We start from the raw sequence: 144,179 nt of genomic DNA on the forward strand, positions 1-144,179 counted from the left end.
TTTTTCTCAAAGAAGCCACAACACCAGGCCCTTAGGTTGTGGTATAGACCTGGGGTGAAGTTTCCATCCGATTCCAGCTTGAGGAGCTAATGGGGGGAGGAGGGTTTGTTTCTAAAGTTTAATCTACTCATAGAGGCACTGGGGTGGGAAGGAACCTCTAGCAAGCTCTGCATCAGCTATTGCCTGGAAAACAAAAAGTAAACCAAACCAAACAACAAAAACAAACCCAAAAGCAATTGAACAAACTCAAAAAAACTCTTTTTTTGATTTTTCTTTTTAGGTCAGGTTCATTTTGGTGGAGGCGGGGAGGGACCAACACCCAGTTTGCCTGGAAGCCCCAGTAAGGTGTGGAGGTTGCCTCACTCACCGCCCCCACCAGCACCGCTCCCTGCCCACCCCACCCGCCAGACCCAGAACAAGACAGGAGATTTGTGACCGCTGATGTGTGGCCCGTCCCAATGAAGGAGGCTTTTCTTTAACCAAGTAGCGGGCGGTGTCATCTTCCCCTGAGTCGGAATCATTCACTATTAGCACAATGTGTTATTATTGTATTTTTAATTGAAATGTAAATTCTGGGAACTCTCTGACCCAATTTACTCCCAGGGAAAAAAGGGCAAAATTCTCATTTTCAAGGCTCTAGAAATGCAAGTTAGTGTTATTAATGATTAAGCTCTTTTTCTCCTCCACCTCTCCGCCTGCCTGCTGTGGGGTGGAGGCCGGAATGGGGACCTTCTTATCCGGGCACAATGGTAACGTTACCCCGTCCTCCCTTCCTGGGGCATTTGATCTCAAGGTAGATCCTGGGTGGGAAGCTCACATATTTCCCCCCTCGCCGGTCCTGGGTTCACACCTGGACCGGGAAATGGCCCGAGTGCCCAGATGCGGTTTCAGGTTTTAAATGACGACGACGATGATTGATGTGTGATTAAATGATTGATTTGGAGCGATTACTGTCCCGTCTATTTTAAAGAAACTCTCTTTGTCAAAACAGAACCGAGTGGAGACAGGAGGATTCAGGGCTCGATTCAGACTTTGCCCGCAAACATTGTACACTCACACCCCACTGGCTGATAATTCTAGAACTGACGCTAGAATTCAAAGGGCATTGAGGATTTGCAGTGCGGACTCCACAAGCAGAGTCCAGGGGGGGCATTCAGGCTCCCAACAAATATTGACTGAGGACCTGTAAAGTATCAAGCACTAAGCGATGGGTGAAAATGCAAAGAAGAATATGTTTTTAAAGGTTGTACTCCATTTAAGAGTTATTATAAAATATTGGCTATATTCTGTATTGTACAATGTATCCTTGTAGCTCATTTTATATATAATAGTTTGTCCCACCCACTCTCCTAACCGTGATTGCCTCTCCCCACTGGTAACCACTAGTTTGTTCTCTGTATCTGTGAGTCTGTTTCTTTTTTGTTATATTCATTAGTTTGTTGTCTTTTGAATACTTTATATAAGTACCTCTGCTTTCTTCCCTAAGTTAAAGTGATAGCTCAAATGTCACCATCTAAGTAAGAGAGGCATTCCCTATCACCCAGTCTAAAGCATCCCCACTCCCATCACTCTCTCTTGGCCCTTTAAATATTTTCTTCTCAGGGCTAATCATTCCTGGAAATTCTCTCATTCACCTATCCATTTATTTATGGCACATCTCCCCTGAACAGCTTGCTCCCACTAAAATGTAAGTCCCATGAGGTCCTTCCCTTGACTGCCATGTTCTTCAGATTACCCCTAGAACAAGCACCTGACACCTACCAGTGATGAAGGAGTCTTTATTAATCCAAGGATGACTACCATGTAAAAAGCACAAAAAGTCCATCCATCCCAGAAATCCATCCATCCCAGCGTGTCACCTGCCACTGCCATGAATTCCATGTACCTACTATGTGCTTCAGAAATGAACAAACACAGCCTGGGCCCAGAGGGACCTCAGAGTCAGAGCAAAAGACGAGCAATAAATACAGCCCAGTGTGATCGTGTTGTAGACCGTAGTTCTCAACCAGGCTGATTTTACGTCCCTCCCAGGGGATGCCGGGTGCTGTCTGGTGATCTTTGCAGTTGTCATTCTTGGGGGAGATGCTACTGGCCATCTAGTGGGTGGAGGTCAGGGAGACTAAACATCCTGCAAGGGCAAACAATTAAGATGCGGAATGAACAATTTTCTGGTCCAAAATGTCAGGAGTGCCAAGCTTGACAAGCTCTGTTACAAAGAATCACGTGAAAGTGAAAGTCACTCAGCCGTGTCCTACTCTCTGCGACTCCCTGGACTATACAGTCCATGGAATTCTCCAGGCCAGAATGCTGGAGTGGGTAGCCTTTCCCTTCTCCAGGGCATCTTCCCAACCCAGGGATCGAACCCAGGTCTACCACATTGCAGGTGGATTCTTTACCAGCTGAGCCACAAGGGAAGCCCAAGAATACTGGAGTGGGTAACCTATCCCTTCTCCAGGGGAACTTCCTGACCCAAGAATCGAACCGGGGTCTCCTGCCTTGCAGGCAGATTCTTTACCAACTGAGTTACCAGGGAAGCCAAGAATCACATATAGAATTCATTATGGAGGCAAACCTTAGGTGAAGGCAGAATTCCTCGGCTAATGGTCTTGGTGGGTCTTGCAGAAGAGATGGCCAGGGGCATAGCACCATCACACCCGTAACTCTGGGAGTCACCCCTAATTCCAGTCAGAAGAGTGAGGCTCTAGAAATCCACTAACCCTCTCTCACTTGTCAGTTTGGACAAGCAAACTCTCCTGATGCGTGCATGCGTGCTGAGTCTTCTCAGTCATGTCCAACACTACGAGACCCTGTGGACTGTAGCCCACTAGGCTCCTCTGTCCGCGGGATTCTCCAGGTAAGAATACTGGAGTGGGCTGCCATGCCTTCCTGCAGGGGATCTTCCCAACCCAGAGATCGTACCTGAGTCTCCTGTGTCTCCTGCCTTGCAGGTGGTTTCTTTATCGCTGAGCCACTGGGGAAGCCCAACTCTTCTGATAGGAATCCCCTAATTTACTCTATCATCTTATAGAGGGAAAGGTTGAGGCCCTGCTAAGACTATAAGATCACCTAGTAACCCTTTGGTTAAGAAAGGATGTTGAAGTCCCTGGTTAGAAAGGGGAAGATAATCTAGTGTGAGAATCTGGGGCATCTTCTCTTTCATTTTTCCTTGAAGTAGAGGAACAAGGTTGTCCCTTGTGACCTGGATGGCTCACACTCACAAGTCAGCCAGGAACATCTCCAACATCCCTTTTACTCCAGTCCTACCTCTTTGCTGAAGCAAGAATTTGCCGGGGAAGAGATGAGAGCCTTCTAGCTCACGCTTTTCATGTTATACTAAAATAAGCTATTTGTGGCTTCCTAGAAACAAAATAAAAATAAATACAAGATAAGAGGAGAAATGATTGGTGAAACCAAGCAGGAGGCAGGGATCTGAGACGTGAAGACTTCTTCGAGCAGACGGCATGCCTCAGCCCAACACGAGTGAGCTGGGTATTGTCTGTTATTGGACAATCCCCAGGTTGACTCTTCGGGGGTGTGTGGTTTTCTTTTTAAAGAAACTTGGCATTTCATTACATCTACTTTTAGACCATAGATCAAATGCTCAAGGCAGGCTTGTGGCGGGGCGGGAGAGAGTCAAGGATGAGGTAGGGAAAGTCACGCAATGGGTGGCAGGGAATAAAGCCATGAAGAGTCACTTCCTTTGGGGACACCACCTGCTCAGAGCCTGGGACTGTAATGGTGTGGGTTTACAAGGCAGGAGTCGGGACTGAATTGAAAAAGCATCTGCCTCCATGTCTCCCTGTGAGCTCAGAACAGACATCTCAGGGTCCCTACATGGGCTCGCCTCCCTGAGTAGATGTCCCCTGCCATGTGGACTGAGCCAGCTTCCCGTTTTTGTAGACAGAGAAAGCAAAGTGGAGGAACCCCAAGAGCTTCCTCTGGAGGCAGAATCCTTCCATTCATCAGTGAGCTTGCAATAGATCCCAGCTCTATGCCAGGTACAGGGGATGGGCGAGGGGGGCGATAGAAAAGAAATTGTCCCACCACCCACAACTGTGTGTCACCCACGACTGTATACGTATCAATTAAAGAGTAGCAATTGACTCTTCCTTGGACTGCAAGGAGATCAAACCAGTCAGTCCTAAAGGAAATCAACTCTGAATATTCGGATTGGAAGTACTGATGCTAAAGCTCCAATACTTTGGCTACCTGATGCAAAGAGCCAATTCATTGGAAAAGACCCCATTGCTGGGAAAGATTGAGGACAGTAGGAAAAGCAGGCAACAGAGGATGAGATGATTGGATGGCATCATCAACTCCATGAATGTGAGTTGGAACAAACTCCAGGAGATGGTAAAGGACAGGGAAGCCTGGCATGCTGCAGTCCACAGGGTTTCAAAAAGTCGGACATGACTGAACAACAACAATGATTCCTAAGTGACCCCAGAGAAGAAGTCATGTTTTAAGGGAAGAGAGAGAGCTCTGTGTTGGGGAGTGGTCAGAGAGGCTTCTTACAGGTGGTAGTCATCTGTTCTGGGGTCTCTTTGGGAGATAGACAGGATTCTCCAGACCCTGCCCTGAGGGCGGTTCTGTAAGATTCAAATGAAGAACTAACTATGCCCCAGGCTATGAGGAGCTTTCAGAGAAGGAAGTTATCAGGAGTCCATCCCTCTATCCAATGCATTCCAGGCAGCATCACTGATGGACCCAAAAGCACCTCAAATCCAACACCTCCCAGCCTGAGCTCTCATCCCCTCCCAAGCCTCTGGCTTTTCCTGTAATAACTGTCCCATGGAATGATACCCCTGTCCACTCATTCACCAAACCAGAAATCAGGAAGGCATCCTAGGCTCCTCCAGCTCCTTCATCCACTTCTTTTTTTAAACAAAATTAATTCATTGATTTATTTGGCTGTGTCTGCTCTTAGTTGCAGTGTGCGGGGTTTTCATTGCTTTGCATGGGCTCCTCAGTTGTGGCTCAAAGACTTAGTTGCCCGGCAGCATGTGGGATTAGTTCTCCTACCAGGGACTGAACCCTCATCCCATGCAGTGCAACGTGGATTCTCAACCACTGGACCACCAGGGAAGTCCCACCTTCATCCACTTCTAAGAGCCCGCTGCCCATCCCCTTAATATCTCCTCTCTCTGCTGCAGTGATGAATCAGACTTCTGTCACCTCTTTCCCAGTTACCCATCAGTGTCTTAATTTATTTCTGTTCATCCAGCTTGAATTTCTTCACATATATTCCTTCCTGAAGGAGCTTCCTATAGTGTAGATCTGATCATAAAAACAGCTAATGTATAACTAAATAGCAGTTACTAGGTACCCGGCTCAGGCACTAAGCCTTTCATCTCCCCTGTAACCTTAGCAGCTACCCTCTGAGGTGGAAATTACTTGAGAAGGACTTGAAGGCTTAGAAGAAAAAGACACACATAGTTGAGTCTTGAACCATCCCTAATGCCTGAGATCATACTCCCAGCTACCTATGACTGCCATGATGAAAATTCTTCCATGGAGCCTCAGTGCCTTCTGGATGGGAATGGACCTTATCTAATTTTCTAGCATCATTTCCTACCCCTCCATCTTCTGCTCTCCCACCATGTCTCACCACCATGTGCCCACCAGTGTAAGCTACCAGAAGTAACCTGCCATGTTTTTAAAGAAACAGGCCATCCTTGACCACAAGCCCTCCTCCAGCTGGTTATCACCACATGCTCAAGGTTTTCTGCAAACATCACTTCCTCCATGAAGCCTTCCCCACGTGGTCCAGGTGAAGGGTGCTGCCTCTGTGCCCCCAAAGTGCCCCAGGCATCTGTCACAAGACTTCTATTATACTGCAATTATCTCCACATATTTGTAGAAACCAGAGTGTGAATTTCTTGAGAGCAGGAACCATGTCTGTCTTTTCTTTTCCCTAGAAGTGATGGGCATGTGGTAGATACCTAGTAAACAGTTGTCCAGTGACTATATGAAGCGTGTCTTTAAAACAGCAGTCCCCAACATTTTTGGCACCTAGGACTGGTTTCTAGGAAGACAGTTATTCCATGGAGCGGGGGGTGAGGGGGGTGGTTTCAGGACTATTCAAGTGCATTACATAGAATTGATTGTACACTTTATTTCTATCATTATCATATCAGCTTCACTGCAGATCATCAGGTATTAGATCATGGAGGCTAGGGATCTTTATAACATAGACAGTTAGAGTATGTGTTCATTTGAAATTTGCAAACTTTCAGCTGTGGAGAGAGAGACAGAGACAGAGAAAAGACAGAGGCCATGAAAGAGACTCAGACAGAGAGTCAGACAGAGAGAGACAAGGGAAATATGCATGGTGGAAGAGGTGTTCCTACAACGTTGCTAGCTGAGATATCCAGGCCATCTTGGAGATTCTACAGTCTCAAGGCTGCAAAAAGACAGTGAAGATTTAGGGATAAAGGAGACCATAACTGCTGTATTTTTAAGCCTGGTATCTTAACCAAATATTATCACAGGGCACGAAATCATCACAGACAGGACTCATCAGGACGCATGAGCTTTATTACCATCATGTAGGGAAGTCTGACCTACATGTAGGGAAGTCTGAAGTCTGCATGCTGGGCATCCTACCTCTGCCATGGGCTTGCTGGGTGACCTCAGACAAGTTCCCAAACCTCTCTCTACCTCTGTGTCCTCATCACAAAATAGAGAAATAAAAATATCAACCTCTGGGGATTTCTGTGGCTAGAAAATCAAATACGTAAAGCAAAGTCTCTGAAATTGGAGGCTAATATCATCATCGCATGCCTAATATCACTGCAAATAGTCACACATTTCACTAGAGAAATTTGTCTAAGAAATTCATGGCACCCCTTTCTGATTAACAGAGATCTCCCTAGAAAATTACAGTGGTAGGGAGGGAAGGCACGGAATCATTTGTGCAGGAAGCTACATCTGCTGAAAAATCCATAAACTAGGAGTTAAACCTAATCATCTGCTAGTGAAGAAGAACTATTTGATATTGTCTCACTGTGTGAGCTGAAAAATCCTGCCATCTTGGGGAGCAAGAAAGCCCCACATTCGGTACCTCGGGATTAAAAGACTATCAATAGCTTGTGACAGGCGCTTCCTGAGAAATGCATCCTGGTCAAATAGCAGCAATCATTAAATATATGAGGATCAGTCAATTTAATCTGTTCTTTTCATATGGATCGATCAGGTTAGCCAAGTAACAGAGCTAGGAGACAATTGACATTTCTGCATCCTTTTCAGACAGATGGGGAGGCGCGCAGGTGGGATGACTTGCAGAAGTCCATCCCTCCCCACTCCTCCCTAGGGGCCACCCCCCAAATTTCCACCTGGGCCTTGATTCAAGCAGGATAAGGTGTTCACCGGGTCTGGGGGATGGTCAAAGGCACAGACATCTAGGGTGATGTCCAGCGATTCCCAGTAATGGTCCTTCCTCCCAGAAATTCCTCCTCCTCCCTTCTTCCTTCCAACTTGCTCCAATCACAAGACACACCTGTGAAGGGGCCACTGAGCCCTGCAAGCCCAAGTGGCCCTGAAAAGACTCCTCCAGCCAGTTCCACAGCAAAGGAAACAAGCAGTCAGTGGAGCTCAAGGAAGCCAAAGCTGGGTTCTACTCTTGGAACATTTCCCAGAAGGAAATCACAAGAGTGATGCTGCTGCGTTGAGAAGGTTTGGTGGGTGGGTGGAGAGACGAGAGAGAGAGACTCAAGGCCTATCCGTCGCCACCTTCCATCACCACTACCTGGGGGAAGGTACAGACTCTCCTTCCTTGGGGTCCAACCCACTTTTGGCTTCTATGCCACCCCTGTTTCTCAGAGCTGGAGAGGATCTACTGAGACCTTGGCTTTCTGTGGCTTGAGTCACATTCCTGAGGTCCCACAGATTTCAGCACAGAATGGTAGAAGGTTCTACACCCAGTACCTGCATGCCTGGCCTCTGTGTGTGTGTGTGTGTGTGTGTGTGTGTGTGTGTGTGTGTGTATGTGTGTGTGCGCGCGCTAAGTTGCTTCAGGTGCCAGGGCTCTCTGTTCATGAGATTTTCCAGGCAAGAATACTGGAGTGGGTTGCCATGCCCTTCTCCCTTCTCCAGCGAATCTTCCTGACCCAGGGATTGAACCTGCATTTCTTATGTCTCCTGCATTAGCAGGTGAACTCTTTACCACTAGTCTCCCTTGGGAATTCTCTCCACTTTTCTTTTTTCTTCATTTCAAGGAATGTTACTATTTAATCTAAGTAGTTGAATTTATGAGTGTAGAGTTGTTAGCAGTATTTTTTAGTAACCTGTTATGATATTGTCTTTTTGTGTGTGTGATGAGCTATGTATACCAGCTTGTTTTACTTTTTAATTTTTTCAATTGGTGAAAAATGGCTTTACAATTTTGTGTTGGTTTCTGCCTTACAACAATGTGAATCAGTCATAATTGTTGATACATATACATATCCCTCCCCTCCATCCCCTCCCCTCATCCCACCCATCTAGGTCAGCAGAGAGTGCCAGGCTGGGCTCCCTGTGTTATTTAGCAACGTCCCAATAACTATGCATTTTACACATGCCAGCGCATATATGTTAATGCTACTTTCTCAGGTCTCTCCACCTTTCTGTCTTGGTGTTCCAGAAACTGAGTCAGCCCTGGTGCAGGTACAGCCCTGGGCTGCAGTCAGTTGTCCTCACACCCCCAGGGGCTACCCTCCACCAGTGGAAGTGGGAGACAGTAGATGATCCAGGCTCATTCCCTGGGAAGCCAACACTGAGCTGAGTCCTGTGTGGTCCCCAGACAGTCCCCACGGCAATGGGGCCTCTCTGCCCTTGGCAGCAATCAGCTCAACAACTTTATTTGGTTTTCCTCTCCTTCTTTTCCCACTCTGCCCTATCCTTCAACTTGTCCCCTGGGACCATATCTCCAGTTACCCTCACCCAAGTCCTATCCTTAGGCTCTGCTTTGGGGGGAATCCTAAATTAAGACACAAAGGAAATGAAAGATCAGGAGCCCTTCCAGAGAAGTATCTTTGAGAACCCATAGATGGGTTCGGGCTTCCCCGGTGGCTCAGTGATAAAGAATCTGCCTGCAATGCAAGAGACACTGCTTTGATTCCTGGGTCGGGAAGATCCCCTGGAGAAGGAAATGGCAACCTACTGCATCCAGTATTCCTGCCTGGGAAATCCCACGGACAGAGGAGCCTGGCGGGCTGCAGTCCATGGGGTTGCCAAAGAGTCAGACCCGACTGAGGTGACAAAGCACAGATAGAAGAGCTCAGACCAAGGAGGCCGTGTGCTGTGCCTTGGCGATGCCCAACACAGCAGGAACAGACTTAACTGCCCAGAAGGCATCATCCTGAGGCCGTGCCTGCCTCCTCCCTGTGGTGGGGGTGGCCTGGAGGAAGGATCAGGACACCTCTAGGGACAGCTCATCAGCATATGCACAGCTCCTGGATGTGTGACGTTTTCACCGGCGCCTAGGACGATCCCAGGAGGCAGGACAAGACAGGGACTCATCCTCATTGGACCAAATGGCAAACCAACAGCATTCTCACAAAGAGCCCTTTGAAATAGGCTTGATGACATCTTTAATAAAATCATTAAACAAAGGCATGCCAAACTGACACTTCCTCCTTTACTTTGATTATCAGTAAAACAATGTGTCTTGGGGGCATATGGAAGTGATACATTTTATTTCATCTTGTTCTAGCTCAGGATTTCCCAAAGTGTGGTATGCTGTAGGAGGTCAGAGCCATATTACTTAACCTGAATCATGTAGTAAGATAAAATTTCCCTTTTAATTCACTTTCCATTCTATAAGGACAAACAGAAAAGCTTGACTTGGTGCTAATAGGTCTTTAACACTTCTCCAAACTTCGACTGGCCCTCTACTTAAGGAGGGCAGGCAACAGTATCTGGCTAGAACTGTTTGATTGCTTTATTTTTACAGAGTTAATTTTCAGATTTGTTTCTTTTAATAGGAAAAGAAAGGTTAACTTCCATATATGTAAATGATACAAACTTTCTCTTTTAAATAAATTCATTTAAGCAAAAAATGGAGTTAATTAAAATAGTAACCAATTGTGGTGAAATTGATGGGAATGACTAAAGTTGAGAAACATCATTTAAATCATTACTCCACTTAATGATATCTCTTTCCTGTTTTCAGAGTCAGGTCTCTTATTGGTAAGTGAAATGAAAATGTTTCCATTGAAAGGGAATAATCAATCTGGGAAAGGATTCCAGAGAGCTTTGTGGTCTTGACAAGGTCCTTCCCCTTTCCCCATCTTTAAAATGATAGTAGGATGAGTAAGGTGATTTCCAATAACCCATCAGCTCTGATGTTTTAGGTTTACAAATGTGGATGAGCCCTAAGTCCCGACCTTCATCCTAGACTCCTCTCCCAAAAAGCTCAAGGTCTCAAACACATCATATGCCAAACTAAACCCATCTTCATCCCTGTAGCCTCTAGACATTTCCTGGTCTGCCTCCCAGCTGCCTGATCTCCACTGTGACTCCCTCGGCTCTGGTCCTAGGCTTCCTTCCCACTCATGGACTAAAATGACAGCTACCTGGTCTCCCTGCTTCCCGACTTCTCTGCTCAGAAGCAGACCTCACAGGTTTCTCTGATGGATGGATTTCAAAGAAAAACCCAGGCATGTGAGGACAACATACAAGCCCCTTACTATGGTTTTCCAGATCTTCCAATTTCTGGCTTCTGTTTGCAACTCCCCTGTTTAAATCTATTGCCGTCTCCTTTATGTTCACTCTTTCCCCTCACCCCCAATATTTTAACTGGCTAATTCTTCCATCTTTTAAGATTCATCTCAGGTGTCACCTCTTCTGAGAAGCTTTCCTTAATCAGCTTACCACTGCCGGTCTGAGATAGGCATGGCTTTCTTCCAAGCCCCAGTGTTACCTTGGTTTTGACTTTTGCCATGTGGCATCATGACTATCTATCTATATACGTGCCATTTCCCTCACCAGACTGATAGCTTCTTTGTATACTCAGTGTCCCTCCCAGGGGCTGGCATAGAATAAGGTGCTCACTAAATAAATGATTACCTGAATGATTTGTTGATGATTTATCTCATAATCCTGTGAGTCTACCACTTTGCCTACAGAACCTGTGGTCTTCCTCTTCATACTTGGCTTTTTTTTTTTTTTTTAGGTATAACCTCATGAGGACAAGCTGAATTTATCCCCTACATCAATACTGTCCCTTTCCAGAGACTCTAAGCTTCTGGAGGACAGGGATTACTTCCTGCTTCACTCCCTTTCTAAGAAAACAGGCATTTGAAACTATAATTGTCCGGAGAGACACAAACTCTGCATAAACATAAATAAAATGTCCTCCAAGCCCCCTTATGCCCCCTGTTTTTCTTCTGCACCCCTCTCAGGCAGGCCATTCCGCCCCTTCTAAATCATCATCTGTAAAAGCTATGCCCTGCCATGGCACCAGATACAATTATATATGCAGGGAAGAAATTTCTATTTTGGTCTCAAGAAAATTATGTGATTTTGCTTAAGTTGAATTTTAAAACATGGAATATGACTGAACTTAATGTTAGTACTTAAGAAAAATGTTCACAGTAATTACAGATGAGGATACCTATATGCAATTTATTTCAAATTTAGTAATACAAAAAAATTCTGGAGCCTAACATCACTATTTATAACTTGGCCAGGAGAACTCTGAGAATCCCAGTTATTTCACCAGAATAGGTTATTCTTCATGTATCTTATTTAAGCAATAATGTATGACAGAGTGTGAATTATGGCATATTAATTCTCACCTAGTGTGCTATTAGGCTAGCGTTGATGGCCGAGAGCTGTCAGTGCAACTAGGCATGAATTAATATCTAATAATTCCCCTGCTGAAATGTCTTATTGAGATTATAGCATTTTATTAGCAAAGGTTATTCCTTTAAAAATGTTTTTGTATGCTAATTGGCAGATGGGGGCTCAGCATGGAAAAGCCAGCCCTGCTTTTTCCAGCAGCCCTTTCTAAAACTTCTCTTTGATGTCCCCAGCATCTCATCCTTGTTGATACATTATCATCTTTTGGAAGTTTTCTCAGAAGCATGACACAGAGGAACTTCCTGGCAGGTGGAATATGAACATAAGCACATGCATTGCCCAGATGCTGCATCCAGTAAAATGTAAGTGAGTCTTGAAACCACGAGCATTGCCCAGCAGCTACTGAGGGAGGATGCAAGATGTGGAAGACCTCCATGGGCAGAGGGGCCAGACACTGTCTGAGTCTAAAGAAGAGGATTTGAATCCTGGCTCTAAAGACACTTACCAGCTGCAACACTCTGGCCAAGCACTCATCTCTCTGGCCCACTGTTTGCTTCCAGTACCATGGGCATTCTGCCCACCTGGCAGGTATGCTGTGATGCACAGAACCTACTTCTTGAAGCTCCTCTCTGCACCCACTTGTCCCTAATACTGAAGCCAAAATGAACCCTGTGTGACCACTCTTCTCCCCTGGGGCATGACTACCAGCCTTCCACTGGCATCTAATGCCCCATGGATCCTGTTGGCATGGAAGCCACTTTCCCCTTGCTCACTGGGTGTTTCCACATACTCCGGCCTTCCTTCTGCTACTCAGCCAGGCTGTGGTGCCTCCTGCCTCAGGGCCTGCACACATACTGCGGCCACTTCCCAGCCGCTGCCCCCCCACCATGATGTTACCCTTTCCCTGGTCAATACTTATGCACATTTCAGATCCCTGCTAAAACTAGAGAAGCTGTCTATACCCTCCCTGGTAGGCATCCTAGAGTATGGAGAATGCCCCTCTCCGGCCCTCCTTTAAGTTAGGTGTGGCCATGTGACTTGAATTGGTGGATGGAAGGTGAGCAGAAGTGACCTGTATTGCCTCCAAGAAGAGACACTGAGTGAAATGCATTTCTTTCTCCTGTGATTATGGAAGCTGGATTGAAACAGAGACTCTCAGATGGTTCCTGCAAAGAGCAGACTTGCATAAGGAAAAAAACAAATATGTCCTGCTAAACTTGGAGGCTTGGGGGCTACTTGTTACACAACAAAACCTAACCTAACCTAGCTAATAACACCCAGTCTCACTCCCACACTTGCTCAGATCCCTATAAAACACTTGAACTCTCTGTTCAGATCATTTATCTTGCCTGCAATTACTTAGTTAAGTGTAATTATTGTTTAATGTCTGTTTTCTTCATGAGACCAAAAGTTCCACAAGGACACGAACCACATCGGTTTAACCAGCTACTGTATCTCCAGTTCCTATGTGCCTGGCTCATGCTAGATGTTCGACAATATTTGTTGAATGATTGAATAAAAAGAATGAATGATTCAAACGAATGAATGGTGACATAAATATATTAGACCAAAAAAAAAAAGTATGATCATCCCCCTAATAAGAGTTTCTTAGTTCAACAAATTAAAATCTCTGAATGGCAGGTCAAAAATGGTTCCCACCCTCTGAGTAATATGCCCTTGAACTGTGTGACCTTGAGCAAGAATCTTCCCCTCTCTGGGCCTTGGCTTCCTCATCTGTCCAATGAAGTTAATCTTTTCTGAGACCTTCCATATATGGAGCTGGGATACAATACAATACGCATTTATGTATTTATATAAAAATAGAAATAAACCACATTGAGAATGCAGTTAGAGTATAATATCATCCCCAGTTATACTTCTCCAAGCTGACAGCAGCCAGCCTCTCCAGGTCTGTCAGCCACCAAACCCTGCAAGATGTCTCATCTACCTGGCAGTTCTCACTCAGAAACTTATTTGGGTGCCCTTTAGCAGTGTCCATCATAAAAATGTCCCCACAGAGGCTCAGGATAAAAAGCACATTTTCTTAGAGAGGCTGACAAACATCTTCTTTCACTTGAAATATATGGAGGTTGTTTTGTCCAATCCAGAAATGAAGTTGCAAATATGATTTTTCATCTGTAGGCTATTGGTACGAGCAGGGGTCCTGTAGTGTTTGGGGCTCAAGAAACCTTTCCATTCTCCTCACAAAAGGAAAGAGGCGCAGGAGAGCAGAACAAACGAAATCGCTCATGTATTACAAAATCAATGCCCATCAGTACTCAGAGTGGCTACGCTGCTCCACGTGTGGACAAATGTAGCAGAGAAGATACTGGGCAACATACACATCAACATGGCTTTGCTCCCTGCACAGAATTTACAACTGTAATTAAGTTCTGAACGGATCTGGGGGGACCCTCACAAGGAAACAACCAAGCTAAAAGGCTAAGGACTGATTGTCTCCTGAATGGTGGTTCAAAAACACATCCTGCCTCCCAAACAGCCATTATTCCATGGAGGGTTGACTGCAGGGGAATGGCCAACAGCACAATGAGATCTCCGATAAATCCTTGCTATTCTAGTGGTTTGAGACTCTCCATCTTCGCTTTGAACTCTCATGAGACAGCCAGTTTGACTTTCAGAAGCTGCCTGGGTCAGGGTCTCTTCCTCTCAGCAGGTATCAAAGGAATACACATTTTCCTTCTATGAGTCTTGGGGCAGACAAGAAATTTAGCACCACCCTCTCTCCTTTCTGACCACTTGCAGAAAGCTGACTTATAGGCTCTGACAAGTCAGAGGGCTGCAAATGACACTTATGAATGTTCTCCTAACCCTCGGGGGGCCACTGTCCCCTTCCTGTTAGGGAGCCTCTGCTTTTAGTTCCAGCCTTTGTGCAAAGCACCCAGCTCTGCCTTGGCCATGTCTCTCAGATATCAGTCCAGAGATAATCAACAAACTGTCGTCATCATTTGTAAAACAAAACAAAACAAAACCCAGGAGACTGAGATTTACAGCCTGGCAAAGATGGTTACTTTTTCATGGTCTTGTCTACACTCTACCTTATAGATGCCATCTCCTTGGGAACAGTGTTCCCCTCACCTGGAACAGCGCTCTACCTCCCAAGTGTATCTGCTCAGAGGCCCTCACTGCATTTTATGGGGAAAACCACGTGATTGAGGAACTGCAGAGGGGAGCCCACTGTAGATCTAGGATTACGGAGGCAAGTGGAACAACTAGCTGTGATGAATGTGATGCAAGGCCTCTAAGCATCAGAACCTTGTCATCCTTGTTAAAATGCACATCTTCAGGCCCCAAGCCAACCCAGAATATAAGAGCCTCTGGGGCCGGAATTCAGGCACCTACAGTTCTAGTAATCTGCAATCACCAATCTGTTCTCTTGCTTCCTTATACACTCTTACCCAGCTCGAGTCTGATGAACTGTGAAGTCCAAGAATCTCTGCAGTAAAACCTAATTCCACTCATCTTGCTCTAGAGTTACCTTAAAAGGAGGCAGATTTGAAAGTTGACAAAGACAGCCCATTAGCAGGGGCTAGTTAAACTGGCCTCATGGAAAACATACAAATTTTTAAAATCCTTTCCTTCTGCCTGGTATTTTTCTAGTGGTGCTTGTTTGCTGTCGTTAAAATCCCTTCTCACTCACTCGTGCAAAACCCAGGAATTTTCTGAAGGGATCTGATATGGCCAATCCCACATTAGCAAATTTAGGCCAGCCTCAGATGAAGGTAGCCAGCTTCCCAGGTGGCTCAGTGATATAGAATCCATCTGCCAATACAGGGGATGAGAGTTCAATCCCTGGTTCGGGAAGATCCCCTGGAGAAGGAAAAAGCAACGCACACCAGTATTCTTGCATGTCCCATGGACAGGGGGGCCTGGCGGGCTGCAGTCTATGGGGTCACAGAAGAGTCAGACATGACCTAGAGACTAAACAACAACAACAATTTCTGAGACAACAGGGCTGGTCCCCTGGGCTCTACCCTCTCTCTAGGCTGTGAGTTTCCATTTCTTCCTCCTGGCTGTCCAGAGGTATCCTCCGGCTCTCAGCTCCTCGGAAGTCCATTTCCCCTTCTTGGTAAGCAGCTGTGTCCTTCTTGGCAGCTGCCACAGATTAGTAAATTACAAGTTCAAGATTAAAAAAAAGAAATGACTAAAGAATAAAACCTGAGTCTGGCAATTTGAAGTCAGACTACCACAATGAACACCTGTTGAGAAAGACCATTACTAGAAGCTGGAGGTTCTGGGTGAAAAGATCACTATGAATTAATTTTGATTGCCTCACAAAACTCTGCATAACAAGCAATCTCCGATGGGGGTGTCAAGGGACTTGCATTTGAAGAGGGGGGAAGATTTTGTTTCCAGCAAGGTAATACAAGCTCTGCCACGATATTACAATTCACCATTGGCTCTGCTTGTCTGTATGCCTCTGTGGAAACAGATTGTGTGTGCTAAGGTTACCATGTATTATGCTTCTGGGGAAAAAAGAGAAACAATTGATATCAAAATCTTTTCAAAAGGTTAGTTGAGAAAGCATGAGGTCAGAGACTCATGACTCCCAAATTGTTCAATCATTTATTTACGTCTTGTCTATGTAAATGGAGATTCGGGTGTGTTCTCGGGATTTAAGGAAACTTGACTTTTTTAACCCTATATATGTACACCCACACCCACGTCCATAATTTTTTTTTTTTTGGCAAAGAAAGAACAGAGTAAAAGATGTGCTTAGACATAGATTCGCTTGCAGTTAGATGACCTATGTACTTGGTAATGTTATCAGAAAAGAGAAAAAATTAGGCAGCTCCAGGTCATGAGGCACGGTGGGTGGAAGAGTTGGGCAGGGCTGGAGGAGAGGGACTGGTATACTGAATATTAAGTGGTTTCATTCTTTTCTGAAAAGAAAAGAGACTCCAACTCAAATACGCCTGCATCCTACCTGTCTGTCAACCCCTGATTAAATCGAAAAGCAGGCATTCCATCTGTTTGCCCCAGTGGAAAGTGGAATATTTACTAACTACTTTCTATTATGGCTCGTCTTAAGAGTTTCCTGCAAAATGATCCTCACTTCATTTGAAGTCTATTTGGCACACAAAAGGAAGCTCCAGAAAGCTGTATGCTTTTAAGTTAATAAGCAATACACCCTGGTGACTCTGTGGCTGAATCTTCACACTTGGCCATTCATAGAACATGAATTTTCATAGTTGTGGATGTCCATTTGTCATGAGACACAAAAGCCCAAAATATCCCAAGAGCAAGGGACAATTAGGAACATAAACAAAATCATAGTTCTTTGTCCCCGTTTGGGATAATTCTGAGTCTAGAAGTTAAAGAAATCAAATTATGTAACCCTGTTTTCCCCACCAAGCAGATCATTTTATTAAAACCGATTTTTTTTTCTTCTTTCCAATGTATTGGGATGTTGCCTCCCAGATTTGAGCACAGCAAGGCAATGAAGCCCCCACCCCCCACCCCAAAACCTCCAAGGAAAGTCATGTCCACAAAGTTTGAGGACGCTTCCGGTCCTTGCCTTTGTTTCTAGTTTATCCAGAAGATTTGGGAAACCTCGCGGAGAGGGAAGACTCTTTGGGTGGCTGGCAAATGAATTTGCCCAGGAGCAAACGCCTGGTAAAAGAATTCCAATTTCTGCACGATTTGGAAAGTCTTTGGGGGTTCCTCTGAGATATTAGATAATTGAATATAGCTTTCTCCCATTGGAAAAAAAAAAATCGCACCTCCAACGACAGCCCCCAAACTCCCAAGATCCCTGAGCACACTAGTCAATTTTATGACAAAATTAATCTGGAGCGTGACTTACGGAGCCCCAGAGGGAGGTCACTGGGGCCGGTAAATATGTAAACATGGCTTTTTCGGTTTCCGTTTCGAATGAATACAAAATAAACCGCGGCCCTCCGCACGCTGGAAAGTTCTTCCTTAAAGTTAATAAAATCTGTCAACTTCCATAAAGGCTGAGAGGAAGGGGTCCACAGGTGCAGGCGCTCGGGCTCGGTCTCGGGAAGTCGGGGCAGCTAATAAAAAGCCCTGGGCACCGCGCGGCTCCCTCCCCATCAATTCCCATCAAGCGTTATTGGAGTCATCTGCCGCCTCCGAGGTGCGTCCCCCGCGCTCGCCCCGCAGAAGCGACAATGACATTTGGTCGCGCCGCAGGTGCGGCTGTGTGTGGCCGCGCGGCCCGAGTGGGCCGCCTTTGTGGCGCTTGGGTCCTTTGATCTGGGCCACAAAGGGCCGCGGAGCTGCAGCCCCCTGCTTTCTGCCTGGGGCTCCTCCCGGGCCGGGGAGGGGCTGGGGCGGGGGGCGTTGAGGGGGCGGCGAGCAGGGAGATGGGAGCCGGGAGCGCGAGGGAGGGGGCCTCGGGAGGGGGTGATCCATAATATTTATTTCAACAATAGCTTCAAATCTTTTTAAACATCATAAGAACACGGCTCATTAAGCCCACAACAGCCTTGAAATTGTGTTATAAAACCGCAAAACAGAAATCAATACATTTGCTAGAAAGGAGGTAATGAAATATATTGAGTTGCCCGAGAAGTGGTTTGTATGAATCATAATATTATTATGTGCGCATCAATTCCATTTCCAATACTTAAAGTTAACCAGCTAGCGAAGAGCGCTCTGAACCCCTCGTTCAACAAACTCTCCCCGGTTACTCGCCAGGCCGGCGCATCCTATAAATAACCTGGGGAGGGGGGCCAGATCAATGCCGCCCACCCCAGAGCTTCAGCTGCCGAAGCCCTATTGCTTCCCCTGTCGGATCAATACCGGGCGCACAATGGCCCGGAGAGCGCCGGGGGCAGGCGGCAGGCCCACGGCTCCGCTCCGAGCCGAACCTCCCGCCCGGAGCAACGCGGCCGGCTTCTATCAGGCCGGCTTCGGCCAGCTGCTCAGCCCCTCCTGGCCAGAAACTGCGGCTTCCCTCCCCAGCCTTCTGGAGATCACGGCTTCTACAAGTTCCTCTCTGAGGACTCCGGTCTCCGAAACCAGCACCCGCCCAGTGGATGAACTCCAGTTTGTTTTCTCATGACTTTGTGGTTGGAATGGGTGTTGTTTTCCTTCCCCTATGCTGTCAGTGAGTTAAAACCGATACGTTTTTCTTCTCCCTCCTGAAACGTTTTGAAAGAGAATCTGATTCTGTGATGTACAGGCAGTCACAAGTCAGGATAGATCCAGGTTTTGTGGGGCCTGAAGTTTATGCAGTTTGGCGGGGTGGTCGTGAAGAAAATCTATCTTACTCTTGCAAATGTCATAAAAACATGGGACCACATTGCCAAGGCTCCTCCCGGTTTGAGAGCGATGGAGGCGGTGGGGGGCTGAACTGGATCCTCCTAATTTCTGGGAGAGTGTGACCCAGAGAAAGTCCAGGCCCCCTGAAATCATCTGATCCATGCAGTTCCATGCTGCCCCCCTCCTTCTGGAAGGTAAGCCCCCTGAGGGGTCTGGCCCGGGAGCACAGGACCTGTCACCTAGTAGGTGATTGGTGAGTAGGGGGATCTGAGGGTGGGCTGCTCTTTGGGGTCTGCTGAGGAGCCACAGGCTCATGTGACAGCTCCGGAAGTTTCCTGAAGGTCTTGAGTTGGTCAGCCTCTGTGTCTCCCTTCTAACTCAGCTGCACCTGTGGAACTTGCACTCTGCATTTGAAGTGTGGACTGGCCATCAACACAAGAAGAGCTGGGCAGTGCCCAGGGATTGTCAGTAAACACAGGCAGCCGTGTGGGGCTGTGTGTACACACACAGGCAAACCCTCACACCTGAACAGATGCCCACACAAAGCAGACAGGAGTCCCCAGAGAATCTAAATGTGGGGAGGCATCAAACGACTAGTATACAAGGTCCCCAAACAGTGGTTCTCATCCTGGAATGATTTTGCCCCCCAACAGGGGATATTCCACCGTGTCTGGAGACATTTTTGGTTGTCATATAGGGGGAGGGGTTGAGAGGGAGAAGAAGGTACTGGCATTTAGAAGGTAGGTGCCAGGGATGCTGCCAAATCGCCTACAATACACAGGACAGCCCTTGCTGTCCTGAGGACTCTCCAACCCCAGATGATAGTGGTGCCAAGATTGAGAAATCCTGAGCTAACGCTGCACCAAGGGTGTCTTTCTGGCTAGAACTGACAGGGCTGCTGGCCCTGTTTCAACTACAGAGCCTTGGATAGGCTCTGTAGGAGAAAGGGGATGAGCAGTGTGAGGCCCCATGCCCCTGCCTCTCTTGATGTCATGGCTGGGTACCAGGGCTCTCTGACTGATAACCACTGACAACCATTGTCCCTGGTACAGCTCTGGCTCTTTGCTCTGGGGCCTCTTGAGGACAAGCCCTTCTGAATACTTCCAACCTACCAATCAGTCACTTGTTTGCTATGAGTTGTCTACCTGTGCTCCTGCCTGGCCTTTGAGGTTCCTGACTCACAGGAAGGGCTTGAAGAAATAAATCCTCAGTCTTGAAATCAGTGGCATAACCTCTGCTCTCCATAACCCCCCTTCCATGCACACCCTTAGTACCCCTCACCCCTACTGCATATACAAACCTCTCCCTCCATCAGGTACCCCACCACACACTGACCCTCTGAAGCTACTGGGTAACGCCCCAGACTCTACAGTATAAGTACAGAATTAGACACTGAATGTGCCTATATTTCAGAATCTAAAAGCTGAGTGACAGTAAATTTTCCAGCACTAGAGGTTTCCCCCCGATTCCTTTGTCTCTTTCTCCTTTTTCCCCTCCCCGACTGCCTATTGTCTCATGCTTATCCCAGAATTGATCCCTCCTACCATCTTGGCCATTCTCAGACACAGACTTTATGACGACCGAAGTTTCTGCTTTTGTTGGCCAGGAAAGATCAGCGGTCACATGAAACAGCACAAATGTGATTTTCTTTGTTTGAAGAGGGGAGTGTCATCTCTGCTACATAATCCCAATTACGCACAATTAGCTGACTCAGGCCAGCGCTGGCCACTCATTGACCAGGCAGATGGTCACCCGGGCTATGATTTTGTCATTGCAGAACCTGGAAACCAGTTTAATTTGCGCACAGAAAACTAAGAAACCGTCTCCTATTTCCATTTGGCTTAATACCTACAGATAACCCTCTGATCATTTTAAGAATCAAATCTGTTGGGTGCTTTTTAGATTTAAAAAAAAAATGTGTGTTTTTTTAATTAAATTGTTTTCACTTTCAATTTGTACCTGAGGAATAAGACCAAAAGAAAACTGCCGCAGAACAAAATTTTCCACATTGGAGAGCTCAGAGATGCCTAACAAAAATTAGTCCTAATGATTAAGTTTTAAAACTTCAGAGGATAAAATTTAGGGAAAACAAAAAACCTTGCCCAGTTCTGAACATATTAAACTAACTCAAACAAAATGATTCAGTCATCCTTCGAGTCAGGATTTGCCATAATTTGGTCATGGCTTATGGAACCAATATTGAGAAAGAAGGTCAAAATGATTTCTTTCCCTGTAAATTTTTGGGGTTTTGTTTATAAACACAGAGATTCCATCATAAAATATGTTTTTTTAAAACCAAGTATGCAAAACATTAAGAATTCCTCCAAAATGGCAAGCAATTTATTCTTGTTTATGATGTTTATTATGTTACAGGATGTCCATCTAGTCTGGAAACATAGGCAAATATAAATAATGTGGTCAAGAACATCTTCAGTCTTAAAAACAACTAATAATATATTTCCAGACTTTATGGCCATCTTTTATTATCAATGTCATGTAGACAGTACAAATGAAGATCTAGTTCACATTGCTTATGTGATGTGAATACATACTCGAGAGTTAAATAGATCTTCTTTCACATAATAATATCCATTTGCATAAATTTTTTGGAGGGCAGATCAAACTTTAAATGAATACCATTGAAGATACCCTTGGAAAGTGAAGAATTGTTTTTGAGAAGGGAGTTTTACCAGTTTTTGAAGTAGAGGCTTGCCTAGGTTGAATTTCCTTTAAAAGCAAGACACAATGATGATGGAAACATGAGGATGATGGAGATCAGGATGGGTATTCATGTCCTTTGGACTGTTAGGTAGCAGGCATTTTGCTATACAGGATTTGCATGTTTCATCTCAATGGAATCTTCTTCCATCTCTGCACATATTAGGACACATCTTCGGGTACGTAAGTCTAATGCAGGGAAGATCCTTGTTTTTTTTGGTTCCTAGACATGAATGTAGCATGATGTCTGTGATAGGAAGACATGGAAAATAGAAAAATGTGCAACCCTGGATTTTACTTCCAGTCTTTTCAAATAACGAGCTGTGCATCCTTGGTTGCATCCGATCCTTTGTAGGTCTTAGTTGTCTTTAGTGTCAGGCAATTTTATTCAAGGGCTAAAAATGCTGGAATTGCAGTACTGGCAACCCCACTGATAAAGAAGCTCCCTTTGTCTTCACAAAAAATCCAACTCACAGATTCCACTATCCAAAGGTTAGGAAAAAAGTGTTACCTGCAACCTGGACTGTCCCATCCACTGGGAGGCCCAGCTGCATTGACTGGAGCTACTTGAAAGAAATGTAGGTGTCAATTCCAATACTCTTCTTTGAACCAGGGTGTGATAACTTGGGCTGTACCTAAGTGTAATACCATCTTATGTCCCATTTCTATACTAATTCTTGAGGGCAATGCCGCTATCATATTCAAGGGGCAACACTGTGGTATCTGGCAGGCAGAGAGATGCTGCCTAAGTATCTCTTCAATCAAAGACAAAGGAGATTGAAATAACAAACCAAGAAGCCTCCTGGCTTCTACTTGAGTTGGAGTCACAATGTGGAGGCATTCTGCGGTAGGAAGTATGTTCGTCCATAGTTTGCATTTGATTCCTTTCAACCTGCTTTTCTTAGCACTTGCATCCATTCCTGTCCCAAGGATTTGAATCTTGGATTCAGCTAAAGATGAACAAGTGACATTTGCCACACCGCCTACGTTCATAGCGGTCTCTGGTGTGTACGCCTCTACGTGCGGGTGCTGCTACCCACGTGTTTGGGTGCATTTACGTCTGCAGATGGGCGTCTCTTGCCGATGAGGAGAGGGCCTGCCTTTCTACAGCCCTGCAGTTCTTGAGAGCATCAGCAGCAGCTGAATCAATATTTTAATGGAAAAGTACAAAGAAGATGAGTATTTGGAAACCAAAGGTTGCCGACCAAGAGCAGAAAATAAAAAAGACTGCACATCACCTAGAAGACAGAGACCTACGAATTGACTTCCCATCCATCTCTTTTATTCCTGTACTTATTTTATAGCTGGCATATTCTCTTCCAGTCCCTGATTGCTTATTTTAAATTGTCTTCCAGTTCCCAGCCTCTGTCTTCCTTGTCCTCCTCCTCCCTGCGCGCCCCTTCTCCCGGGCCTCCCAAATGATACAGTCTGTGCCATTAGCGATGTAGCTGATGGAGAGCCCAGAGATGCTTCTTGTCTTCAGCCAACCCCGGGGAGAGCAGATGAGGAGAAGGGGGGTGTCTTCCTCCTGGAAGATGATCTGACAGCAAGCGAAGCCCCCCTGACCCTCTCACTGCAGGTCCGAGGCTCTGCAGAGGAACCACAAAAATACTGCAGAAGGTAAGGCCGCCAACAAGTGCAGTCAGTACACAGAAGGGATCTAGGTCAGAGACAGAGATCCATCTCAAGGCGTGAATCACTGACCTCCGTCCCCGCTCACCCACTCTAAATTCTGAGTCCCTGTTAACTAAAGATCGCATTTCCATTGTTACAGCCCAGAAAGTGATTCCTGGTTTTACGTCTCTTACCCAAACCTATTTGGGAAGCCTTTTCATTCCATCTTTTAAATATCCAAAACACAATTCCAAATATTTCCAAGGTAAACTTCTCTTCCATTCACCGTAAACCCCAGAAAGAATGCAGGTAGAAGAAAAAGGTGCAGTAAACATTCCTTTGTTCTGCACTGAGCTAATGGTCTCTGGATCATTCTGGAAGAGGTATCATAACAAATTGTCTCTCTGACCATTGTTTCTGCAAAGGTCGGGTAAAGTCCCAAAGATCAAGAGCACATTTCTCAACAGGAGGGAAGGGCGGTGGTTTGGGTGACTTTTGCTTACTACACAGGGAACCCCCACCCCCCGCCCCTCCCCAGCCACCCCATGAGTTCAAATATTACAAAAACTCTAAAGGAGGAAAACCTCCCCTCCAGGAGTAGTGCAGAGAAGAAGATTCCAAATATCCAAATTTAACTAACCGCTCATCCAACCCCCCTTGGCAATTTAGAAACTATTTCTCTATCAGCCGGATCACTTCTCTGCCTTAGAAATATACTATTTTCTACGGGAGCCTGACTAGCAACCTGGGGCTGCAAATTCCCCAGCCTTTGTGTCTCCATGAATGTTTGGACCCCAGCGGGGATGAACCCCAGGATCATGAAGTGAATCCTTAGAACTTAATTAAAAAATATACAATCGCTAGTTTCACCTTCTGTAACTGTCATTTACAGTTTTCTAAGAAAATCAAAATTTTGCGGGTACAATATCAGTTATTCCAGATTTTAGTACCTGGAGTTCTAATTACTGTAAAGCAGGATTCCAGGGCAAAGTCCTATAGTTTAATGGCGGAATGCTAATTTGAATTTTAAGTGGCTGTTGAATATTAACCCTGATGCTGTCCTGGCCAGCAATTTCCCAACCTCAGCACTATCGACCTTCTGGCTGGATAATTCTTTGTTCTAGGGGTTGTCCTGCTATAGGATGTTTAGCGGCAACCCTGACTTCAACCTACTAGGTGCCTACAGCAAACTCCCCCGTTGTGACAAAAACTGTCTCCTGGGGCAAAACTTCCACCAGTTGAGAACTGCAGCTACTCTCATCAAGGGGAACGTGCATTTATTAAACATTTCTATTCTACTTCAAAGAGAGCAGAACAAAGTTAGAGTGCTTTTCTGGACAATGGAGGAAAAAACAAAGAAAGAAAGAAAGTAAATGATGTATTTCTATCCATTTAGTGGAATATTAAACAACCATTAAAAACATACTTTAATAGACACTTTGTAGGCAAGAAAATATGCTTATCTTACAATGTGAAACAATAAGAGAGCAGAACATCAGAGTATATTGTCATGTTTATAAGACACACACATTTTTAAATTTTAACTAATTTTTAAGACACATACATTTTTAAATATTGAAAATATTCTAAAGGGGAAACACCTCTAGAAACACCTTAAAATAAAGAAAACTATGCTTATCTATGAGTGGTAGGATAATGTAGTATATTTTTTCTTATTTAAATTTTTCTGTTTTCCCAAATAGTCTACTATGAACATGTATTTTTACAATTTTAAAGCTGACACAAAAAAGGACAAAGAATCTTATATTATACAGCAGGCTCATGGTACATGAACAAAAAGCTGCAAACACACTGCCATCCTCTATTCCTAATTTAATTTTCCTCCACACCCTGAAGGAAGCATAGCAATTCCTTTCCTACTCATCTGATCCTTTTGCTCATTAAACCTTCACATCTGCTTCACTCTGGAGCCTTAAGTTTCTAAGGCCAGAATCCTTAGAACAACACTATTTATTTTGTTTTACACCTTGCTGCTCAACCTGGATATACTCATTCATTTGTTCATTCATTCATTCAGTCCATACCCTGGTACTGTGCTGGGTCATGAGGATTCAGTGGGAACAAGATAGGGAGAGTCCTTCCTTTCATGGAAGAGAGATACTAAATCAATAAACACATACACAAACGAGATAATTCTAGATAGTAATAAGAGTTGTGAAGGTAATAAAATGTGGTGATATGTCAAAGAGAATAAGGAGAAAGCACTATTTTAGACTGGAGGGAAGCAGTGCTCCTGGAAGACTTCTCGGAGGAGGTGACATTAGAGCTGAGAGTTAATGAGAAGTTAATGAGAGTTAATAAGAAGAGATAGTCAGGAAAAATGGGGAAGATCCGGCACGCTTTTTATGTACAAAGATACAGAACAAGCATGGAACATTCAAAGGAGAGAAGAAAGGCCACTGAGGTTGGAGATTTGCAAACAATGAGCTGGGAAGTGAGCAGGCCCCTGATTAGACAGCCTTGGCTCCGCCAGGCTTAGATCTAGGTACACTGGGAGGTAGTAGCTATGAATCAGAATCTTTGGTGTCAGAGCTCTGGAACCTGCAATTTAAAGCAAGCTTCCAAGGTGATGTTGAGGCACTGGAATATTTGAGAACCATCAGTCTAGTGTGTCCATGTGCAGTTGCTCAGTCGTGAGCGACTCTGGGACCACACAGACTGTAGCCCACCAGGCTCCTCTGTCCATGGGATTTTCCCGGCAAGAACACTGCAGTGGGTTGCCATTTCCTCCTCCAGGTGACCTTCCCAGCCCAGGATGGAACCTCCATCTCCTGTGTCTCCTGTATCGGCAGGTGGGATTCTTTACCACTGAGCCACCTGGGAAGCCTTCTAGTGTGTACAGTTTTCTCAGAAAGTGCAGGAACTCTTTGACAGAAGCGTTTAGTCAACTAAATTCAAAGTTTTGCTACTCAGAGGGTGGTCCCTGAATCAGCAGCTCCAGCATTATCTGAGAGCTTATTACTAATGAAGATTCTCAGGTCCTTCCTCCAGATCAGAATTTGCAGTTCAACCACATTCCAAATGATTGACAGGAAGGTTTGAGGAGCACCAACTTAAACCAGTACATTATCTATTATAATAAATCTTCTATTGAGAAAAAAATGGAGACTATGATATTCAGCGAAAGATTATAGAAAACAAAATACCCGATTATACTATCATTTTTCTCTGGTATTAGGGAGTCCCAGAAAAAAAAAAAGAAGCCAAGTAAAAATCTGTCCCCAGCTGTGCCAGCATTAAGCCTCCTAGACTGAACTGTAGCATTGAACTGAAACCTTGAAATCTGAACTTGGGGGCTTTATAAAGGTGCCCTTGGGTGAGTAATAGACACTGAAAATTATGTTACCGTTCAGATTTAAGGGAGGAAAAGTTATTGATTAAAGCAACTAAGTATCAACTTTTATTCTCTTTTACTAGTATTTTATATAATATTTAAAAATACATAAGACTTCCAGAAATACAAACACTATCATATCAGGAAAGACTTCTATCATTAACCCTTAAAAATCATCAGTCTTGCTCACAGTCTCTCTTCCTTTTACCCAGCACGCTTTGTAATTCTTTTCTGACCTCATTGCACTTTGTGTCGGCATCTATATGTTCTCCCCTTACTCTGTAAAATCTCTTTCTTTTCTCATTAGCATGGCATCTTTATTTTATTTTATTTTTTAATGGACCAGTTTAACCTTACAATGGGTCTTGCTGCTTTTTCTTCGGTGGCTGGAAGCCCACATGTTCAGAAGTCCTGTGTTTACCCTGGCTCTCGCTAATCAACGGGTGTTTTTTTCATTCAGCAGACCACGACTCCTAACTTTATCTCTTTGTCCTTTGAAGCCAAAAGCTATTATTTCTAGCAGCCATCACTAATTCAAGAATAAACACTCTGCTTTCTCCCAAAGTGCTACATTCTGTTTCAGGAAGCTAGAATTAGGAAGTCTCAATTTCTATCAGCTCTCTATTTATTTTATGGAAGGATATTGAAGCAGAATGCAACAAGGCTTGAGAACAGAGGCAAAATGTGTCTTCTCCATGTTCACCTGCTAGCCCCCTCCTTCCGTATGATGATGGCCAAGCCCACCCACCCAAGAGTGTTGCACAGATTCACTGCATAGTATAAACAAGGATTCATAGGTAAGGAGAGCTATCTTTTTAAACTTTTTCTTTATTTGGAAGCAGTGGCTGCTGCTGTATTTTTCCTGCCTGCCTCAGTCGGAAAGATATTTCTTCTGGAAAAGATCTGATCTGTGCCCCTAACCTGGTTGAAGGTACTAATTAGGACAGGAAGGAGACCAGGAGACCTCTCCTGGGGACAGCGATGGGGGCTGTTTTACTCAAGGGTCTGAGTGCAGTCTGTGCCTGTCTTGGTTAGACTCTTTGAAGAGGGTTATTCCTGGATCTAGAGCTTCTGTTGCAGGAGGGCTTGTCCATCCTCCAGACTTCAGAAGCAGAAGCTGCCGGAAATGAGGTCACTCTCTTAGTACATGGCCTGTGTGGTTTGGGCTACTTCTCAACTCACTGGCTGTGACATTGCTCTGTTCTCTAATGATGCAGAATGTAAATATCCGACAGCATCAATGTCATTGTCAGTACCATTAATAGAGCTAGTGATACACTGGTTGGGTAGTACAACAGTCGTTAGAAAAGTACAGCCTAAAGCCACATGGGCCATTCGTCCAGCCATTTCACAAGAGGGCAAGCAACCTGAGGGCAGACAGCCATTCTGTGCTGGTCACTGATGTGTCCCAGGACCAAGACTAGTGCCCGGCATGGAGCAGGTGCTGTCTATGAATGGATGAATGAATGAATGAATGAACTACACACAGCAAGCCAGTGCTGTTTCCAGGGTCTCCGGCGACTTCTAGAGCCCCTGTCCCCTTTGGAGCTGTACTCCACCATCCTGTGGACAGATATTTGGCTCACTTTACTGCGCTGCGGCTTCCCTCATTCTGCCAGCGCCAGAGGGCAACCCTGGGACTCCCCAAACTGCCTGGCACTTAAGCGGGTGCTTCATAGTTGAATCCACTTTTAATAACCATTTGGTGAAGGAAGGAAAGAGGTGAGGGCAAAGAGAAGGTGGGAGGGTGGAAAGGAAGGCTCTGGTAGGTGGTTCATCCAAGGCTGCCCTCTCAAGATAATTCCATCTAGATCCGAGGAAGCTAAACTATGTTCGCTTTGCTATGTTGTACATCACATGTATGTTATGCTATGTTATATGTGTTAGTGTGTAAAAAATTTTATTCATTTATTTATATTTGGGGCTGTGTTGGGTCTCCATTGCTGTGTGTGGTTGTGGTGAGTGAGACCTACTCTCTAGTTGGCACATGTGGGTTTCTTATTGCGGTGGCTTCTCTTGTTGCAGAGCACAAGCTATAGGCATGCAGGCTCGGTAGTTATAGCTCCTGAACTCTAGAGCGCAGGCTCCGTAGTGGTGATGCACAGGTTGAGTTGCTTCGCAACCTGTGGGATCTTCCTGGACACCAAGGACTGAATCAGTGTCCCTGGCATTGCAAGGCAGATTCTTAACCACTGGACCGCCAGGGAAGCCCTGTAAGTTAGCTTTGTTAACATTATGTATGTCTTTGTCATGGCTGGGTCTGAACTAAACCTTCCCAACTCAGAACTATGAGAACCTTCTGGCCAGAGGGCAATTACAACTCCTAAACTAGGGAGTGTTTCATTAGAAAGAGCACTGGGCTAGCAGAGGGAAATGCTGGATTTAAATAGTTCTCTGCCCCTGGGAAGATCTCCTTCAATTCTCTGGACCTCGATTTCCTCATCTGTTTAAAGAGACTGTTGTTGCCATCTGCTCTGTCCTGGAGGGTGAAGTGAAATAGTGAATGTGAAAGTGCTTTGTAAGCATAAAGCCTCTAGCATGCGGATGGTCAGGGAAATCTCCTTTCCCCGACTTCATATGTGTGTTTAGGGTGCTTAGTGTTGTTAGTTGCTCAGTTGTGTCCGACTCTTTGCAAGCCCGTGGATTATAGCCTGCCAGGCTCCTCTGTCCATGGGGATTCTCCAGGCAACAATATGGGAGTGGGTTGCCATGCCCTCCTCCAGGGAATCTTCCCAACCCACGGATTGAACCCAGGTCTCCTGTGTTACAGGCAGATCTTTACCATCTGAGCCACCAGGAAAGCCCAGTTTAAGCTGTCCTTTATCTAGCATCTCCAGCAAAGATTTCTGCAGGAAATCCAGGGTCTTGTCTGAACTCAGAGATCTGCTTCCTGGTGGACCCCTTCTCCTCACATGTCCTTGTGCTGTGGATTACCTTCTTCTCTCTGACCTTGACGGTATCTACATGTCTTCCTTCTACCCCAACCTTCCTCTGCTGAATCAACCTGTGGTTGCATCGACCACTTATACACGGTGCTCCTGCCTTGTGGCCTTCCCTTCCTCCCTTGCAAAATGAGCTGATTGGACTTCATTTAGGGAGAAAAATCAAATGCATACAGAGGCCAGCAGGCTGGCAGATGGGTAAGGTGGTCTGTGGTAGGGGGAATGGAAGAAAAGTGGAGAATGGGTATGCTCCCTCTAAAGGGGACAGTGACACCTTAGTGCCAGCCAATTGTTGAAATGTGGGCAAATGGAGCACTACGTCATCTGACACTCAAAAAAAAAAAATCCGGAAATTTGAACTTTTATATGAGGTCTCCTGACTTTTGAATGTTGGCAATGCTTTCAAATTTGTTAAATATGCCTTGGGAGCCAAATAAAACACATATGCAGGCTGAACTCAGCCTCTGAGTCTCCATTTTGTGACCTGAGGTCTCTGAGCATCCTTTAAGCTTTAAGAGCCGTGGCTCTTCTGGGACGTGAAAGTTGCTTAAAAAAAAATACCCCAAGCAAATTCCACCCTTTCCTCTCCTCTCAAGTCCTCTTTGTGCCTCACCTGAGCTACTGTGGGTTTTCCCTGGTGGCTCAGATGGTAAAGAATCTGCCTGCAATGCGGGAGACCTGGGTTCAATCTTTGGATCGAAAAGATCCCCTAGAGAAGGGAATGGCAACCCACTCCAGTATTCTTGCCTGGAGAATTCCATGGATAGAGGAACCTGGCGGGCTACAGCCCATGGGGTTGCAGAGTTGGACACAACTTAGTTACTTTCACTTCACTGAGCTACTGTGACAGCTTCCCTCCAACCCTCCGTATCTACACATGTGACCTTATGTGGAAATAGAGTGTCTGCAAATATAATTGAGTTGAGATGAGGTCATGAGGGTGGACCCCAAATCAATATGATTAGTGTCTTCATAAGGAAAAAAGAAGAGACACAGAGACAGACATGCACAGTGGGAAGATGATATGAAGTCAGACAAGGAAAATGCCATGTGACAATGTAGGCAGACAATGGAGTGATGTGTCTACAAGTCAAGGACTGCTGGCAACATCAGAAACTAAGAAAAAGGCATGGAATAGCTTCTCCCCGAAGGCTGTAGGGTACATGGCTCTGCCAACACCCTGACTTACTTCAAGCCTCCAAAAGTGTGGGAAACTAAGTTTCTGGCATTGTGTTTGTTACAGCAGCCCTAAGAATGAATACACTGGCCAGTTAGAGGGTGGGCACCAGGAAAAGAAGGCAGATCAGCCACCATCATCTTCCCTCCCTCAGAACACATCTAGACCATGAAAATCTGACCCTCCTCTCAGCTTCTTAAATTTCCTAAAAGGTTAACTACTTCCTTAAATGTTCCCTGGATTTTCCAGGAATGTTAAAATCGAGCTTTGTGTGCGAAAGAACATGTGAATCTCATTGATCCTCCTCACAGGGAGACAAAATATACCAGCCGCTCAAGCTACTTCTTCACTGTGATAATTCAGATGAAACATTTCTCTGCTCCGTGAACAACTGTGTGACCTGCTGTCTGTGAAACACACAGGAGAAAAAGAGAACTTGTTTTTCCGTGAGAGATGGGGAGAGTTGGGGAATAAAGCCCCACACACTGCTATGTGGATGCATCGTTTCCTCTATGAAAAAGACATCAAAATAATTTTATCTCTAAATATTAATGTTAACAAGGTCTTCATAGGGTAGGTAATGCTTATCATATCCATAAAGCATTCAGTGCTTGCTGAAGGAAGGGAATGGGGTTAGTGTGTGGACTCACAATCCATGTGCATTCCTGCCAGTTCTGTCAGCGCTGCATGGTGAGCTGGAAGGACCCTGGTCAGGAGAGTTCTCCTGTTAGAGGGAGGTGTTGAGAGAGCAGATCACTTCCTGTGAATCCCAGCTGATTCTACTCCTCTAGAGACCTGTAAGGAGAGTGGGGAAAAGGAGGGTGCAGAGGTTCAATTTACTTATTGCAGAATTCTGGGTCTGGGGTTGTGTTAGAGACAGACTGGCAGGACTCAATCTTCTTGGGAAGATTTCTGACAGGACAAAAGGAGAGGGGAATGGTGAAGAGCTGAACACGCATGCTCTGGAGCTGGGCTGTCTGGGTTTAAATTCTTGCCAGGCATTGGGCCCTTAGACATTTCACGTAACCTCTCTGTACCTTAGTTTCCTTATCCATAAAATGGGTGCAATGATAACACCCACCTCACTTGGTTGTTGCAGGGATTAAGTGAATTAAATCAAGTAAACCCTCTGAAACATCATGTGACACTTTCTAATCACTAATTACAGCTTATTTAAATGTTGCAAAGTAAGGGAGCACTCACAAGTTCAATGGCTCACAAGTTCAATGACTTAAAACAGTGCCCATCTATTCCCCCTAGTTCTGTGGGTTCTGGTCAGTTGGTCTCACTCAGGTGCTGGCTGGGGCTTGGCTGGTCTTGGTTGGGCTTAGCAGAGGATAACTCTGCACCATGTGGCTTTTATTCTTTGGCCAAGACTGGTGAGCACGTTCTTTTCACAGTGATGGAAGAGGCACAGGGTACAAGGAGAAACATACAGGCATCTCGGGGCCCAGTCATGGCACTAGCACACCATTGCATCAAGTCACATGGTCAGACCCAAAGAGACAGGGAAATACACCCTGCCCTGGGGGTCAACAGTGCAAGTCACATGGCAAAGGCTATGGATAAGAGAGGGCTGAAGAACTGTTGCTCAGAATGAGAACTACCATAGTAACTCTTTTTATTATAATTGACATAAGAAATATTAGACTGAGAAACCAGGTCAAGAAAGTATATCCTAATCTTCAACCAACAAGATGACCTTGGGCAATCACTCCTCCCCCCAGAGTAAGAGGGTGTAATTTGTTTATCTAAGTAACTCAGGCTCCAACTCTCACCCTACCTTCTATACAGCCAAAGAAGTTCCTTCCTGGCCACTCCTAGCTCTGAAGATTTAGGTAAGTGTGTGCGCATGTGTGTGCGTGTGTGTGTGTGTGTACACATGTTAGATAGAATCTGATCTTTGTTAACATCTGCAGAAAATCTATTTGAGCAACATTCCTAAAAGAACTCTTCTAGAAATGATTACTCAGGATGACGTACTATTAGGCCATGGTAAGCCCCCTAGTTAGCACAATGATTAAGAATGGCAGGTTTGGGGAGGGATGTTATCTTAGCTACCCCAGAGCTTTGGCCCAGTAACCAGGGCAGGAGGGTTCTTAAAGGCACAGGGCAGCTTGTTGCAGAAATTAAGTCTTCCTACTCTGTTTTTGTTTTCTTCTTTGCACTTATGTGTGTATTTAAGGAGAATCCCCCAACAGCAAAGCAGCCCAGGAGAAGACAGCACAGGTTCTTTGGCACCAGGGGTCCAGCTGCTTAGCTCTCTTTACCTGCAGAGGCAATAGCTAGGAAACAGCACTTAGATGCATGAGTACAAAGACAGGTGGGCAACTGGTCTACCTGTGCCTTCATCAGTACTCTTCCCACTGCTAAATCTGAGCCCCAGACCCCTCTCCAAAGCCCCCAGTTCCACGATTCCTGCTGAGAAAAAGGAGAGATCCAAGCCTTTGTCAGTGGCTTCAGACTTTTTGATGACAACTTGTGCTAAGAAGCACATCGATCATTGTAGCCTGGTGCACACACATATAAGGCTGAAACAGCTTCATAAGTCACTGTGTGTGTGCTCAGTCGCTCAGTTGTGTCTGACTCTTTGCGTCCCCATGTACACAAAGAAGTCCATCAGGCTCCTCTGCCCATGAAATTTTCTAGGCAAGAATACTGGAGTGGGATGCCATTTCCTCCTCCAGGGCATCTTCCTGACCCAGGGATGCAACCCACATCTCTTGCATATCCTGCACTGGTGGGCAGATTCTTTACCACTAGAGCCACCTAGGAAGCCCTCATAAGATACTACACTTAATACAGAGTGTGATCTACACTGCTATTTTTTATTCCATTACCCTTAAAAAATAATGCTCAGGATAACCTGCTAGACTGATTTCATAATACACTAATATTAGGGTCCCAACCCACAGTTTTGAAAAACTCCGGGCCGGTTCCAAGGTGTGTGTCAATAGGTAGATGAGTGGAGAAACAAAACTCTTTTAGAGCCACAGACCTCACAATTGTCTAAAGCAAGAGACGGTTGGTTAGAAAAAACTAAGAAAGGATGCAGCTAATGAAGCAGTGGGATGTGTCTGTGTTGTTTTGATTTGGGCACATCACCAATGGGTGTGAACTGTTAGTATTTTTCCTGCCTGGGACTAGAAAGACTATTGGAGAAAATGGTATCCAGTGTTTTCTATTCCTTCTAAAAGAAATATACTTATGTTTTAAAAAGGGACTAACTTAAGTGAAATGATCAAATAGGTCACAGTATAAGTGACTATGATAATGTGAAATTGTGAACACGGTAAGATGATGGAGGCTGCTGGGAAATTTTGATGGATATTGAACCTTTCAGGGTACACATGTGGAAACCAGTCCATGGAGCAGACAAATTATGATTATGGCCCAGAGCTGGCTATTAAGCAGTCATAGCTCCAGGTATTCTGGGGTCCAGCTGTTCATTCTCTGATCTCTGGGTCTCAGTTTTGTTATAAATGACAGTGGCCCTGTCTGTCTCACTGGACTGGTGTGAGATGAGACAGGTGGAAACACCCCAAATTCTAAACACTAAAGCAAACTCTGCAGGCTGGTTAGTATTCCCTTTCGCATCCTTTCTATCAGGATAAGAGCCTGCCTGCTACGTTTGCATCTGTATCCATGTTTATATCCATGTGACTGTCCGGGCCTCTTATTGAATGTGGTTTTGATTACAACAAGATGATGTAACCCCTGGTGTCTCTGCATCATGTCCACCCAGACTGTGCTGTGTCAGGATTCAGCTGGACTGGGTCCCATCTTGGGTCTAATAAGGAAGGACCAAGGGACGTCCCTAGTGGTCCAGTGGCTAAGACTCTGCACTCCCAATGCAGAGGGCCCAGGTTTGATCCCTGGCAAGGGAACTACATACCACAAGCTGTAACTAAGACCCAGTGCAGCCAAATACATGAGAAATAAATTTAAAAAATAAAAGGGAAGGACAGATTTGTGTAGCCTCCAACACCATGTCACGTGTCTTCAAAGTCCTCCATAGAACACAAGTAAAAAGTTGACCCTAGAACTGCCCTTGCAGAGTTGAGTAGCCACAGTCTGTTCAAGGTGTTTATAAAGGCCCCATCACACTCCCCACCCCAGTCCTCCTGGCTTTAGGGCGGATCAGAGCCAAGCTGACAGGCAGTCTCTGAGTCTTTGTTGAACCTGAGCTCAGATGGATGTAGAAACACAAGAGAAGCCAAATCGTGTGTTTAAACAGTTAAGAGGAAACCAAGCTCAGCAAGGAACTACAATCCTGGATTTAGCCTGGGTGAATTTTCCTTCTCTGGGATTTCCTGTCCCTTTTTTGGGATGTTTCTATCTATCCAAATGTTCAGTGACAACTGGTTTAAGGTCATCAACTGAACGGTGAAAGAAACCCTTACACAGTACTTGGGTTTAGCTGCTAAAATATCTGTGGTTACCCAATCAACCCAAAGGCAGGCTTACAAGACACGTGTTCCCAGCCTCCATCTATCTGTCCTTAGTAGAAAGAGGCCAAACTTGAAGACAGGGCTTAAAGAACCATCCCTAACAATAAAGGCCAGGCCAGCATGGGGCCCCAACTGCCTGGGGGGGCAGGGACAGTGGGGCTGGTGGGGGAGGTCCTTAAGGAATGTAGAGTAAGTGAACCCAAAAGTCTGCCTCCTGCAATGTTCTTAGGCTGCAGTTAAAATTTAACAATTTTTTTTATGTAAATCATCTGGTATGTTCAATTGCATGGGGGGTTGGGGGTGGCAAAGAGGGAACAATGGGTTGGGATTAGATAATTTACTTAGTGCTAAAATTCCAGGAAGTTTGTGTTGATCTGGGCCTGGATCTTGTTACTTTTTAGCTTCAGTCTAAATCTTTATCTTCCTAGTATAGTTGAGAGGACATTTTTTACTTAGCCATTTTTACAGTTGTAATTTTTTCCCCCTTTCATCAAATAGAGCCAGTTAGATTAGCAGCTCTTAGCACGGAGATGAAAATATTGGTAGGGCCCATTGGGCCCTGTTTTGTTTATTCTAACAGAGCAGGCTTTGATCTAAACATATTTCCTGGGGTCTGGACGAGATGACCTAATTCCTGTCTTATCCGTCTCCACTTTCTGTGAATCTCAGATTGCGCTTGACTTCGTGGAGCCCTTTGAAATTCACTTTACATTTTTTCCCACTTTGTTACCCCCTCTGACATTTGTTTCATTTGGGGTAGGGGTGTGTAGCTCCTAGTAAAAGACTCCAATGCTTTATTTTTCTAACAGGACTGCTAAGTTTTAACAGAGTGGGAGCTTTCTTTCTTTTTTTTTTTTTTCTTCTTAAGTTCTCTCCTTCTTGACATTCGCAACACGCCAAAAACAATAAGCAAATAATCTACTGCTAGAAATTTTATGTCAACTGCAAATCAGTCAGGATTTTCTGTATGACACTTTTTTCTAATTTAAAAAACAAAACAACACAAAAAAACTGTCCCCCACCCCCTTACACATCAACTGAATAAACCCGGCCCAGGAGAATTGAGAGGCAAAGACTTAAAGCTCAAAGTTGACTCTTGAGCCAATCGGTTTCCCTAAATGATCTGGAGAAACCTGCCCCCTTCCTTACCCTGTGCACCCCTCCCCCTCCACAGCAACTGGCCTGAGGGGCCTTGGGTAGCTTGGGTCTTGTCACTGGGCTCCCTTTTTCCACCCTAGTGTCCTGTCAATCACCAAACTGCTCTTCCAAGCCTATTTTCCAGAAAGAGGGAAGCCCCTGTGTGTGTACGGGGGGGATGGGGATAGGAGTGGGGCTAGGGGTGGGGAGCAACGCAGATGAAGGGAGAGAAAAAAAAAACACACACACAGGAATACAGGGAAGGAAAGACGGGGGAGATAAGGGACCAGAAGAAGGTGAAAGAATGACAGCGACACCGTCGAGACCCAGAGAAAAAGAAAAAGCATCCTTATTCCGAAAAGTGGGAGAAAATAACCCAAGTTGCTAACGTTTGTAAATTTTGAGTGATGGGTAAAGAAAGTTGGTTATTCGCAGCCCTCCTGTTTTGTTTTCTTTTTCTACAAGTCACGTTTTTTTAAAAAAAAAAAAAAAAAAGGAACTGAGGCAAATGTCACCAAAATGAATATTTTTAGTTCAAAAATGTGAATTTGGCTGTTATCATTCCGGGTAGCAACAAGCCCAGGAAATTCGGTGTCCTGCGATTCCAAAACTACCTCGACGCACCTCCAATTAGAGAAGGGGGGCAAGGGAAGGCGAAAAAGTGAGGCGAGGCTTGGCGGGAGGGGGTGGGGCGGCGCGTTCACTTCGGCCTGAAAATAAACTTTGTAGCTTTATAAATATGAATAAATTTTCTCTTCCGCCGGGCTGAGCCAAAAGGCTGAGTGTATTTCTCACTCCGAGAGGAAGCAGGCTGAGGGCGATTTCTTGTTTTGGAAACAAATGTAAGGGGGAATAGGCAGGTAATGATCAATAGATTAGAGAGAGTCGATCGATGGATGGATAGGCAGGGACCAAAGCGAAGAGGGAAGGGAGGGGACAGAGACACCGACTGAGCCCGCGAGGCTCCGACTTTCTCCTAAGGGCTACGGTCGCCTCGGAAAGTCTGTCCAAACGAAACGCTGCTTCTGCTCCCGTTAACTCATCAGAAAAAGCTAGAAGGGAGGAGGTCGGTGGTGAGAGGGGAAAGAAAAAAAATCGCCCGCTGCCCGCCCCGCCAGCCTGGCGGAAATGGACCCGCAGCTGGGGAGGCGCAGGGCCGTGACCCCCGCGCCTGCCGCGGGTGGGAGCCAGGGGGTGGGGAACGCGCCGCGGCCGCAGGACCGAGGGGGTCGGGGGGAGCGGTCCCGCCACAGAGCTGTGTGTATGCTCGGAAACCCGCGTCGGGGCTCTGCAGATGGGACCCCTTTGGAGAGGTGGGCGTGGGGCTCAAGGGCGCGCGAGGGAGGAGGAGCGCCGAGGGGCGTGTAACGAGCAGGTCCCTCTCGGAGGCCCCCGCAGGTGTCAGGCTCGGTCCCCAGAGAAGCACCTGGATCCAAAGACCACTGAGGCCTGGGCACCCAGTCGCCATCGCGCTCAGCCCTGGGAAGGGGTTGGATGTCTCCCTTCGCAGAGAAAACGTTCCCCTCTGGCCCGCATATGACAAGAGCAGCCAGAATCCCACCTTTTCGCCTGGTCCCCACTTTTGAGCAGAGGGGTCTCTCTGGGGGAGACGTGGCTGGGACCCTAGAGGCGCAATCGCGGATGCTTGCTAGCGCGCTGAAACGTCAGGGTGATTCTCCGCAGTGCTCAGCCCAGAGCCTGCCCTCTCAAAGTTTGGGGGCACCGGTCCCCCATTTGGTCACAGCCTCAGGTCAGCGCCCACCTTTTGGCACGTCCCTCCTGGGCCCCAGACCACTTAGCCTGGGGAAGCTCGCGCCGAGCGGCCATGGAGTGGCCTGCGCCCCAATGGAAACTTCTCCTGGAAGGTGGCCCCGACGCTTCTCCCTTACCTGGGCGCAGGGCCACTGTCTGCCGGCGGTTTACCGCGGCTCTGGAAGAAAAAATTCGCAGACCCCTCTAGACACCAACTTCCACCCAGTCCGTTTGCTGACCCCAAAATAGTGCTCTGGAGGGAAACATGTTCTAGGGGAAACCCTAGAACATAAGGAGAGAGGAGGAAATCAGACTGAATTCTGGTGATGCAATATTCAAGTCGACTCTACATATCCTTTGTCATGGACTTTTTCTTTCAAATATGCGTGTGTATTTAAATGCCTAAAAGACTAATTAAATAAAGACCAAGTTGACCTCGCTGGGTTGAGGCCCAGTTTCAGATTATATAACCTCAGCTGCCCCGGGAATTCTCCAGCAAAGCTGCTCACAGCCGCCTGGAAAATGACTGAATCAAGGGAAGTGAAACCACCGGAACAGGAGAAATAAAGCCAAAGTCTCCAAGGCCACGAATGTCCTGCTTAAGAAAACTTACCTGGCCCGATGGAACCTCCTATACCATTATTTCACACCATTTTTTTCCTTTTTCTTGGGGGCAGAAAGTTTGTAGGAAGAGTAGCCAAACAAGTAATTGATATTGGGAGAATATCTAGATCCTCCAAATTAAAAAAAAATAATAAAGAGAAAAAGAAAACACATGCTCATGCAAACCTGTTTCTGTTATGCCTTTTACAATTCCTTATTTAGAGAGAGAGAGAAATACATACACAATTTACTGGTGCCTGGGGAAATGCTAAAATACATTTTGGGACCTGGCTAAATAGAAATGCACTCTAAAAACACAGACACAGTATATTGTTTTATCTGTTGCAAAAAAAAATGTATTTGATTACTTGAGTAAAATTACAGTATCTCTGTTGTTAGTAAGTATTAAATGTTAAAGAAATTGGACCCCCCCTTCCTTTCAACTTTCCAAGAAAGTGCATGTAACAGTCCATTTTTTTTTTTTTCCTTCCATACCTAATACAAAATAAACAAACACTATACCTGCTCTCTTGATCAAGAAGAAGCATTTGCTCTTGTAAGGAACATATGTACATTTTAATGAAAGTGATATTTCTTTTTATATATACAAGAGCATCTACATTTTCTCCACTGAAGGTTGTTCAAGATGCTATTCTTAGCAGCATTGTGAAATTCCAGCACACATTTTCTATTGTGAATATACCTACAAGGCAAAATGTTACGTCTTAGTTTCAACTACCAAAACAACACTTGTATTTTTCTCTAAAGAATTCTGCGTGCTTATCACTGTACAGAAACTTATTAACATTGAGGACGACTCAAGTAAAAAGCACAATACAAATAGCAGTTCAAAACGGAAAGGGTTAAATCTACAAAAAAAAAAAAAAAAAGCAGGTTGAATTTTAGAATCAAAACAAACCCCCCCCCCAAAAAAAACCCAAACCTTTCAAAGAACCACACAGTTCAGTCTGTACTTTCAGTCCTTTCCTTAAATTTGTTTTGAAAGATTAGACAATGTGTTTGCTGATAAAATTTTCCAGCAGGATCAAAGTATACATTTATATACAGATTTTATTAGAGAGCTAATGCATCACTGAGGCATTGCATCAACACCAGATTCATATTAAACTGGATATAGAAAATAAGTTAATGCCAGATTAAGACCGCCTAGCAGGGCAACTTGCAATTGCCATAAATGTTACAGCAAGTTTACAGGACTCTAGTCAATTAGTATTTAGTCCAAAAATACAGAAGACCAAAGTTAACGCTTGCATTCTGTTTGCAAAGCCAGGTTATATCACTAATAAATAAGCTTTCTTAGAACTCTAGAAGTTGAACAAGGTACAAAAGAATGTCTTCAGAAGGTTGTAGTTCAGAGATCTGGGCGGGGTGGGGGGGGGCGCTGTGGGGGAACCAGAAGGTTTGGGAGGGACAGGGCAAGGAGGAGGAAGCAACCGTGGGTCTCATTCTGAATGGGGGATGCTCCCTCTCCAGCCAAAGGGCCTTTAACTTGTGACGATCTCTTTGCTGTCTTCCACGAAGCGGGTGAAACGGAAGTTGGTTCCGTTCTCACTGCTTGCCATCTTCTCCAGGCCAGCCAGGGGTGCGCTGGGCTCTGAGCTCTGGAGCTTCTCCAGGTTTCCCGTCAGCCCACTAATAGGTGAGCTGCTTCCACTGCCCAGGCTTCCAGGAATTGGAGGGATGCCCCCATTCTGAATGACGGAGATCTCGTTGGCCTTCATCGCCAGCCCGTTGGAAAGCGCGGCTGCGTACTGATTCCAGAAACTGGAAGGATCCCCACTTCCTGACCTGGCCGCCAAATCCTTCTGGAACATTTCTGGGAACTTGACGGGATTGCCTCCTAGAAATGTCATAGGGCCATCCACAGAGAGCCGGCGACCCCGGCGGGCGGGGGTACTATTCCACATGTGAGTGCCCATGTGTACCTGGGATGGGGGGAGGAAGGGATGGAGGGAGAAGAGAAGAAAAAGGGGGGAGAGAGAAGGGAGAAGCTTAATAGTTGAATCTGTCTCAACTCACATCCCAACACTTGACAGGGCCAGTGGCCGCAGTGTCTATTCTTATTACATGCCGGACAGTGGGAAGGGTAACAAGAACTGTCCACTCCAGTCTGCTAGTAATAAGGTGTCCACTCTCTGCAACCCTGGTCCGCCTCTCCTCTGCCTGGGCAAGGATGCCTTACTTACTCCTTTTTTATTACCTGTATTTAGCTTATAATGGCCTTGAGCAAGCCAGTCAGTTGCAGATAGCTCCTTTCAGGGTGAGAATTGTTATGTCCACTCTCATTGCCATGGCAAGTATTGTATCTGACACCCTTTACCCTATAAATGTCCTTTTCAGATGGGAAGAGAGTGCCCCTCACTGATTGCCCAATGGAGGGCCTGTGCGTGGAGCGAAAAAGCCAGAAAGTAATTATTCATCTTGCATTACTGGCAGCAATCTCTAGAGAAATACTCTGTCAACAGAAAAATGTGCACAGTAAGAGCGCTCAACTGTTGCTCTAGAACTTAAGCATATTTGCTTTCTTTCCAACACGTATCAGTAGGAAATGTTGTATGATCAATTATCATAATACCCATTAGCAGAGTGGTGACGTTACTGTTTTTTGAAAGACAAACCACGCTGGACTGCAGAGTTATGAAAAAAATAGATGCCCACGCAGAGGAGAAGTGTAATTATTAAGTGATATGGGCAGCACACAGGCCACATGGAGGTCTTTAATCAATACCCTGTGGCAACGCGGGGCTGTCTGACCTGGTAGGTAGAGCAATTCATTAGGTGCACTTAGCGAGACAACATGGCCAGGCCGCTGCTTCGCTTAGGTACCAAATTATTCAAGGCACTCTGACGTTCAGCAGGCTGCAGCCTGCCCTGGCCCCTGCCATGATCCTGACCTGCACAGACACCCACAATTCTCCAGATAAGCCACGTGGCAGCAGGTTCTCTCGCGAGAACTCGGCCCCTGACTGTCTGGACCAAAGACTCTGGGGGCGTGCCTTACAAACCCTCAATGGCCTCGAAAGAAAGAAGGCTGCTGGGGTGGGTGTGGGTGAGGTGCAGATGGAGTGAAGTACCTTAAGATTGCCTTTTGTTGTGAAAGCTCTTCCACAAATAGTGCAAGCAAAGGGTTTCTCTCCAGTGTGAGTTCTCTCATGAATCTGCAGGGCACTCGACGAGGAGAAGGTCTTACCACACGTGTTGCAGTAGTGCTGTTTGGGGGTTCTCCTGGGCAGAGCTGGAAGCAGAACTGGGGACGTGGCGGAGGATGACAGAGGCCCAGAAGGGACGTGACTGGCGGGGGTGTCCTTACTGTCCTGAGGAGTCACATGCACGAAGCCGTTGACCTCTGTCTTGATGAGAGACGCCAACGAGTTGGCGGGTATCACCGCCGAGTTCTGATTGGGGCCAAGGTTGGAACTGGGCTCAAAGAGCTGTGATGGTAGATCCCGCATCTGATGTGTCAACATGTGTTGCTTCAAATTACCCTTGGTGGAAAAGCCACGATTGCAGACTGTGCAAATAAATGGTCTCTCTTTGGTATGACTTCTGTAGTGAATGTCCAAGGCACTCTGACAAGCAAAGGTTTTGCCACAAATGTCGCAAGCAGTGTTTTTAAATTTACCCCGGTCTCTGAAAGGAAAGAGGATTCCCAAAGAATCTTCTTTGATGATTTTCTCTGTGTGACTAGATGTCAAATCCAGAGCCCCACCATTCACTGGGGCGGGAGACAAACCATTGGCAAACTCACTTGCCCCTGCTCTCTGCGGCTTCTCCTCGGCACTGGGTGACTTGTGGAATTCCTGGGTGCTGTTGGATGGGGACAGAGCCTGCATGGAGGAGGTAGACTCTGAGATAGCCGGGCTGCCTGCACTTTGGCTTTCCATGTCCCCACCCACTGAGGACGAATCGTTGGTCAGGACGTCCCCCTCGACTGACCCGTTCTCCACTGACTTCAGGCTGGCCTGCAGCTGCTCTGCCAGGCCGGCGTTGATCATCTTCATCTGATTTTCCAAAGCGGCAATGCTCGACATCTCTAGAGGCAAAGGCGAGGAAGACAGGCTGTCTTGGGACGCGTCTGCGGACTTGGGCGTGTCCGGGATGCTGCCCTCGGGACAGTCTTCCATGTTTTCATCAGAGAAGGTGTCTAAGTCATCAAAATTTTTCTCATCAAAGGAGCCCGTGTCGGACTCCATGGACTCGGGGTAGCTGTCAGGGACCGGGGTGTTGGGGATCTGGCCCCCCATGTGCATTCGGATGTGCTGCTGTAGGACCACGGCGTTCGTGAACTTCTTCTGGCAGATGGGGCAGGAATGCTGGACTCTGAGCGGGGGCATAGCTCGATGGACGCTATAGTGGGTCTTCAGGTTCCCTTTCGTGGTGAAAGCCCGGCCGCAGATCTTACACTTGAAGGGCCTCTCCCCGGTGTGGGTGCGGTAGTGCATCTTCAAGGCGCTCTGACAACTGAGGACCCGGTGGCAGATGATGCACTCATTGGGGTCAGTGGCCTTCTTGTCAATGTTTTCGACCAGTTGCTGAAGCTTGGATGTCTCTGAGGCCTGGGCTGAGTCCAAGAGGCCCCCAAAAGGAAACTTCGCCTTGAACTGCTCCGACATGAGCGGCAACAGAGGGTTGGTGAAAGTCGAGGCACTGCCCGGACCGCCGTCAGACGCTAGGGAGCTCAGCACGCCGGCGTTCGGGGCTGGGGCCGAGCTGGGGGCCATACCGCTCTCTTCGCTTTTGCCGCGGGAAGGGGGCGCAGTGGGGCCTTCCGCTTCCTCCGGGAGCCCACCTGGGTTTCTCACGGCCGGCTCGGGGGCCCCGGAGTCGCTTGTGACGGAGCCCGGGGGGCTGGCGGCAGAATGGCTGATGGGGATGGGGGCTGGCTCTTCGGTCTTGATGAAGGGGGTGAGGTTCGGGAGGGTGGGGGGCAACGGCAGGCCGACAGAAGTGGTCAGGGTGGGCAGGACGGGTTTGGTGTCTAGCCAGCTGGTGACCGGCTTTTCTGGAGGGATGGACATGCCGTAGGGGATGCCGGTACTGGTGGGTATGTTGTCCAAATGCTCAGGCACGGGGTAGGGGTTCATCTGGATGTGAGGATACTTTTCTTTGTGGCGCTGAAAGTGGACTTTGAGGTTCCCCTTGGTGGAGAACCTGTTCCCGCAGATGTTGCACTTGAATGGCCTCTCTCCGGTGTGGGAGCGAAGGTGGATCTGCAAGGCACTGTCGCTCCCGAAGACCTTAGCACAGAACCTGCACTTGTGTTTGAAGAACGCCTCATCTGAAGCGCTCTTGGCTTCGAAGGCGGTGACATTTGGTGGCTTGCTTTTTCTTTGCTGGGCCAAGGCGGACAAGGGGTTTAAATCCTCTGCTGTCGTTCCAATGTTGGGCAAAGGGCTGGGGAAAACCGAGTTAGCGGGGGCCGGCTGAGGTAGAAGTGGATTAGATGCAGGACTCAACAGACTGCTTATTGCAAAAGCTGGTGAGGATGAGGCAGAGGCCGCGGGGTTGCTGGTGTGGGAGGCGCCCGCGCTCGAAGCCACTTTTTCCGAGGATGGGGTGGGAACTGCCGCCGCCAATATGTGAACGTTGGGGGAAGAGCCGCTGTGTGGGGGGGCAATGGTGTTGCCGGAACTGCTCTGAGGTAGCTGGATGGGGGGGAGCTGTTTCACACCGCTGATGCTGGCAGATTGGCTCGCGAGGCTCTGTGCTAACCCAGCTGCCGCAGCCAGCTGCTGAGATAAATGGGAACTGAGGGTGGACAAGGGGTTGGCAGATGTTCGTAAAGTACCTGGGGAAGGGCTGGAAGAGGTTGGCAGGTCTGCGTTCTGAGAAGCCAGCAGCAATATTTGGTGACGAATCTGTTCGATCAGTTGCAGCTGGTGGATCTGCTGCTGCTGCAGAGCTAAGAGCTGCTCCATCAGGGCCGGGACGGCCAGCTTGCCCCCCGAGGCTCCACTGCACCTCGCTTCCTGGGAGAACTGGGCCACCGCCACCTTGGTGCTCTGGAGGTTCTCGATGATGACGTTGCTGTTGATCACGGAGAAGTTGCCCAGTGTTGTCAGGTCCCCGAGTTGAGGTAGAGAGGTTGTGATCGCTGAGGTACCTGCCCCGGAGCTGCTGCTGCTGCTGCAGCTAGGGGGGACGCTGCCGTCCCCACCGCCGCTCAGGGGCCCACTGGTGCCTTTGGGAGCTGCCGGGGCCTCCACCTCCATGGACTCGTCCCTGGCCGGTGCCTGGGCTTCCGCCAGGTCGCTGCACTCTGCTTGCTCTGTTTTGTTAGACGTGTCATTCATTTGTTCCTGGGGATGATCAGGAGGGGGGCTGGGGCTTGAGAAGGTTTCAGGTGGGGAGGCTGGACTTTCATTTACGATGAGAACTAATTGATTTTTAGTACAGTTCTTCTTGTGGAGCAGAAGATCTGACAATTCGAAGAACTCGGCGCAGCACCGGCCGCAGACGTGGGCATCCTTGCTCTTAGTGGTGCGGTTGGGTTGACCCTTCTCTGTGTCTCCTGCAAACATGAAAAGGAGCAGGGTTAGCAACGAAGTCAGGACACCCAGAGTCATCCAGGACTTCAAAAAAAGAGAGAATGGGGGTGGATCAACTCTTTCCTCCCTGTGAAACTCAGAAAACTGTGGCCCCAGAAAACCAATCAATATTCCTTAAGAACGTTCTTGATTAAATGTTAAGGCTGTTGGAGGACTCCCTATCAATCTGGTATCTCCGAGAGCCGCGGCCTTCAGGTAATCCATCAAAATATAAAATACTATGAACTGCAGACATTGGTGCATAATGAAATTCCATAGCAAAATATTGATTTCCAATATTTTATACACCTTATTGTCTACTCGTCCATCCAGAGAGGGTCCAGCCACCATCCTGAGGACTTATTAGGCTCTTGAGCTTCTGTCAACCTTATTCATTTTCACCTGATTCAAAGATATCTGTGACAGTTTGTTCTGTCACTAAACTAATTTGTAGTCATTCAGGTTCCAATCAGTGGTTGACAAGGGGAAAAAAAAATGGCTATCACCAAGGTGAAGACTGACAACTTGAAAATCACCTCCAGACCCTACCTGGAACCTGAGCTACGTCTGATCCGTGACAAACACACTTTAGCCACATCAGTAACAAATCCTCTGGACACTCAAGACTCAGCTGAATACAAGAGAAAACAATGAGACACAGACACAGACACAGACACAGACACACACACATGAGAAACATAATGATCAAAATCCGTTGCAAGGCCTGCCTGGCACCTATATATCAGGCTGTGGCATGTTTATTTTTAAAATTAAAGAATGCAACTGGCTACCATCCCACTAATCAAGGAATATATGCCACTATGCTCCAAATGGCAACATTATGCCTGTAAATATTTCATCAAAAGTGCTCTTTCTATCTATAAAAACTGGCACAAGATTTACATTTCTGATTAAATATCAACTTAAAGAAAGATGTGCAGTTAAGGGGAAGTGAAGAAATAATTCTTGTTTTCTAGTTTGGAAATGCTTTGCAATTCTCCTTGTCTGAAATGCCTTTAAAAACAGTTTGCTCTTAACTGTTATCAATTGTTTAACAGATTGTCCCGAACCTTTCATTATAAAATCCCTTTATTTCATGTTTGTTTCCACTGGTTGCTCAGATTTCTTCTCACTAAGATCCATTTGTAAATTAAACATAAAAATCTCCAACTCCAAGCTAACATCCTATTCAAAGACAGGATGGCGTCCCATTGTTTGCCCAGCATGGGGAACACCAACTTCTGTTGTACAAATGGTGTGTGGTCATCTCCGTAGGCTGTGAAAAAAAAAAAAAAACTGTTTAATTCAAGGATTACCTCCCTGCATGCTTTTCTGCAGAACTGAATCAGATAATAGTTAGTTTCCATGACTTCCAAATTGAATCTCCCAGAAAACTTGCAGGGGAAAAAAAAAACTAATAGCAAATATGAATAAATGCAAAATCAAAATGCCGCTTTTTTCGGTAAACTTGAGTTGAGTCAAAAGAGTCAGCCATTTGCCTCTTTGCAGTAAACATTAAAAAAAAAAAACACACAAAAAAACAAAAAAGCTTGAGTAGTTTTACATTCCAGAAAATATAATTAATACCCAAATACTAACTTCTGAAAATTCCTTAACTCTGTTTGCCTTGAGTGATGCCGCAGATGATTAGAAGCCCTGGTAAAGTATGCCAAATGTATGCACACTTTATTCATTGGGAGGGTTATTTGAGTAGCTAAGTTATACTTAACAAGCTAGCTTCCCTAATACCCATCTTTTAATCTCCGTAAGGGTATAGTGCAAAATGCATTAACAATACCAAACAAATCTTGGTTGGAGCAGAAAATACCAATAATGATTCAGTTTTAATTTAATGTTTAATCATCCTAATTGGCACAGGATTCCTCTGCACATTCAAGGTGCTGTTTTAAGCTCTGTCTCTCGCTTTACTTAAAAATAATGTAAATAAAATATTAAACGAAATTCGCTAAAGTTATGTTGCTTAACTGGGGACGAAAATAATGTGACAAAAATTCTGTTTAAAGCTTCTTATTTTGACAACCAATTTTAAATGATGCATCCATTTCAGATGCTTATTTTAAACTAGGAAATGCAGTTCCTAATATATTCAACCGAAATGTTATTTCTTTCTCTTTGCACATTTCCATATGTAATGGTTATGTTTCCATCTACTTTTACAGCCAATTATGAAGGAACAAAAGCTATTCTGTTTGTTCACACATTTTCAACAAAATGCATTAAAACTATTATGTCAGCATGTTCTATTAAGCTCTGCATTCAGTGGAAAATACTTTTCAACCAGCTCACATTTATCAAAACATAAAGCCACTTTAAAACACAGTTTTGCTTGGTCAGCTGGGCTTAGACAAATAATGACAGATTCAGAACTAAATAACTAGCAAGGGAAATCAGAAAACTGACTTCATCAATTGTACACATTACAATGTAGTTGCTTCAAATATTTAGCACATCTGTGCTCACGATTAAAGGGCATTTTTAATTCTTTGTAACTTGCAAACATCTGATATTCTCATAATATAGAGAAAATTTTAAAAAGGTTACTTTACAGGATTTAGCTGATTATTACCTTCCTGTGCTCCAATTCTGCATTTGTGCTGCTTCAAGACTCATTTGAGAATTTTCAAGTTTTTCGACCTGAACATTTTTATATTTAGGGTTGTGCTAACTGGAAGGAAAATACAGACACTTAAAAATAAGTGCCTGCTTGCTTCTAAGAAAGAGACTGTGTTAAAAAAGCTGCCCATATTTTAGCTTAGATTTTCACAACATTTTAATAAGCTGACATTTGATCTCACTGTAGAGTCAACTAATTTAATTTCCTGATGTTTATGAACACCAAAAAAAAAAAAATTCTGATACCTATTTTGATTTATTTCAAAAGCAGGTGTCGCTACATTATAATAGTTCTTAACTTTAAATCCATCTGCCTTCTGAACAGAATTCCAATGAAACAGCTTTATATGAAAAGAAAAAAAAAAAAGGATAAAACATCAGGTCTAGTTTGAATCTTTAACTACCAAAAGGAATATTTTAAGTTGTAATAAGATGCACACACACACACTCACATCACAAACTAACATATTCTAATTCGTTTTTTTGACCGTCTGGCTATCTTGTATCTCTCAATAATCTGTTACACAAGATTGCAACTGGTGACCCCATTATAGTAAATACAGTTGCCTTGTTCCATGTACTATAGTAAAAACAATATTCTAGTTCCTCTTCTATGGATTATGCATTCAGATTAATTTTGTCATTGTGGTCATACAGGAAAATTTAAGAAGAGGTGGTTTTCTAAGTATGTACACACCAAAAGATTTTTGGAATGTTCTGGGTTTCTTTTACCCCCTCTGGGCCAGAGGAAGAGGTGATCTTATAGCTTTATCCAATTTATATGAAAATCCCAGATGTTTTAGTTTTCATTGTACTATTTAGGTTCTTGATGCCCAATTCAAATATGTCAGCTTTTCATCATCTGAACTAAACACTGCAGAATGGGAGGCAGAAAATTGAAGTGTTCCAGTATATCTGTCTGCTGAGAAAACAAAAATAAAACTATGCCCCATGCTGAAAGGTTTAGCCAGCCAGGAAAACAAAACAAAACAACAGCCCTACTGTACCACGCTGAGTTTTCTTTTTTTGGAGCTTCTCAGAAAGACCCTTCGCTTGACTTCCCAGTACCTTCAGATCACATTAACGTTTTTAACAAAACCCCACAAGATTATGATCTTGGAGCCTATAGTTTTAACTGGCTGTTCCTTTTGGTAGACCAATTTTGAAAGGCCATCACAAACATTTCTGATTGATTGGTTTTTCTCTCTTTTTTTCTTTTTCTTGTACAGACCTGGGAAAAACCTGCATCTGAATGTTCAGCTTGAGATTCCACAGCAATTTAAACACCGCCACATATGCTCTGCATATTTTCTGTAATGTCTTAAGTTTCTTCTGTGAGATCTGTAGCCAGATGACACATTTTACTGGCTCCCTTCAAGTCCCCTCAGTGTTCTGACTGGGATTAGCGTGTTCTCGAGTGGAAGAATACAAGGGGAAATCTCTGACAAAATAACAACATGGACAAGACAGTCCTTTGAAAATCCTGATACCAGCCCACCTAATGTACACAATAAATGAAAGGGGGAAAATATCTTCCCCTTGGATGAATCAAACTGAACACTAGATGGGGTTCCAGTTGCAAGGGTTTGTTCAAAAACTTCTTTGTGGCTTTCCTCTTCCAGTGACGCGTAAAAGAGACTGCTTAAGGCGAGATCTAAACTTTGACTACATAAACATTGGCAAAGGCACAAGAAACTAGATCCCTGTTGTCTGAGGGTAAAACTGAGCTATGGGAACTACCTGTCAATCTTCCCCTTTGGGGGTCTGGCATCTGAGGGTGACAGGGGAATAAGGTTAGGAAAAGAAGCCAAGCTGATAAGGTGAAACTAAAATAAACTCCGAACTTCCTGCTAAGTGACTAGCAAGACTCAATTTGGGGGTCACTGGGAAGATACTGAAGGACATATTATGATCTGGACCTTGTCACCTCTGCATGGGAGGAGGCTAGCAAAGGTTAAAACAGCTCGACACATCTACGTTTTCCAAAGCCTGGCACAGCGACTTTTTTCTTTTGGAGGGGGAGGGGTGCTTGTTCTTGGGATAATTTACCACCTCCTCCCTTCAAATGCTCCATGACTGCCCTTTTGGTAATCTAAGAATATTTGGGAAGACTGGGTGAGCGGTATCAGAAGGTACCTTAGAAAAACCGAATTAAGTCTGCAGAAGGAATTAGTTCTGGCTACTCCACTGAGTTTGGCTTTTCTCAATTTCAAAAAACTGAACTGCTGGTCTACCTGATTCCCACCCCCTGCTTTTCCATGAGAGCTCTGCCTTGAAAATTCAGATTTTTCCTTTCCAAAGGACTGTAGGTCAAGACAACTTGCTACCTGCCAAAGCAGAAAGAAATGAAATAAAGTCCCCAAAGAATAACCTATAAATTGACACTCGTGCCTATAAACCATAGGTGAACCTGGATGTAAAATAAACCACAAAACCTTCGGTATCACAAATTCACTTTCACGCACGCTCTCTCCTGTCCTTCCACCTTCGCTTGTTTGTGTTTGTTTGGAACATTTTAGGAAGTATGTAAGGCCTCCAGCAAATCCCCCAAAACAGCTTGCATTTTCTCATCCAAAATCTTCCATGATGCCACAAACTTAAAATAGGCCTGATTAAACAGGAGTTTTTTGCAACTGCCTTATCATGCAGGTGTCGGTTTTTCAAAAAAAGCAATTAATTATAGTTCTCTCTAACCTTTTGGGCCCAGAAATCAATGTGTTGCCATTAAGCTGCTCACAATGAGTAAATTACTTTGGTAAATAATAGAATTTCATTATTAATATAAATAAGAGGAATTTTTTAATGATACTTTATATGAGAGGCAGTGTTATATCTGCAGTTCATGATGTTTTTATCTTTCTTCCAATATGATCTTTTCCTTGAAAAAGCTGGGCACAGAAATACTTTCTTAATAAATGAATGGAGTATGAGTGGGCCAAACATGTCATTCCAGGAATCTTAAAAAACACTACCCAAGGAAGAAAAAGCCAACACACCCACATACACACACACCTGAAATCCGAATTGCTAGTAAAGAATCCACATACAAAATCATTACATTCTAATGTTCTCTTTCCTCAAAATTATTTACCTTGCTAAATAATTTTCCCAGTGGCAGTCATCTTTCTACAAGTAATTCGAGACTTGTTGCATATCATTTAAGAGACAAGTAATAAGCGCCATACTGTTGGTTTCATAAGAAACAGTCAAAATCTCCTAGTTTATTTTAGAAGAGTATATAGCAGCACCAAAAATACAATTAAAATATGAACATCGTAAGACTGACCAAATGATCTTGTTTTCTTGAACTTGTTCTGATGAAGTTATCCTGGAGATTGCTGAGGCTAGCTCGGATTTTCTTTGTACGCACGCACACGCTCAAACACACACAGGCGTGACATGCCGCGCAGTAAGCCTGACTGCTCCCAGCCTTGGGAGTCGCTCCTTCAGGGCAACTGTAACGGGGGGCCTACAAACTTTCCTAGGTCTCACTCTGGACCGAAGTCATGAAATCGGAGGTGCCAGCATCTGCTGAGGGCACCACCAGCTAGGTTTAATTTGATAGGCTTAACATTTCCTTTGCCATGTTTTAAGCCCATCTCAAGAAAGAAAAAAAAAAGTAACCACAGTGTTTAAGGAAGGTTAATCTTCTAAAAATTTAACAACTTTCATGTAGATTAAACAAGCAAACAAACCTGCAAACTGAAAAACAGAACTCCAATGACTCCTTAAAGTGTGTGTTCTGTGCGGACAGGAGAATGGGTGGCTGGGTACAGCGCATGAAAGGTGGGGACTTTTTAAAGGTAACTTGGAGACATGATTGCTCAGTTCTCTATCTCACAACTACTCCCAAATAAAAAGAATTGGCGTGTGTAAGGCCCTCCTGTAAAATCAGACATGGAGGAGGATTAGTTGTGTACTAATATTATTACAACATACTAAATCCTGTAACCCTATTACAAAATCTACCCTCTAGGCAGTTTCTCCCAAACTTATTGTTCAACCATGTAAAAACAGTCATAACCTAAAACCATTACAACTGGAGAAATAGAGGGGGGTGGGGAGAGGTGAGAAAGGAGGCCGAGAGGGGAGTGATTCCTACGGTGCCCCTACCAGTTTACTCCTTCTTAGGACAATGAACCAGCTTTTGGGGATAAAAAAGAAAGAAAAAGGAAAGGAAGGAAGGAATAAAGTAAAAGAAAGAGAAAAAAGAAAGAAAGGAAACTTAATGTAACTTAACTAACTTACCTCAAAGCCCAAATAAACCAAAAAAACAGTCCTAATAAATAATAATGGTCAGAGGTAGTGAACTCCTTTTATGCTATCGCTTTATGAGAAGCCTTAACTATTAAAAATTCCGGATTCCAAAGGCGACAGGAAAAAGGTAAAGATCTAGCAAGCATCAATTCTCTGTGAAGCCGAAGTCTTTTTTTTTTTTCTTTTTTGAAAATATGTAAAATCAGTACACATTAATTTAAAAAAAAAGACTTAAAAATAAATCTTTCCTCTCCTCCCTTTAGGTTTGGTCCTTTAAAAACTGTTGACTTGAACAGTATTACAGTGAGGAAGATCTCACCAGAAACTTTAGCAAAGATGGTGTGGGGACGAGATGCAGAAGAAACCAGCTGGGAAAACCCGGAAAAATTCTGTGGCAGCGGCCTTGGATAATTTCACCTCTGTACCTTGAGCACCCAGTCTCGCCTGGGGTGGAAAGCGGGGATCACGGGTTCTCAGGGGACTGAGAAATCAGAGGCTCTGGATAAGGCTTGAAGCTTGAGAAAGTACTGGGGTGGAGGGGGCCAAATATTGTACACAAATATCTTCATCTGTGTCTGTTCTCTCCCCTTTCTTACAGGGATCACCCCCTCCACAGGAGTCCCCTTTCCCGACAGCCGGGGTGAAGTGGGTGGGAGCCCCTCGGCTTCTCCGCCTGGGTTCTGCATGGGTCCCTGCGCCCCAGCTCTGCAGAGAAGCAGGCCTCTAAGGAAGGACCAGAGGACCGTGAGGGCCGGGCGGCCGCAGAGTTTAGAGGACTGAGGTGCCGACCAAAGGGCAGGCTTCCGAGCCCTATCGGGGTCCAGCTCCCTCCTCTATACCCCAAAATGGAGCACCCCGAGAGACATTCGGAGTCGCGGAGACAGCTCCGGGGTTGCCGTTCGAACCTCCGCAGCCGAGAGGCGAGCACTGTGCCGGGGAACCGAGCCCGGGCGCCGCTCCATCGCCTCCGGCCTTGGGCCTGGGAGTTCGGAGGCCCCTAAAGTGTAATATTTTTTAGGGATAAAAAGGGATTCAAGGTGTCTGCCCTCTCTACCCCCAATTCCCCGCCCGGATCTCTGCCACTCTCGGCCTTAGCTCCGTCACACAAACTTTGTTCTGGACTTGTTCACTCCCTTCGGGCCCCGCACTTGTCGCCTCCATCGGAGGAAGCGAGTGCCTCTGATTTAGGGGGACTCCCTCGTAGCTAGATAGCCCACCCCACGTCCAGCTCTGAAGAACGACCCTTACGACTCCTGGAAGTGCGAGGTACCACGATCCTTAGCGGAGGCCGACCGAGTCTAAAGATTTCTTGGGGGCGCCGAGTGTGCATGTGTTGGGAGAAGAGATGCGGGGATCAAGTGGGATGGCCGGACCCCGACACTTTCCCCCGGCCGCCTGCACTCTGTCTGGGGAGCACCCGACAGCAAAGAGCACTCTCCAACACGGCCTCTACCCCAGCGTGTCAGGCACGGTCGCCCCAATACAGGTTCCCATCTTCTTGGAACTCAGAACTCCCACAGGCACCCCATTCCGCGGCGCGGGCCCAGGAGGAGTGGGAGCGCTGGGGAAGGGGGGGAGCGCCGCGCAGGGAGCTCCCCTCCACGTTCCAAGTTCAGCCCGGAGCACAAAGTAAACTTCCTTCCCGCAGGCAGCAGGACCAGGGCGGCGGAGGCCAGGCTGGGCCTCGGGCGCGGGCCGGGGAGCGCGTGGAGCACCGCGCAGGCAGGCGCCGACGGCCTCTGTCCGCACCCGCGCCCCGCCGGGCACCCTTGCCCGGGCCGCAGCTCGGAGGGTCCCGGGATCCGCTCCCGGGGACAGCCGGGACGCAGGAGCAAGGCCGGCGAGCCCTCTCTCCTCCCCGCAGGAGGACCCAACAACTCCGGAAAGATCCTGCCTGGAGAACTGTTTGCTTTCCTCGGGGCAGGGGGGTTGGGGGTGGGGAAGCCCAGCAAAGGCAAATTGAAATTTAAAAAAAAAAAAAAATCGCGGAGTCGAAATGGTGATTCGGGTCGCGGCGGCTGGGCGGTGGGCGCGGGGGCCAGCCGCGTGTGCGTGGGTGCGAGTGTGCGTGAGTGTGAGTGCGAGTACGTGTGTGCGCGTGTGTGTCCGCGGCGCGGGCCGGAGCACTCACCATCTCGCCGGGGGAGCGAGGCCACTTCGGGGTCGGATTGGAAATGTTGAGGCTTCGCTTGCTTCCTCCGCGACATGCTGGCTCAAACATCAGCTGGGGCAGAATAAAAAATTACTAAAAAAAAATCTTCTCAAAATTACGGAAATCGAGCGGCGGCGGCGGCGGCGGCTCCCCCCGCCCGCCGGCCCGCCCGCCCCCTCCCCGGCTCCCCGGCCCCGGGCGCAGCGCGCATGTGTCCTGCTATAATTATGATTATCAATAATGCATTGCGATTAATCATAGAGGGGCTCTTTGAAAGGCGATTGGCACCGGGCCAGCGCTATTCAAACCCGCTCGCCTTAATCAATTAGTTTGTGATTTGCTGCAGACCCCTGTCTCTCCGCGCGCTGGCCCAATAAGCCGGCCGCGGGGCTGGCTCTGCGAGCCGCGCCGCCCGACACTGGGTTAACCCTCTTCGCGACCGCCCGGGACTCCGCGGCCGGGCCGCCGGGGGCCTGCCTTCTCGCCTCTGAGCACCCGGCGCCCCGGCCTGAGCCCCCCTCCCTCCCTCGGCCCCCCCATCCCGGGCTGGGCCGACCCAAATTAGCATGCCCTCCCCGGAATTAAGCCTCCCCGGGTGGGGGGTGGGGCCGGGCGGCGGGGGCTGGGGACCCGGGCTGCGGGCGCGCGGCGAACTTCCCAACTCCGGCGCTAGGAGCGCCGGCCCGCGGGGGGAGGGAGTCCCGTGGCGGGATTTGGGGGGAGGAAGTCCCGTTTCGTGAGTGTTTCTTCGTTTCTTTAAGAGCTACCAGAAAGCAGCCCACCCCCACCCCCATAAAAAAAAAAATAAGCGAGTGGGGAAGAGCCAGCCCCACGCCGGTCCGCCTCCCGCCCGCGGCCCGGCCTCCCTCCCGCTCGCTGCTTGGCTCGGCGCTCCTTCGCCCCGAGTTCTCCATCCCCTGGATCCCGGGCTCGCGGGGGCGCGGAGAAGAGGACCAAGGAAAGGTTTGGGAACGTGATGGGTTTGGGGCTTTGGGGCGGGGGAGGGGCAGCTCTCCCGCCACCCGGTTCCTCCTCAGAGGGCCCCGATCCTCCAGCTTCTCGCTTGCTCCCCCGCTCCCTTTCTCTACCTCGGACATTCCCAGGACAATTAGGGCTGAAGTTTTCGGGAGAAGCGGCCCCGAGCCCGTGGGATAAGGGGGCGGCCCGGCTCCGCCCAGGACCCCTCCCGGACCTCCCCCTCGTCTGCCCCGGTTGGCTGCAGGGCGCGTCACTCCGCGGGGAGGCGGCGGCAGCGGTGGCGCCGCCGAGCCCAGGGCAGGCGGCGAGCGGGGACCGGCTTGGGATCCGAGTTCAGCTCCAGCCGGGGGGAGGGGAGGGGCCGCCGCTTACCCAGCACGCTGCAACCCTCCCCTGGCCTCGCGAGGCGCGGGCCTGCCCCGCTGGGCTCCGGGCACGGCCAGTCCCCGGGACCCCGCGGCTCTTCGTCCTGGGGGAGCGGGCCGTGCCCCAGGCTCTTGGCGAGGAGGTGGCCGCGCTGAGCCTGGAGAGAGGGGAGTCCTTGTCCGCAGCTGTCTGGCCCCGCAGGAGCTCGCCTCCACTTCTCAGGCACTTGCTGAGCGCTGCGCCCAAACTTTTCGCACCAGCTCCATCTCCCCAGGCTGTGAGGCAGCCTTCCCACCCGGGGCCCTGAGCCCGGAGTGGGGATCCCGGGGCCCGCACTCAGTCCGCTGGGCTCGGGCCCCCGCGAACCTGAGGCTCAGTCCTCGGCTCAGCCTAGCTCTTCCCCCTTGTGCCTCAGGGTCTCCTCGCTCCTGGTTCCCGAAGTCCTGCGCCCGAGGGACACTCTAAACTTCGGTTGAGTAATGGGGCCGGGGGGGGGGGGGTGCAGATACACAATCCCTACCCTATCTCGCGATCGGGAAAGGAGAGGGCTCATAAGGACGCCCCAATTCGGGAGCGCCCTGGAGCCTGGAGAGCCATACAGTCAGTTCGCGCGAAGTGGGCACCAGTCTTCCAAGTAGAGTTTCGGGTACTCCGGACCATACTGCGCTCCCGCAAGAGTCTCTCTAGCCACTTTGGTCCTCCCCCGCTGTTTAAAATCTAAATCTTTGGTGTGCGGGTGAATGTTTCTGTTTTCCTCCTGACGACTTTATTTCTCTTGATATAACTTCTCCTTGTTCGCCCTTTCTTCACCTTTTCTCCCGCTTATTTTTCCTCTTTTGTGGCCTCGCTCGATCTCTCTCTCTCTCACACACACACACACACACACGCTGACACCCCCCTGCACCTCGCTCTCTCTTTCTCCCCAGGTCTTGTTGGTTACAGTAGATTTTGATAAAAAGACAAACGAAGCTATCAGTGGGGCTGATGTTGAAGAATGAAGATAATAATGTTTCCATAGGTGGTGCTTCAAATGCCATTATTTCTCACTGAATATTTAAAGAGATCTCTCGGCAAAGATGGATCTGCGTGCTCCTGGGGTGCCAGCCTCTCGCTTCCCCCAGACCCCCAGGAAAGTGTGCGGGAGCACGTGTAAAACCCATCCCCCGCTCCGCAAACTGTGATCCTCGCAGGCATCCCAACCCACACTCTTCCAGGTACACCAACGCCGCCGTATGCAGTTGCACACGCGTTTCTCCGTTTCTGCCCCTGTTTGGATTCGCCCGCATCCGTCTCTAACAATCTTGGCTTCTTGAAAGTCCGGGCCTCTGGGGCACCGCGTGCTGCCAGGAACCGAACGGAGCTAGCGATCCCGCAAATCCTTCTTCCTGGATCGCGCCGTAAGCGCCGCGGCAGGCTCCCGGGATTAGCGTCACACGTGTTCGTTACTTGCTCTATGTGTGATTAAGATTAAGGGGCGGGGGAGCTTTCCCTCCCCCCCCCCCCAACAAAACACCAAAACAAACAACCAAACGAAATGCACACGCAAAGCAGCAGCTTCGCGATGTTTAATTAAAAATGGGCGAGCAGAGACGAATTAATTGGGGGGATCCAAACTTTAATAACTTTTTTCGTTCTTCTGCGTCCTCGAAGACGTAGAGGCAGGCGTCTCGCTCGATGCGCAGCGTCCCCCGCTAATTTCTTGTTTGTTTTCTTTCCCTCCGTGGCCGGGAGAGAGGAGAGGGGAGGTGGAGGAGGGGGGATGGGAAGAGGGGGATGGTCGGAATGGCGGGGAGAGGAGAATTGGTCTTTATTGTTGACGGCAATACATCAATTACGGGCCATTGTCTTGGGCCCAAGTTCCGTGGTTCGCAGACGCGGGCGCAGCGCTGTCAGGGCGCTCGGGTGAGGCTTCGTGTGCCGCGAGGCAGAGAAATAATTAAATTAATAAAAACGGAGACAGAGTGGGGTTAGACAGATGGGGGTTGATTTGTCCTTTTGAGCCGGTCGGAAGAAGGCAGGGACTACAGTGAGGTGCCGCAGTGCAGCCCCTCCCCACGCCCTGCTCACTCGAGAGACCTGCGCGCTCTACTGGGGGTCGCGGGTCCCTGCCTTGGGTGGGGCAGCTGCTGCGGGACTCCAGTTGACGGGGCTGGCACTTAGGCTCCTGGTTTTTAGGGGCTGCTCCATGTTAAAGATTGGAGGTGGCCCGAAGTCTGGCAGCGGCTGCGCCAGGGTCGTGACCTCGTGGGCCGACAGGAACCGCACCCGGGCGAGGCGCTTGGCGAGTTTTTCAAACTCACATTTGGGGGGCTGGATGCCTGTGTTTCTACCAACAAATCCCGCCGCCCCCCCTCCAGTCTTCCCAACACCTACAGAGTCCTTGGTGGGTTTGACGGGGGCCGAAGGGCCCCAAGGCTAGCGGGCCACAGGTGAATTCCCAGCGAAGGGAATTCTCCTTTTCATTCCCTGATCTTGGGAAGGGGAGAGGGTGTTGAGCCTCCTTTCCTCAAGGCCCGATTCTTCCACCAGCAAAACTACCTTATTTCGGCCCGGTCTGACCCCCACTTTCTGATGGAGCCTAGAATGAGGCCTGGCCTGCGCCCAGGACGTTCCTTCTCGCTCCTTCTCCTTCCACCGGTGCGGGTTGGACACTTTACCCTCGAGCTGAAGGTCGCCCCCACTCGCCTTGCCCCAAGCCCCTGCTTCCTCGGTCCCCGGCCTTAGGCCCCGCTGGGCCGCCGGCCGAGGCTAGGGGGGCGGGAGAGGAGGTTTCGTTTTCTCGTGCCAAGCAGAAAGCGGCGAAAAGGCGGCTGCGGCGTCCTGGGGGCGGGGGTGGAGGCACACCCGATGGTATCAACATTATTGATGGGGAAATATTAGGGGCAGGAGCCCGGAGATCAGGTTCCCGGTCCCTCCCCTACCCGGAGGTGGGAGGGACGGACGGAGTGGGTGGTGGCGGCGGTGGTGTTGGGGTGTGCTGGGACGCGGGTAGCTGAATGCACCCGCATTAACCACTCTTGGGATTTATTTATAATTTTCTTGTCTGTAAATTGGGGTGGCGAGGAGAGGAGGAGGAAGGATTGACTTGGCTAGTACCCTAGCCCTTAAGGTCTTTCCCAGGGTTGAGGCCGGAGTGGAGGGGTGGGGGTGGAGGAGGGACAGGAAAAGTGATCAAAAGCGAAGACCAAGTTTGGGAAGCCCACCGTAGGCTCGGTTATTGATCAAACCCCAGTACTTGGCTTCCCCGAGAGTTTCAGAAACTCTTTCCTTAACTGCTGTCGCTCAAATCCTCATCTCTCCTCGGCCGCTGGAGAGGCTTCAGACTCGAGGCCTCGGGGAGCCTGCTCAGGTGGGTACCCCCGGCCCCGGCGGAGTCTGTGCTGTGAGCGCTTTGCGCACTGGCTCCCCGGTAATCAGGTCTCCGCAGCGGCAGCGAAAAGACGCACTTTCTGGGGGAACCCGCAGTCCGCAGCCAAGGGCTATCTGCAACCCTGGCGCCGGGTGCAGCGTGGGGACCAGGCGCCCAGGCGCCGGCTCCGGCGGGAATTTCAGCCGCGGCGAGCGGAAGGCGGGCTTGGTAACTCGTCCGCGCGCATCCCAGCCAAGCATCCCAGCCAAGGGTCCCACACTACCGGCAAACTTCCTCTTTCTTCTCTTGCAGGGCCATCCGCATGCAGGCATTTAGAAACTGACTTATTCGCTGGCGACCGCAAGTGCCTGTGATTTTTACTTTCCGTCTACATTGAACGTCTTGTACTGAAATTCACTGAGCCCTGCATGCCACAGTGCCTCGCTAAGGGGTCTCTGGGTACAAAATGCCTCTCCAAGGAAATGTTTCGAGGTAGAGAAAGTGAGAAAGACTAATCGAATTTATAAAAAGAAAACCTTTGCTTCCTTTTGGTTAAAATCCTTTTGCGGTCTTCTGAGCGTGGAAAAAAAAAAATCACCACCATGCAATAGAGTGTAGCTAATTCCTGGAACCCATTAGGAGGGTGTCCAGAAAGCCCAGCAGGGCTCACAGATTCATTCCCATCTTTGAGCTCAAGAAGTAGGACTTTTGGATCCAGTGACTAGAAATCAGTTCTTATATGTTATCTGTTGGGAATAGGTGTGGGATCTCTGAAGCCCTGGACTCTGTGTGCATGTAGGGGTGTGACTGGGGGTCTGTCAGGAAGCTCATTTTCATTCATAAAAGAGATTCGCTTAAATGACCTCCCTATGGGACACCTCAATGAGCTAATTTGGCAAATCTCTTGCAACAAACTTTATATGTTTTGCCTCTTTCTCCAGCAAAAGGTCCCTTTTCATAGAACAGATCAACAGTTCTCAAAGAGAGGTGCATCTTGGTTTTGTAGAAAGCTGCATACAGTGAGACCTTGATGGGGCAATTGCTTCTTGCTGGTCAGTGTTTGGAGAGGGAAGCACCATTTGGTTTCTGTTTGATCAATCAAATGGCCACATGGAACCATCCCGGGGGCCTGGCCCTTGTCTGCCTGGCAGCCTGTGAGCAAGGCTGGACTGTCACTCACATTATGGGTAATTTACAAATCTCCCACATCTCAGCAAGCTATGACTTTCTTAGGGAATATTTCTCTCTACTGAGAAAGGGCTTTCTCTGAGAGACATATTTCTTTTTGGGGAATGCAGTGAGTCAGAGTTGTCACTGTAAACTTCATCCATCCCTTGCAGTTCAAACCTGCATCCTTTGTAGCTCCATATGTGTGATGAGTCAAAAAAGGGGAAAGGGGATAACCCACTGCTTTCTTCTCCTCCTTTCATCTTTTCCAGCTCAAGGAAGTTTTATAAACTGTTGCACAGATATTTCTTTCTCCTAATGTTCACCCTCATTTCTCCAGCCACAGGTACAATTGTTTCTGTCTTAATACCCAGTTTAACATGGAATTTTACATTTAAGAGACTATAGTTTCCCAGTTCCAAGCCCGTCGCCTTCCTTCCTTGTGCCTTCTCAAAACAGAGACAATTACTTCTTAAGTTATACAGTTGTCAACACCTACACGTTTATGTCAGAAATCAGTTCCACTTTTTTTGTGCCTCTTCCCATTTTTAATGCTCATTGTGTCCCGGACTCTATTCTTTCATCCTGGGTTCCCCTCACCCCCAGACTCTTTGACATAATCCATAGCAAAACCCCATCCCTGGAAGCCTTGCTCAGAATCTCTGTCAGGTTGTAATGCATGTAACTTCCACTTAGCACTTGGCCCAGGACTGGCTGTGGCCTTTTCCCAGGGCCCGAAAAATGGGAAGATGCCAGCAAATCTCTCCTTCTCTAACCCAAACAGAAAGATTTCAGGAGAATTTGGGTTGGAAAGATTTTCCAGGTTTGTTTTTATTTTCTCTTTCCCCCTTTGGGCCCCCTAGTACCTCCAGTTGGGAAGGATAGTGCTAAGAGAACCAGCCTCTTAGCTCAGGTTCCCCCCCCCATCCCCCCTTAATGATCTCGCCTCTTCTGATCTCAGACATTTGCCAGGAACTAGCTTTATGCACATCTTGCTTGGGAGTTGGGGTTTGGACTCTTGGGGCTCCCATCTAGCTCTGTTATTTGACAGTGTCTTGGGAACACCATCGTGGGTATGCACCCATGTGGTAGGTAGCTTTGGTCAAATTAATTTCACTGGCCGCTGTTTCCTGCTCTGTCAAGTGTAGCTAATGGAGAGGAAGCGCAGAGCTTAAGAGCATCCAGCAAGGACTCGGCTTTGCTTCCTCCTCGCAGTGTGACCTCCATATGCCTCCAACAGTTTCTCATCTGTTAAATAGGGATAATAATAGTCCTTATTTCATAGAGCTCTTGAGGGTTAAAAGAGTTAATATGTGTGAAGAGTTTAGAATAGTGGCTGGTATGTAATTAGCACAACATAAGTGTTAACTATTATTGTTATTACCTCACAGGCTTGTTGTGGGAATCAAATGATACAATATGGCTAAAATATCATTCTCTATTCATGCACGTGCATGTGTGTACTCAGTCTCCACCAACTCGTGACCCCCAGACTGTAGCTTGCCAGGCGCCATGGGATTTCCTAGGCAAGAATACTGGAGTGGGTTGCCATATTCTTCTCCAGGGGATGTTCTCAACCTGGGGATTGAACCTGCATCTCTTGCATCTCCTGCATTGCCCGGCGGATTCTTTACCATTAGCACCACTTGGGAAGCCCTATCCATCCACCCATCTATTCATTATTTATTTATTTATTCATTCACACTACATAGTAACACACAAGGCATGGAGAATAACTCTGAAACAAACACTATCAATCCTTTCAATTAATCAAACAATATTTCCTGGGATCCTGTTATCAGAGCATGGTTAAGTGTTGGGCCTGAGGGGAACAGTATAGGAGCAAAAGTAAAAGAGTGTTAATTTTTAAGTTATTCTCACAGAATTTTTAACATTCTAATAGGAAGTCCCAACTCATAAAGAAAATTAAAATCAGAGCAGGCCATGCACGCACCCCGTCCTGTTGTGGTGTATGTAGGTCCTTTGGGCTAGGGACAGATCATCTTCATGCTTCTAGAAGGTTCATAAGCACCAGTGGACATGTAAGTGGCCTGTTACTTATGTTCCAGGCTGTATGCACCTGGTTGTTTTATCTGGCTCACATATTTGTCTTTTTGATGGTATGGACTCCTTTGAGTTGTGCAGAAAACAAAATAATAAAACGGGTGCTGTTTTCATTTGGGCCGCCTTGAAAGGTATAAATCACTTACAGTGTTCACTTAGATCCCTCTTTTCTGGCTTGTTTTGCTTTCCATTTTTGTCTGATTATAAAAATGAACCATGGTCATTATAGTAGCGCATTCTGTAGGCAAATCTAGTGGTTGAGATGGAAAAATCTCCTGTCAGTCCGTCCTGCTCCCCCCAGGTATTGGTCTGTTCTGGATGCAAAACCTCTGGTGGCTGCTGCATGGACCAACTTGGTATTAGAACCATGTTGTGACCAAATGTAATTTAACATTTACTGGTGGAATGCAAAGTGCTCTTGTGAACCCTCTCCCTTCCCCTGTGCTTTGAGATTAAAACACATTTTATGGTTAGAATCTGGAAAAAGAATAAAAGAGCCTGGGCAAAAATACCTGTTAGCCGTGGAGTTGTTGTGTAAAATGGGAGAGACAATAGCAGATGTGCACCGGTCTCGATGTAATAACGGCTTCCTTGGGAAGCATCGGCCAGCAAATGCAGTTTAAGATCATCACAGATGTCAGCGAGCGGAGGCCGAGGTTGCTTTTTGCCCCAGCATTGAGGGAGCAGACTCGATTTAATCTGTCACTTGATGTCCTTCTCCTCAAAAATAGTGCCCGGGGGCTCTCATGGGCTTTATTTAGAGGCTCTTAGGAGCTTGGCAGTATGTAAATTATGCGTGAGTGTCCTTCATAGTTCCCAGTGGTCACCATCAGAGGGATTTAAACATGATTTAGCCTTTCAGATGATTTGTGGGTGTGCTGGAGCCAGCCAGTGCAGTGGTGACAGCCCAGACTGGGTTTCTCACCATTGCATTAAATAGCTTTCCATGTCTTGCTTGGATGCTCTGTCCATTCACCTCCTGGCCTCAGAGTTGGTCTGTGAGTCACCTCCCAGCGTTGGTGGGTGACCTCTCAAATATCCTTACTGTATCAGGGAGTTCTGAGATTTTTCAAAATGGAACTTTTATAACTTAAAAAAAAATACCATTCAATCCGTAGTGACTGCAGAGCTTCCCATTCATTTATTCTATCATTTGTTCAACCCACATTTATTAAGCACCTACTATATGCTCCTTATCGATATTGGGTTGGCCAAAAAGTTCATCCCAGTTTTTCAGTAACAGTGTATAAAAACTCCAATGAATTTTCTGGCCAACTCAGTGTTTTAAGCACTAGGAGGCATCAGGCTTGAGAAAGGTTGCTCCATTTCCTTCATCCCTTTCCTCTTCTCTTTTTTGTTATTATGCTTTTAGGAGGATTAGGGAAATCATTCTTTAAAAAAAAAAAAAATTGACTTTTCCAGTTGAGAGTCTAAAACAAATTGTGGAACATCCATGCAATGAAATATTAGCCACAAAAAAGGAACTACTGAAACTTGCAGTGATGTGGATGAATCTCAAAAGTATTATGCTGCATGAAAAAATCCAGAACCAAAAGAGATCACAAAGTATCACTACTTTTGTATAACATTATAAAAAATGAAGGGCTTCCCAGGTGGTGCTCGTGGCAAAGAACCTACCTGCCAATGCAGGAGCCTAAGAGACACAGGTTCGGTCCCCGGGTCAGGAAGATTCCCTGGAGGAGGAAAGAGTAACCCATTCCAGTATTCTTGCTGGAGAATTCCATGGAGAGAGGAGCTTTGAGGGCTGCAGTCCATGGGGTTGCAAAGAGTCAGACACGACTGAAGTGGCTTAGCACACACATAGACAATGAAAACCAATCTATAGTGACAGAGAGCAAATTAGTAGTTTAACGTTTGCCTGGGTCGGAGGGGGAGGGAAGGAAAGAAGATTATTGAGGGGCACAGGGAAACTTTTGGGGATAATTGAATAGTTTGCTATCTTGATTGAAGGCTTCACAGTTACAGACATATTTCAAAACTGATCAAATTGTATACTTTACATATGGGTGGTTCAGTATACTTAAATCATGGCTCAGTAAAGTTGAAAAATAAGGTTTCTCATTTTCACCAGTATTGGAAGTGGATGCTCGTTAAGGAATTTGAAGAGAAAATGGAAATTGTCGCTGTCATATTTGAACACTTGAGCCCTTAAGAGTTCTTTGGGGCTTGGTCACACTTCATGTGGGTACGGATATTGGCTTGAGTGGGGCTGGCACTGGTATTGGCTCCTGCATTGACCCTGGAAAAAGTGTAAACATCTCCTTGTGGTTTTGAGTACTGGTGACTCTCAAACAAGAATTCCTTTGAATGCCAGATACTAATCCAGTCTGGGAATCCGAGGACCTATGCATTGTGGGCGCTCACAGCCCCCAGTGGCAAGTGCATCAGATGGAGTTCAGGGTCTGAGGCACTAGACTATTCAAACTGACTTATGGATTATTGATTGGATGGTGATTTTGAAATTCCAAAGTCCATAGCTGACCATGAAGGATAATCTTTGTTGATGGCTCAGTTTTTCTTTTTCTCTCTAGGATGTCATGGACCAATACTTTGGTAGAATATAATAAAAATATAGTATTAGAAAAAAAAAAAAGGAAAAGAAAACAGAGTCATACAAGATATAAGCCCCAAACTGTATCACAGGCATACCTCAGAGATAATTGTGGCTCTGAGTCCAGACCATGGCAATAAAACTGCTATCACAATAAAGCAAGTCACACGAATGTTTTGGTTTCCCAGTGCATATAAAAGCTATGTTTACACTATACTGTAGTCATTTAAGTGTGCAATTGCATTATGTCTAAAAAAATGTACATACCTTAATTAAAAATACTTTATTGCCACAATATGTTAACCGTCATCTGAGCCTTTAGCGAGTCATAGTAGTAACATCAAAGATCACTGATCACAGATCATCATAACAAATAGAATGAGGGTGAAAAAGTTTGAAATATTGCAAGAATTACCAACATGTGACACAGAGGCATGAAGTGAGCACACGCTGTTGGGAAAATGGTGCCAATAGACCCGCTCAACACAGAGTTGCCTTGACCTTCAATTTCTAAAACAGTGCAGTATCTAAAGTGCAGTAAAACAAGGTTCACCTGTACAGTCTCAGCAACATCAAATTATTCTGGCAAACTGCCAAAGTAACTTCTAGCTGCTTGCTTTCAGTTTCTCTGGCTAGGGTGTAGTAGATTAACAGCAAACTGGACCAAGCGTGATCCACAGAATCACAGTTTGAAAATCTCTGGAGTAGCTCGGAACCTCTCAGCCAGTGTGGTCATAAGGAGGGTGTGGTATGTCAGTGCTCAAGGAAGCTGGATGGGGGCTGGGCAGCCTCAGCCCCCAAGGGCCAGTTGCCTCTGGTCACAAAGAGCTTCTACTTTTGATCACACTGAGCCACACGGGTGTTCCAGGGGTGCCTGTGGAAAAGGTTAGAAAGCATCCCAGACTGCTGGTTCTCACACTGAGGGAGCAAAACAATTGTGGGTACAATTGTTGCTAAAAGTGCATGTTTCTGAACCACAGCTCCATAGATTCTAATTCAGTATCTGGGGAGTAAGGGCCAGGAATCTGCATTTTTATCAGTACCCTAGTACATGCTAATGAACTCACATGCAGGTGTTCCAGGACCTCATTTGGAGAAGCACTCAGGCAGACATAGGGGAGGCGGGTCAGTGACAGGGTTTTCTCCATCAGTATGTACTTCCTTCTCTCTGCAAGCTATGTTTAAGGTCAGAAATTAAACTGAGAGATGCTTCCATCAGTGTCCTTAGCTTCAGCAAAAGACACTGTTTTATTTCAACAGAGAAAGAACCTCTGAAGGGACTTGGGGGAGGAGCTTACAGATCCTTTAGGAGGGCAAGAGAGTCAGACTCAGGACTATGTTAGATTTGATCTCCAGAAGAGCTCCCAGGAGACATCATTACATAAGTCCCCAATATACAAATGGGTTCTGTTCCAAGAGAGTGTTTCTAAGTTCAATTTGTTTCTAAGTCCAACAAAGTTAACTTAGGTATTCAATTGTTATAGATAATGCCAAGACACGTGAACTAACTTACATGATTGGACATGCGAACATATGTTCGCATCTTTGAAAAGTTTGCAACTTGAAGGTTCAAATGTAGGGGTCTTACTGTAATGCCATGGGAAACAGTCCCACTGCTGAGCCCACAGAAGCTGCCGCCAGCCCCATTCCTGAGACATCCTCAGCCAACTGGATTCTTTATGGGCCCTGGCTGGGGAGTCAGTTTTTAGCTGGGAATTTGGTGATGGCTTCATAGTTGCAAGGGAAGCTGAGGAAATGATCACTGGCATCTTCAGCTTCTGTCCCAGGAGTGAGCGAAAGCTCTAGCAGTGGGGTGTTTCTCTGAGCTGGGTGAACCAGGGTGTCCCTACCAACTCACAGCCTCATTCCCCACCTGAGACCTTCACAGCTGTCTTCTTCTTCTTTTGCGTATCACAAAAGACCCAGAGAATACTGTCAGAGGTAACAGTGAGCTCACCTGCAGGCATGGAGGGCAGCAACAGCCCTTCTGCAGGGTTCCGTCCTCTACATTTGAATGGGGCTCCTTTGTACTCTTTGCCAGAAGTGTTGGAGGATACCTTAGAAGCCTCATTAGGCACCATCAGCCCTCAGCAGCCCCCTGGAATGTTCTCAGGAAAAATGGAGAGAGAAGGTAGTTGCTACTGGTTGTACACAGGCCAGGACTTGGGCTGGGGTGGAGTCAGTGCACACATTAGCCCCGCAAATGCTCCCATTTTACAGATGAGAAAACTGAGACTCTTGAGTAATGTCCTTGGCATCATGGAGCTGCTGGAGGCCTGAGACCAGGTCTCAAGACATCTCTATGAGAAAACAAAACTAAATGGAAATAAATGACAACAAAAAAAGTTTTCAGATTTTAGAAGGCCCAGGTGAGGAAGGGACTTGGAGTGGCATTTTGGTTTTCACACGATGGACATAATCTGAACTTCTTTCTTGATTTCAAAGGATGGGAAGGTGGAGTTTGAGGGCGCAGTTTCATTAAAATCTCAGGAGCTGTGATTGCTTTGTATTTTTCGTAATGGGTGATTTGGAGCTGATGAAACTGAATTGCTTTGAGCAAAGTGAACCCACCTTAGAAAATTAAACCATCTCAGGTTCTAGGTGAGTTCACAACTGAAGCTGGTGGTCAGTCTCAGTGACCTCTCAGCCCCCAATCCTGCCTTCGGTGTGGTCTAGTAGTTAAAACAGGCAGAAACTTCTGTGTCTTCTTTTTACTCCGATGACTGTAGTTGAAACATAGTATAGGTGCGGGAGAAAGAATCAAGATTTGGGAAAAAGATGTGTGAGTAAAAACCCTTGCTCTTGTTATCAGCAGCAGGATTTTCCCCGAGTCTCCTGAGCTGGTAGCGATTCACTCCCTCCTAGGTAACCCGAGGGATTTCATCTGTGCAGTCACTTGTCTGGGGTGGTGGTGGTGAGGGGCCACCAGACTGTCCGCTCCACTAGGGCAGGACACATAGCAGCCATTCAGTATATGTTTGTGGAATGAATGAATCTAGCGAGAGCAAGCTGTGGGTCTGTGCACGCTCTAAAATGCTGCCAGATGCTCGCAGCCGGTACTGTTCAGTTCAGTTGCTCAGTCGTGTCCGACTCTTTGCGACCCCATGGACTGCAGCTCACCAGGCTTCCCTGTCCATCACCAACTCCCGGCGCTTGCTCAAACTCATGTCTCCTACTGTTACGATAAAGCAATGTCTCAGCTCCAGAGCCTTCAGGCCTGACCCGGGCACTGTGTTCGAACGCAGATTCTGAACGGGAAGGTCAGGGCTGGGGTCTGAGATTCTGAATTTCCAACCAGCTCCAGGCGTCAGGGTGTGGAGGCTGCAGGTCACGGACCACTCACAGTGTAGTGGGGGTGGGACCGAGCGGCCAGTAAGTACACAGCGCATGCCGGGTGGGGCTGGGCCGTGTGATGGGTCCCCGAGGCCGGCCATCCTCCAGTAGGCGCATGCTTCAGCTCTCCAGCTCATCCTGGTTCCAGGAGTGTCTCCATTGCGACCCCACGCCCGTGGAGGGACAGAAAGCCCAAGCTCACTCTGGCAGTGAGCACGGCCTGGCTGTGGTGTCCATGTTTGGTGAGAATGACCCCTCTGGCTGCCCATTCCTCTGAGTCACCCACGCATGGCACCAGCATTAATAACCACTCACACTTGTTAGGCGTGCTGGTGTGTGCTGAGCGGTTGGCACAAGCTTGGCACGTGAGAGGCGCTTCAGAAGAGGTTGCTGCTGCCGCCGCCGATGAAGATGGTTTTATGAGATCCTGTCCATCTCTTTTAGTTCTCTTGGCAGCCCGACGGTGTGGGTGTTAATTTTGTGGCTCTGGAACGTCTCTCTCAGGCTTCCCTGGTGGCTCAGATGGTAAAGAATCAGCCTGTAATGCAGGAGACCCGGGTTCGATCCCTGGGTCGGGAAGATTCCCCTGGAGAAGGAAATGGCAACCCACTTGAGTATCCTTGCCTGGAGAATTCCATGGACAGAGGAGCCTGGAGGGCTACAGTCCATGGGATCGCAAAGAGCCGGGCTTGACTGTGAGACTTTCACTTTCTTTCAGTGTCTCTCTCTAGATCCTGGACATACCAGGCTCACCTCTACGCCTTCGCTTGCAGCAGTGGTTCCCCCTGGGGGCAGTTTCCACCCCTGTGGACATTTAGCAGCGTCTGGAGACATTTTTGGTTGTGGGGGACGGGTTTGCTACCTGCCCCTACTGGGTAGAGACCACAGATGCCTCGAAGCATCCTACAGTGCATGGCACAGCCCGCCCATGACTACTAGTTACAGGGAGTAAAATAAATGTCATAGTGCTCAGGCTGAGACTCTGGGTGAGCCAGTCTTTCCTCCAGAGACTACGGTCCCCAGTTCTACCTGTGAATACCCTCTGGGTCTCTAAGCTGACTTTGGAGTAGAATAATCTCCTGAGGCTATTTTCCTAACTTTTAAGACCTCAGAGCATCTTTTTAAAAAATTAATTAATGTATTATTTTTGGCTCGGCTGGGTCTTCACTGCCGTTCAGGCTTTTCTCTAGTTGTGGAGAGCGGGGGCTACTCTTTGTTGAAGTGCATGGGCTTCTTGCGGTGGCTCCTCTTGTTGGAGAGTGTAGGTTCTAGAGTGTGCTGGCTTCAGTCGTGGTGGCTCAAGGGCTCAGGAGTTGGGGTTCCCGGACTCCAGACCACGGGCTCAGTAGTTTCACGGTACGTGGGATCTTCGTAGACCATGGATCGAGCCTGCATCTCCTGTGTTGGCAGGCGGATTCTTTCTCACTGAGCCACGACGGAAGCCCCTCAGACCAATAGCATCTTAATGCTATGGGTTCAAATTGAGGCCAGCGAGAGCTCCCTGCCCTTCCCACCTGCCTTTTACAGTAAGAATGCTGTGAGCGGAGCAACTGTTTTGCCCATTTTAACACGTGTAGGGAGTACGGAAGGAGAGGGCCCCTGTGGGGGTGTGTCTGTGTTGTCTATTTCAGAACGAGGCCTTACAACTCTTGGCTACTTCCCATCCCACTCTGACCAAGCCCAGCCAGGGACGTCTGCTGGGAGTGAGGAGGCAGAACGCCTGGCCCTGCCTTGGCTGCAGCATCCAGACTCTTTTTTTTTTAAGACAGAAGAAGAAGGGGAAAAAGCCTGTTAGGCAACGAGTTTGGCAGCATCATGCCTTTTCCTCTCTGAAAAATGAGGAAGGCCTGTTGAGGTGTGGCCTCCCTGGGGTTATTTAATCTGGAACGCCTCTCCGGAGCACGTGAGTCTCTGCCACACCTCCCAGGGAGCCAGGAGCCACCACCAACCCTCCATCAACATTCCTCGGGAGATCTGCTCTCTCAACATGACCCATGGGAATAAAATAGACGGAGGCGCCCTTGGAGACAGCCTGCTCAGTACCGGCAAGCCAGGGTAAAGCTGTTAAACGAACAAGGAAATGTCCGCTGGGATGTAGGAGGCCAGGTGACAGGCTGGTGGCGCGATGCCCCCTGGAAATGGTTTCTTCGCTGTGAGCTTGTGGGGGGACGTTTATCAGACAGGTCTGCCAGGGGATGAGCCTCCCTCCTGTCTCTGGCAGCCTTTCATTGCTGGTGACGGTGCATCCGCGTCGGGCCTGAGAAATGGCCGTGCTACAGGCACCTCTGTCAACACATCTCATTGATTAGCTCTGCTCCTGCGTCCCTGGATCAAAGGAGAAGGGGTAAAAAGTCGGGAGCTAAAGTAGCCCCAGCAGTGTAGTACTGGGGCCTGCCCGTGTACATGATAGTTCTCAAGACTGCTCCCCTCCAGATCTGCATTCTGTGCACCGCCCCCCCGCCCCCCACGCCCAGGTATGGCCTGAGCCTGCCTGCACAATGGCCTTTCAGAAAGAAGCATGCCTCTTCTGATTTTGTTTTTCCTCTTCGAAGTGGTGTGACTGTGATTCATTTTTCCATCATTGACACATTGGACCTCTATTAAATAGGATTGAAAGTAATTACTCTGGGGTGCAACACCTGAGAATCCCATTCATAAATAATGCTTTCCTTGAGCACTGGTATGCCAGGGGAGATTTTACAAATCCAAAGTCTGAAGCCCAAACTCACAGGAAAGAGTGTGTACCCAACCCTCTACCTTTGCCTGTGACATTCAATGGCCATCATCAGTATATTGTCATCAGTCCTGTGAATGCATAAACAGTCATGTGCAACTCTGCGAGCCCATGGACTGTAGTCCACCAGTCTTCCCTGTCCATGGGATTATCCAGGCATGATTATTGGTCTGGGTTGCAGTTCCTTCTCCAGGGAATCTTCCTGACCCAGGGATCAAATCCACATCTCCTGAGTCTCCTGCATTGGCAGGTGGATTCTTTACCACTGAGCCACCTGGGAAGCCCCTGAAAGGCCTTGTTTATGGCTCGTACGTAAGAGTTTACAATGTGGATCCACCACCAGCCCCAACCAGGGCATAAAACTCATCTTCCAAACAAAAACCACAAAGGTACTTTAGCAAAAGTTCTGTTCTGTGGCTGCTCAGGCTGCCGAGAAAGGTCTGCTGAGAGTAAGGCAGGCTGAAATGAGACTGAGAACACGTGAGTGTGAGGTGTGGAAAGAGAGCATCCTGGAACCATCATTGGCTGGGGCAGAGCTGAGTGCCTAAGGACGTGGCCAATCCTGGCGGTGAATTGTGGCTCCATCACTTGTTAGCTGTGTGACCTTGGACAAGTCACCCAGGTTCTCCAAGCACCAGTTTATTCATGACAGTAACAGTACCTGGCCTCATAAAGCAATTCTAAGCATTAAAGAACTAACGTGCAGAAAATGTGTGACATGCCCCTGGGGTTTAATAGTAGCTTCATAAATGTTAGGAAGAAGAAAAAGATGCTGTTGATGATGATATTGTTGATGGTGATGGTCCCTTGGTGTGTGGAGTGTACTAAGTGACAATGTAAGACCACATGCCTGATTCATACCTGTCAGGTAAAAAGCAGGTTTGACCACTTCAAAGCATGCTTGGTGGTAAAGGGGCCAGGCGGAGCAGTTACAGGACACGTCCCGGGGATAACTGTTTGACCTCCGGAGCTGATCTTGGACCTCTGCCCGTGAGCCCTTCACCTTCATCTGTTTTCCTGCTGGCGCCCATTGTCCATGCATCCCCAGACTGTGAAGTGATTTTCACATTAGAGCTGATGAACCACGGTTAAAAAGGAACATTTGTTGCCCAAATCATCACTCAACACTCTTGTTGGTTTGGTGTGGCTATTGGGCGGGTCTGTGCCTTCCTTCCATTGTGTTCACCCGGTGATGCCAGTTCTCGGTGGAGACGGCAAACATGACATCCCAAGCAGCCAGAACCTGAGTGCGGAGGGCAGAGTGGCCGGTTCAGCAACCAGGATTCTGTGCATCCTTGCTGCTGACTTCAAACCTTGTGTTTAACTCAGCTCATCCCTTCATGGGGCCATCTGGGTCTGTAATCGTCTCGAGAGCTGCCATGTCCTGAGCCAGGCATTCAGTCTTCTACTCTCCAAGTGCAATTGCAGTGAAGCTTCAGCCTGACAAGGAGGCGCTTTTATCTGGCAAGCCTTCTTGGCTGCAAGCAACCCAAGCTGACTCGCTGTTCCAGAAGGAGGGAATTTATTGGAAGGAAACTGGGGGCTACAATGTAAGCGATGACTCTTGCTCTTCAGGAGATTGGCCTTATGTTAATTGTCAGAAGGCTGTAACTCAAGGCTGTGGAAAGGGACAGGGACCCAGTGAGCCCCCGAGAGCCAAGCGGCAGGGGAGAGCAGGTCCTGGTGGCCCCTGTGCTGCTCCAATCACCATGACTTCCAGTCTTCTCCAGGTCCTAGTCCCTCAATCTGGATTTGCTGAGTTTTGCATCTGGAGCTGCCATGTGGCTGGGCCAGGGCAGGGAAAAGAAAAAAGATCTTGTCTGTTAAGCATCAGTAATGCCAGGCAGGATCCATCTTTCACCAACACAATACCCTATTTGGGATCCCCCCAAAGGAGTTGGATGTTTGGGAGGCTGGATTCAAGATAGCCTGCACTGGCAAACCACTCCCACAGTACATTAATGGCCTCACTGTACAGATTAATAAGCTGATGCTCATAAGGGTTGGGTAGATGGCTCACCTTCACACAGACATGAATTGGCAGAGCTGGGATATGCACTCAGCGTCCAGACACTGGCTTCCCTGGTGTCTCATTCAGTAAGGAATATGAATGCAATGCAGGAGACCATCTGTAATGTGGGAGACCCGTGGGTTCGATCTCTGAATCAGGATGATTGCCTGGAGAAGGAAATGGCAAGCCACTCCAGTATTCTTGCCTGGAAAATCCCATGGACAGAGGAGCCTGGTGGGCTACAGTCCATGGATTTGCGAGAGTCAGACATGACTTAGCGGCTAAACCACCACCACCAGACATCAAGCACTTAACCACTAAGTTAGGCTCTTCCTTTCAGTCGGTACTGCATCTGTTAGGATGAGCTCAGCTGACGGTAACATGATACTCTTCTCAGCCTGATCTAACAATAAGATAATTTATTAGCCTCCAGTCCCAGCCTTGCTGAATCCAGGACCTCTGCCATGGCAGTAGGGACCTGTGCCAGCCTCATCGTCTGGCTGCAGGATGGTAATCACCAGCATCTGGACTCCTGGCTTCCTTGTTCATGTCTCAACGGCGAAAGTGGGAGTAGACTTTCCCATTCTCTCTCCTTAAAATGCATGAAAGAACTTCCTTGGAAGCCTCCGGCAAATCTCCCCCTTGGTCTCAGTGACCAGAATTGGGTCATGTGACCATGACAAAAACACAGGCTAGATATGATTAACCTCAAATCTGTCACTAGAGCTGGTGTCAAACCCTCAATTGCATGGCCTTTCCAAGATGACAGAGTGGAGATTCAGACATTGAGGAGTTGACTGTGGTCCACTATGGAAATGATAATATCCATTAAATATCCATAAGTGTGTATAAGTTTAACTCACCTTGTACTTATAACAGGGAACCCAGGCTTGTCAACATATTCACCATGCTGATTGGAATCCTAACTCTATAATTAGAGTCACTAAAATCCCCCTGCAAAGCAGGAGACATGGGTTGATACCTGGTTGGGGAAGATGGACAAGGAAATAGCAGTTTCTTTTCCAGAGAAAGACTGAGGAGTCTTTAATTCAGGAGCTTTCAAACTTTTGTGAACATGATCCACTCTTAAAACATATACCAAAGCTTCCAAGTGACTGACACATGCTAAAGTTTGAGAATAACTGCATAAAAATATTATACTACTCTAACCTGTTTCTTTTTTTTTGAAGTGTTGTTTGTAAGCCACACATTTACAGGTAACTTAAAATTACCTTTAGAAAACCTCTGAGCCCCCTGGGGTTCCATCTACCTTCCCTTTCCAAACTCATCTTTACCATGAGCTCTTCAAAAACTTTGCTCTGGTTTTTGGGATGGTTTTCCTTCAGCCAACCTTCTTCTTTTTAAAAATAATTTTGTTTATTTATTTTTGGCTGTGCTGGGTTTTTCTCTAGTTGTGGCCAGCGGGGTCTACTCTCTAGTTGCTGTTTACGAGCTTCTCATTGTGGTGGCTTCTCTCTGGTAGCTCAGCTGGTAAAGAATCCATCTGGAGTGTAGAGACACTGGTTGGGAAGATCTCCTGGAGAAGGGATAGGTTACCCACTCCAGGATTCTTGGGCTTCCCTGGTGGTTCAGATGGTAAAGAATCTGCCCGCAATGCAGGAGACCTGGGTTCAATCCCTGGGTTGGGAAGATGCTCTGGAGGAGGGCATGGCAACCCACTCCAGTGTTCTTGCCTGGAGAATCCCCACGGACAGAGGAGCCTGGTGGGCTACAGTCCATGGGGTCGCAGAGAGTTGGACACGACTGAGCGACTAAGCCCAGCAGAGCTCTTGTTACAGAGCACAGGCTCTAGGGTGTGCGGTTTCAGTAATCACGGCACAGGGGCTGAGTAGCTGCGGCTCCCAGGCCCTAGGGCACAGGCTCAACAGTAGTGGTGCACAGGCTTAGGTGCTCCATGGCATGGGATCTTCCTGGACCAGGGATCAAACCTGTGTCTCCTGCATTGGCAGGCTGATTCTTTACCAGTGAGCTACCAGGGAAGCTCCCAAGCTTCTTTCTGGTTCTCAAACTCTGGTCCTTCTGCTCCCAAATCTCCCTGTTACACACCCCGCTGGAAGACCCGCCTCTCAACTCCTGCGGGGCTGACTCAAGCTCCCTAAAGGTTCTTGGCTCAGATGCCCTTCCTCAGAAAGACTCTTCTGTCTAAGTGGGCCTCAGCCGGTTTATTTTGTCATTGCCCTTAGCACAGTTGATACTTGTCTGCCCCCAGTTGACAGAAGCTGCAAAGAACAATGCCTGGCATACAGTAGGTCCTCAATAAATATTTGCTGAAGGGAAGAATGAATTAATGAATAACTCTCAGCCAGATGTACCTGGGAACACATCCTAATCACCTGAGAGGTATTTTCAGTCCATCAAGCCCTGTTCCACTCTTCCAACCTGGCCCTTTCTAGTGAGAAACCCTGCCACTGTTTTGGAAAGGAAAGAAAAAAGACTGAGAATCCCCTCTCCTGATTCTCCAGTCCTTGCCTCTCCAGTCCCTTCACCATCTAGGTGTGTAATATTTTAATCACAAAAATATAGAGCGAATAGCATCAGACTCATGTTAGGATCTCCCAGGTGGCTCAGGGGTAAAGAATCTACCTGTCACTGTGGGAGATGTAGGGAGATGCGGGATTGATCCTGGGTGGGGGAAGATCCCCTGGAGGAGGAAATGGCAGACCAATCCAGTATTCTTGCCTGGAAAATCCCATGGACAGAGGAGCCTGTGGGCTGCAGTCCACAGGGTCCCAAATGACTGAGTGACTGAGCGACTGAGCATGCACAAGTTAGGGCCCCTGCTGAGCAAGCGCAAGTTAGGGCCCTTGCATTCAAGGCAGAGTTCACACACAGCCTGGCTGGCTGTTTGACCTCAGGCAAGCCTATTCACGCCTTTAGGCTCAGTACCATGGGGGTGATATTAAGAAAACCCCCTTAAGCTCCTTTATAGAGTTGTCAAGGGTCAACTAAGATAGGACTCATGAACATGTCACCCAAGAGGATTTGCACCCTTAACACCTAAGGTACTGACCCATAAGCCACATTTGTAAGATGAAGCACAGCCCTCCCAAGGAAGCTGCAGGAGTGTGGACTAGAAGTCCGTGGAGGGTGTGAGCAAACAAGAAAATACCTACCTGGCTTCTAAAAGGAATCCTGAGCCCCAGGGGCTAAAGGAGGGCTTTGGTGATTTGCATAATGATTTGCATATCCGTTGCCAGTCATTCCAGGCTGGTGTCTGATCCCTCCTCCAACCATCCTCAGCCTCTACACCTTCAGGCCCCGCCCCCTCCCCTGCGGAGCCCAGCCTGGACCAATGGTGGGTTGGGCTCCCCCTGGGGGGCTGCCCCTGCCTTCCCCACCCCCCAACTCCCAGAAGCCAAGTGGGGATGGGGGCGAAGTGCCACGCTGCCTGATGGATGGCAAGGCCTTAAGCGTGACTGAGCTTCCACAGTTGAAACCATTAAAGGTTATTCTCCTTTTAATTCTTTGTGGTCGTTCTCACTCCTTCCTTAGAGAAACCTCTGATTTTCACTTGCGAGACGCTTGGCTGCGCTTGTCACACCCTAAAAGGTGATTTCAGTCCTCCGATGCCAAAGAACCTTTTCTGCTAATCAAAACACAGCTGCAGAAGCCCGTGTGATCTGCTAATGGGCCCCCCAACTCCAGGGTATGTCTGTCTGTACCTGGGAAAATAGATATAATTAGGATAACAGATATCATATGTATATGCTAGTACAGCAGGTTAAAATGACTAGCGATGAGACAGGGCTGCAGTTTGCCAAGTGCTGTCAGACCAGCTGTGCCCCTCACCCAGAGGCCCAGCCCAGAACCAGCCCTGGCACCCTCTTTCCATCTGCTTGTCCCCCCTCTACTGGACCCTCTCATACAAATTATTATTCTTTTCCATACAAAAATGGATCCCCAAGCTGTTGTTCAGTTATTAAATTGAGTCCCACTCTTTGCGACTCCATGGACTGTAGCATGCCAGGCTTCCCCGTCTTCCACTATCTCCTGGAGTTTGTTCAAATTCATATTCATTGAGTCGGTGATGTTATCTAACCATCTCATCCTCTGCCGCTCCCTTCTCCTTTGGCCTTCAGTCTTTCCCAGCATCAGGATCTTTTTCAATGAGTCATGTCCGACTTTTTGCATCCTCATGGACTGTACCTTGCCAGGCTCCCCTGTCCATGGGGATTCTCCAGGCAAGAATACTAGAGTGGGTTGCCATGCCCTCCAGGGGAGGGGGATATTCCCAACCCAGGTATCGAACCCAGGTCTCCCGCATTGCGGGCAGATTCTTTACCAGCTGAGCTACCAGAGAAGCCCATAGACTCCCCACCCTTTTCTGCAAAGACTCAGTAACCCCAGATCTGATGAGGCTGCAGGAAGCTTAGCATCTGAGAGGCAAGAGGGATGAGAAAAGAGATCCTCTTTACTGTTTGGGCTTTGCTGTGTTCCTAAAGTAGCAGCAACATGACCAGACCTGGCAAATTGTTACTGAGACTAAATTCCCTTTTTCAGAAGGAACCACGTTAGGAAGTTTGGTGTCAGGAGTCAGAAGTCTCAGGTTTGAGTTGTGTGTCTGCTTCTTTCTGGTGGTGTGAGCCTGGGTGAGCGACTTACCTCTCTGTTCCCCAGGTTCCTCCCGTTAAAATGGGCATAATAAGGGTACCAACCTGAAAGGGCCTGGCAGGCTGCAAGCTAGTATCTGATGTTATTCTTTGTAATGGGTTCATAGGAGGGGGAAGAGAGTCAAGGATCAGGCTCAGGTCCTGAGTGCACTATATCCCTCAGTCTCGGAGAAATTACTTCACCTATTTGACCTGTTTTGTCATCTGTAAAATGGGCTATCATTGCCTACTTTTCTGGGCTGTTAGGAGGGTCAAATAGTGGATAAAAGTCATGGTGTATAGGAGTAGAGCACAGAAATTAGTTTATATATGGAATAATGGTATCTGCATCTCTTGAGGACCCCAAGCATGATGTCACGGGTTGAAGATAGATTGAAGAGGACCTTGCTCCCATCCAAACTTTGAGTCAAAATTACTCAAAATTGTGCAGGCAGACTACATGGGCACTGACTTTTACCAAGCAGTGCAGGCATTCATCTTGGGCATCCAGTTTTCTGCCAAACCATAAGGCTCTGTATATGGACATCTGACTTTTGTGTGGGAATCGGGACCTTTTTCATTTCTGTATGCTCTGTGCCTAACACAGTACCTAGTAGCATTGGTGATGTTCAAGAAATATTTATTGGTTGCCTGAATCAATGGATGAATAGATACTGAATCACATCATAAATTTATTTCTCTGCCCCCTGGGCAGAGTAGAGAGTTGTAGAATCCTGGTCCCTCTACAAATGGTGAGGACAATTGTTGTATAGTACAGATGGGCTTTGGAGTTAGAACCACATTCAAACCTTGGTTTTGCCATGTCCTAGCAATTTGAACTTCAGCTTAAGAAAATTTGCTGAACCTCAGTTTGCCTCATCTGTAAAATGGGGATAAAAATACTGCCTCCTTTATAAGGTTATTATGCAGATTGCTGAAACTTGTACCTTCCAGTGCCTGCAGATTCCCACAAGGAAGGTAGAGAAATTAAAGTGGAACTTCTTCCTTCCCCTCCACCCTTCTTCCTTAATCATTACACAGATTATAGGGATATTTCAGATCTGGTCCATTCCCAAGCCCCAGGAAGTGATTCTGATTCTTTATCTCACTGTGGCATTGATGCTTTTTATTCTGTTGAAGGCATCGATATTCGTTCAATAGTATAAGTCTTAAATAAGCATCTAAATGACATATTACAGATGATGAAAGTCATTTCCTCACAGAAGATTATCTCACATGATCATGTTTCCATCGTTATCTGGAGCCTCTGTAGTTGGCAAATCTCCGGAGCTACTTAAATGATAACATTAGTTCTAATACCATGTAAAATGACTAGTTCCTCAGGGTAGGTTTATTTTTAATAGTGTATGTCAGCAGCAAATAGCTCAGAAGACCCCAGAGGAAAAAATACAGCTCCTGCTGGCAGTGAAGTGATGATATAGATATATTTAATATCTATATTAAAAACCTTTTAGGCGCCGTGGTGATATTGAATGGGATAGTAAGACATATGCAGGCAAAATCCTGTGCTGTTTATAGGGCATGATGCAGTGTGCATTACAGGTACCTTTGAGGTTGTTCAAAGTCAAATTTGGGCTTCAAAACTCTTTGACAGACATAACCCTCAGTAGTAAAATACTCTTAAACACAAACTGAGAGAAAAAAAAAAAAGACTTCCTTTTTTCCCACTCCTTGAGTCCATTGATAAGTTTGCTGCACTATTAAAATGTTTAATCACTTGCCTCCAGCAAGAGAAACCTTCCATCTGAAGTTGCAGTTTATTAGAGTGCCCAGAACACACTTGCTGTTCACCCAAAAGATGGCTGGGGGGATCCTTAGAGGGAAAAGAAACCACAAGTTCAAATGAAGCATAGAGTCACAGATGAATAGATTGAAAACCAACATTGTTTTGAAGTCAGTGTCAGGGGAGATAATGTCGAACTTGCACCCGAGTTCCTAATCTGAAAGCACAGGGTTGAGTCACGGGCGGCAGCAGCTTAGGTCCAGCCTAGGCTGCAGCCCTGGGACTGCTGCTGGGACCAGACGTGTACCGGGGGGGCAAGGGGGCAGCAGGAGATGAGGCTGCATGCTGGGGGCCTCTGCCTTCCCAGAAAAGGCACTCCTTTCTGCTCAGGTGCAGTTTCAGCTACACACACCATCCCTTCCTTCTGAGCTTCGTAGGAGCAAATCTCACTCTAGCCTTTCAGACTTAACCAAAGGCAAACTGAATTCTGGGGCAAGGGGATCCGCCTGAGGTAGTGACTGCCATCAGACTATGAACACCGCGGCTGTCTTAGGGCCAGTGAGGCATAACACCATGGACCTCGCCCTTCGAGGCAGGGGGGTGGAGGCCCTTTGGATGAGCACAAATAATTAACCCCTTCTAGTAAGCGGTCATTCCAGACTATGACTCAAAGGACACCTAAGAGGTAATGAGTCAACTGAGAATCATGAAGTCATGACTCTAAAAACTGATGAATAAGGATATAGGGAATTCCTGGATCCTTGGCTATCCAAATAGCTAAAATTCATTTTAAAAGTCAGACAGTCATATCCCAATCTGGTTTATGAGGAATAACAGGTATTCTCGCAAGAAAGGGTTACCATAACCCGATATATCTGGGAGATATATATCGTGATGAGTCACATGGTCTATCAATCACTCTGATATGTCCTGAAGTGAAAACCTCCCCAACAAAATGGGTTTCACTCTGCTCAATTAGTGTTTCCAAAAATTATTTGGCTATGCATTCGTTTCTTCACAGGATGGCTAGCATCATTTTACTCTTATGAAACCTAGTTTCAGAATCACTGTGTGATGGGCAGAATTCTAAAAATGCTCCCCCTTTGCCAAGACTTTCTTCTTCTGGTTATTCAATCAAACCCTAATGCAGATAGTGCTGTGAAGGGATTTCACAGGTGTAATTAAAGTCCTACCTACACTGACCTCATGGCAGGGAGATGATCTGGGTGGGCCTGACATAATCAGTTGAGTCCTGGATTGAAAGAGTGAGAAGACTTGAAGTTCCATCACTTCCTGGCTTTGAAGTTGAAGGGACCACATGGGGAGGAACGTGAATGACGTGGAGAAGCTGAGAGTGATCCCCAGCTGACAGCCAGCTGAGATATGGGGCATCACACCTGTAGCTACAAGGAATGGGATTGTGCCAACAACCTGAGTGACACTAAAAGCAGATTCTTCCAGTCAGAGCTCCCAGACAAGAGTCCCACTTGGCTGACACCTTGATTTTGGCATAGAGAACCCAGGTGAGCCCACCCCAACTTCTGCCCCACAGAACAGTATGATAATAAATGAGTCTTGTTTTAAGGCACTGTTTGTAGAAATTCATTCTTGATTTAGTGATAAAAAACAAACACATGCTGATTCAGAAAAATCAAAGCAGAATTAATTGCAGTCCACTCTTCCCTATCCCATTACATTTATAAGGTGTCTTGCATGCGTGCTAAGTCACTTCGGTCGTGTCCGACTCTTTGCAACCCCATGAACTGTAGCCCACCAGGCTCCTCTGTCCATGGACTTCTCCAGGCAAGAATACTGGAATGGGTTGCCATGCCCTCCTCCAGGGAATCTTCCCAACCCAAGGATTGAAGCTGTGTCTCTTATGTCTCCTGCATTGACAGGCATGCTCAGGTTCTTTACCACTATCGCCACCTGGAAGCCCATAGGGTGTCTTACACATAGCAAAACATTTTCATCTAATCAGGTCCTACCAGTGATGAGTAGGGCAGGTGTCTCCATTTTTTACAGGCGATTGAAGAACTTGCCCAAGTCACTCAGCTGGTAAATGCACGCAAGATGACTTGAAGGGGGCTATTTGTGACTTAGGGTTGGGGTGTTCCTTTACTTCCTCCTTCTTTCAAATCGGAAAAATGTGAGGAATGGGAGACATTGCAGTTGGGAACTTGCAAAGGAAGATGAAAAAAAAAAAATTCAGAGAACACGTCAGACAAAGGGTTTGACTACTTTGTCAGGGAGGTCTTTGCTTTCGTCCCTTGTCTCTGACCAGAAAAGCATGTTAGAAAATGGACTCACAACTGTGAGCCAGTGGCAATGTGATGGGGCAGGGTGCATGGAGGCTTCTGGGAGTGGACAGCAGGGATGCTTTATTTGGATGACTAAGGGCAAGACACACAGGCCTATAATATTGAGAGGAGCAGTGTCTGCAGGCTGACCTCCCAGATGGGTGGTTTGCCGAGGTGGGGCTGTCAGCATAAACAATCTGCTTTCTCTGCCACAAGTAGCATTTCTACCTGTGCTGCCCACAGCCCTCCAAAGGGCCCCTAACTTAGCATTATGGAGCAGAGAAGTCACCCAGCACCACTTCCTTGGAAGTCTACATGGGGAGCCTAGGGTCCAGGAAAGTGACAAGATTCCTTCAAGGTCACAGGTGCCCTGACTTGCCATTCAGGGATTCCCCTCACACACACCCCCCCCCTCCAATACTTAGCCATCTTTTCACAGCAGTTGTCCATGATGGTTAATGATCACTTCCTGATGAACCAGAGTTCCTTACTAAGCAAATGTAGTGTGTGTGTCTCGTGTCCAGCATGAGTCAGGAGTGCGTTAGTGTTTACTTTTGTGGTAATAATAATAGACTCCAATGCTGATAGAGTGCAGACCCACTGCTGGATACTGTCTTGAAAGGGCCTCTAGTTCACTCATTTCATCTGAACAGCAAGTCCATGAGGTCTTGGGGAAGTCCTCGGAGCTCTTAACAAATGTTTCTGGCCAGAGGTGGGCACAGGTTTTGTAGAACCTGGAGCTTATGTGATTTGGCAGTGGCTTCCCAGATGTCTCAGCAGGTAAAGGATCCAACTGCAATGCAGGAAACATAGGAGACGCAGGTTTGATCCCTGGGTCAGGAAGATCCCCTGGAGAAGAAAATGGTAGCCTACTCTGGTATTCTTGCCTAGAAAACCTGATGGACAGAGGAGCCTGGTGGGCTATAGTCCAAAGGGTTACAAACAGTCCGCCATGACTAAGCATGCAGGCATCTTCAAGAAAGGAAATCCAAAGTTACCAGAACAAAATTAGGTACCGAGTCCTGGAAGGCACCCCCAAAAGAGAAAGGCTCTGAAGTATCATGGTAAATCTGCCTCGAGTTCCCTCTTCCTCCTCAGCAAACATCAGGGCTGTCTCTTCCCACCCCCATGAAGTTAGCCAGGCCACGTGACCTGCATTGGTCAATGTAATGTGAATAAATTTCACATGTGTCTCTTCCAAGAGGAAGTTTTGAGAGTCAGTATGTGATTCCCCACTTTCCTCCCTGACCCTGACATTCACAATCCCTGGACAGATGATGGGGGTGTGTGCTAAGATGGACCCTCGTTTGCCCTGGGACTCCAAGTCATTACGATGTTTACAGCATCCCCTCTCCGTCCCCTGCCCTTGTCAACCCGCGGTAAACATAGAGCATAAGTGAGAAATAAGCTTTTGTTATATTCATTCCTGCAGATGTTGGAAAAAACAATTTTTTTTTTCTTTTAATCACAGCATACCTAGCTTAACCTAACTGATACAGGTAGAGGACTCTTGTTCCCATTTTCTGGAGGAGGAACTGAAGCACAGGAAGGTTTAGTCACTCACCCAAGATCACACAGCTAGTCCGCGGTGGGTGGGGGTCAATGACTCTGTTCCTCAGTGACACCAGGGAAGGGTGGGTCCTTTTGTGCGCTGATGGTGTTTGTCCCATCTAGAGGCTGCTACTCAGCTCCAGCTGATGGTTGTAAAAGAGGAATGTGAGTCAATTGTTGCCAGATCTTCCGATTTTTTGTTTTTAAAGAGAGGTTGTAAATCCAGAGTTTTAATGTGAAATCCTGATTACTATACGTAGGCAGCTGATTGAAGTGATTTTCTTTTTTTGAACATGGCGAGATCAAGACATCAGAGGGCTTGATTTTGTTCACCAGTGTGAGACCTTCCAACCCTAACCTCCAACTTCTCACTAAAAACCAAAACAAACAAACAAAACAGAAAGCAACTGAAAATTCAAGCCAGTAACAGGTATGTGCTAAGTGACAAAGTCAGGATTATAAGTTGGGCAGGGAAAGCCAGAGAGAAAGGGGGTGGGAACAGATGCAGTGGTCTAAGAAGCCTCCAAAGAGCTGCTAAGGCCAGGCAGGGAGGGTTGCAAGCAGATGTTTGTGTCCAGAGAAGAGAGGTCTCATGCAGTTAGATGACTGAGCTTGGGTTTTTGTTCCTGGAAGTAAAGAAAGTTCACATATATTTTTCAAGGACTTAAAAACATAGAAAATGAAAAAAAAAAAAAACATAGAAAATGTTTTGTTAGGGTTATTCAAAGTTTTCTAGGAAGCCACTATCCTTAGACACAAATTTACCTCCAAGGAAACACACATCCTTCTATGTGGTGAGTACCTGGGAGCTTGACTGTCAACGTGAGCCTGTGAGATGGAGCAGGATGTGACCAGGGGTCACTGAGCCGAAGAGAGAAGGGACTTCCTGGAAACAGAAGATCCGCTCGGACCCAGTGGTCCTTCATAAATCCCTGATGAGCCCAAGGTATTTCCATCTGCCTTGTTTTTTCTTCCGCCGTTTGTCTGTGAGGCTCAGCACGTTCGTGGTGAATGAAAACAATGAGCAGTTAAGAAGGTCATGTCCACGAGACTTTCAACACGAAGGCTCTGACAAGGAAGGTCAAGGTCAGAAGAGAATAGTGTGCGTTCAGAACATCTGACCTCATGCATTGACCTGCAGGTCCCCAAAGCACAAAGGGGAGCATGAAAGGCATTAAGAATAAGTGGACCCCCAGTGGAAACAGAATCTTGGAGGCCAAGATTTGGAAAACCGAGTCCCACAATGAAACAAGCCCCTTTGCATGACTTCTCAGAACTTTAATAAGCCCGAGCACCATGTGCTTCCGACAGAACAACATGGCACCCTGCTTGGCTGGGGGACCCCTTTTTCTTCACCCTGAATCTCTTGGGAAAGAACGTGACAAGGAGGTTCTTGGAGACATGCTGGCTGGTTTTTCCTTGGTGGCTTTTTCTCCTCACCTCTCAATATCCTAGCCTCTTTCTTTCCAGGTTTCTTTTAGAATGACAATTTTCTCTTTTCCTGGTGGTGGCTCAGACAGTAAAGAATCCGCCTGCAATGCAGGAGACCTGGGTTTGATCCTTGGGTGGGGAAGATCCCCTGGAGAAGGGAATGGCAACCCTTTTCAGTATTCTTGCCTGGAGAATCCCATGGACAGGGTAGCCTGGGGAGGACTACAGTCCATGGGGTTGCAAAGAGTCAGACGCCATTGAGCAACTAACACTTTTTCTCTTTTCAGGAAATGGGTCATTTCTACTTCTCCTACTTACCTCTTAGTTTCAACAAGTAGGTGGTGCGGTGGAGACTGGGGCGGGGTGGGGTGGGCAGCAGGTCCTTGCATATGAGTCCCGGTCACTCTGTGTTCTGGGGACTAGCCCTGTTCTCCAAGGACTGACTTTCACAGTGGGAATTTCCAGCCCACAGGAGACAGAGAAGGCAAAGGGACAAAGCATTTGGGAGGTAGCAGCCTTCAAAGAAACACTCCCTCTGCTTGGGGACACGTACTGGGGAAGGAGGAAAAGGGAGAGGAGGCGAGAGAAACCCCTGAGTGGCTGACCCACAGGGGCCCCTTTTATGGCCTTCCTGTTTATGGCTGAGAAGTAAACAGCCTGGGAGCCAGGTCGTCTCCGACGGCAGCTGGGGCACGGCTTGAGCTGGCTGGGGACCCTCTCTTTCTGGGTGGCAGTGGGCGGGGAATCTGCCAGTCACGCGAGTCTCGGAAGACTTGTTTTTTTTTTTTTTAAACCAGCATCTTGGGGCATTTTCCCTTGAGCTCACACCATCTGCTTTACCCTCCTCATTGGTTCTGCACCTTTCCGGGGGGGGGGGGGGCACAGCTGGGAATCTGTGTGTGCAAGCAAGGGGTGAGGACCCCAGCTGTGACACTTGGCAGCTGTGTGACCCCAGGCGAGCCCTGCACCTCTCTGAGCCTCTTTTGTAGCCGGGTAGGAGGATGTGGGGACTGCCTGTGAACGGCACTGACAACTTGCCTGGCATGTGGTAAGTGTCAATACACCGTTTACTGCTCCCCTGATGATTTCAACTGCCCTCCTGACTAAGCCCCCAGGGCCTTAGCTGACGGGAGGGGGTGGGGGGGCTGGGGGTGGGAGGAGGGGTCAGGCCCACCTCTGAGAGGGTCCCGGGCCTCGGTCCAGACAGCCGCTCTCTCTCTGGATCAGAACCTGCGGCACTTTGCCTCCTGAGAAATGCGGGCTGTGATGGAAGACGAGATGGTGCCCCAACTAAGATGAAGAACACGGTGCCCGGGGCACAGCGGACACCAGGAGAATCAATAAACTATAATTATCTAGAACGGTGTCCGTGGGAGGTGTGGAGTCCTGTGGATAGAGAGAGACAGAAGAGGGGGCGAGAGCAAGACACAGGCGCACATCCTGAGAGATGCAGAAGACGCATGCGCCCAAGGAAGTGAAAGCTAGAGGGGAGAAGCAGAATGGGTGTGATGTACACAGACCCCCCTCCCCCATCACACCCCATCCTTGCTGATGGGCCTGGCAGAAGGCACAAGAGCAGGTCTCTCACCTATTTAAATAGCCCTCAGCTTTTTAAGTTCTCCAAGTCCTCAGCCATATCAGTTTTTTTGCATTACAAGAAGAATATCAGAGCCTCGATATTAGAATGGATTCCACTGACAAGATCGAATCCATTCATTTGATTAGGCTGAGATGCGACGTCAATATAGATTGCAATATATTGCTTTAGAAACACGACTTTCACATCACCGGGGGCTTCATCATCCCTGAGTTTACCGCTGTCCCCTGGGCCCATCGCTCCACGTGGCTTTTGATCCAGCACTTCTGGAACTGATGTATGAGACTGTCGCCAGGAGTTGGTGTACCCCCTGCTGTCCTGAGCTCTGCCGCGTTGCCGCTTAACCTGATGTCGTGTGAAGCCCTCTTGAAAAGTTGCCTTTTCTGATCCCCAACACTGAGGTCTCACCACTCCCCCGCCAGAAAGGATGATTGAATCTGTGTTCCTTTTCTTGGTCCCATTTGATCTGGGAACCTAGTGGCCTTTATCAGCACACAACTGGCCTAAATTGAAGTCATTTGGGGTTGGTGTGTCTTCTGAATGTGTTAGAGATGGTCTCATAGGAGGCATGCTTTGGTGACACTCAGAATGGCAGAGTCCCTCCCCATGTCCTTTTTTAAGGTTAGTATTTAAAAAAACAAACAAACAAACACACATGCAAACTAGTTTTACTCTGGGCTTTATTGTGTGCCTGGCACAGGTCTAAGCATTTTACAAGCATTATCTCAGTCAGCGCTTAATCTCAATGGCACCGATAGCAACTATGTCTTTCCTCATTTGTGGGAGCTGTTTCTTCCCTCCCTGTCACAGAGCTCACAGGTGCCCAAGCTTAGTGGATGCCCAGGCCAGCCCGGAAGCCCAGGGCCATCACCACCTTTCCCAGAGAGCCTGGACAGATTAACACCCAGGGCCTCACAGCTCCCCAAAGTGACCAGACGGGGTTAGATCGGGTCCCCCACCTCCCAGAGAAGTTGATGTGAAAATGAAGGCCACACAATAAAACCCAGCCTGCACTGGGTGTCTCCAGGATGGTCCCACACGTGCCCCCGTCTCCTTCCTATCTCCCACCACCTTGAAGGATGCACATAGCCTTTCCAGCTCTAGGGGACACATGGCCGCCCAGGATCCCAGGAGGCAGGGACACAGGGCTCCTCTGAATTCTGCCTTTTCATTCTGGATTAGGGGCGGGGGGGTGGGGGAGCACCATCCAGAAAGCTCCCTCTGGCTTGGAAGCAGAAGGAAGAAACCTGTGTGTGTCCACTTGGCAGAGGGACCCTCGGTGAGAAGACTTCCTGGGTGTGGGGTGGCCGTTCGGCACAGGCGCGCACACCTTTCAGCTCGTGCAGACGAGTGATGGACCCGGCACAGCTGCCCGCTTGGGTTTCCCTCTCGTCGCCCAGCTCTCTAATCACCCAGCGCAGCCTCCGCCTTCGGGAAAGGAGAATGTGCTTTTACTGTGTTTCTTTCTCTCTTTTTTTGTTATTTCAAATTGACCTGGGGCAAAGTGCTGCAGGGAGTTTCCCTTTATTCCTATCTTTTCTTTTTTGTTTTGTGTCCCTTTCAACTGCATACAACTGTTGGAGAGTTTAATTTGGATACAATGAAGGCAGATACCAGAAACACAAATTACCTTCAAGACTCTGAGCTTTGAGAATTGGTTAGGATTCTTTCCCCTTTCAAAACTCAGTGCAACTTTTCTACTTAGTAACTTATTCTCTTACCTTGATAAGAGAAAGGATGGCTTAAAAAATAAAAAAGAAGTGTGTCCGTGTGTGTTTTCTACTTTGATGAAAAGAAAAGCAGAAACATAGAATGATAGTCTGTTAAGAAGCAGGCTACCTAATTTATCCTTCCCCCAAAACCCCTTTCCGTTTTGGTAACCATAAGTTTGTTTTCTATGACTGTGAGTCTCTTTCTGTTTTCTAAATAAGTTCATTTGTATTATCATTTTTTTTTTATTCCACATATAAGTGATATCATGTGATATTTGTCTTTGGCTAACTTTATTTAGTATGATTATCTTGAATTAGAAAGTTGGACTAATATGTACACTACAATGTATAAAATAGATAAGCAACAAGGGAACCATACTCAATAATTTGTAAAACTTATAAGGGAAAAAAATCTGAAAAGGAATACACACACACACACACATATATATATATATAACTAAATCACTGCTCTGCATACCTGAAACTAACACAATATTGTAAATCAACTATACTTCGATTTAAAAAATATTAAATTCACCAGATGAAAAAGAAAGACAGAAACAGGTTTTCTGCTCAACAAACATTACCCTATGTGTTCCTTACAAGTAGGGTTCTTTACAACCAGGGCTGGCTTTCTCCAGTTTCATCAACTTCAAACTCAAATCATGCTGACTCTTAAAAGACATTCAGGACTACAAATGTGAGACTTTACAAAAGGCTTAAAACACATAAAGGATGTGAAGCAGATTCTCTTTAAACTCAAGTTGCATGAGGTAGAGGAAAAATTTCCACAAATTCAGCCCATGGGTTTCTGTTTTATTGGGGGAGAAAGGGCCATCTGTGTCACCCTAAGCCAAGGAATCATTTTCATTAGATGTTTTTGTACTTGCTTTAGATGCGTGGAGAGGTTTGGAAGCTCTAGGAGAAGAAAGATGTTGGGAACAAATAACGTAAGTAATTACTGTCTTTTTTTCCGACGTAGATTTTGTCTTTCCTTCTTCTGTAGCTCCCCGCACCCCCCAGGCTCCCCTTCCGCCCCCTGCTCTCCACCCCATTCCTGCTGCCCCCTCGGACCAAGGCCAGATGCTTGCTGGCTTGGACTCCCGCAAGCGGTTTGATGGGGGGAGCTCCGGGAGTCATGGAAGACTGGGGGAGCAGAGCAGTTGCATTAGCAGAATTGGGGGCTGAACTGCAGCCAGAGGCCACCAGGCCAAGGGGATGATTTTGCTTGGAGGTACCAGCTACTTCTTTCTTTTTCTGATAATGAATTCAACATCCCAACCCCAGCAGACCCTCCCACCCAGGACACCTTATGAAACAATTATGTAAACTAGGCTGACTGCAGCTGTGAGTTTTTAAGTATTTAGAGACTTTGCTTTCCTTCAAAAAAAAAAAAAAAATGAATTTGATATCAGCTTTTTGTGGAGGCAGGCAGGAAAGACCCATTAGGAAGGATATTGTAACTCCTGCCAAAAGTTGTCTCCCACTGTGTGGTTTTCTTATTGGATTGCTTATTTTCTCTCTCTTGCTACACTTGACTCTCTTTCCCATGCTTAAATGTGTATCTTAGAAGGACTTTGCTTTCTACTTTGCTCTTCTTTCTTCCACCTCAAGATTTTGAATCTCTGCTCAAGGGCTCAGAAATCTTTACCACACGAGGATGTGTGCATATATTCTCGCTGGGGGATCCTGGTTTCCTCTAAAGCCCCCCCCCCCCCCCCCCCCCGCGCTGTATTCTGTCCCTCCACCCCATCCCCTTGAAGTTTACATCCGGGTGGCTCTGATGCAAGATAAAGATTCCAAGGTCTTGGCAACTTCCTCAAATGTCTCCATCCCCGCGCACCCCAGGGTTTCTTACTGTTGTCTCTATTAGCATGGACCAAATGTCCTGCTTTGCGGGCTGATTTATGGTTGCATTAGGGAAAACTCCACAGAGAGTGTAAAATACACTGTCCCATGTCCGGGCCAGAGCTTCCGTGTTATCGATGATTGCAAGTGCGTTTTATAACCCCAGTGCCAAATCGAAATCAAGGTGATTTGCGCATCAATCTCCTGGATAAAATCAGGGCATGCTCTATTGTGGTTTGACCTTCCTGGTGCCTTTGGCTGGTCCGCCTTGTCTAAGTCCCTTGGACAATTACCCAGGGACGGTTGGAAAATGCAGAAATAATGGCCAGGGCCGGGATTACCAGCTGTATCAAAAGGCTTAACTGCTCACCCCAGAGACTCCTGAGCGCCAGAGAAAAAACCCCTAAGAGGAGGTTTGCATTCTCTTTAAGGGATTGCAAGCTGCAGGTGGGGAGGGGGAGAGCCTTGGGACTGTCTTCCTGTGCATTTAGTCAGTACCCCTGAACCCTACAGCAAATGGAGAAAGCAAAACTTTGAAATTTATAAAAAAACCAGCAGATAATTGGGCCTCAGAAAGCCAGTGAAGTCCCTTATTTATAATCCCAAGATCTCCTTCAAATGTAGGCCAGGGAAGTAATTGTTTTGAAAGTAAATGGAAGATCCGAGATAGGACTGAAATCAGTAGTATCCATCTTGCCACCACCCAAGGTGGGTTCTTTCTGATGATTTAGAAAAATCATGCTCATTTGTTATAGAAAACAAGCAAAAGCTTCCTGAAAAATCTGACCATCCTTTTTCAGTAAAGTTCAAACTTAACCCAAAATGTTGAAGGATGCGCTCATAAGAGTAGGGTTGAAGATCTTTTGAACAAAGATGTGGGAAATGGTAGATTTTTAGAACCTGAAAGCTCTGTAGTGATGGTCAGAGGGTATATTTAGGATAAATATTTTTAAGTCAGGGTTTTATGCCTATAATCTAAGTTTCTCAACTTATATTTAGTCCAAACTTCTTTTTAAAGTAATTCCATCTCTTCTGATTCTGCACCCTTTCATAGACCCAGGAGGAAGTTTAGTTGACTCTTCAAATGGTAAAGCCTATTTTGCAAATCCCTTTAAGATATGCTAATGTATATGGGCTGATTATTAAGATAAATACCTTCTGCTGGAAACTGAAGTTAATTATAATATATGTAATTAGTCACTGGTCAGCCTAGAAGTTATAATTTATTGTCCCCTAATTTGCATTTATTATCAAAGATATTTAGTTTAAAGGAATTAAAAAAAAATAGCCTGATTTGAGTGGTTATGGAGATGGTGGGCTTTTAGTAAACTTCAAAACTCTTTTTCTTCTCTCCCCAAACTTTTCTAAACCTATTATATACAATTTCAGGAAATAACACACCAACATTAGGAGATGACTTGTGCTGCTTGATTAAAAAAATCAGAAAGCCATTTTTGTAAGAAAGAACACCGTATTCTCTTCCTAATCCTCATTTTTGGAACACTAGGTAAGCTTGTGTGATAAGAGGGTCCAAGCTCAAGTAGAATTAGGGAGCTTGTGTGATGAGGATGACTTTTGTGTCAGTGTTGATTGGGAGGAGGAGATAAAGGAAAATATTAGATGCTTTTCCTTTCAGATTATAATTTCTTCTAGATAACGTAAAAGAGACCAGCAGTTGGCCGCAGCTACAGCTTTTATATAAAAGGAGACTCTTATGCCACTTCATAAAATATGTTTCCATAAAGCCCCACTGACCTTTCAAACATATTATTTCTGCGATCTTTTATCTGATTCCTGCTCCATCAAGACTCTGAGCTCCCTCTGCCACATAGGACTGACTTTCTGGTGTTCCTTTCCCTCTAAATTAAAGTTTGTGTTGAAGTGGGGCTCCTTGGTACAGAGAGAAAAGGCAGCCCTCATCTCTGTCTCCTCCTAGGAGCCCTCTTGTTTTAATCAAGGAGGCTGCTGATTGACTTGGCAGTGAGTTGGTCTGAGGTGTGTCCATGGCAGAAGCAACACCACTTGAGATATCAGACTTTTCTCTCTTGAGAGGAAGGGACTGTCCATCTAGGCTGATGTCCCTGAGAATATACCTTTCGAGTTTGTGTGTTTTCTGATCCAGAACATCCTTGAGCCGTGTGGACATTGTTTTCGAACTCTCTGAATGCTGACATTCCTTAGAGGTCAGAAATGGGGCTATTTGGTTTCATGACTTTTTATAAATCGAAGGATAGTTGGTTTATAATGTTGTGTTACTTTCTGCCATTCAGCAGGTGATTCAGTTATACATATATAGGGTTTCCCAAGTTGTTCAGTGGTAAAGAATCCACCTGCCACTGCAAGAGAAACAGGAGACGCAGGTTTGATCCCTGGGTCAGGAAGATTTTCTGGAGTAGGAAATGACAACCCACATATACCATACAGTAGTTGTCTTTCTTTTTGACTTATTTTACTTAGTATGATAATCTCTGGGTCTATCCATGTTGCTGCAAACGGCATTATTTCATTTTTTTAGTGGCTGAGTTATATTCCACACACACCACATCTTCTTTATCCATTCATCTGCCAATGGACATTTAGGTTGTTTCTGTGTCTTGGCTATTGTGAATACTGCTGTTATGAATACTGGGATGCATATGTTTTTGAATTAGAGTTTTGGATCTCATAACTTTTTAAAAGAGTGAAACATGGTCAGATTGGGTGTGACTTGAACTATTCTTTCTGTGGATAGAAATTCTGTTCTCTTATTAAAGGAGAGGTTGGAGGTAAGGATGGTAGACACTTTCTTCTAGGACAAGACCTCAAACTAGCCTTCTGGGTTCCTAAGGGAGCAGCTTTTTGGTTGGTGGGATAAACAGTCCTGAACATCATGAAGCACAGTGGGGCACTTCCCAGTCATTTCTGCAAAGGGCCCCTTGGCTTCCCATCTGCTCAGGAAGCCCTGGTGTGCAGCAATAATCAAGAATGGGATGGGTACAACCAGGGGGTGCATTAACGGCAGAGAAGTTTAAAGCAACTACCAACTAAAAGTTTTCTCCTGGTATTATCACCATGTGTGCTAAGTCGCTTCAGTCGTGTCTGACTCTTTGTGACCCCACGGACGATAGCCCTCCAGGCTCCTCTGTCCATGGGATTTTGCAGGCAAGAATACTGGAGTGGGTTGCCATTCCCTTCTCCAGGGTATCTTTCCAACCCAGAGACCGAACCCACGCCTCCTGCATTGGCAGGTGGGTTCTTAATCACTGCCACAGAGAGTACTTCAGTAATGCACACCTCAGCTCTGCATGGGGGACGGGGGATGATACTGAGTTCTGGTCAGATCCCCATCTCCAGGTCAGGACACCCCCTCCCCAGCCACTGAGAGCATTGGCTGCCAATGGCTCAGGGCTGCCACCTTCCCTGTAAACTTACACCTATTCTTCCCTGAGCAGATCATGGCCAGTAGATAGCCAATTCCCTCGGGGGCAGGTAGCCCTAAGGGACAGTTCACCATTCAGAGTGCCCACCTCCACAGACCATGCTTAGACCCAGCTCCAGACCACAGCCTTGCTCAAAGCCTTTCCTTTCTCCTTCCTGCTCCTTTCACCTCCTCCAAGTACTCCCTCCACAGAGCCCATGCCTTCAGATCCCTTTCTCGGGTGGGGTTTCCAGGGAACCCTCCCTAAGTCATTTGACTTCCAGGCAGGAATGCTCTGCATGACCACCAAACTTGGCCTCTGATTTCCCCAGGTCCAGCTGCAATCCCAAACAGTCCATACTTCTCATTTCTTTCTCTTCACCTGTAGATGCCAGATGTACTTCCAATACAACTATGCACTTTTCAAGTGCCTGCAGTGACATCCATGGGCCCGGAGAGTCATAGAACCCCATGTTCCCTTGAAGATGCTAGATTTCTTTTCCCAAGGGCTGTTTGAAGGTTGTAACCAGCCTCTGGGAGCAGGATAGCATGAGTTTTGTGGCCCAACAGACCAGACTGCCATTTACTTTATGTACAATAGCAGGCAAGAGGCTCAGGCCAACACCATTCTCACCCAGCTGGTGAGGAGAGCCAGCATGGAAATCAGGAGCTCCATTCCAGAGTCCCTGCTTTAAGCAACTGTTGTGATTAAAGAGTGCAGTGGATATTTGAAGTGCTTAGCACAGTCCCTGACTGCTCCTGAAATGATAGCAATGAAGATGATTATCCGGTTGATGAGATGATGAAGATGATGATGGCAACAAGGTTGAGAGAATATTTGCACATTTAGATAACAGAAGATAAGAGAATGATGGACATCCCATGAATTCTTCCCTGGTTCCTCTTGATGAGAGAAAAAAGAAACCAAAACCTTGGGCCCCTGGAATGAGCACTGGTCTTAGAGTCAGAAGACCTTGGTGTCACATACAGACTTTGGATTGGTTGCCAACTTTGGGAGAATTCTATAAAGTGGGCAGAGATGTCAGGTTTAAATGGAAAGAGATCCTGGGTACAAGGACTTAGCATGGTAGGTATCGAGCTGATGTCTGGTGGCTAGAAACATACCATGTCTTGGGAGAGGATATAAGGTGACTCTGGAGAGAAGCAGTGCAAGGCAGCTCTGTCACTGATGGAGCACCTGCAGTGAGTAGGTCAGCATACCTAAAGAATTCCTGGGTCTCCAGTGGGTGTGGCTCTGTTGGCTCTTGTGACAAGGACCTGCTGATTTCCTTGACTTTGTAGTGGCCCTTCCTCTGCACTTCAGGGCTCTCTGCTATTCCCAGGTCCTATTTTCACATGTTTGACCTCATCCTGAAGGTAAGCACCCCATACAAATGCCCAGGAAGGCCAGGATTTCAGTCTGTATTATTCATTGGTACACTTCCCATCACCTGACATATACTCAACATTCAAGAAATATTGTTGAGAAAATAGACCTTATCAAGAACCAGGACTGAAGGTGGCAGGAACAAGCATTCCACTAGGAGCCAGGAGGCCTTCAAATGTGTCCTTTCTTGGCTCTGAGGCTTTGGAAGGCCCACCTAAGCCCTGTGGATTTTGTTCATCTGCTACGTCAGTGACTTCAGGTCTACTGAACAGGGTTGGAATAATGCCTATGGAATCTTACTGAGTCTTTGAATTGTAAGAGCTATGAAATTGACTTGAAAAGGACAATTTAAGGAAATGTAGTTAGTCTTAGAATTTACTGAGATAATATTTCTAGAAAATATGCTGCAAATATTTTTCTCTTAGAAATTTAAAAACAACTTTCCAAATAAACTCTTGAATTACAAAGTCAAAACTGAAATAATAAACTATTCAGAAATTAAAGGTACCATGTACCAGATGTGACCTTGGGATGTGGCTAAAGTAGTGCTCAGAGAACAATTTATAGCCTTAAATTGACTTATCAAAGCATAAGATTAAAAATGTGAACATTCAACTCAACAAACTAGAAAATAAATGTGTGAAAGTCGCTCAGTCATATCCAACTCTTTGCAACCCCATGGACTATTCAGTTCAGTTCAGTCGCTCAGTCATGTCCTACTCTTTGCCACCCCATGAATTGCAGCACGCCAGCACTTCCTGTCCATCACAAACTCCTGGAGTTTACTTGAACTCATGCCCATCAAATTGGACTATACAGTCCATGGAATTCTCCAGGCCAGATTGCTGGAGTGGGTAGCCTTTCCCTTCTCAGGGAAAATAAACACCACCACCAATAACAAGAAAGACACAGTAAACACACACATATACACACACAAAGGAAGAAAAACATTTTCAGTGGAATGTTTTCATAAAAAGTCTTACAATAGTTGAATGAGTTTATACCGGGAGAATTTCTGAAAGTGGTCATGAATTGACACGTTTTCCACTAATCAATAGTTTGCAATTATATATTGCCTTTAAGCAGAATAAGAAGCTTTCTACAGGATATAGCCATTCTTTAATGAGCAGTCATGCTTTATTTTATTTAGATCATCCTTAGAAAAGTGCCAATCAAAGAAGATGGAAGGGACTGTTGTGGATCTGACAGGTCCTAGAGAAAGCAGAAGGCTCATTTGGTCTCTTGACCAAGCAAGGAGCATGTGAAGAAGCATGTTGCTGAGTGATGCACTTTATACAATATGGTAGCAGCATCAGTGAGGCCCTGGAGGCGTGAATATAAAATGCAGGGTCTTGTGGGGAGCGGGGACCCTGAGACACTGGCTGGGATTTCCAGGGAGGTAGATTTCTAGGTATATAGAGGGTCAACAGGCTTCCCAGGTAGCTCAGTGGTACAGAATCTTCCTGCCACTGCAGGAGATGCAGGAGACGCAGATTTGAAACCTGGGTCAGTGAAGATCCCCTGGAGGAGGAAATAATAACACACTTCAGTATTCTTGCCTGGAGAATCCCAGGGACAGAAGAGCCTGGTGGGCTACAATCCATGGGATTGCAGAGTCAGACAGGACTGAGTCGCTGAGAACATAGGCATGCAGAAGGGGAGCAAAGTCCATTTGATGATTCGTCTGATAATTCATAGGAGACCAGACTCTCACCTCCCTAGGGACATCATATCGACTGGATGTTGGTGTCTGGAAGGTACTGGAAAATCCTCTCTGGGTTTTTCTTCTGGAGCAAAGAAGGCCTCACATTCTCAGTTCTTTAAAGTAACACCTGACTCTGGACTCCTTACCTTTTTTTTTTTTTTTTTGATGTGGACCATTTTTAAAGTCTTTCTTGACTTTGTTACAATACTGCTTCTGTTTTATGTTTTGGTTTTTTGGCCCGGAGATATGTGGGATCTTAGCTTCCTGACCAGTGACTGAACTCACACCCCCTGCATTGGAAGGCGAAATCTTAACCACTAGACCATCAGAGAAGTCCCTGGCTCTTGTTCTTAAAGCAACTTAAAGAATGGAGTTGAACACCTTGCGTTGATATTTCCTCTGTATTTTGGACAGTGCCTGCACCTTCTCTCCTGCCCAGAGGAAAGAGCCAGGAAATAGGAAGATTTCCAAGCCAAAGTCTGCAACTCATCCATGGGGCTGCAGGATCATGCATATTGCCGACTGAACTCAGGACCACTGAAGTCTCCCATGACCCACAAATGCCTTGAACTAAACATACTGCAGGGATGCTGACATCTATAAACTTATGAGTCCGATGAGGTCTCCACTGATATTAAACCTCTTGAAGCCTTCTTTTGCTCTTTGTGTTTTTTATTGTAAAATGGGCAAAATGATAGTGTCTACCTGTCTTAGTCCTAGTCCATTCATGCTGCTCTAACAAAATATCACAAATAGTAAGGTGGCTTTTAAATAAGCCATTTATTTCTCATAGCTCTGGAGGCTGGAAGTCCAAGGCTGGGGGTCCAGCATGGTTGGATGAGGGCCCTCTTCTGGGTTGTAGATATCTCAATATACACTTATGAGGGTAGAAAGGGACAGCAGAAGTGATTTATCAGGAGGCTGCTCATATAAGGCACTGATACCATTCATGAGGGCTGTACCCTCCTGACTTAATCACCTCTCCAGTGCCTCACCTCCTGATGCCATCACCTTGTGTATACGTTTAGTCAATCAGTCATGGCCGACTCTCTGTGACTCCATGGACTATAGACCGCCAGCCTCCTCGGTCCATGGAATTTTCTAGTCAAGAATAGTGGAGTGGGTTAACATGCCTTCTCCAGGGATTCTTTCTGACCCAGGGATTGAATTTGCGTCTCTTTCATCTCTTGCACTGGCAAGTGGATTCTTTACCACTGCACCACCGTCACCTTGGGGGTTAAGATTTCCACATATGAACCTTGAGGGGACACAAGCATTCAGGTCATAGTACTACCTCAAAGACTGCTATAGGTTTTCCATGAGGAAATTATAAAGCATTTCAATGAATGTCTGGTTTATGCCAAAACTCAAACTAAATGGTGGCTGTCTGTGACTTGCCATTTTTGTGCCCATTCTCTCATTTGGAAAACAGGATAAACAATAAATAACCCTCATACCCTACTTCAGAATGGAATTTAAATATGTAACGTTGGGAATTCCCTGGTGGTCCAGTGGTTAGGACTCTGCTTTCACAACTGTGAGCCTGGGCTCAATCCATGGTCAGGGAACTACGATCCCGCAAGGTGTGCCAAGATAATAAAAAATTTAAAAAATACTTAAGGTTGAGCCATATGAAATTGTCATATTTGATCATTTTTTATCTCTACAAACTGCAACTTCCTGTGTGCCAATCTGATGACATGTGGTATGTCAATTCATATCTATAGAGCCTTATAACCAGTTATACATATGAGTGGTTGCTTCTCTTTCTAGTTCCATTGTGAAACACATCTCAGAAAAATGACAAGACTACACCTATGGGACTTTTTTTCTCTCTTTGTTTCATTTTATAGTCTTCTTCATTTCTCCCCAGAACTTGCCCATCATCATATTTCACAGAACTCTGGAAGGGCAAGCTCTGTTCATCAGAAATATCCCACTGGAGAGAGTAGATTTGTTATTTTCTGTGTTAAGTTGTTAATTGATTTGATAATTGCCTGGGAGACACACACAGACATACACATACACAAAACAAATGTCAGGCCACACACTTTTCTCTCGACAGTAAGATGAAGATGTTTTAGTTATTGGAACTCAGATGTCACCTAGAAGAATAAGAGGAGGTACCGGGAAAAAAAGAGGGGAGTGGAGCCGACAGGGCGGGGGGAGGCAGGCCATCCCTCTTGGTTATCAAGCGAAATGACTCCCCAAATATGACAATAAATCACTGCAGGAATCAATCAGACGGGAGGCCACTGCTCCACACTGATAATGCATCAATCAATATTTAATGTTTACACTTTAATTAATCCACACATGGGAAGCATTCTTTCAGTGACAAAAATAAAGGGATGAGAAATAAAACACCTTTTATATCAAGGAGTGGTGAGGGTACTGCCTATCTGGGTGGCTTTGATTGGAGCTGTCATTGATCACCTTGAATCTCGCCTGCCTCTGAGTCACATTTGGATAGAAAGCTAATATGGGGGAGGGGTCCAGAGGTGTCAGAACCGACCGGGCAGACTGTGACTTCGTCTAAACTGCCGCAGACCATGGATTCCTGAGAAGGCAGAACAAAGCCAGGGCAAATACTGGATTCTACACGCTGGTTACATCTTCTCCCCAGAAAAGATTTCTGTCTGCAGATAGTGATATATAACTCTGGGGGAGGCAGGGTGATCAGGAAAGACATTTTTCCCTCTGTTTTGAAAAGTCCAAGTGTTGTCCTGGACACACAGATTCCAGTCTCAACCCCAGGACAGTTTTTATAACATTCATAGCCCATTAGCATGCTTTCCACAGTCTGCCCTACCTCTTTCAAACATTTAAAACTACCCACACCTCACATTCATTCTAATTCATATACAACTGCATGGGAATCACTTCGAGGTGGGGTTGATTAGTTGATCTCATGCTATATTTGGTAGACATTTAATCAAATGTATATTACATTTAGTTTTGTAGATTTCTTTTTATATTTTGGAGCCAATGCCTTTTGTCTTGGGTCTCAAGCATTTTGCAGGCCCTTGAAAAGTACACAGGCTATACATGTAACTGTAGTTCTATTTGAGAAAATGGCTTGGTAGACAATTTAGGATTAAAAATTTTTTTAATTTATTTGGCTGTGGAAGGTGTTGGTTGCAGCACGTGCAGGCTCCGTTGCTGCAGTGCCCAGGGCTTAGTTGCCTCGCAGCATATGGGATCCTAGTTCCCCAACCAGGGATCAAACTTGCATCCCCGGCATTGGGAGGCTCTGACCTGATGGACCACAAGAGAAGTTTGGACAATGCTGGATTTTGACCCTCAAAAACCACTATACGCTAAGTTGCTTCAGTTGTGTCTGACTCTGCAATCCTATGAACTCTAGCCCACCAGGCTCCTCTGTCCATGGGATTCTCTAGGCAAGAATACAGGAGTGGGTTGCCATTTCCTTCTTCAGGGGGTCTTCCCAACACAGGGATTGAACCTGCATCTCTTGTGTCTTCTGCATTGGCAGGCAAGTTCTTTACCACTAGTGCCACCTGGGAAGTCTGAAAAATGACTCAACTTTCCTTTTTGGAGCGTAGGAGCGAAGCGAGGATGTACTTGAGCTTGTGTTTAGTCACCCAGTCATGTCTGACTCTTTCTGACCCCATGGACTGTAGCCCACCAGGCTCTTCTGTCCGTGGGAATTCTTCAAGCAAGAATACTGGAGTGGGTTGCGATGCCCCCAACCCAGGGATCCAACCCAGGTCTCCAGCATTACAGGTGGATTCTTTACCACCTGAGCCACCAGTGAAGCCCAAGAATACTGGAGTGGGTAGCCTAGCCCTTCTCCAGGGGATCTTCCCGACCCAGGAATCAAATTGGGGTCTCCTGCATTGCAGGCGGATTCTTTACCAACTGAGCTAGCAGGGAAGCCCCAGGTGAGGATACGAAATGTAAACAAAAGCAGGAGTCTTGGTTTGAGTTCCCTCCAGAAGTAGATTCTGAGATAAGATTTTGAGAGCAAGTAGTTTATAAGTGAGATAGGGAAGGAAAAGCAGCAAAATAAAAATAGGGTTGTTAGTGTGGGTAAGAGAGACTCGGTCCCACTGAGAACTTGGAAAGTCAGAGCAGAAGAGTCATTTCAGTTAAACCTTCTGGTAGGAGAGAAAGCTCTATTTACCCTCTAACTCCCTGTCTGCTCTTAAGTGAGGGCTGCTTTTGGAGGGATTCACAGCCCACCACTCCCCACTCCCAAGGTCAGATAAAGAGACCCTGAGTGGAGAATCAGGTCTTCTTACTGAGAAGCCTTCAGCTTACAAAGTGGAACAATGGCAGGATATGGACACACACCAACTGTGGCCATTATACCAGGACAGATAAGTAATGCCTGACAAGGATTCTGACTGTAAAATGTAAAAACAAAAATTACAAATGTTTCAAACCAAAATGTTTTAGTCACTCTGTCATCTTCTCAGTATGTCCAACTCTGTTGAAACTTTATACAATTCTAGAAGCCAGCTTGCTCTGCTAGCTGAGCATCAAATGAAGTCATTTAGGGGCTGTGTATGAAAAGTATAGAGTCACACTCACACTAACAGAGGCAAGATGTGCATATTATGTGAGGCATGAAGAAACTGAGGATGACAGTTCTCTTTCTCTACCTCTGCTAAGCTTGATGAGTTGGCTTTCAGCAAAGTCAATTCTTCTATGATGCAATTCCGTATCTATTTACATACTCCACTCCCTAATGTAAGAACCACACTACCCCTCCTATGTCCAACTCAAGCAGGATAAGATGATAGTGGTTCTTTGTGTAGAAATGCATATTACAATTGTCTGATGCTGACTATATTGATTTAATTTTTCCTCTTTTACATTTAAACTATCTGCTCCTGCACCCCAACCTCCCCTGCAATTTACTCAGTTTCCCTCCCCTGTATCTGTCATTGATTTCAACATGCTTCTCATTTGTTGAATAGAATTTAATTCCAAAAGTCTCCCATTACAGGTCCAATCTGTGTTACTCTGAGTTTGAAAAACTCTGTTATGAGATTCTTTAGTTTCAGATAATAGAGACAAGCCTCCATTAACTTAGGCAAAAAGAAAAGGAATATGGAAGGGCAGCTGGCTAGACCCAGAGCATCCCTGGTGATCTCAGCCATGACCTAGCTTTCTCAAGGGCAGCCACACTATGGCCAAACTCCAAACACCTGCCCCTGTGCACCTCTCCTTAAGAATCAAGCTCCTGAGACAGACCCTTTGGCTGACCTTGGTTAGCCTCTGTTCTTTCGGTGGCCAAGACTGAGTGAGGTGGCATGCTGTCCCTTTGCAAAAAGAAAAGATGGATGCTATACCCAGAAGGAGAGGTAAAGTAATACCCAGCAGACAAAAGCAAAGAAGCCATGATGTCTGCCACTGGTTTTGCACCACTTTATATAAAAGAAAACTTTAACTGAAAATGCATGCTTTTTTTATTCCCTCTACTTTTTCTTTTCAATTTTGAAATTAGCATATACACATTCACAAGTATCTCTAAAAGCTCATAGAAGATTAGACGTACAAGAGAGCAAGAGCTGGGAAAGGAAATTGAACTGTTATTGAGCACTGGATACACACCAGGCCCTTTTATATCTAGAAAGTTCTGTTGTATAAGCTCTTCTTTTCCTAGTAAATTTCTTGACTCCTGAATCTTTTAGAACAAAGATGTACAGTATTTCCCTCTTGAGAATTCTTCTATACTCTCTTTAAATTGTTCAAGAACCTCATAAGATTACTTGAGGCCAGAGGTTTCTCAACCTAGGCCAACTTTGCTCTTTCATTCCCCAAGGATATTTGGCAATGTCTGCAGACCAGTTTGGTCATTACTGGGTGAGGGGAGGGGATAAACTGCTATTGGCATCTAATTAGTAGAGACTACAGATGCATCTACACATCTTACAATGCACATGATTGCCTCCTACTAATGTCCTTAAGGCCAAAATTGAGAAGCCACACTTTAACCCTAGGAGGTTGGTTCCAGTACAAACATCAAGCAAAGACAGAATTGACGATTTAGTCAATAAATTACTGCTAGTACTTATCCTTTGTCGGCAAAGGTCCATATAGTCAAAGCTATGGCTTTTCCACTAGTCCTGTACAGATGTAACAGTTGGACCATAAAGAAAGCTGAGTACTGAAGGATCAATGCTGTCAAATTGCGGTGCTGGAAAAGACTCTTGAGAGTCTCTTGGACAGCAAGGAGATCAAACCAGTCAATCTAAAGGAAATCAACCCTGAATATTCATTGGAATGGCTGATGCTGAAGCTCCAATACTTCAGCCACATGATGCGAAGACCCTGATGCTGGGAAAGATTGAAGGGAGGAGGAGAAGGAGACAGTAGAGAATGAAATGGTTGGATGGCATCACCGACTCAATGGACCTGAGTTTGAGCAAACTCTGGGAGATGGTGAAGGATAGGGAGCGTGGTGTGCTGCAGTCCATGGGCTTGCAAAAGAGTCAGACATGACTGAGCAACTGGAGTGAACTGAACTAAGTACTTATACTTGCATCTTTGAGTCACTGTTGAAGATGGTCCAGCGCAGTCTGGTAACGATTCATTCTGGCAAGAATCGGTGCTGATACTCAGTGATACCCTTACTGGCTCTTTTAGTTCACACGTTCATAGGTTATTTTCTAAAGTCCAACAACCGAGCCAGGGAGACTGGTCCTGAGTTGTTTCTATTTTAGTCACAGGTAGATTCTCTGTAGAAGGAAAGGGTTGTGAACTTCAGGGTTTAGCTGTGTTCCTTCCCTGAACTTTGCTTCCTAAAGTAGAATTAATCCTGCAGATTCCTACCACAGTTTCATTGCTGATCAGATTTCAGACTCTCCTAGGCCTTTTCCTTTGGCTTCCCTGACTCAATCTCTGAGGCTTCATTTTGCTCAATAGGAACCGGACACCATACTTCCTTGGTTTCTCATGTCTTGGAGTTGGCTGCATGTACACAAAGAGCCCAGATAAATTCTACTACCAGCAAGCAAGTGATCTTGAACTTGGCTTTGGTCCACTATTGGCAGGATGATGGGTTGGGTTGGTGAGGGTTTTTTAGAATCCAATCATGTGTGTATATCATTTTTCCAATTTTTAATCATGTTTATGAACATATACTCTTATTTACTTAATATTTTCCTTTTAATTGACTCACTAAATTTACTCAATAAAATTTTTTTTTGAAAAGAAATCTTTATTCGCCTTCACAGATGGAGAACCAATTGGCAGAAAAGAAGAGGATAGAAGAAAAAAAGTATAAGGAAAACACAAGACAAAAAAACTGTTATCAAATTCTAGCTAAATTCCAGAGATTCTGGAGGGGATGTAGAGAAAAGAGAACCCTCTTACACAGGTGGTGGGAATGTAAATTGATTCAGCCACTATGGAGAACAGTCTGGAGATTTCTCAAAAAATTAGAAATAAAATTATCACATGACCCATCAATCCCACTACTGTGCAAATACCCTACGAAAACCATAATTCAAAAAGACATGTGTACCCCAATGTTCATTGCAGCACTATTGGCAGTAGCTAGGACATGGAAGCAACAGATGAATGGATACAGAAGCTGTGGTACACGTATACAATGGAGGGCTTCCCTGGTAGCTCAGCTGGTGAAGAATCCACCTGCAATCCAGGAGACACCGGTTCAATTCCTGAGTTGGGAGAAGAGATAGGCTACCTACTCTAATGTTCTTGGTCTTCCCTGGTATCTCAGACAGTAATGAATCTGCCTGCAGTGCGAGACCTGGGTTTGATCCCTGGGTTGGGAAGATCCCCTGGAGAAGGGAAAGGCTACCCACTCCAGTATTCTGGCCTGGAGAATTCCATGGACAGAGGAGACTGGCAGGCTGCAGTCCATAGGGTCGCAAAAAGTCAGACACACAGAGTGACTTTCACTTTCACTTTATATACAATAGAATCTTACTTAGCTATAAAAAGGAATGCATTTGAGTCAGTCCTAGTGAGGTAGATGAACCTAGGGCCTGTTATCCAAGTGAAGTGAGTCAGAAAGTTAAAAACAAATATTGTATATTAACACACAATTACAGAATCTGGAAACATGATATTGATGAACCTGTTTGCAGGGCAGGAATAGAGGTGCAGACATAGAGAACAAACTTGTGGACACAGTAGGGGAAGGAGGGGGTGGGATGAATTGAGAGAGTAGCATTGAAGCATATGCATTACCATATGTAAAACAGATAGCTAGCGGGAAATTGCTCTGCAACACCGGGATCTCAGCCCTGTGCTCTGTGACAACCTGGAGGGGTGGGAGGTAGGTACGAGAGGGAGGGACACATGTGTACTTACGGCTGATTCACGTTGCTATGCAGCAGAAACCAACACAGCATTATAAAGCAATTATCCTCAATTAAAAAAACTTCTAGCTACACTCTGTTGCTTGCTAAGGATTCTGGGCTATAGGTTCACTTGTGGTTTCTAAAAAAAGGGGCCTGGACCAGTGTTAGAGACACCCTAAGATCCACAGAGAACTGTCTTCCTCTACAGCTGTTCAGAAGGATAGGATAAGAGCTGAACGTGAAGGCTGGCTGCGCCCTACAGCAGCTCATCAGCTCATGTATTAAGTACACTCTGTGCTTTGAGAATTCTGAACTCCATCACCTTTAAAGGCTCTTCTGGCCCTAACCACTGGTTCATCTTCCTTGTCTACATCACAGAACTGCTGAGAGGCACTGGTGAGAACATGGGGTGAGGGGACGTGAGGAACCGTGACATGCTACCTGCTCCCCCCTACCCCTCTGGAACAGGCATGTCCTCACTTCCTGTGAGTGGGAGAGGGTCTGACACGTGGGGAAGTGCTCCTGCCTCCATAAAAGCACCTTCCTGTCTGATCCTTAGGTGTCTTTGGCTCTTCTATCAGAGATAAGTTCCTTGGCTTAAGGTTTCTAGAGCTCAGCAAATGTGCAAGCTTCCTGGTGGCAGCGGGTAACTTGGACCCACTTTCTAGAGTCCATGTATCATTTTACAGCACCTGGGATTGAGCTGATCAGTCCTTTCCTGGGAGGAACGGCAAGTCTCAAGGTTGGTTAAGGAGTGTCTTGATGTCAGGCCACGGGGAGCAAACAAGAAAGCAGAGATGAGCTCAACCCTCCAGTGTCATGGTTTTGCCAAGGTCCATCCTTGGCTTCTGACCTCTGTTTTCAGCATGAATAGAGCTTGGCTTGGACCCCAGTTATAATGACTACAGAAGGGCTTATAACTCCTTAAACCATAGGGAGGATTGGAAATAACTATGGAGGGTTGGAAAGAGAACCTTGCTATTTGGAACTGATAGCAATGTATGATGCAAGGAACTCAAACCTGGGGCTCTGTGACTACCTAGGGGGGTGGGATGCAGTCAGAGATGGGAGGGATGTTCAGGAGAGAAGGGCATATGTATACATATGGCTGATTCATGTTGATGTATGGCAGAAACCAACACAATATTGTAAAGCATGTCCTCCAATTAAAAATAAATTATAAAAAATAAAAATAAAACCTCCCCAAGCACAGGGCCTGACATAGAGTAAGTAACTCCCAACTGTTATTATTATTATTACCATTATCCCTGACAAATACCACTTTCTCAACCTAGCTCCCCTTTGCTGTTTTTCACGGCACTTAAATAGGGCCTGACCTGTCTAACTTACCTGTGAAAAGAGTAGAAACAACACTCACCAACTTTTAAAAATGCTCGTCATTTGTCCCAGGCCTTGTGCTAAGTTTATATGTAGTGGTTTACTTCATCCCTTCAACTACCCCACAGGACAGAGGCTCCTCACTTTAGACTAGAGAAAACTCAGTTTAAGTGGCTTGGCCAAGATGACCGTGTGATTAGGCAGCTGAGCTAGTATTCAGGTCTAGCTTCCAGCCCTGTTCTTTTCTAGCATTTTCAGAGAAGCAATTTGGTTTGGATGGGAATCAGAATATGTTTACATTTGTCTAGGACAGAAGTCCCCATGTCTTGGCTTTCTTCTGAATGCCCTATAGATGAAATTCTCAAACTACCAAGATCAGGTAAATGAATGAAGAGGAAGAGAGAGAGAGAGAGAGAGAGACTTCAGTCTCATCCTTGGTTATAGAGTCAGGATCTTTGGGATGGATCCTTGGAATGGGTATTTTTGAAGAATTCTCCTGGTGATTTAGCCAGACATGGGAAGCTATGCCCCCAAATCTGTGAGGTACTTTACTCCATGAATAGTGAGAAAATGAAAGTCACTCAGTTGTGTCCGACTCTTTGTGACCCCATGGACTATACAGTCCATGGAATTCTCCAGGCCAGAATGCTGGAGTGGGTATCCTATCCCTTTCTCCAGGGGATCTACCCAACCCAGGAATTGAACCCAGGTCTCCCGCATTGTAGGTGGATTCTTTACCAGCTAAACCACAAGGGAAGCCCAAGAATACTGGAATGGGTATCCTATCCCTTCTCCAGGGGATCTTCCTGACCCAGGGATCGAACCTGGGTCTCCTGCATTGTAGGAGAAATTTTTGCCAGCTGAGCTATCAGGGAAGCCCATGAATATGAGTAGTGGTGTCTACTAAAAGTTATTTTGAAAGGATATGTTCTTTAATTTGCCAAAGATGAAGTATAGCATTTCAGGATAGGAAAAGATTTATATTCTGTAATCCCAATGGGCATTGTTAGACAACCATAATCTTCAACTCCTTTTATTCTTGTTTTTTCTTTTTTTCTTCTTTTTCCCTCCCTCCCTTCCTTTCATTATCTATCTATCTAATTTATTTATTAATATTATTAAGTTTCTTTCTTTCTTTTTTTTTTTTTGTATAAAGACTGCCAGGATTCCTTTTCTATCATGGGGTGGGTGTTTGGGTCCTGATAATGAGAGATGACTGAATCTTGTATGGGAATTGGTGATGTAAGCGTGAGAGGTGTCATCACCATTGTCCTTTCTTGCCTGGAAGTGCAGAAGGATGCTCTGCCCCGGGAGCTGAGATGACTGATGAAGGATGAAGTATTAGGCCCATGGCCCCATCCCTTCTATCCCTTGCTCCCCAAATCTCTGCTGAGAGCAGACCTGACTTATTCTTCTATTTTTTTAGTTCATTGGTCTCACCATTTGACACGTTGAGATGCAACTAGAATTTGCTTCTAGCTGACTTCTTTAAACATAAAGGATTCTTCCTTGAATCCATTTTTAGGGTCCACAAACTACTGCCTTTCAGAGGAGGGGACTGATCCATGAGGGAGGTAATGGAATAAAAAATGGGGCAGGGGGAACCCCTCAAGGTGCTGAGAAGGCAGTGGCAGTACCTCTTGGCATTCCAGGCTGCTGCCTCTTTCCTCGGATCTGGGCAATCAGGGCTTGATGCTGCTAATAAACCTCCTGATATCTTATTTTCTAGGAAGTCAGACATTAAAATTCCCCTCATTAAGTTTGTACTAGGCACACAGGAGTACGTTAAGGCTGTACATGGTCACCTGCTTATTTCACTTATATGCAGAGTACATCATGCAAAATGCTGGGCTGGATGAAGCACAAGCTGGAATCAAGATTGCTGGGAGAAATATCAGTAATCTGAGATATGCAGATAACACCACCCTTATGGCAGAAAGTAAAGAGTAACTAAAGAGCCTCTTGATGAAAGTGAAAGAGGAAAGTGGAAAAAGCTGGCCCCAAACTCAACATTCAGAAAACGAAAGCCATGGCATCTGGTCCCATCACTTCATGGCAAATAGAGGGGGAAACAATGGAAACAGTGACAGACTTTATTTTCTTGGGCTCCAAAATCACTGCAGATGGTGACTGCAGCCATGAGATTAAAAGACTCTTGTTCCTTGGAAGAAAAGCTATGGCCAACCTAGACAGCGTATTAAGAAGCAGAGACGTTACTTTGCCAACAAAGGTCCATCTAGTCAAAGCTATGGTTTTTCCAGTAGTCATGTATGGATGTGAGAGTTGGACCATAAAGAAAGCTGAGTGCCAAAGAATTGATGCTTTTGAACTGTGGTGTTGGAGAAGACTCTTGAGAATCCCTTGGACAGCAAGGAGATACAACCAGTCCATCCTAAAGGAGATCAGTCCTGGATGTTCATTGGAAGGACTGATGCTGAAGCTGAAACTCCAACACTTTGGCCACTGATGCAAAGAGTTGACTCATTGGAAAAGACCCTGAAGCTGGGAAACACTGAAGGCAAGAGGAAAAGGGGATGATAGAGGATGAGACGGTTGGATAGCATCACCAACTAGATGGACCTGAGTTTAAGCAAGCTCTGGGAGTTGGTGATGGACAGGCAAGTCTGGCGTGCTGTAGTTCACGGGGTTGCAAAGAGTCGGACATGTCTGAGCGACTGAACTGAACTAGGTACATAGTTTGTCAGTGAGAGTTCTGACTTGTGAATGCGCCAGGGAACTTTCATTTTGTTCCCACCAGTTAAAATCTCAGGCCCACCACCCCCCAAAAAAAACCCAAAAAAACAAACAAAAAAAAACCTCAGGCCCCTGCCATGACACGTATGCTGTAGTTGAAATTCTGAAACTATGTTCTAAGGTCACCATCCAAATACACGTAGAGATGCCTTTGCCTTCTCTAATGGGACTGTATCCTTCACCAAATGTGTTTCCATTGGTTTCTAATAGACTTTCAGCAAGCTCCCTTAAAAAAGCAGAGAAATAAATTTTTTTCATTTTTAATCTACTATCTAGTTTTGTCTTTCTCTCTGAGAAATCAAATTAGGGAAATGGTAAACAAAAATTATAATTTTGCCTAAAACATTTAGATGTTTTAGTGATGTTTAAGAATTTCTCATAGATACTAAAAGAAAACACTTTGCATATTTACTATAAAATGGTACTTTTAAAGAAGCAGATTCTATCTCTGCATGTTTTGTACTATAATAGTTCTAGAATGAGAACAATGAGTTCTAAGAAATGAATGGAAAAAATGACCAATTCTCTTACTCCAAAAAGGATGACTTTTTTCTTTTGCTAAAAAGGGTCATGCTTTTACCAAAGGAGGAGATTTTGTGGTCCTCAGAATCCCTGGAAAATGCTCTCACATGAATTGAGTGTTGCTACAGTGTTGGGACAGTTGAGTTAATTCAGTGTGTGTCCAACTATTAGATTGAAACAACCATGTTGGCCAAGGCAAGAATGATGAAAATTAAGCCGTGGTCAAATCTCCTGTGGTTGGGATCAGAATGAGGAGTTGATTGGGTGTCTTGGCCAAAACTAAAAAAAGAGCTAAAATTCTGAAATTAGACCAAGACATTTTTTCCTCCTGTGGTAAGAAAATCTCTGAGAAATAATAGTTTTAAGGTAGAATGTCTTTGAAATTCAAAGGCAAGAAAATCACTGAGCAATTCTTTTCTTTGTTATGATACATTCAGAAAAAACTTGCAGGTTTTACAGAGGGACCCATGATTTTAAATACCAAAGGAGACCTCCTTTGCCCTTTTCTCTTACCCCCATGACTGTCTGTCAAAGCTGAGGCACCCCATAAATTCCCATCACATGGGCTTCCCTGTCAGTAACAGAAAATGGAATTTAGGGTCAGTTTATGGGGTGACATTGTTGTGGCTGACAAATTATTCATGCCAAAAACCTGTTGTGAATGCTGATTGAGTGCCGTGTACATTTTCTGCAAAGGAGCTCAAAGGGTACCAAATTTAAACTGTTTAAAAGGTTTTGAGAGAGACAGAGTATCGTGTTTAAGTATTCAGCTGCATTAGCCCCTTTGAGAGATTTAATGAATATGTCCACCAAATTTGGTTTTTAAAAGGCCAGTTCCATCAAATGGTAAGTTTGCTGGACATAGATGGAGGAACTTGCTTAGTCCAAGGATAGCAGAACCTAAATCTGGATGATGTTTAGAGATCATCTAGTAAAACTCTCACGTTTTCCAGATGGAACTGAGGATCAGAAAGAGGAAGTGACTTGACTAGAGTCATATGGGGGCTTGTGGCAGAACTGGAGGTCTTCTGGTTTCCCAGTTTCATGTTTCTTCTGTGTTAATGATCTAAGAGAAACCACACTGTCTCATCTATTTGTACACAGGTAAAGGATTCTTAAATCATCAACTATCCACCTATCATACATCTGCTCTGTTCAGTCACTAAGTCATGTCAGACTCTTTGCAACCCCATGGACTGTGGCATACAAGGCTTCTCTGTCCTTCAGTATCTCTTGGAGTTTGCTTAAATTAAATTCATGTCCACTGAGTCAGTGATGCTGTCTAACCATCTCATTCTCTGCCACCCCCTTCTCCTTTTGCCTTCCATCTTTCCTAGCATCAGGGTCTTTTCCAATGAATTGGCTCTTTGCGTCAGGTGGCCGAAGTAGTGAAGCTTCAGCATCAGTCCTTTTAATGAATATTCAGGTTGATTTCCTCCCTTCCATAAAATAACATTTATTAACCTTCTTTTCTCTTTGGGGTATTCTGCTGGGTCATGAGGGTACAAGGAGGAAAGAAGCTATATTTATCTTCAAGAAACAGGTCAGACAATATGGTACATTGATTCTGAGGTTTTGTGTAGTTTCCTACTGGAACGTGGAAAAGATGTGTTGAAATCTGATTGGACCTAATTGAAGAGGGCTGCAAATGAAATGTAACACCTGTGCTGAGTCTTGGAGGACAGAGAATATAAGTTTTTCAACTTTGTTCTTCTTTTTCAAAATTATTTTAGCTACTTAAGTTCCTTTGATTCTTCATATAAATTTTATAATTGACTTGTCAGTATCAACAAAAGCATGGATACTGTACTTAATCTTTTCAAGGACCTAATGTTTGGATTCATTGTTTTCCTCTATTGTTTTTCTATTCTCTCTTTGATTTATTTCTGCTAATATTTATTATTTCCTTCTTCCTGCTTATTAAGGGTTTAGTTTGCTCTTCTTTTTCTAGTTTCTCAAGAAGAAAGTTTAGATTATTGATTTGAGATCTTTCTTCTTTTGTAATATAGGCATTTATAGATATAAATTTCCCTCCAAGCAAGCATTGCTTTACTGCATCCCATATTTTGTTTCGTTCTCATTTCCATTCACATCAAGGTATTTTCTAATTTTCTTTGGATTTGTTTGTTGACCCATTCTTCAGTTGGGAGAGTGTTGTGTAATTTCCACACATTTATAAAATTTTCTAATTTCTTTTTCTTACTGAGTTATAACTTTATTTCGTGTCTAGAGAATGTAGTTGGTATGCTTTCAAGACTTTTAAATTTATTGAAATTTGTTTTGTGACCTAACGTATGGTCCTATGCTGGAGAATGTTCCATGTGCACTTGAAAGAATGTATATTCTGTTGTTCATGGTGGAGTATTCTCTAGATGTCTACAGGGTTTAGTAGTTTATAGTGCTTTCAAGTCTTTTTTTTTTGTTGTTGTTGTTGTTTGTTTATCTTCTTCCCAATTGTTCTATCCATTATATAAAGTGAGTATTTAAGTCTCAGTTTTATGGTTGATTACCTACTTTTCTTTCAATTCTGTCAGTTTTTGCTTAATAAATTTTGGGGCTTTGTTGTTAGATGCATATATATTTACAGTTGGTACATCTTTTTGTTGAACCTACGCATACCATTACAAAAGGTTCTTTTTATGTCCAGGCACTGGGCTCTTTGAAACTTTGAATGATGCTTTCACTGGAAATTTCATCTTAATGCACAAGTACTGTGCATGATCTTCAATGCTAATAACTTACTATGTTGCTTTTTGAACCAGTCATTTAAAGACTTGTGTACAACAACATTTGAAACTTGCTCTTGTAAAGTCGTACCCCCAGGAAGAATGACTAAATCTGTTTTAGATACTTTTGTCCTCTTTCTTTATTGATTCTGTCAGGTGATCTCTGTTAGCATCCCAAACCAGCTGGCTGAGGTTATTTCAGGCTTATTTGTTTTCCTGAAATAGTACTGTTTGTTCAAAGTAAAGTACTTGAGAGAGCCTTTTACAACATGAGAGACTTCAGGCTGACTTAAAATATAATTCACTCCCTCTTATTGAAGAAATAATTTGGGGGGCATGGAATAAGCTCGCCTTGATATTCAAGCATATACAGTCTCTAGCTATCTATGCTGGCATTTTGATTCTATTTCATAAAGCGGCTCAGCAGATCACACATAGTGTCCTATCCACTTCTTTACCTCTGGCTCTCTGGTGCTTTGGAAGTTGTTCCTTACAGGGTACTGGACCTTACCAAGGTAGACTCTGGGGAAGTAGCATGTGGGTTCCAGCTCGGGATATAGCTTGGTGTGTCTAGGCCTCAGGAGAGTCTTGACTCAGCCTCCTGATCTGTTTCCATCCAGACTCTGCCAGATAACTAATAGGCTTGGTCAGCTAAGTAGGAAGCTCAGGAAACAAAAGAGCCTTGCTCTGTTTTCCATAAAAAGCAATTTTCTTCAGGACACCAAAGGGATGAGGGTCTTTCAAGGCCAGCATCACAATTCCTGGGTTCGTTGCTGCTGACTTGAATCCCTCAGTGAAGGACATTCTCAGAGTCACGTGTTTAGGAGGAAAGTCAATCTTTCAGTCAAACCCACACACACATCCTACACCTACAACAGCGCTTGGTGTTCTTCATGGAGTCCTAGAAAATCTCTAGGCTAGAAGGACCCAAGACATTCTCTTAGAACAGAACCAGGGGGATGGGAGGAGGAATGTGTTGGAAGTTTGGGATTAGCAGATGCAAGCTATTATATAAGGAATGGATAAACAACAAGGTCCTACTGTATAGCACAGGGAACTATATTCAATATCCTGTAATAAACCATAATGGAAAATAATATGAATAAGAATCTATATCTATATCAAAATCATTTAGATGTACACAAGAAACTAACACAACATTGTAAATTAACTATATTTCAATAAAACAAATTAAAAAAAAAAAAGACACAGTCAAAGAATCCTTCTATTTCATTCACATGGAACTGCGTTTGGGCCCAAAGACATTGGCTTATTTCTCAATGTGTGTATCCAGATGTAGCTGAAAAATGCACATTTTGAAAAACCAGATCATCTGGCTTTAAACTATCCATTGAAAGTAAGAGGACCAGTGAGGCTGCCAACTATGCACTATGTTCAGGGTTTACTGTTTACTGACCCCTCTTGTTCTCTTCCCACCTCCCTCTTACCCCCAACCATTGTTCTCCCTTTTAAAGAGATCAAATGAAGAAATGAATAGGCTTTGCCTGGATTAAGGAAAAAAGAATAAGAAAACAAAGCTCAAAGAGATGTGATACATGTCTTTCAACACTTAGGAGCCTGTGAGATCTAGGCTTAGTTTGAGTGATCACAGAGATAAAACTGAAGCTATTAGAGATTGTGGGGGTATAGAACTGTTCTAGAAGAGCTTTCTATTTGCTGAGAGGGTCCAAAGAAATAATGGCCTGCTTTGGGAAGTAATACAACTTTTGCTTCTGGAGATAGTAAAATATGACCTTGATGATCAGTCATTAATTTATTATGTGTTAGCAATATATATTTGGAACCCTACTGTTCTGGATTCTGTTATAGGATCTGGGGAAACAGCTGTGAACAGCAGCAGGGTACTTACTTTCATGGAGCTTCTGTTTTAGTGGGGTGGAGGATACAGCCCATAAACAAGGAAACCAAATATCGTAAAAATCAGAGATTGTGATTCCTGTTAGGAAGGACATAGGCTGCTATGGTAGGGAATGAAAAGGGTCCTGACATCATCATTTCCAGGATGGTTTATATGGAAATTGGACATCACCTTGGACATTGGTTTCTTAACAATTCTGGGAAAGTGATTCTATGACAGCAGTGATTGCTTTGCTGCCCAGGAATTCAAGATAATCCAGGACTTTTTGGGTTCAGTTTCCTGGAAACCAATGGAGTGCAATATAGGGCTCGAAAAATCAACCCTTGACCCAGCAATGCCAGCTCCCTGAATGTTGTTTGCTGTTGATTTTTAGTCCAGTTTGGACTTTACTGTTTTTAGCCAAAGGTCATTGTGTTGATTTTTTTAGCAGAAAGACAGGTTAAAAGAATTGGCCTGATGTCTAGATTTCTTTTAAAAATCACCTTCCGAGGTCTGTCCCAGACGCAGGCTCTCCACATGACGCTGGAAGGGCAAGGATAAGGACAGTTCATCCTATTCACCTTCTCTGTGTGGCCCACCGAGATCCTTTTTAAAATTAATTGTTTGTTCTTGGTTGCACTGGGTCTTTGTTGCTGTGTGCGGGCTGCCTCTGGTTGTGGTGAGCACAGACTACTCTTCATTGTGGTGCATGGGCTTCTCATTGCAGTGCGGTGGCTTCTCTTGTTGTGGATCATGGGCTTTAGGCACTCAGGCTTCAGTAGCTGCAGCACACGGGCTCTGTAGTTGTGGCACATGACCGGCTTAGTGCTTGGAGGCATGCGGAATCTTCTTGGAGCAGAGATTGAACCCACATCCCCTGCTTTGGCAGGCAGATCCTTATCCACTGTACTACTGGGGGAGTCCCTGGGTTTTATTTTTTTTAAGCCAACATTTAAAATTGGGATGCTGGGTTTTACCTAAAAACCCAGATTTCTGATTTTTCTTGCAAAAGCTGAAGATCTGTCAAGAAATGCCCACATTCCCACGTGGAGTCATCAGTTGGAGACACAGAGCAACAGCCGTCTTTAGATGAGTTGTGGGTTCTCTGTTTCACCCTGGTTACTGTTCAGCCCAGCTCACTCATTTCTGAGACCTGCTTGGCTCAATGCTGAGTTGGTGACATCAGAGGCACTCCACAGGGAGCTGCCCGTACACAGAAATCCCATAGTAACCATTGCATCGAGTGGGATCCAAAGCAATTTAAGAACAGATTTTGATACTGGAAGAATTGTTTCCTTTCTTAAAAGCATTAAAAATAAGTCAAGGAAAAAAAAAAAGAAAAAATTCTGTGTTCTCGATCATATCTGTGCAAATTTTAACAATCTTAAACATGTTCTTCCAGATAAAAATATCTGAATGTTTTGTCTTAATCATTATCTTGCTGATTTGCACTTAGCATGCAATCTAGAAACCCGAGAACAATCTTAATCCTTTTGGCAAAGTTCTCTAGGGTGCTGATGCCCTAAAGAAAATGAAACTTTCCAAATATCTTCTCAGGTGCTGGAAAGGAGGAGATTCTCTATACTTGAGAAAATGTGTTTCTTTGACAGAGAGGATACCCTTAGACTTTGGACTCTTGTCCTTCATCCTTTCGCTTTGGCAACTGAGATAAAAAAAAGATGGCTTTCGGGAGTTCCCAATGCCTCTCTGATAAAGAGTGAATTGCTTAGGAGACAAAGTGTGATTCCCAGAGGCTGAATACCATTGATAACAACAATAACAATAGTAATAATAAAAAAGAATTTTTAAAAAGCAGCTCCATTTCTTGAGCATTTACTGACTTAGACCTTGTTTTGAGAAAGCCCTGTTTATTACCTCCCTAACTTCTTTACAACCCCCCTGTGAACTCAGGTCTACTGTTATTCCCATCTTTCAGATGAGGAAACTGACCCTGAGGGGTTCAGTGACTTGTTTAGGGCTTCACAGCTAGATATGTTCAAGCTGGGATGCAGCTCCGGTCTCCAGAGCCCAAGTGTTTCACCATTATTTTTTTTTTTTTTTAAAAAAAGAACAAACAGTTGCAGAAGCAGAATCTACCCATCTGAGGTTCTCTTTCTATACTTTATTTGGAATAGATGAAGCCTCCTAACTCCCAGCTTTCTAGATTTGCACAGCCCAATATGGTAGCCACTAGCCCTGTGTGACTATTTAAATGTAAGATGGCTATGATCACATAAAATGAAAACATCACCACTCAGTCACACTGACCACATTTCAAGGAGTTCAAAAGTCACATATGTCTCAAAAGCCCACGGTACTGAGCCCTGAAGATAGAGAACATTTCCATCTTCGCAGAAAGCTCTTTTGGCCACACTGTTGTTGATGAAGAAATCAAGACTCAGAGAGGCAAACAGACTTGTCTAAGACACACAGCAAGACCCAAGATTTGAAAAGTGCCTATTTCACTCCCAGATCTTAGTCCTTTCCTTGATCCTCTGCTGCCAACCTCCTACACATCTTTTTTTTTTTTTTGTCTGTGCAACAAGACTTTGTTTATCAAGAGCAAGCAGTAGACGTTTTATTTCATCTGTGCATCACACTCCAGCTGCCCAATCCTCGCTCCTTTCCAGGGCTGAGCGCACAGTAGGGCTTTTACAAGCCCCGAGCACATAGTAGGGTCTTCACAGCCACTCTCTCCTTTCCTTTCCTATTCTCCACTTTCAAAATGACAGTGGGAGTTCTGGCAAGCATCAGGCCTCAAGTTTTAAGTAAAATGTGTTACTCTAATTTTTTTTTTTTTTTTGAACTGCAAACTTAATTGCATAAAGCAGAAAGATGGTTTTTATTTGAAAATCTCGAAGGACTAGTATGTTTAGTGAGAGGAGAGGGGCTGAGGGGACCTGTAATGTTTACCTTTCTCGAGGTGAGAGTGGGGGTAGGGTGTGTGGACACCCGAGCCTTCAGGACCTGGGCTCTAGCTCTGTCTTGTAAGAATCTTAACCAGAGGTTTGGTTAGGTGTATAGACCCCGGAGACTGCAAGATCTGGGCTGCTGCTCCAGCTTCAGCAGGTAACAGCTGTGTAAGCTTGGACAATTTATGCAACCTGTTTGAGCCTGCATTTCATAGTGTGTAAAGTAGAGTCTGACCTCCTAAGATCAGGAAGCATCTTTGTGATAACTCATGTAAAAGACCAGCAAGTACCCGGACCCAATTCCTGACATACACAATTGTTTTAACTGCCTCATTGTAAATTAGTTATTTACAATTTATCAGTCTCACTGAACTGAAGGTTTCTCAAGGGCAGGGTCCATGTCCATCTCATTCACTGCTATACAGAGTATAATTCCCAGCCCTACAGTTTATGTTCAATAAATTTCTATAGTGACAGAATATTTTAGTCTCAGGAACAGTCTGTGTTAATAAGGACACTTAAAAGTTTATTCCTCTCAGATGCAAAATCTCAGCTCTAACAGTTTTGTCAGGCAGTTGTCTGACCACTATTGAATGCCTCCAATGATGAGAAGCTCACTCCCTACAAATGGCCTTTCTTCAGTCTGGACCCCACTATTGGGCTGGAGGGCAATCACATATGTCCGGCGAATCACAGACAGAAAATGTCACACTCTTCAAGTGTATCTGGCAGTGTTGTTCAGCCACCCATCTCAGCCTAAGTAGAAACAAGGCCATACAAAGTGAGTCTCCAGACAGCTCTGTGGAGTTTCATGCCTATCACTGGGGGTGGGGAGAGAGGTGGAAAAATGAACCTAGAGAATCTGGCTATAAAACACATTACCTGCATTTATGGTGCTTGTGCCCCAAGGCCTGGGATAAAGTGAAGAAGGAAAAACATTCCACTCTGGCTCTCAGTGACCCCTAAAAGAAACCCCCCGTGGAGTCATTTAGGATAGTAATTTAAGTATAAACTCAAGCCTGCGTTCCTAACCTTCCCTCCATAAACTCAGAAGCCTCATGATGATCGGTACCAAATTGCTTGAAAATGTGGCCCAGAACCCTTCCAGATGAGGGCCGGGCTCAGAGAAATAAAAAGTTAAGGGCATGTTGCTATGGCATTAAAATCAAGGGAGTATGCACGAATCTCAAACTGTGCACAGAAATATGTTCTTTTTGTGTGCCCTGACCATGAAAGGCTAAGCCGGCAAAAGTCATTAAAATGTCAGACAGGGAACTGGGTGGGAAAAAATGCATGTTTAAAAGTAAACATGTAGCTCTGTGATAATTGTGTTCCCTGAAAAACTAAAGATGATGCAAAGAAAGAAAAAAGGATTGGGAATAAAGAAGAAGTCAAAGAGAATGGGCAACATGGTTCCTTCCTACCCCAGTTTGAGGAAATGGCATGATCATCCATTCATTTGCTTCAACTGAGTACCTTAGAGCCATCTTTGATTCTTTCCTTTCATTAGTCCTCTGCATCTAATCAGCCAGCAAATTCCAAGTCCCAACTTAGCTCTAAAATATCAGGTTGAACCATATGACGCTGCCAATAATATAGCTTCTTTGACCTACAAAAAGGCAATTGCCTATGACTCAACGTAACTAAATCTTAAATCAGTACTTTTTTCTATCACCACTGCCATCACCCTGGTCCAAGACACCATAATCATTTCCCTGGACTATGCCCTAGTCTCCAATTGTCTTCCTTTTTTACTCTAGTTTTCTTCTCGTCCTTTATTCTTTAGCTTAGATATCAAAGTGGACCATGTCAATCTCCTGCTTAATATACTGGGTTGGTCAAAAGTTCCTTTGCTCTTTAAGTAAGAATAAAAGACACATTTTTCATTTTCATCAAGAACTTTATCGAACAACTTATTCACGGTTTTATTCCACTACCTTTTGCCTTTTTTAAGGCAACTTCATAATTCTACCTTCCCAAAACTTTTTATCTTTTTGAGCAAAGAACTGTTCCAAGTGCCTTTTATAGTCTTCCACAGGGAATGGAAATTTTTCCTATTAAGGAGAATTTGGTAAAGACTGAAATAAATGGTAATTCAAAGGTGTAATGTCTGGTGAATATGGCAGATAAATTAGAACTTCCCAGCCAAGCTGTAACAGTTTTTGCCTGTTCATCAAAGAAACATGAGGTCTTATATAATCCTGATGGAAGATTATACATTTTCTGTTGACTAATTCTGGATACTTTTCTTCGAGCACTGATTTCAGTTGGTCTAATTGGGGGTAGCACGTTTTGGAGTTAATCGTTTGATTTTCTGGAAGGAGCTCATAATAGAGGATTATGAGCTTCCAATCCCACTGTATACACAGATCACCTTCTTTGGATGAAGACTGGCCTTTGGTGTGGCTGGTTGTGGTTCATTTCGCTTGCCCTACAATCACTTCCATTCCATATTACTGTGCAATATCCATTTTTCATCACTCGTCACAATTTGTCTTAAAAATGGGACATTTTCATTACATTTCAGTGAGAATTGCATGCAGATATATGATAAGGAAAGATTTTCTTTTGTTTAACTTATGAGGAACCCAACCATCAAAGCAATTAAGATAACCAAGATGGTGCAAATATTTTTTAGCGCTGGATTTGGATATTTTGAGTATGCTGGCTGTCTCCTGTGTGGTATAATATTTATTGTTCTCAACTAATGTCTCAATTTGGTTGCTATCAACTTTAGCTGATCTGCCTGACTACGGAGCATCGTCCAGCAAGAAATCTCCAACATGAAACTTCTCAAACCACATTTGAGATGTTCAATCAGTCCACAGCACCTTCTCCATACCCTGCACAACTCATTTTTATGATTTTAAGTTGCATTTTTAGCTTTCTTAGAATAATAAAGCATAATATGCTGAAAATACTGCTTTTTTCTCCTTCCATCTTCAGTATTCAAATGGCTACACAAAAATTCACCAATTTGGATAATTTTTTAAAAAATGCACTCTGATATTGCTGCTTTCACAGTATTTAATACAATTTAACAAAATTGTTTCAAATGAAGTTCAAAACAATGAAGCGCTACTAGAACCAACTTATGGGGGAAAAAAACCAAAAAACAATGTTTTGGCCAACCCAGTTCTTCAGTGATAAATTTGACAAAGACTTGGTGGCTCGGACAGTAAAGAATCTGCCTGCAAGGCAGGAGGCCTGGGTTTGATCCCTGGGTTGGGAAGATCCCCTGGAGAATGGAATGAATACCCACTTCCAATACACTTGCCTGGAGAATTCCATGGACAGAGGTGCCTGGCAGGCTACAGTCCATGTGGTCCCAGAGAGTCAAACACAACTGAGTGACTAACACTGGTCAATTGTCTACTGTACACTTAAAACTACAAAGTGATCTTTAAAGAAATGTAAAAGTTCTATGTAAACAGAGAGGTGCACCATGTTCCTGGGTCAGAAGTCTCAATAGTCATCTTTTCTAATTGGATCAATAGATCTAGATTTAAAGCAACTCCAGTCAAAATCCAGTAGGTTTTTGTCTTATAAAATTGGCAAGCTGATTTTAAAATTCATGTGGGAATGCAAAGGACCTAGAATAGCCAAAATAACTTTGCAAAAGCAGTTCTAAGAGGGAAGTCCCTAACAGTACAGGCCTACCTCCAGAAAGAAGAAAGATTTCAAATTAAAAAAATCTAACTTCACACCTAAAAGTGTGAAAAAGAACAAAGTTAGTTGAAGGAAAAAATAATAAATACCAAAATGGAAATAAAGGAAACAGAAACTAAAGAACAACAGAAAAGATCAATGAAACTAAGAGCTGATTCTTTGAAAAGATAAACGAATTTGATGTCTTTAGACAGACTCATCAGGGAAAAAAAGAGGCTTATGTGGTGGCTTAGATGATAAAGAATCTGCCTGCAATGCAGGCGACGCAGGTTTGATCCCTGGGTTGGGAAGATCCTCTGGAGAGGGAAAGGTAACCCTCTTCAATATTCTTGCCTGGAGAATTCCATGGACAGAGGAGCCTGGTGGGCTGTAGTCCATGGGGTTGCCAAGAGTTGGATAAGATTGAGCAAATGACATACACATCAGGAAAAAAGAGAGAAGATCCAAAAAAATAAAGTCAGAAATGAAAATGGAGAAGTTACAACCAATACCACAACAATACAAAGATCATAAGAGACTACTATGAACAGCTATATACCAACAAATAGGACAGTGTAGAAGGAAAGGATAAATTTCTAGAAACCCACAGTCTTCTAAGACTGAACCATGAAGGAACAGAAAATCTCAATAGACTGATTCCAGTTCCAGTTCTTGTCCAACTCTTTGCAACCCCATGAACCACAGCACGTCAGGCCTCCCTGTCCATCACCAACTCCCGGAGTCCACCCAAACCCATGTCCATTGAGTCGGTGATGCCATCCAACCATCTCATCCTCTGTCATCCCCTTCTCCTCCTGCCCTCAATCTTTCCCAGCATCAGGGTCTTTTCAAACAAGTCAGCTATTTGCATTAGGTGACCAAAGTATTGAAGTTTCAGCCTCAGCATCAGTCCTACCAATGAACACCCGGGAGTGATTTCCTTTAGGATGGACTGGTTGGATCTCCTTGCAGTCCAAGGGACTCTCAAGAGTCTTTTCCACCACCAGAGTATCAATTCTTCTGCACTCAGCTTTCTTTATAGTCCAACTCTCACATCCATACATGACTACTGGAAAAGCCATAGCCTTGACTAGACAGACCTTTGTTGACAAAGTAATGTCTCTGCTTTTTAATATGCTGTCCAGGTTGGTCACAACTTTCCTTCCAAGGAACAAGTGTCTTTTAATTTCATGGCTGCAATCACCATCTGCAGTGATTTTGGAGCCCAAAAATAAAGTCAGTCACTGTTGCCACTGTTTCCCCATCTATTACTAATGATGAAATTGAATCAAAAATTAAAAAACTTGCAAAAAAATAAATGTCCAGGACCAGATGGTGCCACAGGTGAATTCTATCAAATATTTACAGGAGAGTTTGCACATCCTTCTCAAATTATTCTCAAGAAACAGAAGAGAAAGAAATGCTTTAAAGCTCATTTTACAAGGCCAGCATTGCCCTGATACTAAAAGTTGACAAAGATACCACACAAAAGGGAAATTACAAGCCAAGATCCATGATGAAAATAGATGCAAAAATCCTTGAGAAAATATTTACAAACCAAAATCATCAATATATTAAAACAATCATACACACAATCAAGTGGGATTTATTCCAGGTATGAAAGGATGGTTTAACATCCATAAATTGATTAAAGTGATACACCACTTTAACAAAATGAAAGACAACAATCATATGATAATCTCAGTGGATTCAGAAAAACATTTGATGGTATTCAATATCCATGTGTAAAAAACCTCAACAAAATGGATATAGAGATATATATACTTCAACATAATAAAAGTCAGATATTACAAACTCACATTTAATTTTATACTCAGTGGTGAAAAGCTAAAAGCTTTTTGCCTAACAGCAAGAGCAAGGCAAGAATGCCCACTATCTTTACTTTTTTTCAGATTAGCATTGGAAATTCTAGCAAGAAAAAGAAAAGACATTCAAATTAGAAAGGAAGAAGTAAAATTATATATGTTTACAGATACTCTGATTTTTATGTAGAAAACCAGAAAGACTCACCAAACCAAAATTTGTTAGAATTTTATAAATAAATTCAACAAAGTTGTAAGATACAGTGTCAACACACAGAAATCATTTGCATTTCTATACACTAACAATGAAAAATTTGAAAATTTTGATTTACAATATCATTAAATAGAATAAAATACTTAAGTGAACTTAGCCAAGGAGATATAAAAGTTATACACTAAAAACTCTAAAACATAGCTGAAAGAAATTAAAGAGGGCATAAGTACATTAAAATCCACATGTTCGTGGATCGGGGGCCTTAATATTGTTAAGATGTCAATATTTCCCAAACCAATCTATTGATTTCATGCAATTACTATCAAAACTCAGCTGTTTAGATAAAGAGAAAGCACCATTCTAAAATTCATATGGAATCTCAAGAGATTCTTAATATCCAAAATACCCTGAAAAAGAACAAAGTTGAAAGTATCGCACTTTCTGATTTCAAAACTTATTGCAAAGCTACAGAAATCAAAACTATGGTACCGGCATAAGGACAAATACACAGAACAATGGAATAGAAGAGAGATGTAAGGTTAGATGATGATGTCAAAACCATTTAATGGGATAAAGATGATCTTTCAACAAGTGGTAATGGGAAAACTGGGTATCAACCTGCAAAAGAATGAAGTTGTACTTTTTTCTTTTTATACCATATACAAAACTTAATTCAAAATGGATTGAAGACCTCAATGTAAGAGCTAAAAGTATAAAACCCTTAGAACAAAAAGTAGGGGGAATGTTTAAGGACATCGGATTTGGCAATGATTTCTTGGATTTGGTACCAAAAGCATAGGTGATAAAAGAAAAGTTAGATAAATCTGTCTTCATCAAAAATTAAACTTTGGTGCACCAAAGGACACTATCAATAGAGTGAAAAGTCAAACCATAGAATCAGAGAAAATATAGTGAAATAATATCTCTAATAAAGGATTAATATCCAGAATACATAAAGAACTCCTAAAAGTCAATGACTAAAAAAATGAAAGCTCAGTCAAAAAATAAACAAAAGACTTGAATAGACATCTCTTCAAAGAAGACAGACAAATGGCCAACAAGCACATGAAAAGAGTCTCATCATCATTACTTATCAGAGAAATGTGAATCAAAACTACAATGAGATTCCACTCTATGCGCATTAGGTGGCTATTTAAAAAAAAAATAAAAGCAGAAAATACCAAGTGTGAGCATGGACATAGAGAAATTAGAACACTTATGCATTGCCAGTGGGAATATAAAATGGTCCAGTCACTGTAGAAAAAATTAGGGCAGTTCCTCAAAAAATTAAACATAGAATTACCATATGATCATAAGATCCAGCAATTTCACTTCTGGTATTAGCCCAAAAGAATTGAAAGCTGAGTCTCAAAGAGATATCTGTATACCCATGTTCATAGCAACATGATTCACAATAATCCAAAGGGGAAGCAAATATCCATTGACAGTGAATGGATAAACAAAATATGGGTATACACATTCAAAGGTCCCATCACTTCATGGCAAATAGATGGGAAAACAGTGGAAACAGTGGCTGACTATTTTTCTGGGCTCCAAAATCACTGCAGATGGTGAGTGCAGCCATGAAATTAAAAGATGCTTACTCCTTGGAAGAAAAGTTATGACCAACTTCGATAGCATGTTAAAAAGCAGAGACATTACTTTGCCCACAAAAGTCTGTCTAGTCAAGGCTGTGGTTTTTCCAGTGGTCATGTATGGATGTGAGAGTTGGACTATAAAGAAAGTTGAGCACAGAAGAACTGATGCTTTTGAACTGTGGTGTTGGAGAAGACTCTTGAGAGTCCCTTGGACTGCAAGGAGATCCAACCAGTCCATCCTAAAGGAAATCAACCCTGAATATTCATTGGAAGGACTGATGCTGAACCTGAAACTCCAACACTTTGGCCACCTGATGCGAAGAGCTGACCCATTGGAAAAGACCCTGATGCTGGGAAAGATTGAGGGCAGGAGGAGAAGGGGACGACAGAGGATGAGATGGTTGGATGGCATCACCAACTCTATGGACATGAGTTTGAGTAAACTCTGGGAGTTGGTGATGGACAGGGAGGTCTGGCATGCTGCAGTTCATGGGGTCACAAAGAGTTGGACACTACTGAGCGACTGAACTGACTGACATTCAAAGGAATGAAATTCTGATATGTGTTATGGCATGGATGAACCTTGAAGATATGCTGAGCCATGAAAAGACAAGTATCATATGATGACATTTGTCATAGGTACTTAGAATAGCCAAATTCATAGAGACAGAAATTAGGATGGTGGCTAAAATGTTCAATTTTATGTTATTTATGTTTTACTGCAATTAAAAAAATGCTATCTTATGAAGAAAAAAAATGCTTCAATGGCTTTCCTTCCCACCTAGAATAAAATCTAATTTCCTTTCATGGCCAGTGAGGTCTTCCAGGACTTGGTCCCTGCTGACCTTTCTGACTTCACCTGTTACTGCTCTCCCCTTCACTTACTTCAGTCACATTGGTTTTTTTCTTTTCCCTTAACACACAAAAAGTTATCCTGCCACTGGTTCTTTGCATTTACTGTTTCCCCCTGCCTGGAATATTCTCCCTCCAGTTGGCTCAATGGAGAGCTTGCACTTTCCCTACAGATGCTAGTTCAAATGCCATATTATTTTAATAAAACACATCCTTGATCATCTATTAAAATCATACACCTCAAATTATTTAATATGCTTTCTCCATAAGTTATACTTCATTGCAGAACCAGAACCCTACTTCTTTCCTTTAAAGTATTTTTCACAATCAAAAATTATCCTTTTAATTTTTTGTTGATGTTTATTCATTTTACACATTTATTAGTGATTACTAGGTGCCACAAGCTTCCTGGGTGGGTAAAGAATCCACGTGCAGTGTAGGAGACACAGGCCAATGCAAACTTGATCCCTGGGTAGGGAAGATTCTCTGAAGGAGGGCATGGCAACCCATTCCAGTATTCTTGCCTGGAAAATCCCATGGACAGAGGAGCCTGGTGGGCTACCGTCCATGGAGTTGCAAAGATTCGGACATGACTGAAGTGACTGAGTCTGCATGCACACACTAGGTGCCACATCCCGTTCCATCTACATTCAGGGTTATATCAATGACATCAATAAAATAGCACTTATATTCCAGTGACAAGATACAGGCACACAGCATAAATTAGTAACATATATATTATATTAAACTATGTTAAGTGTCAATGATAAAAATAAAACAGGGTCAGGACAGAGCCTGTTGGGGATGGGATTTGTAATTTGCTTGCTTATTGCTTGAATATTAGCTTCTGAGGGCAGGATACTTCTCTGTCTTGATGACTTCAATTTTCCCACTGCCAAGAGTAACCTTGGAAACATGTCATGAATAAATGCTGTGTAGACCAATAATGGTCCGATTTGACTACTGCTGCAGCAGTATAGGATGGGGATATTGTTTACAGAGTGATCTCAACTTGCCCACTCATCCAGGAAGCTTGTGTCCACTGAGATCCAAGAGATCTTCTTTTTTTATTGTGGTAAAATACACACAAAACTTAGCCGCTACTGGTAGGTGCTTATGAATGCACTTCATCACTGACGTGTGGAGACCATTTCCTCCTCTTCGTCCTTATTAGGGATGGCTCTTTCCTCATCTCCTTCTGTTTCCAGCTCTTGCGCTGTTTCTTTTTCTTGTGTTTGCTTTCTTGTGTTTCTTTCTTGTGTTTCTTTCTTGTGTTTGCTTCTTTTCAGGGATTCAGGTGAGGAAGTATAACCATGGCTGCCCTATTCTGGAACCAAAGAGAATCAGACCAGCAGACGCCTCGGGGATATTATTTCAGAACTGGGAAAGCACGGACTCCAAGGCAGGGGCCGTTTCTCGCAGCCAGGAGTGTTGGGTACAGAACCAGCCCAGGGCGACTTCCCCACATCATGTTTACTCTGTTGTGCCGTGCAAATTGGAGAGTTTGTTTCCAGGAACATCTGGGAGGACCAGCTGGACACGTGTTTCCCTTCTCATTAATTTAGGTTCCTAATTAATCGTGCAAAACTCAAACTGAATAAGCAGGAACTGGGACTGAAAATAATCATTAAGAGCCTCCCCAACCCCCAATGCACACATTCTAATGAAAACTTGGCCCAGGTGATTGGGCCCCCCTTGACTCCGTACCATGCTCTGACCAAGGAGATTATCAGACTGAAATGCTTGGGGAAGCAGATAGATCTCTACCCTCTGCTGGGCAGCACAGAACTTAGTGGACAAGGGGGACCTGGGACCAATTTCCTAATAATTCTTAAGAAATCAATGTTTTCTGAGTCCTGCAATGCTGTGGGCATTCGAGTCAAATTGCCTGAGTTCAAACCCTCCCAACAGTGGTAACTGCTGTTCACTTCTCTGGGCCTCAGTTTTCTCATCTATAAAATAGGAATAATAATATCCACCTGGCAAGGTTATTGTGAGGATTAAATGAGATGATTTAATCCAGGTGCTTGGCTCTGGACTTAGTACATTGTAAATATGGTGAGCAGCAGACAAGATTGTCAATGCTGCTACTGATCATGAGTTTTATTAATAATTTCCTCTGATTATTATTATTATTGGTTACATAAAAAAGAAAATAGAGGAAATGCCAGGGAGGCCAACTCATGGGAATAAAAACTCATATCTCACCTTTCTTTGTCATTTGTCTGGGTCCCTACGAGCCCAGCTGAGGGCATAATTTTGGTCATCAGTCTCAAGGCACATCTTTCTTTGTTGAATCTGAGAGCATCCTTGGTTAATGTCCCTCTTAAGCTTCAGTGTATCAGAAAAAAGAAGTTCTGAGTGCATTTCAGTCAAGGTGGATCAGGGCATGTGGTGGGGTTGGGAGCTCCATCACGCGCAATGAGCAGAGTCTGGAAAATGGTGGTTGTGCCTCTTGATCCTATGCTGAGGACAAGGCTTCCAACTTTGAGAAAAAATGGAGTTTAAAAGATTTATTGAAAGTGCTCCAAAGGCCTCTTGAACATCAAACAGCTATGCAGAAGGGGCTCCCACTGCAAGTCCCTCTGAAAGTACCCACAGGTTGTTCTTCACTTCTGGATAGAGGTTTCAGAGGAAAATTAGTTCTAATAAAAAATTAATTATTGATACTGTTCCCCCTGCCCTTTATGCCTCTTTGAGAGAGGCCTTTGAAAAGTAGTTTAGAGATGCATTTGGAGTAAAATGTGGGCAATGGTCCACTAAAAGGCAAATCTGATCACATCATCCTGTCTGTGAAAAACTGTCCTTCAGCAAAGACGTAGGCTTCCTGCCTGCCTGACTTGGAGACGTGGCCCTGAGATGTGGCCCCTGCCTCCCTCTGCATCTGCACCTCTCATCATGTTCACCCTCCTGTTCCCTCTCCAACTTCTCCGGGCTCCTTCCTACTCCTAGAAATCTGTGTACCCCCTCTTGCCTCTTGAAAAACTCTCTCGACCCCTGCTTAAAGCATCTCCCCTCCTGCTCGCCCACTGGCTAAACTTCTCATCCTTCAGACTTTGTTTCCTGCAGGAAGTTGTCCATGAACCTGAGTTTGGTTGGTTTCTTTCCTTTTATCTTCCCACAGCATCTATTATCTTTTCTAGACTATCAACTTCTATGTTTTATTATTATTAGTTTTTAAAGTTGCTCAGTTGTGTCTAACTGTTTGCAACTCCATGGACTATACAGTCCATGGGATCCTCCAGGCCAGAGTACTGGAGCGAGTAGCCGTTCCCTTCTCCAGGGGATCTTCCCAACCCAGGGGTCGAACCCAGGTCTCCTTCATTGCAGGTAGATTCTTCACCAGCTGAGCCAGTTGCTGTTTAATGGTCTGCCTCTAATAGATACAAGGATGAGAGCAAGGGCCACATAGGGTACCCGTGTGTATGACTTTATGGCTGTGATGTTTGCTGTACCCATCTGTCATCCATGACATGCAGTAAGCATTTGTGGAATGAATGAGTGTCCAGCCTGATATGGCTTTTCCAAGCACTGACTTATTGGAAAAGACCCTGATGCTGGGGAAGATTGAGGGCAGGAGGAGAAGGGGACAACAGAGGATGAGATGGCTGGATGGCATCATCGACCCAGTGAACATGAGTTTGAGCAGACTCGGGGAGATAATGAAGGAAGGGAAGCCTGGCATGCTGCAGTCCATGGGGTGGCAAAGAGTTGGACATGACTGAGCAACTGAACAACAACAAAGCATTGACTCTAAATCAGATAACGGAGTCCCTGTTCAGGGTGACCCAGTACATGTTCTTCATCTGGGGATGCAAGACCAACCCACACACCTGGTTCTGCCTCTCCGTCCCAAGACCCTTCTCCACTGCTTCTGCCACATGTCTTTTCTTTGCCCTCTAGTTTTGTTGATCAGTTGTATTCCTAGCAGTGTCCATGGATCCTCTCCATCCTGCCCTGTAAACCTCGAGTTACCTCAAGGAACACTGCACCTGGCTTGCCTCAGGGACCTCCTACCAGGCTTCTCTACAGGCAGCAGGGCAGAACCTTGGAGACCATGTTTCCCCTGAGCCCCACTCATGGTGAAGACTGCTTTCTCTGCTTCTCATTTCTGAGTGATGGGGTTGCCTTTCACACAGTAGATGCTGGCATGCCATCTCTGTCTGCAGGAAAGGCAATAAGTGTATAAGCTTTAGAAATGATGTATTAGGCAACCTATGGAATGGGAGAAAATATTTGTAAGTCGTATGTCTGATAAAGGGTTCATATCCAAAATATGTAAAGAACTTGTACAGCTCAGTAACACAGAGAGACAAAACTAAAGTGTGATTAAAAAATGGGCAGAAACTGAATAGATATTTTTCCTAAAGAGACATATAAATGGCTAACAGATACATTAAAAGGTATTTGACACCACTAATGATCAACTAATAATTAACATCACAAATCAGAACCACAATGAGATATCATTCCATGTCTGTTAGAATGACTATCATCAAAACGACAAGAAATAACAAGTGCTGGAGAGACTGTGAAGAAAACGGAAAACTTGTGGACTGTTGGTGGGAATGTAAATTGGTGCAGTCATGGTGGAAAACAGTAAGGAAGTCTCTTAAAAAATTAAAAAGAGAATTACCATATGATCCAACAATTTCACTTTTGGGGCATGTATCAGAAGGAAGTGAAATCATTATCTCAGAAAGATATGTGTATCTCCAAGTTAATTGCAGCATTATTTACAATAGCCAAAATATGGAAAAACAACCTAAGTAAGTGCTCATTGACAGATGAATGGATAAATAATATGTATGCAAAAGACACACATATGTATGTATATATGTATATATATATACACTGAAGTGACCTAGAACGTATATTGGCATGTGCATAATGGCATATTGTTTAGTCATAAAAAGAAGGAAATTTTCCCATTTGTGGCAACACTGGTGGGTCTTGAAGGTATTATGCTAAGTGATATGTCAGATAGAGAAAGACAAATATTGCATTTCACATATATGTGTACATGTGTGCTCAGCTGTGTCTGACTCTTAGCAACACTATGAACAGTAGCCTGCCAGGCTCCTCTGCCCATGGGATTTTCCAGGCAAGAATACTGGAGTGGGTTGCCATTTCCTTCTCTGGGGGATCTTCTCAACCCTGGGTTCAATCCCATGTTTCCTGTGTCTCCTGCATTGAAGGCAGATTCTTTATAGCTGAGCCACTGGGGAAGCCCTTCACATATATATGGAATTTTAAAACACCAAACTCATAGATAAAGAAAGCAGATTGGCGGTTACCAGAGGTGAGATGGGTGAAATGAGTGAAAGTAATCCAAAGATACAAACTTCCAGTTACAAGATAAATAAGTTCTGGGTATGTAATGTTCAGCCTGGTAACTAAAGTCAATAGTACTGTATTGTATATTTGAAAGCTGCTGAGATAGACATTCTCATCACACATACACAGAGTTTGTAACTATGTAAGATGATAAATATTAACTAAACTGATTGTGGTAATCATTTTGCAGTATATATGTATATCAACTCATCATGTTTTACACTAAAATTGATACAACATTATGTCAATTATATCTGAATAAAACTGAGGTGGGGGGAAGAAATGATGTATCAGAACATGAAGGATGCTTATGTCTATGTAGTAGGACAGAAAGTTCCAAGATAAATCTATAAGGGATTTTCTGTGATAAACCAGCAGATAAATCATGGTAGCGTTATAAGTTTTTATGCTTCTCATGGTAATGACAGAAACTCCAACTCTAAGGGAGGTAAACTATAAAGGGAGTTTGTCCGCTCAGTGTAATTGGAAAATGTCGATATAGGTTTCAGGTAAAGTGTGATCCTGTGGTTCAGTGAAGCCACTAAAGACCCAGTTTCTTCCTAATGGTTGCAAGGTAGCTTTCAGTGGCGCTTGGGGCTTCCGATTTCACCATTCACACCTAAGAGGGATTCTCCCGGCATCTCTGGAAAATGCTCTCTTCTAAGATTGCCTTAAGAGGCTTGAGGCATGTGTCCAACCCTAAGCCAGCCCCTGAGAGGACTGCTTTACTTCTGGAAGCTCGAATGGATTTCCAAGAGGCAATCACCAAGGGGAAACTTAGGGACATTAGTGTGCAACAGCAGTCCGGTCATAGGAATCAGATGTTGATCTGGGCAGCTTTCCTTGGTGTGATGAAGGAAGAAAAGCGCTTAGCTACATAGCACTGGGGGCAAAAAGGACACACCGGAAGACACACCAGAAGTCACACTGGAAGTTGACTTCCGCGAGTGACGTTTTGTTCCTGGGAGGGGTTGGTTTGGTTGATGGTTTGCCCTCGCTCTCTGCCAGCCCTTGGGCAGGTACATGTTTGGGCCGAAAGTAGATGCTTGCACGTGACTCTGGAACGCACCAGGTTGGAACAGAGTAGGACTCTGGAGCCAAGAGCTGGCGCCTTAGTCAGTCACTCCTCCGGCGGGTTCCCTATTGTCCCCGTGACAGGTGTGGCAGCACGACCATCTCTTCCATTACATTTCCTTATAATCTGGACGTTAATCGGAGCTCAACAAGTGTAATGCGAACCCACACAATGGACCTATAACAAACCTCAGACCTCCTTGTCGTCACAGGTTACAGGGCATAATCCCATGTAAGCGCTTGTTTACTTATGTGCAATACACAGGTTTTCCTTGATTCAATGGACTGTGTTACAACAACCTAGCAATTTGCATGTTCTTCCTGATTATCTGGTAATTAAACCCAGTAAGTACAAACATACTGTAATTATCGTGTAACCGACCATCTGGATGGAGAGATGGAAATAACTATGTATTTACGCTATAGCTGTATGATAATTATGACGTAATGGAATGATCAGCCATGAACAAGGGGAAAGATTTGCAAGAGGTAGGATCATGTTTTCACGTGGATCAAGCAGTAATTCTAGCATTAATTTTCTAGAAACAGCCAGAGATACAAGGCAACTTGGCTGATGAATCCCATTTGGATGGAGACACCGAAGACATAAAGGCCAACCAATAAGGAACAGATACCCAAGCAGGAAGTAAATGTGCCCACTCATTTATTTGGATCTTATTTGCACTTCATTGGATAACACTAAGGATTTGTTTGTTTGAATTGCTCTTCATTTGCATTGGAATCATCAGTGCCTGTCAGTAAATGGTAATGTGTTTGAATATGGTTACTATGTTTTACAGATCTTACATTCATTGAGGAAGTCAGGTGTTCAGCCACAGAAAGTTTGAATATAATAGCATTTGTGCTATTGTAAACTTGCAAAAATGCACCGACCTTTTTGGATAGAACCACGGATAGTATTCTTACCAGAGAATGAGCTCTACATGAAGCCTTACTATACTTTGGCTGTGATGCAGGCATATGGGGCAGGGAGCAGGGGAAAGAGAAAATAGTGTATGGAGTATGAAAGTGAAAGTGTTAGTGGCTCAGTTGTGTCTGACTCTTTGCCACCCCATGGACTGTAGCCCACCAGGCTCCTCTGTCCATGGGATTCTCCAGGCAAGAGTACTGGAGTGGGTAGCCATTCCCTTCTCCAGGGGATCTTCCCAACCCAGGGATCAAACCCTGGTCTTCTGCATTGCAGGCAGATTCTTTACTATTTGAGTCACATGTATATATAGGTATGTGTATATATGTATGTGGGATTCCTAGGAGGCACAGTGGTAAGAGTCTGCCTGCCAGTGCAGGAGACACAAGAGACTTGAGTGAGATCCCTGGGTCGGGGAGATCCCCTGGAGAAGGAAATGACAACTCATTCCAGTATTCTTACTTGAGAAATTTCATGGACAGAGGAGCCTGGTGCGTCCATGGGGTGGCAAAGAGTCAGACACCACTGAGCACATACACATACACACATGTATGTATGTAGTAGTATTAGGAACATATGGCCACTAGCAGCAAAGTAAACTATACCTGCAATAACGCAGTGGGATTGTATCATGGGAGCTCTTAGGTTATGAAACTATCATGTTTCTGTGGAGTTCAGGATGCTGTCAAGGTGTAGTGATCATTTCACAAAGCACAAAGGAGGAAAACAATATCATCAAATAAATAACAGGCAGCATTTTAGCATTGGGATTTTGAAATTAAATAGGTTGGAAGAATTTTTGTATACATATTTACATATGATTTTAATCCTGTATTCCTTTTGAGTAAACATAAAGAAGAATCGGTGGCTCGGTGGTAAAGAGTCTGCTGGCCAAAGTGCGAGACTCAGGTTCGATTCCTCTGTCAACAGATCCCCTGAAGAAGGAAATGGCTACCCACTCCAGTATTCTTGCCTGGGAAATCCCATGGACAGAGGAGCCCGGTGGGCTACAGTTAATAGGGTTGCAAAAGAGTCAACACGATTTAGCAACTAAAACAACAACAAAAGGAGAATCCATGGATAAGGCACTCCTAAAGCGTCTTCAACATATAAAAGTCTGACATTTTTATTGCTCTTTGAGACTTCAGCCTCTGTGTTCTTCATACAACATTGTTCTCTGCCATCAGGCACATTGGTGACTCAGCATTTTCTTAAAGGGTGGATGCTATTGTCTTTTAGATTTTTTTTCCGGGCAGTACATCCATTCTGCAAATTATACAGCATTATTGATGGCTTAAATGTTGGTGATGGTTTGAAATTTTATTCACTATTCTCACTGAATAAGATTTTGAAAGGTTTATTCTCTGCAAATATTTGTGTGTATACTATGTGAAGACGAGAAATCTAGTAAAACAAATGATCTTTTAAAAAAAATCACAGTGACTTAAACTAAGATTCCTTCACTATGAGTCAGGCAACAAAATCTTGATTGAAATGGATTATTATAAGTAAATTAAACATTATGAATTATGTAGGATTTTCATTTTTAATATTATGAATTAACTCATTATTTTACTAGTATAATTCTTTCAAATCTTGTTCATATCTTATTGTTGGTCGCAATAAGTCTATTTCTGTTAAGTTTTTGTAGAGACAAGGAAATTTATCAAGACCAACTAAACTTCTATCTCCCTGATGAGTAAGATTTGGCGTCTTTTCTTCTTGCCTACTTCAACTGGTCAAGAGTATCCCAGGGGCTTCCCAGAATTGACTCGGATAAATGAAAGTAAAAGGTGAAGATTACTACTAAATGTACCTATTTAAATAGGATTTTTTTTGGTTAAAAGTTAAAAATTAACTAAAGAAAGATTAAACAAAAAAGAATCATGTGTTAAGTGTTTAGGGTGTTGTTGGTTTGTGTTGTTTTTTCTTAATTCTTGTCTAAGTAACTGTCTAACATCTAATTCTTGTCCACTGAAAATACCCAGTTGTCCTTTGGGGAATTCTTTCTCCCATATCAATCAGTCACATGGTTTTGGAGGAATAGACGCCACCTTCTGCCCCAAGGGAGAGTCCTGATTGGTTCAATCCAAACAGTATATCTTATCTCCTTGTCCATTGGTTCAGAAATGGGCATGTGGCCTAATCTGGGCCAATGAGTGTGACTCCTAGGACATGTACAGGGCAAAGGATTCTCTCTTCCTTTGGATAGCATTGTTTATGGTGTGAGGTCTGGAACTACTGCAGCCATTTTGTACCACCACAGAAAGCCTAGAGCTGGAAGGGGCCCTACAGTTTCTGAGAATGAATTCTAATCACAAAACACAGGAGAGAGAGGCAGAGAGAAGCTGTGTCCTTGGTCAGCAACCAAACCAGTCAAGAATCACTCCTGGACTTTTAGCTACATGAGTGACACTTGGTAATACTTTTATCATATTAGGTCACTTTATATAACTTTTCTTTTACTTAAAGCAAAAAAAAGAAAAAAAAACAAACAAAAAAAACCTTTTACTTTCTATAGAGCTCTGTCATGGAATTGAAGCCCAGGAATGGAGTAGGGGCCCAAGAAGTGACTGGCAATAGGAACTCTGATCTGCATCTCTGATGCTTCCTGCATGCAGGCTACATCACTCTCCTTTCTCACAGGAGCACCCCACCAGTACCCTCTGGTCAACACATTTAGTTGCTGTCTCTTATTAGCAGTTCAGCATTCCCAGGAGGCAGATGTTAATTGAACCAGCTTAGGTCAGAGGTTGACCTTTGATCCAAAACCTCTGGTTAGAATGTCAGGGTCAGAAAGCATGAAGATGACATACAGTCAACCCTGAGGGTGGGAAGGCAGTTCTGAGAGGAAGAGGCGGGGGGCGGGGGTGGTGGTTGGAAGACACTCAGGCATCCCAGGAAGTGTCCACTCTAAGTGGCCTCTGGGAAGTCTCCTCAAATCTAGGAGTTACTGTTTCCTCCGGTAAAATGGAGCTACTAAACCAAAAGACTTAAAAAATATTTTATTATTGTATTTGATTTAGAGATTATAATATGGGGTTAGCCAAAAAATGTCTTTTGGGTTTTCTCATATTATCTTACTGAAAAACCCAAATGAACTTTTGGCCAACTCAATACTAAGTGAAGTAAGCCAGACAGAAAAACACAAATATCCTATGATATCACTTATATGTAGAATCTAAAAAAATGATACCAATGAACTTACATACAAAATTGAAAGAGACCCATGGACAGAGAAGACAAATTTATGGTTACCAAAGGGGAAAGGGAGGTAGGGATTAGGAAGGAGGAATTAGGAGTTTGAGATTACCATATACCAAAGGGCTTTCTTTTCTTTTCTTTACCTTGCCATTCATTTTTAAAAATGTATTTATTTTTAATTGAAGGACGATTGCTTTACAATATTGTATTGGTTTCTGCCATACATTGACATGAATCAGCCATAGTTATACATATGTCCCCTCCCTCTTCAACCTCCCTCCCACTTCCCACTCCATCCCACCCCACTAGGTTGTCACGAGCAACAGTGTGAGCTCCCTGAGGCATGCAGCAAATTGCCATCATCTATTTTACATACGGTAGTGTATATGTTTCCATGCTGAGCCTTGAGGTGGGGCTGTGAATATTGGAGACAGGGCCCATTTCAAGGGGGAGGATGCAGAGAAGTCAGCTCTGGGCCTGGGGAAGTCTGCAGACATGACAGCATAAGCTTCACAGACATAAAGCAAACATTTAATAAGGTGTGTTATCACAGGTATCTTCCCGGGTGGCACAATGGTAAGGAACATGCCTACCAATGCAGGAGACATAAGAGGTGTGTGTTTGATCCCTGGGTCGGGAAGATCCCCTGGAGGAGGAAATGCCAACCCATTCCAGTATTCTTGCCTGGAGACTCCCATGGACAGAGGAGCCTGTGGGCTACAGTCCATGGGGCTGCAAAAGAGCTGGACATGACTGAAGCCACTTCACACACATGCACACATGTTTTCACAATCCTTTTTTTTTTTTTTCCTGAACATCTATAATACTTGGTTATAAAAGTATCATCACAGTAGCTTATCTCTTATAGCCTAGTTTACTTAGAATTTATTCCTCACATAGCGTATTTTGAGGTTGCTCATAATACGAAGCACGTGGTTTTTAATTGAACTTTTAAAAATCATATTAAACTATGAGAACTGGGAGAAGGGAGGAGATAATTTTGCCATGAGTTTTATGCAGCATAGTCACAGTGCTTTAAAATTAAACTTATCCTTGAGCTTCCTGGCAGCCAGATAATAAATGGTAAGAAGATCTATTGTATGAGTTCTCTTTCCTGATAAGAGATTCAGGAAGGAGTATAAGCTGGTGGTTTGTCAGGCTTCAAGTTTTCACTGTTTAACTGTAAAAGCTTTCAAATCAGGAGCATTCACTAGAAAATGCAGCCTTACTTTAAGATGACAAGATATGGCTACTCCATGTTCAAATCTTTCAAATTCAAGAAGCAGGAGGAAGTGAGTAATAGTTGCCCCTTTACATCAGCAGGCAGCCTCCTGTTGGCCACGCTTCCCACCATTCTCCAGAATTCATTCCTTTATCACCTGTTTGGCCCCGGTTGTTGCTGTTTTCAGTCACTCAGTCATGTCGGACTCTTGGCCACCCCATGGACTGCAGCACACCAGGCTTCCTTGTCCTTCACCATCTCCTGGAGCTTGCTCAAACTCCTGTCCATTGAGTAGTGACACCATCCAACCATCTCACCCTCTGTCATCCCCTTCTCCTCCTGCCTTCCAATCTTTTCCAGTATCAGGGTCTTTTCTAATGAGTTGGCTTTTTAAATCAGGTGGCCAAAGTATCGGAGCTTCAGTTTCAGCATCAGTCCTTCTAATGAACAGTCAGGATTGATTTCCTTTAGGATGGACTGATTTCATCTCCTTGCTGTCCAAGGGACTGTCAAGAGGCTTCTCCAACACCACACCTCAAAAGCATCAATTCTTCAGCATTTAGCCTTCTTTCTGGTCCAACTCTCACATCCATACATGACTACTGGAAAAAACATAGCTTTTACTAGATGGACCTTTGTCGGCAAAGTAATGTCTCTGCTTTTTAATACGCTGTCTAGGTTAGTCATAGCTTTTCTTCCAAGGAGCAAGCATCTTTTAATTTCATGGCTGCAGTCACCATCTGCAGTGATTTTGGAGCCCAACAAAATAAAGTCTGTCTTTATTTCACCCCTGTAGGTGCCTGAAATAAGTGGTCTAGGTGAGCATCTTCCATATACACACAGTCTTTGGTCTATTCTACCCATTGAAGCCAGCGTGGTCCTGTTGAGGCAAACATTAAATTATATTGCTCCTCTGCTCACAGCCAATTCAGTTGTCCCCATCGCCCTCCCAGTAAATGCCAATGCCCTTAAAATGACCTTGTCCTGGCCTCTGTCTCCGTTTTCTCACCCCTCCAGCTTAGCTCTTTCTGTGTCTCAAACCCGCACGTACACTCCTGCCTCTGGGCCTTTGCACGTGCTCTGTCCGCTGCCTGGAATGCTGTCCGGCAAGGCTGCCAGCTCAGGGGTGTGCTCCACTGGCATCTTATCAGTGAGCCTCCCCCTTGACCCCCTCACATAAAATAACCCCTCTTCCCAAGCCCCTACCCCCAGATCTGCTTCACTTTTCTCCATAGTGCTAAGTATTGTGTGACCTATTTCTATCTCATATTCATTTTCTGTTCTCACAGACAGACATGTGAATTCTACAGGGGGTGGCAGTGGGGGAGATTTCTTGTTTGTTCACTGTTGTATGCCCACCACCGGAGCAGTGCCTGGCACACAGGAGACCCTGAATATGGTGTGAATGGAGGAGAGTCTGAGAAGGCTCAACATTTATATGTGAGACACACATACATAATCTTCCCCAATAAAGATATCTTTATATAAACATTAGAGATGCAAAGATCCATTGTTTTATCTTTGCCTGTAAAGATACAATACTATAAAGATGGTGATATTTATATCTATAGCGTTTCCAGATTAAAGGCCAAACAATGGCCAGTAGTCATAGAGGCAAGAACAATGGGAAAGCTGTTTACAGTTTCTTTGCCAGGCACACTGCTTCTGGGAGCTCCTTTTTTTCCCCTTAAATAAGTACTATTAACCCTTGTGTGATTGTTTGACTCTTTCTAGAATTAGCCACAGTTGGCCAACTTTTCTGTGTCCGACAGGTTAGATACTGTGAGATACTCAGATTTACAAATGGCCCTTAGAAACGGAGAGACAACTGGGAACCAGACCCAGGCAGGCCGCTCCGCCTTGCAGCTGCGCCTCCTCCTAGGCTGGCCGGCCGGCCTGGACAGCACGGGCTCAGCTTATTCCATCAAGAATCCACATAGGGACTTCCCTGGTGGCTCAGTGGTTAAGAATCCGCCTGCCGATGCAGGAGACACGGGTTTGATCCCTGGTCCGGGAAGATATCACATGCCACAGAGCAACTAAGCCCGTGTGCCATAACTACTGAGCCTGTGGTCTGAAGCCTGGGAATCTTGGCTACTGAGCCAGTATGCCCTGGAGCCTGAGCTCCACAACAAGAGAAGTCACCGAAATGATAAGCCCTCCCACAGCAATGAAGAGTAGCCCCAGCTCGCCACAACTAGAGAAAAGCCCATGCAGCAACAAAGACCCAGCAGAAACAAGAAGAAGAGTCCACATAGACCTACTGTGCATCCATCCAATGAGTCTCCAGGGCCCTGAGCCCATGCCATCCATTCCCCCACCCCATCCCAAGCTGACAGAAGATCTTCTGAGCCCAGAGAAATCTGACCTGAACTCTTATTGAGCCAGACATACATCCTTCCCCTAAACAGGGCTGGCCGTAGCACTTTTCTGGGGCAAAGTCACTGCTGTCAGGATTTGAGCCCACTTCCTGATCTGGAGATCGGGCTTGCCTAGTGGCTCAGAGGGTAAAGAATCTGCCTGCAATTCAGGAGACCTGGGTTCGAATCCTGGGTTGGGAAGACCCCCTAAAGAAGGGCATGGCAACCCACTCCAGTATTCTTGCCTGGAGAATCCCATGGACAGAGGAGCCTGGAGGGCTGCAGTCCACAGGGTTGCAAAGAGTCGGACATGAACTGAGCGACTAAGCACCGCACCGCACCTGATCTGGCGAAGGGTTTTCATGATATACATCCCAACATGGGCTTATTTCAGATGCTTCTGCTTCCAATTGCAGATGAAATAGGTGAGGATTGGTCTGCAGAGCCAAATGGTTTTCCCCGGTGGCTCAGCCGTAAAGAATCCGCCTGCAATGCAGGAGACCCAGGTTTGATCCCTTGGTGTGGAAGATCCCCTGGAGGAGGGCACAGTAACCCACTCAGTACTCTTGCCTGGAGAATCCCATGGACTAAGGAGCCTGGCAGGCTACAGTCTACAGGGTCGCAAGGAGTGGGACCCGACTGAAGCGATTAACACACAGCACGTGGAGCCCACTGGGGACTGCTTTGCTGGCCTTGCTGCTCCTAGCGGCTTGTCTTTCTTTCCCTAAATTCCTCGTCCCTGCTCACCCACTGCCAGAGACCCCCAGGTAGCCCACTCATCTCCCCCCTCCCAGTCCTCAGTCCCTCCAGGTGAAGGAGCAAGAGGGGGTCTTTCTAGTCTGCCCTCCGCTGCGGAGAAATCTGAGGTGTGCTGGAGAGCGGCGTTGGTTATTTCATCCCCGAGCCTCAGAAGAACCTTCTGCTGAGTGGAGAGGCCAAGTTTCTTTTCCTCCCTTAAAACACCACTTCCGGAGGCAAGCTTCAGGAGAAAAGGAAAAGCAGATGTCAGCCCGTGACACAGAATAATCGCTTCACTCAGTGCTTGTATTTTCCTACCAATTTTGTATTTTTCAAAAAGGACAATAAAACAATTGTACTCTCGGCTAATTAATGACAAGCTGGTAAAAGCATCTCCTCATTGTCCCATTTATTTCTCCATTTCTCCCAGTTAACAGTCCTGTCTCTGAAATGAATCAATGTCGTTTACACAATGCTGTCACCCCATTGTTCCTTTATCATCCTCCATTTTCATAAATCGGGGTGTTAATCCCTTAATGGCTTTTCTCAGTGCTTAAAAAAAGAGGGGTGGGGAGGGGGAAGAGAAGGAAAGAGGGAAAAAAAAAAAACAAAAAACGCCCAGCCTTGCTCCTTCTTAATCCTCCAGTAGACAATGCATGTTTACACAGGCGGCCCTGCAATGTGTTTACTCAAAAAAGCGGGTCTGGTTGCAGATTTAGCCCCTTCTGTTTGTTGGCTAAATGGGAGGCCCTTCATCCCCAGGGATCTGCCTTTTCCCCAGGTAGGGCCCGCCTCTGCTCCGGCTCCAGGTTCCTTGCTGTATCTTGGATAAGGCCTCTGACCTTTGCCCTGAAGGCCCAGGAAGGCCTTGCACGAGGGGCACAGGATGGGAGAAGATGAAGTAGGAACATCTGGTCCTTCCTGGACTTCCCAATTCACAGTCCCAGTGACTTCTTATTCTCCTTTCACGGGAGCAGAGGTTCTTAACATGGGGTCCCTGGACCAGCAGGGTCAGTATCACCAGGGAACTTGTTAAAAATGCAGATCATCAGATCCCCCTCAACCTGCTGAATCTGAAACTCTCGGTAAGGGTTTAGCAACTGTGTTTTAGCAAATCCTCTGGGGAATTTCTGATGCACCTCAGAAATGTGAGAACCACTGTACTTGGGAATTTAATTCAAAGGTTAAAAGGTAAATAAGTGAAAACAAAGATCATTTCATACAGCAAATATTGGCTGACTTAGGGTGCCGGTTTGGTAAGACTTTGGAGTTCAAGCACTGATTGAATGAGAGCTGGAACAAACCTCCAAGAAGACTGCAGTCTACTGAGTGGGCTCCCTATATGTTAGAGCCCTGCCCAGTCTTCCTTTTAAATTCTCAGGTCCTTGCACTGGCATAAAGTTCTGGGTCATCAAAATCATTACCATTATCATCATCATTCTCATCATCAAGGGAGGTAGGAGTGCGTCAAGAGCCTTGCCTCAGTTGCCTCCGCAGGAGTCAGGATTTCATCAGAATCTCATGTTCCATCACTCAGTGAACATGTCCTGTCTGAGCTCTTGCTCTGGGTAAGGCCTTGTGCACGTTTCTGGGGGCTCAGTGTTAAATCAGAAGGTCTCTCCCCTCCAAGAGCTCTCAGTCCAGTGAGGGCACAAATAACTCGCACAAAAAACTTAGAAAGCCCCCAGATGTGCTTTAATAGCTCTTTTGAAATGGTGCAAAAGCTGCATGATCAGCCCCGTGCAGGTGGTGGTGGTGATGATGGTGATGAAGGTCGCAGAGGCAGTGTTGATGGTGATGGGGGTGATGGTGGTGATGATGGTGATGGTGGTGGTGAAGGTGATGGCCGTGGTAATGTGGCGGTGATGTTGATGGTGGTGGTGGTGATTCAGATGGTGAGGGTAGGGTAGCAACCTGCAAAGAGGACAGCCTTAATTTTAACCTTCCAGTCTGAGGTAGAATCCTTCAATTAGACTTGGGGGAACGAACATACAAATCAGAATGAAAGCAATTTACACGGAATAGAAAGGTTTGAACAGTATGAAAGTGAAAGTGACTCAGTCGAGCCTGACTCTTTGCGACCCCATGGACTATACAGTCCAGGCCAGAATACTGGAGTGGGTAGCCTTTCCCTTCTCCAGGGGATCTTCCTAACCCAGGGATCGAACCAGGTCTCCTGCATTGCAGGCAGATTCTTTGCCAGCTGAGCCACAAGGGAAACCCAAGAATCCTGGAGTGGGTAGCCTATCTCTTCTCTAGCGGATCTTCCTGACCCAGCAATTGAACCAGGGTCTCCTGAATTGCAGGCAAATTCTTTACCAGCTGAGCTATCAGGGAAGCCCTTATAAACTGCTAAACTTAAAACTAATAAAGCTGCTAAAGATGTTTGCTATGGGTGGTTACGATGGAAAGGTGAACTGCTGAGAATTCCAGGGTTGTAACTCAACTGTCCAGCCTTGGGTATGAGGTTCAAGGATTTAGAATAACTGAGAAAAGCCTGTGGATTTTAGGTTTATTGGTTAGAATCTGACTCATACTAGTTTAAACCATAAAAGGAATTTATTGGTTTCTATGCTTGCATTGTCCAAAAGAGTTCAAGGAGTTTCAGGCATAGCTAGATCCAGAAACTCAGTCAACTTATCAGAACAGTGTATGTTGGCCTTGCTTTCTTCTTTCTGAGCTTCAGTTCCAGAAAGACTCTCCCTAGTTGATGGCAAAGAAAGCCACTGGCAACTTTAAGCTTATTGAATCTTTATGACTAAAATTCTAGAGAAAAGTGGGCATGTTCCCACAGTGGTCCCAGAAAAAGTCCCCAAAAGACTTTTCTTGGCACAGCTTCCACTGCACAACTCCCAGAATCAGTCACTTTGATTCATGTCCAAGCCAATTGACCAGACCTGGATAATTAAAATAGGACAAGAGTGGGGTGGGACAGTGAACCCCATTTGAATAGCATGACTGAGAGTGGAAGAGGGAAGGGTCTTTCTAAAGGAACTTTGCAATGTTTTTGTCCAGAAAAGCAGCAGTGGATTTGGCCCAGCAAGAAAGAAAAATGTGACTTGAGCAAACAGCTAGGGACAGTTGAGTAAAAATAATTGAGTTATTACTAAAATGATGTCTATAAATGCACAGAAAAAAATAAAAGACAAAGAATGATCACCAACCAAAGGGTTGGAATTTGTTATCAGTGATGGGATCACAAGTGATGTTTATCTTTCTTTCTTTAGGCTGGGTGGCAACAGAACATGGTCAGAGGCAGACAGACTTACAAGGGAATCCTGGCTCTCCTGCTTCAAAGTAGAGATCTTGGGCTGATTATCTTTGTTCTGCTCAGCTTGAGTCAGTATCTGTAAAGTAGATCTCCCCACTCCTTCCTAACACTCACTGATTTGGCATAGAGTGGTGGATATCACCATCACCATCATCATTTTTGCCTCTCTTGGCTGCTTATAACGCAAAGGTATTACTTTATAAGAACCAAAGCCTTCTACCTTCTTCTAATATGCCTTCACTATTCTACTGTCTTTATTAGTATAACTTTACCATCTCATGAATTCTCTTGCCCAGTCAATTAACCTTACTATTCGTTACAGGAGTAGTCCATGAACTTTTCAGTAGAAAGCCTCCAACAACACTTTATTCCCCCAAGATTCTTTGAAACCGTACCATCAAGATCATCATCTTGATGTTTTCATCAATCCTCAACTATCTTAACATGGTTCTTACCCAATTCTAACCAATTCCCCCTCCCGCTGCTTTGAAAACCTTCCTTAAACCAGAGTACAGAATACTGGTAAAAATGACCTTGACTTTCCCTCTTTAAGATGCCACCCAAGCTCTGTTAACATGATGTTTTCCATCTCAGTGATCAATAGACTCAACTTTTCTTATCAACAGGTTGTTATTGAAAACTGGGGAGCCAGCATTGGACAGCTATAATAAAATGCTATAGGACTATATAACTATACTTTTTCATGCCCTTATTCAGAGGGCCTGTGGAGGTGTCTACCACTGCAGGAAACTTTACCTTTCTTCCTTTAAGAAATGGAAGTGGCTAGATTTATTGGGAAACACATTGCCTCAGAATCTTGAGACAATTTTATTGTTTGGATTGTTATAGTTTCAAATGATCTATTTCTTTGTGATCATTAGGTTAATGTCTTTCTTCTTGCCAAAATGACAACTCCATGAAGGCAAGTGTTGTCTTATTCATCATTTGTCTCCAGCATCTAGAAAAGTGTTTGGCATGTCGTAAGTACAGAATTTGTTGACTGAATGGATGGCTGAGTGGATCAGTGGGAGAAAGGATCTAGGTTATAAGCTGGATCTGCTACTGAAGTGTTGTGTGTTTTGGGGGCAAGCCCATTCTGTTTCTGGGCCTCAGTTTCCCCACATGTGCAATATTGGATGAGTTGACACCTGGAATCCACATTTACGTGTATCGGCAGCTATGGTTCTATTAATAAAGGCAGGAGGAGCAACTCAGGCTGGGTAATAATGTTGATGATTGATGATTGCCCTTCTGGAGGTCTGAGGTCAGGGG

At 45.1% G+C, this 144,179-nt stretch overlaps 1 protein-coding gene, 2 long non-coding RNA genes and 1 other non-coding gene across 4 annotated transcripts; 3 read left to right on the forward strand and 1 right to left on the reverse strand.

The window, feature by feature from the left end:
• Positions 1 to 34,649: 34,649 nt before the first annotated feature.
• On the forward strand, positions 34,650 to 34,722 carry TRNAG-CCC. Its single transcript has one exon. It is a non-coding gene; the product is annotated as a tRNA-Gly (tRNA).
• Positions 34,723 to 39,111: 4,389 nt separating this feature from the next.
• SALL1 (spalt like transcription factor 1) lies at positions 39,112 to 54,855 on the reverse strand. Its single transcript, XM_043898450.1, has 3 exons — positions 54,349 to 54,855; positions 41,874 to 45,310; positions 39,112 to 40,724 (listed from the first exon to the last, which is right to left on the reverse strand). The coding sequence occupies exons 1-3, from the start codon at positions 54,422 to 54,424 to the stop codon at positions 40,284 to 40,286; spliced, it is 3,954 nt and encodes a 1,317-aa protein (XP_043754385.1). The 5' UTR covers positions 54,425 to 54,855; the 3' UTR covers positions 39,112 to 40,283.
• A 328-nt stretch (positions 54,856 to 55,183) lies between these two features.
• Positions 55,184 to 96,878, forward strand: LOC122691704. Its single transcript, XR_006340481.1, has 3 exons — positions 55,184 to 55,332; positions 88,784 to 88,838; positions 96,640 to 96,878. It is a non-coding gene; the product is annotated as an uncharacterized LOC122691704 (long non-coding RNA).
• A 23,047-nt stretch (positions 96,879 to 119,925) lies between these two features.
• Positions 119,926 to 139,553, forward strand: LOC122691705. Its single transcript, XR_006340482.1, has 3 exons — positions 119,926 to 119,963; positions 137,663 to 137,666; positions 139,441 to 139,553. It is a non-coding gene; the product is annotated as an uncharacterized LOC122691705 (long non-coding RNA).
• Positions 139,554 to 144,179: the final 4,626 nt, after the last annotated feature.

This window comes from Cervus elaphus, chromosome 4, assembly GCF_910594005.1.
Source record: "Cervus elaphus chromosome 4, mCerEla1.1, whole genome shotgun sequence".
NCBI classification, from domain to species: domain Eukaryota; kingdom Metazoa; phylum Chordata; class Mammalia; order Artiodactyla; family Cervidae; genus Cervus; species Cervus elaphus.

What these genes read in the sequence shown, in the direction of transcription:
- SALL1 (XM_043898450.1), bottom strand. Translation starts at nt 54,424, where the DNA reads ATGTCGCGGAGGAAGCAAGCGAAGCCTCAACATTTCCAATCCGACCCC. An exon ending in CTCGCTCCCCCGGCGAGATG is followed by an intron (nt 45,311 to 54,348) that starts GTGAGTGCTCCG and finishes TCATGTTTGCAG; the next exon opens with GAGACACAGAGAAGGGTCAA. An exon ending in CAACAAAAGGCAATCTTAAG is followed by an intron (nt 40,725 to 41,873) that starts GTACTTCACTCC and finishes CCCCCATCCCAG; the next exon opens with GTACACATGGGCACTCACAT.